At 45.6% G+C, this 143,771-nt stretch overlaps 3 protein-coding genes across 3 annotated transcripts in view; all 3 read left to right on the top strand.

Moving 5' to 3' along the window:
• The window catches only part of LOC138201186 (aryl hydrocarbon receptor-like), a 20,452-nt gene extending 10,069 nt beyond the window's left edge, over positions 1–10,383 (top strand). The window contains 10 exon segments of the mRNA XM_069154432.1: positions 2,688–2,791; positions 4,802–4,891; positions 5,483–5,597; positions 6,740–6,867; positions 7,021–7,223; positions 7,322–7,431; positions 8,254–8,395; positions 8,489–9,731; positions 9,733–10,002; positions 10,207–10,383. Of these exon segments, the coding sequence (XP_069010533.1) occupies positions 2,688–2,791; positions 4,802–4,891; positions 5,483–5,597; positions 6,740–6,867; positions 7,021–7,223; positions 7,322–7,431; positions 8,254–8,395; positions 8,489–9,731; positions 9,733–10,002; positions 10,207–10,287 (2,486 nt within the window). The 3' untranslated portion in view covers positions 10,288–10,383.
• Positions 10,384–17,852: 7,469 nt separating this feature from the next.
• On the top strand, positions 17,853–43,067 carry LOC138200722 (aryl hydrocarbon receptor-like). The gene is made up of 11 exons (XM_069153593.1): positions 17,853–17,893; positions 21,808–21,995; positions 33,663–33,769; positions 36,300–36,389; positions 36,913–37,045; positions 38,120–38,253; positions 39,339–39,541; positions 39,639–39,748; positions 40,216–40,357; positions 40,439–42,035; positions 42,918–43,067. The coding sequence occupies exons 1-11, from the start codon at positions 17,853–17,855 to the stop codon at positions 43,065–43,067; spliced, it is 2,895 nt and encodes a 964-aa protein (XP_069009694.1).
• A 7,158-nt stretch (positions 43,068–50,225) lies between these two features.
• On the top strand, positions 50,226–143,350 carry LOC138201185 (kalirin-like). Its single transcript, XM_069154431.1, is given in 70 exon segments — positions 50,226–50,500; positions 72,317–72,391; positions 76,461–76,575; positions 78,706–78,898; positions 80,029–80,202; positions 80,297–80,380; positions 80,479–80,610; positions 81,282–81,404; positions 84,921–85,043; positions 85,318–85,509; positions 86,023–86,154; positions 86,377–86,475; positions 86,608–86,739; positions 88,780–88,902; positions 93,301–93,492; positions 93,615–93,784; positions 94,787–94,961; positions 95,365–95,638; positions 96,495–96,508; positions 96,510–96,662; positions 97,476–97,595; positions 98,927–98,995; positions 99,165–99,314; positions 99,453–99,602; positions 100,626–100,740; positions 100,918–101,033; positions 101,296–101,418; positions 101,850–102,032; positions 102,860–102,981; positions 103,069–103,135; positions 103,228–103,337; positions 103,870–103,939; positions 104,053–104,142; positions 104,878–104,970; positions 105,057–105,168; positions 105,266–105,456; positions 105,570–105,671; positions 105,767–105,915; positions 106,554–106,656; positions 114,918–114,996; positions 115,081–115,248; positions 124,619–124,825; positions 124,897–124,976; positions 125,927–126,025; positions 126,027–126,074; positions 126,445–126,540; positions 127,407–127,525; positions 127,637–127,703; positions 127,823–127,926; positions 128,296–128,365; positions 128,665–128,751; positions 128,906–128,998; positions 129,082–129,132; positions 130,032–130,109; positions 130,179–130,364; positions 130,710–130,881; positions 131,075–131,313; positions 131,999–132,282; positions 135,223–135,385; positions 137,499–137,561; positions 138,546–138,573; positions 138,660–138,822; positions 138,917–139,038; positions 139,130–139,261; positions 139,361–139,522; positions 139,619–139,691; positions 139,810–139,861; positions 140,677–140,825; positions 141,705–141,843; positions 141,931–143,350. Coding segments are annotated over 70 exon segments (9,108 nt in total). The 5' UTR covers positions 50,226–50,433; the 3' UTR covers positions 142,489–143,350.
• The last annotated feature ends 421 nt before the right edge of the window (positions 143,351–143,771 follow it).

Raw genomic sequence — 143,771 nt, 5'->3', positions numbered from 1 at the left:
GAAGCTCCTGGTGTCGAGTTACGCGTCAGCCTCAAAAGAGTTTTAGTTTATTCATAAAGTTTTATGACAGAGATGTGTGTAAAATGTCTCGTGCATCTAAACTAACACAGTTGGGAGTGTTGGCATGGTAACCATCAAGGTCAAAAAATGTAATTAAAAAATGCAGACACGAACAGGAGTTCATCGAATGTCCACCAGAGGCTCCAGCAGCGAGTCGGTCCCAACCATCAACCAGCGGTGACGTCACCCATGAGGACATATTTGGACGAGCTGGGGGAGGAGCCAGCGGTGGATCTGACCGATCTGATTGGAAACCTGACGATACTACGTCAGGTTTTTCAGATGGACCTCCAGAAAACTAATAAGAAGGAGTGACTTTAGCTAACAACACCGAGATAACTGCTGGAGACATTTTATTGACTTTGTATTTGATGAGAGAAGTTGAATGGGAGTCTATGGAGCCAGAAGCCTTTTGGAGCCGACCTCTAGTGGCACTCGGTGATACTGCAGCTGAAGACATTTCTGCATCGCTCCAAAATCCAGGAGAGCAAAAAACTGAAGAAGACTGAAAGCTGACGAAGACGTTTCCTCATGTTTTCAGTTTGGTTTTGTTGTTATCGAGTCGATTTCTCCATCGACTTCTTGAAGAAATTATTCGTTTAGTATTTTTCCGACCAACGAAGCCACAACCCCTCATGCATTTTTCAGCAGTTTATTTTTGTGCTGGTATTGCAGCTCAAGACACTTTCTGCATCTGGTTACAAACTCTTTTACCAACGGTAAATGGTTTGTCCTACATGTGTCAGTGAAGGCAGCATTAAGCAGGTTCGCAGTGGAAAAATGTTGCGGAGGGGAGAAACACGATGCACAAGTTCACCGCCGGGCAAGAAAGTTAGAATGAAAACAAACAGAGGCCCACTTACTCACGAAGAGAGAGAGAGAAAAAAAACCAAAATGAGAGAGGGATGGGGTGGATTAACCAGATGATGTTTGAAGAGTTTATTTTGACTATCGTCTTTCTGTCTGTTTGGTGACGGCACATTTGAAACTCATTTCATGCGTGCAAGTGTATGTGTGTAGCAAGGGGGGGGGGGGGGGGGGTAGTAGCGTTGCACGACAGGACAGGTTGGGAGAGGCCATATCCTGGGATTTTCCTGCAATGGCCGTCCAGATAAGGGAAACACTCTCTCTGGCTTTTGCTCACAAAACTCCCCGCTGGGCAGATGAAGGCGTGCGTGCGTGCGTGCGAGCGAGGATATGCATGCTGCCAGATCAGTTTTCCAGCAATGAGAAAACCTGTTTTCTGGCGGAGGCCCAATGACCGGAGCTCAAGTCGAGCCAGGTCGCTGGCTTTGAGTTTTTTTTTTTTTTTTTTTTCAGCTGCACGTTCACGATCTAACAGCCAGATTATTTTTAGATCCAGAGCAGAGTGTCAAAAAAAGCAGCCTGGGGGAAAGCAACATTTTGCCATTTAGTGTGAATTCACCCTTTAAAGTCTTCGGGTTTATTATAACCAGCTGCTGAACTGTAGAACAGGCTTGAAGCAGAGTTTTCTTGGAAGTTTGTGGAGGAGTTGGGGGGGGAGGGATTCTACGTCCCGCACACCAATAGCTGTAACCTGACGCTTGTAAAGCGTCGAGTTCGGCGTTACGGCCGCTGCGACCTTTGTTATTTTGGAGCCAGAAGTGACCATACTTGGACGATCTGGTGAGGAGTTGACTCCATCTACGCCCCGCCCCAAACGTGACGCTTTTGAGGCGTAAAATCGAATTCACGATGGAATTGTTTTCAGAAGGACAGTCAGGAAACTAATGACTCTATCTGATTGGAAACCCGATGATACTAAGCCCCGACCCCACCAATAGCTGTAACCTGACTGCACCACAGGCCTGTCAATCAAACAGACAAGCCACCTGTTTTAGAACAGGTCTTTTTGAATCTTATTTTCTAATGAATGAGGGATTATTTTCAGATGGACCTCCAAGAAAACTAATAAGAAGGAGTGACTTTAGCTAACAACACCAAGATAACTCCTGGAGACATTTTATTGACTTTGTATTTAATGAGAGAAGTTGAATGGGAGTCTACGGAGCCGGAGGCTTTTTGGAGCCGACCTCTAGTGGCACTCGGTGGTATTGCAGTTTGGGACACTTCTGCATCGGAACTATTTTTCAGAAGCTGCGAACACTTTTATAAACAGTCTGTGGGCAGAACGGACATCGTTAAACACTGGAGTTTCATCGGTCGGCTGATGTTTAGCATTTTGACAATCGATACGATCGATATTTTTTCATATATATATATTAATCTAGTTCTGCTTGTGCTTCAATAAAAGATTTATTTTCAGAGAAAATCGTTTGTTAAAGCAGCATCTCTTTTCCACGAAAAGTTGATTGTTAACTCGATTGGACCAACTGTTCATTCATTGTTTTCTGATTCTGCTCAGCTCACCCGCGGTGACCTTTGACCTGCAGGACTGACTCTTTTTAATCCGGCTTTTCGTTTGGAGTAACGTTTATGGTTTTTTTTGTACATCACTTTTGAAGTTATTGTTCTGTTTGTCTTTGGGTGCTCGCTGGTTTTGAAATGAACACTTGTTTTTGTTGGTAAAGTCAGTTTCATGTTGAAAGTCGGTGCTCGGAGGCATTTCCTATCACCTGTTGCTGATTTCTCTTCCTGCTGTGCAGCGACCGCGAAGACGAGCTCCGGCAGCATCCCGATGTTTCCTGGACTGAAGAACGGGAGCGGCCCGGACACGGCGGCCTTCTCTGAGGGGGACCTGCTGCTGCAGGTAGGAGACGGGAAACACATCTGGAGGGTCAGAGGTCTCTCATACACTCAGATCTTACTGTGATGAGTCTGTTACTTATTAAAAACAAGGTAAAATGACATTTAAGAAAACAATCGTACCAAACCTCAGAACCTGCAGCGGCATTAACGGCATTTAAAAAGCATCTGAAGCTCTTATTTTGACAGCAGGTGTAGATCAAAAAAGAAAATTTAAAAAAGGAAATGTTGTGCGTTGTGATTATTATCGCAGGAAGTCAGCACATATTACTCTTTATCAGGTTCTGCTTCAAAAAACAAAACAAAAGCCGCGGAATTGCTGTCTAAAGAAACAAAAAAAAGTTTTAACCACGTTATCTAAAATGCTACACGGGCACGCGCGCGCACACACACACACACACACACACACACACACACACACACACGTGTTCTGCAGGTCAGACTTCACGACGGGGATTAATGAGCAGAATTAATGGAGAGTTTGTCTAATCAATTTAACAATCAGCTTTTTTGGTAGAACGTCACGCTCAAAGCAGGAGTTGAAACCATAACTGCAAAAATATTCAAATATGAAGTCAAATATTTCCGTAATGGGCAGCAGGATTATTGCCACAAGAAGTCAGCACATATTACTCTTTATCACGGAGTTGGTTAAAAAAACAAAAAAAGTGCAATTTTTTTTTTTTTTTTTTTTTTTTGCTCATTCCTGCAGTTTTATTTTTTTTTTAAACTCAGTTAAAACTCCACAAATTACATACTTTTTTTTTTTTTTTAAATCTCCCCTGTAATGTCGCATAAAAAACTGAATTAGCTCTAGAGAAATTCAACTGAGAGAGTTCAGTTTAAAGCGTTCAAGAGGAACACACACACACACACACACACACACACACACACATTGAATTTTGCTGAACAACATCCTTTAGAGATCTGTACTCACACACTTATACTGACTATTTACATTTGAAACAGATGTGCATTTACAGTAGAAATGAAAATCTTTGTGGGAAAATTTGGAATAACAACAAATAAATCTTTTATTGAAGCACCAGCAGAATTGGATGAATTTATATTAAAAAAAAATTGATAATCGTCAAAATGCTAAACATCGACCGATGAAACTCCAATGTTTAAACTTAATGTCCGTTCAAACCACAGACTGTTTATAAAAGTGTTCGTAGCTTCTGAAAAAAAAGAGTTACAGCTATCGGTGGGCGGGACGTAGTATCGTCAGGTCTCCAATCAGATCGGTCAGATCCACCGCTGGCTCCTCCCCCAGCTCGTCCAAATATGGTCACTTCCTGCTCCAAAGCGCTTCGAACTAGCAAAGATGGTGACGGACAGAATCTGAACTGGAGGCTTCGTAACGTTCACAAACCAACGATGACATCACTGATGGCCGCTGATTGGTTCTGCCTCTGTTACCGGCAGATCTCAATGTTGTATATGTACCAAAACAACATAAAACAAGTGTGTACAAATACTAACAACACACAATGACATGATGTGATTAGAGCCTGCAGTGTTTCTGCAGTGATGATAAAGTACACATGGGATCTTCTCACTGTTTGTTTTCGATGGGAAACGCGTGAAAAATCATCCAGATGTTGAGGCTCTAGGCCACACGCAGGCCTGTTTCAATATTTAAATATATTTATATATATGTAATAAAATACACAAAAGGAAACCACAAACAGGCAAACACAACAAAGTGGAAACTAGAAAAATGCCCCTTCAGACTGAAACGTGCAGCAGCACGAAGCCAGGAGCATGTGAGCGTGAAGACGAAGGCCAGAACACTGAAATCTTGGCGGATCAACGCACAATCCAAAACAAATTAGGGGATTTTTTTTTTTCTTTTACTCTGAAAAACCTTCTGAATCTGGACGTTGGACGACCAGGAAGGAGGCTTCAGGGTCGGATCGCTGCCGGGAGAAGAGCCGTGAGCTCTGTGGTGGTTTTGTGTTGTCTGCGTGTGTGTGTGTCTGTGACGCGCTGTGTCCTCACGTGTGTGCAGGCGCTGAACGGCTTCGTGATGGTGGTCACGTCGGACGGCTCCGTGTTTTATTCCTCTGCTACGATCACGGACTACCTGGGCTTCCATCAGGTGAGCTGCCGGCCGCACAGCGAGCTGTCAAACACCTCGCGCTTATTCATTCACCCCACCTCACCGCTGTGTGTTGTGTGATGTGTTACATTGTGTTGTGTTGTTACGTTGTCTTGTGTTGTTCTGTTGTCTTGTGTTGCGTTACATTGTGTTGTTACGTTGTGTGTTGTTACATTGTGTGGTGTTGTGCTACGTTGTGTTGTTACGTGTGGTGTTGTGTTACGTTGTTACATTGTGTTGTGTGTTACGTTGTGTGGTGTTGTGCTACAGTGTGTTGTGTGGTGTTGTTGCGTTGTGTTGTTACATTGTGTGGTGTTATGTTGTGTTACATTGCGTTGTTGCGTTGTTACATTGTGTTGTGTTACGTTGTGTCGTGTTACGTTGTGTGGTGTTATGTTGTTACATTGTGTTGTGTTACATTGCGTTGTGTTGTTACATTGCGTCGTGTTACGTTGTGTTACATTGTGTTGTTACATTGCGTCGTGTTACATTGCGTTGTTGCGTTGTTACATTGTGTTATTACGTTGCATTGTTTTGTTACGCTGCGTTGCGTTGCGTTGCGTTACGTTGTGTGATGTCCTCTGCCGACAGTCCGACGTGGTTCACCAGAGTGTGTTCGATCTGATCCACACTGACGACCGAGCCACGTTCAGAGAGCAGCTCCACTTCGCCCTGAACCCTCCGCCGGCAGCCGGAGACGGAGACGGTGAGTCCGGGTCACAGACGCCAGCACGACGTGTTGACGCCCACTTTACCCTGCTGCCGAACCTACGGCCGCTGGAGTCCTCAGAGAGAGGAGAGGAGAGGAGATTAATATGATTAAGATGAATGAAATGAGATCGGAGAAGATAACGTAAATAAGATTAATAACATAAGATTAATCAAATAAATAAATTAAGATAAAAAAAGACTTTATTAATCCCGCTGTGAGGAAATTTTGTCATCACAGCAGTTTAGGAATACAGGAAGGAACAATACAAATAGGCACACAATAAAAATTAAATATAGAATAAAAAGTTTTTTGGGTTTTTTTTTGTTTTAAAGCATCCACACTCATTTTTTTACACACATTTACAGCAAATTCAGCTCAGCTTTTAGAAACTCATTTCAGCATTCACACTTCCTTTTTCCACTGGAAATGCTTTTTCTAGTTATTTTTTTTGGGGGGGGGGGGCAAAAAGCGGTTTCCTGATGAACATCTTTGTCCTGACTTGAGTTTCTTTTAAACCCGTTAGAAAGAACAAATCTTCAAAACTTCACTTTAGCGCTGCAGAAGACTAATTTGAAGTTTGAAACTGGAATTACTAGAAGTATAAACGGTGTTTTCCTTTTGTTTGGAGACTTACATGTACCTAAATTTTGTTTAATTAAAAATATGCAGTTTCTTTACCTTAATTTTTCCATATCTGTGTCAAGAGGTCTTGTTTAAAATATTTTCCATAAGCATTAATTTCTTTCCACTTAAATCAGTGATTTATTCTTTTGTTTTTCAGTCTTTGTTTTTGTTGTTTTTGTTTTGGTGCTAAAATTAAGAATTAATTATTTATTAATATTAAGTGCATTTAATGTATTACTGTGCTGTGTCCACTTATTTCAATACTTATTTTTAGACTGGAAGCTGCTTATTTTAAGATTTCTTGGCTATCAAAGTCATTTCTTTCCTCAAATTCAAGTATTTCGTTTTCTTGTATTTTTGCCGCTCCGCTGGCTTGAAGTCTTTTCTCACCGACAGGATTCAACATTTCAACAGGTTACATTGAGGACTACGGACAGTTTGACGCGTTCGAATGTTTGATTTTGTGTCCTTTTTCTTGTTTTTTCTCTGCCGTCCTTGTTTCTCCCTCTCAGCGCTGCAGTGTCGCGGCGAGCCGGTGACGTACAATCCCGAGCATCTTCCTCCGGAGAACTCGTCCTTCCTGGAGCGGAGCTTCATGTGTCGCTTCCGCTGCCTGCTGGACAACTCCTCCGGCTTTCTGGTCAGCTTTAAGCCCCCCCCCCCAAAAAAAAAAAAAAAAAAAAAAAAACCCAGACAAAACGGGGGATGAATTAATTTTTTTTTTATTATTTTATTTTTTTTAAATAAAACGTCCTGAACAACGTGTCGTGCGTCTTCGTTTCTCCTGAACCAGGCGCTGAAGTTCCAGGGCCGGCTGAAATACCTCCACGGCCAAAGTCACCTGCGGGACAACGGGACGGTGGGCCCGCCTCAGCTGGCCCTGTTCGCCATCGCCATGCCCGTCCAGCCTCCCTCCATCGTGGAGATCAGAACCAAGATGCTCCTCTTCCAAAGCAAGCACAAGCTGGACTTCACGCCCCTGGGCATCGACAGCAGGTGCGGCGAAAGCTCCGGGGTTTAGCGTTCATCTCCGTCCGGGCGGATTTGAGTTTTCCCTGGTCAGGATGAACCGTTTGTTTTGTGTGTGCGTCCAGGGGGAAGATCATCCTGGGCTACTCGGAGACCGAGCTGTGTACCAGAGGCTCCGGATACCAGTTCATCCACGCTGCCGACATGATGTACTGCGCCGACAACCACATACGCAGTAAGTCATCCGCTTTACATTAAATACAGCTTCAGATGGAAAATGCTTCTGTTATTGTTCAGTTATGAAACGGCATCTTTCAGTTCTGAATCCACAAGTGAAGATGGTAGAGGATGTTAGCATTGTGTTTTTGTCGTGGTCGTGTCTTTCTTTTATAAAGAGAGTGTTCCTGAACGCAGCACGGCGATGCACACGGAGCAGCAGGAAGCAGCAACCTTTTCATGAGGAAGTATTCAGAGTTCACACGTTAACGTGGCCGCTGGTACGTGGGGAAAAAAAACCTTCAACACGGCCATTTACAGCCAAGTGTTCCTGAGCCCACGCAGTGATTTCCACTATAGAATCATGGCTGTTTTTTTTAAAGCGGTCCCATCTGAGGGCCCGAAGATCACCATCATCCAATTTTGCTTTTCAGCCTTGTTCCTTGCATCACATTTCAGGGAAACAGAAAATCTTCAACTCGCTGTGAGCTGGTGTGTTGTCATGTTGGAGAAGCCTGTTGCCATGGCGCCACAGTTCAGATGGTTTGCAGCGAATGTTTTCCATCGGTCGCCTCAGAAGGTTCCAGTAGAACTCGGTGTTGACAGTCTGACAACCAGCTAACCAACAGCTACTTTTTCTAAAAACATTTAGAGTTGAACACCAAAAATCGGATGTTTCTCTGCTCCAGTTTCAGGTCCGCGGTGAAATCACGAATGTTCACGTACTCACAAAGGTTGTTGCTTCCTCCTGCCCCGCGCAACAGTTCCCGCGCAACAGGAACAGTCGTACGAGACGCCTCTGCACCGTTAACTCCTCCCTGTGTTCCTGTCGTCCTCCCAGTGATGAAAACGGGCGAGAGCGGTCTGACTGTGTTCCGGCTGCTGAGCAAGCTGGGCGGCTGGGTGTGGGTGAAGGCCAATGCCAAGCTGATCTACAAAGGAGGACGACCCGACTTCATCATCGTGTACCAGAGAGCTTTAGTGTGAGTGGTCCGATCCCTCCGTCAGACCGCCGGCAGGTGTTTTAATCCGGCTCTGATGTCGGGCGTAACGTGTAACGTCTGTCGTTGCTCCAGGAACACCGAGGGCGAGGAATACCTGCGTCAGCGCCGACTGCAGCTCCCCTTCAACTTCACCACCGGAGAGGCCGTCCTCTACAACACGGGCCCCACCATCGACCTGCCGCAGTTCCACTTCAACAAAACGTTCGGCGGCGGCGACGCCAAGCCGGACCTGGCGCCGGGCTGTCTGCTGGACTGCTTCCTGAGCCAGGACGAAGCGGTCTACACCCAGACGGCGACCCCCCCTCTGCCCGTGGACCAGGTGTTCATGGAAAGCCGCGCCCTGCTCAGCGTCGCCAGCGACGCCTGGCAGGGGAACGAGGCGACGGCCGTGACGGCGGAGCCCGTGGTGGTGAAGGAGGAGGCCAAGCGCTCGGTGATGGCGGTGATGGACGGCCTGGAGAAGATGGTCCACCGCGGGGATTTCGGTGCGGCGCTGCAGGACCTGCAGGTCGGCGAGGCAGAGCTGACGGACTGGGAGAACGCGCTGAAAAGGCTGAGTCAGGACCAGGAGGAGCAGAGCCACGTGCGCTCGGACCTGGACGGCCTCCTCGCCAACGACATCTTCGACTACATCGACAGCGTTCTGTTTAAGGAGGCGGGAGACGACGGTCTGAGCGGCGTCCCTCCCGGCTGCCTCACGCAGGACTTCTCCGAGCTTTGCAAGCCTCCGTTGCCGAGCAACGACCGCTGCTTCTCCCCGACGAACGGCCTCTACGCCCGACCGGTCAACGGAGAGTCGGCCCAGCTGTTCGTCAGCACCCAGAGACTCTCCCACCGAGGCCCGCTGGTACCGGCCGACCTCCACGAAGTCTTCGGCCCGTCTCTGGAGCGGCCGGAGCTCGCCATCCCCGACATCTCCGCCGACCATGCCCCCTTTCAGTCCTGCGGTCAGGCGAGGCACTCCGGCCTCCATCATGGGGTCTCCGGTCCGGACCCTCTTCTGTGGCGTCAGAACGACCTGCAGAACCGCGGGGCGCCGGCCGGGATGGACGTGCTGCCCCCCCTCATCCCCGTCCGCTTCTCCTCTTCCTCCTCCTCTCCCTCCTCCTCTTCTTCCTCCTCCTGCCTGCGGGACGGTCCTCCGCTCGAGGCCCCCCACCTACCCGCCCCCCTCCAGCCGTGGCCTCACGCCGGCATCGTGCACAACGGGCACGAGCCGGCGCAAGCGTTCCCGAGCCAGAACTCCCCGAGCCAAACATTCCCGTTCGCTGGCTTCAGGCCAACAAGTGTCACCGGACTGAACCACTCTCAGCAGGGGGGGGGGGGCGTGCGGCCAGGCGGCGGTGGCGGCGGCGTCTCTCAGCAGCTGCATATTCGAGCAGTGCTTTTCTTCGGGTCCGGCGCCGGACACCAGCCCCCCTCGGGGCTCCTGCTACTTCCAGTGGAGCCGCAGCGAGCCGGCGGCGGGAACGTCGGCCGTCGGCCCGGAGAACGGCAACATCGGCCCCCTGACGGCTCCGCCCACCATGATGTCATCAGAGCACGCACGCAACCTGCAGCTGTACCTGGACAACAGACAGATGCAGGTAAACAAACAAACAAGCAAAGCAAGACAGCAAACAACAGGTTGAAGGTGTAAAAGCTGCTTCACAAGGTGAAGAAAACGTATAAGTATGAAGTAAAATACACTTTGAAGTGTTTATCAGTTATCTTCACGCTTATGTTGTCAATAATTATCGTACATTTTGAGTTGTTGGCTTCGCTCGTTGAATCTCGTTTCTTCTGTCCAGCAGAGCGAACGCGTGGCGGCGGGTCGCAGCGGGAAGTTCGTCGCTCCGGCTCAGGACATCTCCGTCTACCTGATGGAGTAGAGCTGCAGCTGCTCCACCTGTCAGGAGGTAACCCCGGTACAGTGTGCCCGTATCAGCGCTTATCGTTTTATATACTCCTCCGTACCCTCCGCTCCTCAGCTGCTGCTTTCACTGAAGAGACGATCTGAAAACAATGAAGTATGAAGCCACACGTGCATTTACCGGGATTGGAGGCGGAGCCTGCGAGGAGGACGGTGGCCCACAACAGCCAAATATGTTTTTATCTGTTATCTAAAAGGGAATTATTTCCAACATTTATACGGAAAGACTGATGCTTTTTATTTTAATTGTTTTTTTTTTTTTTAAGCGACTCTTTCTAAAAGAGTTTTGTGCCTTCAATCAATGCGATCACAGACCAGAAACAGAACCAGTGGAACGTTCCCCGATCTCACCATGGTTCTGCTGCATTTACTGCGTCGCTGCAGCTGCAGGTGATGCGATCAACGCTCCTCCTGCTCTGCTCATGATGTCATCGTGAATCCCAACAGAACCGGAGAGTCGGATCGAAGCCTAGTCCGCTCTGAACGGGGCGACAAACGGATCGCGTTCATGAGGAGAGAGTCTGAGAGCACTTTGAGCTTTATTTAATTTTCAGCACCTTCAGTACAAACATGCAGCCGAGAGTCCCGGCGAAGCGTGTGATACCCCTCTTAGTCCACTAGAGGGCAGCGTGACGGGAGTTAGAGCTGAAGTTGGTGGTGTGTGGGTCCGGTTTGAGTCCCGAGAGGTGTGGAAGGGTTTCTTTACGCCGAGGCGCCGCCCTCTGGTGGACCAACTGCTGTATGACACGCTCGGTTTGGGGGTAAGACTTTCAGAAAAATTACAATTTAAATGTTAAACGAAAAAAATTTGGTAAAATAACCAAAAAACAAATGGATTTAAAAAAAAAAGTATTAACAAAAGATTTGTTGTTGTTGTTTGTCCTGCGCTGATTTAAAAAAACAAAAACAAAAAAAAAACAGCAGAAACTCGAGAGTTTGATCTTTAAGTTGTCAGGTTGATACAAACGTCCGTAACCGTGGAAATGAGGCAGGAGGGACACTCGAGTGTTCAAAAGTGATGAAGATGACGCTTCTGTTCGTCCTCCTCAGTCTGATCTGTTTGTAATATTCACACTACGTAAGCATTAACGTGGCCTTTTTAATCCTGTGTCCCGGTCGCTCGTGGTTCCTCCCTGTGTGATGGGAGCGTGACTCCTCCTCCTCCTCCTGACACCGCTCTGTCAATCAACCTGTGATGTTGGACTCTGATGTCAGACTGTAGCCAATATATATATATAAAACAAAATGGAGCCAAATGTTTTCCTTCCTGAACTTGTGCCTTTACGTCTGCCGTATTTCTGTTCTTTGTATTAAAAAAAAAATTAAAAAAATCCACTTTTATTTAGCCAAGTATATCATAATATATGTTAGTCATAACTGTCTCCTGTCTGATGTCTTCTTTCATAAATATACAGTCTGTGTGCAACGACTTCAGTGTTTCATTCTAGAATTAACGCTTCAAAGACACTAATTTAAAGAGTAAAGTTTGGTTGTTTCTGTAAAATTTTTGACATAATCAGTGTTTGAAATTTTTGTTTTGGCCACAAATGTGTTCTGTGAGGTCACAGTGACCTTTGACCCCCGAATTCAAATACGCTTCTCCTGGAGTCCAAGTGAACATTCAGTGAATTCAATGAACTCAAGAAGTTCCCTCAAGAAGTTCTCTTGGAGGAGGAGGAGGAGGAGCCAGGAAAGATGGAGGAGGTAAAGGTAAATTTGGAGGAGGAGAAGGAGGAGATAAAGATGGAGAGGGTGGGAGAGAAAAAGACAAAACAGGTGGTTTTCTGAGAAAGAAATGACAGCTTGCGTCCACCAGAGGGCGACATGTCCCTTTATGAACCAGTAACGGGACTGATGCTAATATGTTGATCACATACAGGACAGCTCCTGTGTTGGTGTGCAGAATATATCACATATCTGACCTGATGCTCATGCGTGTTAATAATATGTTCTTCAGGCTGACAGCGATGTTTTCACATCAGACAACAGTTTCTACAAAAACTTTGGCAGAAATTGTTCCAACTCTCTTTTTTTAGTGCACAACTTTAGTTAATAGATAGATTAGAATACATTTCATCCATTTTGTCTTTCAGTTGAAATTATATATATATATAAAAAAAAGTAATAAACTGCATCTGCAGTTTTTTTTTTTTTAAAGTGCATTTAACTCTCATTAATCTAAACTCAACAACCCACCGCGTCAACGTGAAAACTACTTCTAGATTTTTGTGCAAATTTATAAAAAAAAAAATCAAAACCAGAAACTTCTCAGTTACAAAAGATTTTAGACTCTTTGGCAAATTATACTGGTTGGACGATTTAGAAAAACACCCGCCTGTAGATAAAAGATCCAACAGTTCACTGCACGTCAGGACAAAAACTGAAGACCTTTACGAAACCTGGATACCAGGAAGCAGACACCTGCTGGATCACCGTCTGGACCAATCAGCAGCCATCAGTGATGTCATCGTTGGTTTGTGAACGTTATGAAGCCTCCAGTTCAGATTCTGTCCGTCACCATCTTTGCTCGTTCGGAGCGGTTTGGAGCAGGAAGTGACCATATTTGAACGAGCTGGGGGAGGAGCCAGCGGTGGATCTGACCGATCCGATTGGAAACCTGACGATACTACGTCCCGCCCACCGATAGCTGTAACCTGACTGCACCACAGGCCTGTCAATCAAACAGACACGCCCCCAAAAACAGGTCTTTTTGAAGCTTATTTTCTAATGAATGAGGGATTATTTTCAGATGGACCGCCAGAAAACTAAGAAGGAGGAGTGACTTTAGCTAACAACACCGAGATAACTGCTGGGGACATTTTATTCACTTTGTATTTGACGAGAGAAGTTGAATGGGAGTCTATGGAGCCGGAGGCTTTTTGGAGCCGACCTCTGGTGGCACTCGGTGGTATTGCAGCTGAAGACACTTCTGCATCGGTCCAAACTCCAGGAGAGTAAAAACGCGAAGGAGACTGAAAGCTGCCAAACAGACTTCTATGAAGACATTTCAACATGTTTTCAGTTTGGTTTTTGTTGTTATCGAGTCGATTTATCATTTATTTATATTTGTTTTGTATTTTCCTGACAGCCCGTCTTTGTTCCCGACAGAACCCGCCCAGAGCCGCAGTTTAAACCAACGAAGTCACAACCCTCGTGCATTTTTCAGCAGTTTTTCTTTCTTTCCACTGCTGTATGCAGAGATGTGAGGTCACACACAGCTGGATTGAACTGCTGGATTTTATGACTCCTTTTCATTTCAGACTGGTCCTCAGAAAAGTTACAAAGTGAGTATGACGTGTCGGTAAAATGTCTGATTTCTGTTTTGGTCGACTCGCAAACTCTGAGCTAACCTGTTAACCAGGGCTAAAGTTAGCCCAGTTTGTTTCAATATCCAGTCAATAAGGAGATAAATCGGTCAACCGGCCAGAGGTCCGCTATGCTTAGAGCGCCACCTGCTGGATGGAAAACGCTGGGACCACGATCTGGTCATCCGTCTGTGAGATCGAAGATGTGACGCGGCATGTTGTTTTTCTGAGGAGGACAGAGAGTTGGTCATCCTCTGAGAACCCTGAACATCAAGTGTTTCAGTGAGTACAACTCAGCCTGCAGCATGTTGGCCTACTTTCCTTCCTGCATGTGTGTGTATGTGTGTGTGTGTGTGGGGGGGGGGGGGGGTTCAGCACCCTGAGGGGATCTGATCTGGTCATGTGACTCCGTGTGTGCGTTTCCATGGCTGCACATGCAGACATCTGTCTCTGTCTGCTGTCACAACACGTTGTGTTGAACCTCCGTGTCGTTCTGTTTGCACACAGGCTGAGGACATGCTCAAAGGCACGAAGTCATGATACCAGTCCCCCCCTCCCCAACCAGGCACCCATTAATTTGTTATATTTAACAATATTAGGAGATGATTGTTTATTCTTTATCAGAGACTTTGTGTCTTCAAAATGCACTGGATGAAATCAGAAAATAGTTTTTACTTAAAGTTCAGTCACATTTAGTCAAACCCCCTTTTTTCTTAATTGTATATATTATATTGTGATATACATACATATATATATATACATATATATCACAATATAATATATATATATATATATATATATATATAATATATATATATATTGTGTTTTTCTGCATTAAAGTCAGGCTAATTACTTTACTGCTGATAAAGACACCCACTACCAATATCTAGATATTATTATTATTTTGTCTCTTAAAAAGAGGAACGTCAGCCCTGAAGATGCAAATACATAATTGTTATTTATTATAAAATTATAATTTTTTTATTTTTTAAAAAAAGGTTTATACATTAACAAGAAAAAGCACCAAAATGTTTATTATTATTTTTGTTATTGAAACATCATTAAAAGACTTATTTTTTATTCTTTGTTGTAGTTTTATTGCACTAAAAAGAAGAATAAAAATATTTTGGCCCGGATTAGTCCTTTTGTCTCGTGTGTGATTGACAGCCCCCGGTATCGAGCACGCTACCGGACCGGGCCGCGTCCAGCCGGGCTGACGGGCCTCACTTCCGTTGAGTCACACTGGAGTTGCGGGAGCACGAATACCCATTGGTCAAATTCGATTGATTGAACGGACTTCCAGCCAATCACAAGCCGTTTGACTCCGCCTACAATGTCAGTTAAAAATTTTTTTTTTAAAAAAAGGCTAAAACAGCTAAAGTTCGGTCAGATTTGAGGTTCGTTCGGATTCGGAGCTTCCGTACGTCACCGGGCCGTGACGACCGACCAGCGACCCGCTGGTCAGAGGTAGGAACCGGTCGGTTAACTAGTTAGTGACGTAGTATATTCATGTCGGCTAATATCAAGCGACTGAACTTGGAATGAAAACAGCCTTCACGAAGCTTGTTGTCGCGCTAGTTAGCTTACCTGTGTCAGGTGGCTAAGCTAATAGCTGATGACGTCATTTAGCTAACAAACTCATTTTCACTAATTTTCAATTAGCAGGTTTTTCCGACAATAAATCATAATAATAATAAAAGTAAAATTACATGCATAATTTAAATACATTTAAAAAAAAAAAAAAACAACTCCCTTCTGATAAAAATCTGTTTCTCTATTAAATGCTTAAAAAAAACATTTAACTTCTGTATATGATATAATTTCTGTATGCGAACTTTGTTTTCTATAACTATTTTTTTTTTTTTTTTACATTATCAGGTGTTATGGGTTTTTATGCCCCTGCACTGAGTTATTTTATTTTGTAAAAATCTTGTGTTTAAAATTTTTGCTATTATAAATCAAAATAAATTTCATATCTGCAGATCAAAAGATTAGTTTTTTTTTTTTTTTAAAGTAATGTTTTATACACATAAAAAGTCACAGTGATAAAAAAAAAGAAGAAAAAAGAGCAATCAGAACAGGTGAGTAACTGCAGATGGAAGCATTTTTAAATATGATAGTTCAAAATCACATCACTGAGGAAATTCTGCTGCTCATCATTTTTTGATGATGATGATCTCTGGTGATGATAGTGATGGTGGTGATTACATTACATTACATTTCATTTAGCTGACGCTTTTATCCAAAGCGACTTACAATAAATGCATTTCAACCATGAGGGTACAAATTCAGAACAACAGGAATCAAGAAAATACAATTTTCTTCAAGAAAGCCAAACTACAAAGTGCAATAAGTGCCATTTAAGTGATACTTTTTTTTTTTTCCTATTCAAGGTGAAGTGTTCAAGGTAAGAGGTGTGGTTTTGGTTTTTGGCGGAAGATGTACAGAGTTCCCACTGTCCTGATGTCGTTGGGGAGCTCATTCCACCATTTAGGAGCCGGGACAGCAAACAGTCGTGATGTTGTAGAGCAGGGGTGTCAAACTCATTTTAGTTAAGGGGCCACATACTGCCCACTTTGATCTCAAGTGGGCCAGACCAGTAAAATCATAGCATAATAACGCATACATAACGACAATATTTCTCTTGTTTAAATCATTGGTGAAGGTTTTTGGATGATAAACCCTGTTTTAAGGTCTTTCTACAATAAACTAGAAACATAAAGACCAAAAACTCAGACATCAGCCCACTGTTCATCTGCCCCGGCTCTCCTCTGCAGATTCCCTCGCTTTGTGACGCGTTTGACGTCAAACGCGTCACAAAGCGAGCAGCGAGCGCTGCTGCCTGTGGCACCGAGCGCTTCTTCCTCCGGAGCAGACGTCGCATTTACGCTGTTTTTGAAGCAACTACTGGATCGATTAAAAAAAAAAAAAACGTTTGTACTCATAAACCTCCATATTCTCATAGAAATGCAATTTATGTCTTTCTGTAATTTTCACACTTAGCAAAGTCATCCGGCGGGCCGAGCTGGACCCCCTGGCGGGCCGGACCCGGCCCGTGGGCCGTATGTTTGACACCCCTGTTGTAGAGTGTTTAGATCGCAGGGAAGGGAGCGACAAGCCGATTGGCCGATGCAGAGCGGAGTGAACGGGCTGGGGTGTAAGGTTGGACCATGTCCTGGATGTTGATGATGATGATGATGATGATGATGATGATGATCTCTGATGATGGATGATCTGGGATCCATGCAGCATCACCAGTGCATGTTGGGACCTCCCGAGTTCTTCTTCTGCTGCATTATTTAGAGCTCTAACCTCTGACCCACATCCAGCACGAGCCACTGCAGCTCCAGCATAAAAACCTCCAGCTCTCATCTTGCGCGCTGATTGGACGGCGGGGCCCGCTCGTGAACGCGCCGGCGCGGATACGCTCGGCCTGTGTTTCCAGGAGACTCTCCCACGTGCCCGCGCACACCTATCCTCGCGTGCCCCCCCCCCCCCCCCCCCCCTCCTTGTGCTGCGCTCGACGAGAAGCCTCTCGGAGCGCGCCCCCGTCAGAAATCTGTGTCGGCCGTGCCCGCCAGTGGAATGCGCGCCCCCGCCGTCCCCCCTCGTCGCTCCTGTGCGGCACTAATTGGAGAGTCCGCTGATGCAGAGCAGAAAATGGGAATACTTTGAGCTTTCCCTGCGTTCATTCGAGCTGTGTGTGTTCGTGGAGAACCGCAGAGGATGAGGAGGACTCGTGTGCGGACTGCGCCACTTCTCTGATCTGCGCATCTTTTCTTTTTTCTTTTTTCTTCTTTTTTTTTCTTCTTTCCCTCAGGATGAAAACTCAGCATCGTTTTTGTTTTTTTGTTTTTTCCACTCGGAACAAGTTGATGTTTCCGTCCCACTGACTTGGACCGCCGCTGCTCCCTGGTTCTTCCTCAGCTGTTCCTCTTGTGTTTTTAGCGGAGCGGATTCTGCTACGTCACTTCGGTTTTTTTTTGTTTTTTTTTGCAGGTTTTTGGTTCAGCTGAGCGGCCCGTTGAGCCGAGGCAGCGGGAGCCTGCTGTCGTCCTGAGCCAAAAGTGCTCCTGTGTTTTCTGGTGGTATTGTGAGATGAGTTCCCGGCACGGATGCGGAGGATTATAGCGGAATATTTCCCGGAGGGTTTACATGTAGCGGACACCGAGCCGTTCGTCTCAGGGTCCCGTCACAGGCTTACATAAGACGAGCCGTCATGTATGCGGGACGCAAGAGGAGAAAACCGGTTCAGAGAGCGTGAGTCCAACACATTTAATCTCTTTATTATTCCCACCGTTTCTCCTCGTGACTCCTGTTTCACGTTCAAAATCCACGAATTCGTTTCCAAGTTCGCAAAAAAAAAAACGCATCAGCTGGAGCATTCAGGGTGTTTTTTGTTTTGTTTTGTTTTTTTTACATTAAACAGTTTAATAAATACATTTTACAGCAATATTTCGTTTCCTTCTCAGCCCAGGTGAATTTCAAAGCATCTGTAAGTGAGTGAATATTTCCTGTGAGGATATTTTGCGTATTAAAGGCTGCGGATTATTACGGGCCCGCAGGAGCGGCGGCGGCCTGATCCCGCAGCCTCCGACACAGAGCTGTATTTAGTGCTGTTTAAAGAGCTGCTGCTGACACCAGCAATCAAAATAAACCCAATGAAAAAACAAAATACAACTTTTTTTTTTTTTTTTTCTAAATCCTCATTTTCCCATCATGCCCCCCCCCCCACCCCTCACCCCCCCAACCCTCCTTCTTCTCCGGGACCCTCATGTTACGCCATTTTCTGTCAAAACGCCCTTCACTGCATCAGAGGGCCGTTGTTTTTTTTGTTTTTTTTAAATTCCATGTCAGTTTATTATAGGATTTTTATTGTGTGTTTTTTGGATTTAATAAAATTCATCAATAAAATCCAAACATTTTTGGGAACGGTTATTTAAAAAATAAAAATAAAAAATCTGCAGCTCTGATGTGACTCCATTTAAAAACTCAGGTATGCACATGAAGCTGCTGTGTGTGACAGTAAACACATCTCTGCTGGTGACTAATTCATGAAGTGACCTGCACACATGCATGTGACAAGGCAGCCGTTTGGAAAAAGCTGAAATGTGCAGAAGAAGGAGGCTCGTGAAACATGGACTCTTCCGGATGCAGAAACATCCTCAGACGCTTTTCCTCCCGTCTGAACACGGTTCTTCTGGTCTCAGAGGCTGGAGGTGCCGTTGTGGTGCCGAGAGGCGGTGGCCGCTTATAGCAATTACAACTCTGCATTTGTGGGTCATTTTGAACCATTATTGTGACAATAGTTCATTTAAAAATGAACCTAAAAATAATAATAATCCAACACATAATAGTGAAGCTAACTGGTGTTAAAATGGGAGTGAAAACCCTGAAAATGATTCATAACGGATCTATTAATCAGATTAATGATTGTTATCAGAGGAGGAAATAAAGAATCGGTGGATTCAGTTAGTGCAGAAAACACACGCGCGCACACACACACACACACACACACACACACACACACACACACACACACACACACACACACACAGACAGAGAATTTAAAAAAAGGCGAGCCTCGCAGGTTGAGCTCGGTGACCTCCCCTCTGAGTGTACAGGATAAACACGTCTCCATCCATCCATATTCACTGCGTGTGTGTGTGTGTGTGTGTGTGTGTGTGTGTGTGTGTGTGTGTGTGTCGTCATGGCAGCCACGCTGTGATCTCGTGTCGCTACCGTGTTGTCAAAACACAAAAGTAAGAAGAATGAAAGGATTCGGAATTAAAATAAAAATATTTAAAAAAGAAATCTCAGATGTGAACCTGCCACAATCCAAAGCACGTGATTGGCTGCTGTAAATGTTATTTATTATCGTATCAAATATATATAGACGATAAGTATATTTTAATAGGATGAAACGGCCTTTATTATGATCCTTATTGAAGCTCCACCTGCTTCCAGGTGAGTTCTGGACTCGACTGAATCTAAACTGATGCAGCTGAATTATCTTCATTCTTCCACGTTTAATAATCAGTCAGTAACATGAGTCAAAACTGTTGTTAGATTGTTTTATAACTCGGCTGTCAAACAGACAAATAGATAATTGCAAATATATTAAATCACAGTAATAACTAAGTGGGTCATGAAAATACAAATAAATTAGAAAAAAGCAGCAGAATATTTAAATATATGCGATTTATTTTCTGTGACAAAAAAACCTTCATATTAAAGCTCATTAAATACAAATTTCAAATTAAAATGTATTTACAGGAACTTTACAAAACACAAAGAACAACAGGATGAAAATATCAAGATGTCAAATCAAAACCTTTTTCTTTTGAACCTTTCTTCTATTCTTTGTTCGTCTGGTCGTTGTTTTATGTAATGAATTATTCTCTTTAGAAATCCACCACAGATCTTCAGCCTGCAACGTTTTATTCAGTAAATCCTAAAAGTGTCACTGCTTGACATTAATATGTCAGTTTATGTTTATTAAATCCAGCTGCATTTAAAAAAAAAAAAAATGAAACCAACAGAATGATGTGCAGCAGCAGAGAAAGAAAAAAAAGGTCTGGTGGATTCAACAAAACACCTCAAATCAATAAATCAATAAGGATGAAACAGACTGTCTGTGCTGTATTTACTTTTTAAGATCATGTGCACTTTATAATTCTTTATGCTGACATGTGTTTAGATTTCTTGTCTATTTTTGTGAAATGTTTTTGTCCTTTTAAGTCATTTTTTTAAAGAATTATGTAGTTTTTCGCTAATAGACACAAATTTATGTTTTTTATGTATAAAATGCAGAATTGAATCTAATTATTCAGCCACATTCGTCCAAGAAAAAAAAAAAAAAATCGCCCCACAGGGACGTTGAATTACATCTTTTCATTTCGTAAAATAGAAATAAGAAAGCAATAATAGAAGTAAAGTTCTTCAGTGTTTTTATTATTGTTGTTTGTTTTCTTTAAATCGTTTTTATTATTTGAATTTATTTGTATTCTCTGAACTGATCTCACATTGTGAACATTTTGTGTTTATTCATGAACGTATTATTTAGAGAAAGTTTACATAATTCTGTAGCACACTTTACAACATCAAAATAAAACAAATAAAATAATTCCTGCGTTCTGAAAGAAGAAACACTTTTTTTAATTTATTGAATAAATACCCTGTGTGATTATTAAATATGAACAGCAGAATATTATCAGCAGCTAAAATCTCTGATGCTTTATTTTGAGCCTATGAAACATTAGAACAGAGCGGCTCAAACTGAGGCCCGTGGGCCAACATTGGCCCTCAGCTTCTCTGTTTTGATCAATTATGACATTTAACAATCTCAAGTTTATTCTCCCTTTTTTTCTTCTTTTAAAATCCAAACTTTGACCACAAAATAATAAAATTAGTAACAGTGTTTGAATTATTAATATATTTCCTTTTGATTAAATGTAATTTCTCATCACATAAACATATATTTTATGAGAGAAGGTCTCGGGTGAATATGATTTAAACTAAAGCAAACACAGAAGCACTCTTATCATTCACAGCAGGTCTGTTTTATTTCCCTTTCTGCAGTAATAATGACAAACTTCACTATCACGTCCTCAAATCCCCAAAAATGTTTTGCTGCCGTCTCAAGACTTTAATGTTTTACTTTGAAATTCTGGACAGAAGTGAAGTTGGTTATAATATATAAAAACCTGCAGCTGAACTAGTTTTACATGATTAAAAATGATAAACTGTCAGTGATGGACTGAAATAATGACTATTTAATAGAGTGTTGTTGTTTTTTTTATGATAGTCAGCATTCAGGTCAAAATCATGTGACCAAAACATGAAGACGGGAGCGAAACCACCTCTTTTAGAATAAAGGCTAATTGTTTTGCTCTCGATATGGACAGCCCGGTAGCACCATGATAATTACTCTGATATTTATTTGTATTGATTACGTTCCGTCCGTTATTGTAAACAAATAATTTCACATTCTGGGTTTTTATTGTGAAAGGGGCACTTCCTGTGTGTAGGATTGCGATGTTTGAAAATGTCCCACAACGTCACAGCGAGGTTAAACTGATCCGGTCCACAGATCCAGATCCAAGATCAGGTTTTTACGCCTGGTCGTGTGATGCTGACGTGTTTTTGTTTTTTTCCTCCTCTGTGACCATCAGGGTGAAGCAGGCTCCGACCGAAGCGGCCAAGTCCAACCCGTCCAAACGGCACCGGGACCGGCTGAACGGGGAACTGGAGCGGCTCGCCAGCCTGCTGCCGTTCCCCGAGGAGGTCACCGCCAGTCTGGACAAGCTGTCCATCCTCCGGCTGAGCGTCAGCTACCTGCGGGCCAAGAACTTCTTCTCGGGTACGTCCACCTGTCGGAGGTCCGGTTTCGTGGCTCCTCTGATCTCTGCTATGTCTGCTGCTGGTTAGCGTAGCTTAGCATAGTGACCGACAGCCGGGGACACCTGGACAGGGGTGTTCTGAATGTGTCTCTGCTCTGTGAATCCAGAAACACTCAAATAAACAGAAACTTAAACAGATGAGCTGCTTTTCAAAGGCGTCTGTCGCCCGCTGGTTTGTGAACGTTATGAAGCCTCCAGTTCAGATTCTGTCCGTCACCATCTTTGCTAGTTCGGAGCGGTTTGGAGCAGGAAGTGACCATATTTGGACGAGCTGGGGGAGGAGCCAGCGGTGGATCTGATTGGAAACCTGACAATAGCTGTGACCTGACTGCAACACAGGCCTGTCAATCAAACAGACACGCCCCCAAAAACAGGTCTTTTTGAAGCTTATTTTCTAATGAATGAGGGATTATTTTCAGATGGACCTCCAGAAAACTAAGAAGAAGGAGTGACTTTAGCTAACAACACCGAGATAACTGCTGGAGACATTTTATTCACTTTGTATTTGACGAGAGAAGTTGAATGGGAGCCTATGGAGCCGACCTCTAGTGGCACTCGGTGGTATTGCAGCTTAAGGCACTTACAGAAGGCTAGACACTTTGGCTGGTTATATAGCTGAGCAGATGGGCTCCTGTAGTATTACACACAGCATCCCTTCAGTGCAGAAGTCCGCAGAGAAAAGAAGTGAAATAAGAAAACCACGCAGGTCATACGTGTGTCATGTATGTTGTTTTTTTTTACACATGACAGAGAGTGCAGCTAAGAAGTTGGAGATGACTGAATATGAAAGATGAATAAGAGTGTTTGAGATCCGGCGAACATCTGCCCGCACATCACCGAGGGAACGAGAAGGAAGCCGAACATCTGTTGCGCTCAGCGCTGCAGTTTGTAGTCCGACGATCTGCGGTTCAGACGGACCTGCCTGATGTTAGAGGAGCTGCTCTGTCACATGTGGATCACGCAGCCACCGCCTCCTCCACATGATGTCATCCAGACCAGCGTCTATATATGCGTGTGTGTGTGTGTGTGTGTGTGTGTGTGTGTGTGTGTGTGTGTGTGTGTGTGTGTGTGTGTGGCATGACTGCTCCGAGGATGAGGAGATGCAGGATGAGAAAAAGTCGCATGCGAGTGGGCGGATGTGTAGGGTTCTCTCCCCGTTATTGTTATTTTAGGCGGCGATCTTGCCGAGAGGGTGCTGCAATGCGGCCGGCGACGCTCTTCCAGCATGAATAATTGAGAGAAACCTTGGGAGTTTAAAGAATTTATGAAGTGGAGGCAGAGCTGTTTGTTTAAGGCAGCGGCTCTTTGAAATGGATGTTTGTGGTGAGGCGGACAGATGGACAGAAGGACAGACGGACGGACGGACGCGTGCGAACACGGCTTCTGCTGCTTCCGTCAGACACCTGCGACGCCCCGAGGAACCAAAAGAGGCGTCCTGGTTCCTTCTTCGCGTCCCCTCCTGACTCGGTGCCGGAGCTGCAGCGGCTCTCGGGAACATATGGAAGCCCCCTGCGACCGCTCGGCCCGTCACAGTGAATTATTGATACTGGACCTCAGCACCGATAGGTCACGCTGCGACCTTATAGACAAAACCTCCTGTCTGACTGCATTAGCCTACTTCCTGGACGCTCTCTAAGTCATTAACGAGCTCGTGCATTGAGGAAGCAGCTCTGCGGACCCCCGGGGGAGATGGGGGGTGGGGGTTGGGGGCGGCGGGAGGGGGGGGGCGGCCTGTTGTGTGTAAACAGCAGGAAGTTCGGGGCTGCAGTGCACTGTGGGAAAACGCTGCGTCGGACGTGAAACGACCTTCGTGAAGTATTCAAACGTGTTGCCTCCTTAAAGCCGGTCGAGGTTTATCGTACTTGAACACATCGCGGAAGCAGAACAAAGCTCCGGCCGAGCAGTTAATCTGCCCGACGGTATTATCCAACCCAGCTGCCATCTTTGTTGTTGACGGGCTGGTGGCTCGTTGAGGGGGGCGGGGCCTCTGATGGACGCAGGACACATCCTCACAGCTGCTGCCTGTCTCTGGGTCGCTCACGTGTGACTGAGACATGGAAATCATCAACACACTCATTACCCTCCTCTTCAACTGTGTGTATCAACAACTAGTGATCTTCAGGTTTGAGCCTCCCTCGACCAATCAGAAGGCAGCGTTCTAAAACTCCTCGTTCGAGTTGTGTTTGAACAAAAGAAGACCAGAGAACTGAACTGGACTGTTTTTCTTTTCAGCATCAGATTAATTTTCCCGTCCATCGTCCACAGCTGATGCCCGAAGACATCATCATCGTTTTCTTGATTTTTATCCAGAACTCTGCGGCCTCGCGATGCGTTCAGGAACAAGTCGGCTACGTTTTGTCAGCGATCACATCCAAAAGGACAAAAATCCACCTCAGGTTGCCTTGACGATGAGACGAGGATCAGAGCTGCATGTCAGACTGAAACGATGTAACGTCAGCTGAAGGTTCACCGGTTTCATGTCGTGTCCCTGCAGCATCCTCCTCCACATCTGTGCACATCTGTGCTGCCTCCGCAAATACATCTCCCTCCTCATTGGAGTTTTTTTGTTGGTTGTTGCGATCAAAATGTTTTTATTTTTGTTGCAAAGTTTCTCAACAATTGCGACATAATTTGCAGTTTTCAGTGACTTTGTTTTTGGCAATATGTCTAAAAAGAAGAATTTGGGACTGTTTTCTGAATTAGGTTTTTTTTTTAAGCAGGAACTAATAAAGAAATAAATCTCTAATCACTTCCTTTGATAATAATCCTGCTGCACATCACAGAAAATGTTTAGTTCTGATCATTTGTTTTATTTATTGAACTTAGAGAACATCCTAAAAGTGACGTAGCTTCACAGAACGGACGTAAAACTTCTTTTACTACTTTTTTGTTGAAAAATAAAAAAATATTGCAGAGTTTGCTTGAATTTGTAATCACAAGAACTTCCTGGAGGGACTGTTGACGTCTGACGTCCAGCTTTCACGTTGATCCTCTGAAGGTGTTTACAACAAAGGAACACCTGAGCCCAGCTGACCTGCAGCTCTGAGGGACTCCGCTGTAAATAGAGACAGATTGGGAGCTTTAATCCTGCGCAGGAAGTCACCGCACTGACGTTCGGTGTTCGAGCGTTGAACGCTGCATATTTCATAAGTTCTAACTGACGCTCACTGATCTTATTTATATTGAAAGTGAATCACGTGAAACACTTCATTCACTGACATCATGTCATCCTCTTCCTCCTCCTTCTCCTCCTTCTCCTTCTCCGGTGTGTTCTGGTTCTGACTTGGGAACTCCTACCAGAAAACCTACAACGGAAGGGAGACATTCAGGAAATGGGTCCAAAAAAACTACCCGGAACAAAGCCTGAGTCTAGAACCAAAATTAGGTCCGAAACCAGGTACTCCAATGAGGAGGGAGATGTATTTGCGGAGGCGGCGGCAACACAGATGTGCACAGATGTGGAGGAGGATGCTGCAGGGACACGACATGAAACCGGTGAACCTTCAGCTGACGTTACATCGTTTCAGTCTGACATGCAGCTCTGATCCTCGTCTCATCGTCAAGGCAACCTGCGGTGGATTTTTGTCCTTTTGGATGTGATCGCTGACAAAACGTAGCCGACCTGTTCCTGAACGCATCGCGAGGCCGCAGAGTTCTGGATAAAAATCAAGAAAACGATGATGATGTCTTCGGGCATCAACTGTGGACGACGGACGGGAAAATTAATCTGATGCTGAAAAGAAAAACAGTCCAGTTCAGTTCTCTGGTCTTCTTTTGTTCAAACACAACTCAAACGAGGAGTTTTAGAACGCTGCCTTCTGATTGGTCGAGGGAGGCTCAAACCTGAAGATCACTAGTTGTTGATACACACAGTTGAAGAGGAGGGTAATGAGTGTGTTGATGATTTCCATGTCTCAGTCACACATGGACCTGGTTTCAGACTTGGTTTTGGACCTAATTTCGGGACTTCTGTCTGGTTTACGACAAGTTTCAGATCTGGTTTTAGACTTTGTTTGGGACTAGTTTTGAGACCGGTTTCTGTACCTGGTTTTGGACCTAATTTTGGTTCTAGACTCAGACTTTGTTCCGGGTAGTTTTTTTGGACCCATTTCCTGAATGTCTCCCTTACGTTGTAGGTTTTCTGGTCGGAGATCCCAGGTCAGAACCAGAACACACCGGAGGAGGAGAAGGAGAAGGAGGAGGAAGAGGAAGAGGATGACATGATGTCAGTGAATGAAATGTTTCACGTGATTCACCTTCAATATAAATAAGATCAGTGAGCGTCAGTTAGAACTTATGAAATATGCAGCGTTCAACGCTCGAACACCGAACGTCAGCGCGGTGACTTCCTGCGCAGGATTAAAGCTCCCAATCTGTCTCTATTTACAGCGGAGTCCCTCAGAGCTGCAGGTCAGCTGGGCTCAGGTGTTCCTTTGTTGTAAACACCTTCAGAGGATCAACGTGAAAGCTGGACGTCAGACGTCAACAGTCCCTCCAGGAAGTTCTTGTGATTACAAATTCAAGCAAACTCTGCAATATTTTTTTATTTTTCAACAAAAAAGTAGTAAAAGAAGTTTTACGTCCGTTCTGTGAAGCTACGTCACTTTTAGGATGTTCTCTAAGTTCAATAAATAAAACAAATGATCAGAACTAAACATTTTCTGTGATGTGCAGCAGGATTATTATCAAAGGAAGTGATTAGAGATTTATTTCTTTATTAGTTCCTGCTTTAAAAAAAAAAAACTAATTCAGAAAACAGTCCCAAATTCTTCTTTTTAGACATATTGCCAAAAACAAAGTCACTGAAAACTGCAAATTATGTCGCAATTGTTGAGAAACTTTGCAACAAAAATAAAACATTTTGATCGCAACAACCAACAAAAAAACTCCAATGAGGAGGGAGATGTATTTGCGGAGGCAGCACAGATGTGCACAGATGTGGAGGAGGATGCTGCAGGGACACGACATGAAACCGGTGAACCTTCAGCTGACGTTACATCGTTTCAGTCTGACATGCAGCTCTGATCCCCATCTCATCGTCAAGGCAACCTGAGGTGGATTTTTGTCCTTTTGGATGTGATTGCTGACAAAACGTAGCCGACTTGTTCCTGAACGCATCGCGGGGGCCGCAGAGTTCTGGATAAAAATCAAGAAAACGATGATGATGTCTTCGAGCATCAGCTGTGGACAACGGACGGGAAAATGAATCTGATACTGAAAAGAAAAACAGTCCAGTTCAGTTCTCTGGTCTTCTTTTGTTCAAACACAACTCGAACGAGGAGTTTTAGAACGCTGCCTTCTGATTGGTCGAGGGAGGCTCAAACCTGAAGATCACTAGTTGTTGATACACACAGTTGAAGAGGAGGGTAATGAGTGTGTTGATGATTTCCATGTCTCAGTCACACATGGACCTGGTTTCTGGCTGTGTTTTAGCCTGGTTTTGGACCTAATTCAGGGACTTCTGTCTGGTTTACGACAGTAAACTTTTCAGACAGCAAGTCTGGATCCAGGTCCAAAACCAGGCCAGAAACCGGTCTAAAAACAGCCCTGAACTAGTCCTGAACAAAGTCTGAAACTAGCTTTGAAACTAGAAGTGAAAGTTGTCCGAAATCAGAAAACAGATGCTCCTAGTCAAGTCTTAAACTAGTCCCAGAATCAAGTCTAAAACCGGGCCAGAAACTGGTCCGGTCTAAAAACTAGTCTGGAACCAGAGCCCTGATGTCAGGAGCAGCATCTCTACACTGGGCTCCCTCTGGACGTGTCCTAACTCTGTCTAAACCTGAGCCCGACCACCCCGAGGAGGAAACTCGGATCTTTCGGACCCTCGATGACGTCGTGGCATCGATCCGACGGCTCGGTTCCTTTTATCGCCCAAACTTTTCGTTCACGTCAGTCGGTTTGGTTGAATCGAACCGAGCTGCTTCCCGTCTGACAGGAAACGAGGCCACACGGATCGGTCTGAATCGAAGGGCGTCCGTATTGCGGTCCGGTGAGGGATGCAGCGCTCCTACAGGCTGCAGCTGCTGCTGGTTATGTAAGCTGCGCGGCTGCTGCAGAGGTCTTGTGACATGTCAGGATGCTTGGCGTTTTTTTCCCCGATGCTCGTTATCTGAGCCCCGCTGATCACGAAACGGTCCTGCCAGGAATGCAGGCCGCCAAAGGGAAAACCTGGTAATCAGTAGTGACCCCTCCCCATGCTGCTCCACCCAAATCCCATCACCCCCCCCCCCCACACACACACACACACACCCTCCCTCCGTACCCCTCTCTCTCCCACTTCCCTGCTTCGCCTCCCATAAGCAAATATGCGACCATGTGACGGAGGAAAACCTCGGGAAACACGAAGGCAGCGCCGGCTGCGTGCCTCCCGTTCTTGCATTAGCGGGCGACCGTGTGTTTCCTCGCTCGGCCTCCACACGTGTACGTGTTGCGTGGCGGCGGGGGCGGGGCTGTATGTGTGTGCACCGTGTGTTCATTGTGAGACACACAGTGAGACACGCAGAGATCAGAGGACAGAAACACAGCAGAGACTCTCACACTGAGCTGGAAACAAACGGCTGCTCAGAAATGAAACAAATAACATAAGTACTATAATTTCCGGCCAGACCGCAACAGAGGAGGGCGGAGCTATGACGAGTGATGCCGCAACTTTTCAAATTAAAAGCCCTCCAGTTTCATACTAATTATGAAATTAATTAATTAATATTTCATATTAGTTCAGTCTGATATTTATTTGACATTTTTTAAACCAGTTTGGCCACACAGGAGTTGCGTTCACTGCAGTAGGAGTTTAGTAATCATCTGTAGATACAGAGAATATAGAGAAATGCATCCCGAAAAGAACATGCACATGCTGCTGAATTGAATCTGTTTTGATCCAAAATGTGTGTTGAGTATCAGTTTGTCATTGTTCACGTAAAAGAAGCTGATTCAGCTGGTTGGGGTGGAGCTCAGCTACGTAATAAATGTTACTGAACATGAGGAGCTCTCGGAGGTAAAAAAGGTCAGAGACCGTCGGTCAATGTCCTCTCGGCAATCGTCTCCTCCATCAGCGTTGGCCCCGCCCACTACATCCTGCTCTGGTTCACTGTCAGACCAAAACCGACAAAAACTGTGAGAAAGAATTTCACTTGATTGAAACTTGATTTCAAACTTGAAACTCTCAAAACAGTTTTTTTTATGACACAAAAGCACGACAGGATGCTCCGGGGAGACTGAGGGGATCCTTGTGTCTGTGCGTGCGTGTGCACGCTTGTGCACGTGTGTGCGTGTGCAAGCGTGTGCGTGTGTGTGTGCACGCGTGTGCGGGATCTGAGTCTCCTCTCTGGCACGCATCCAAAACAAATTGCACCTCCCCGCGCTCCGCGTTAACCGATGTGGGCCATGTGGGCGGAGCTTGTGCACTAATCGTCAGCATTAACGCAGCAGCTGAGGGCCCTGCAGCCCCCCACCCCCCTCTCGCCCCCCCCCCCCCCCCTCCCTCCTCCTCCCACACCTCCCGGGCTAAATACACTGGGGATAACGCCGTCCAAATATAGACCTGTTTCATGAATCAGGCTGCTGCTATTGTTGTCCCATGCGACCTGACATGCAATATGTGGCGTAAACAAACCGCCGCCGCCATGAAAACACACCTCCGGGACTCTGTTGCACGCAGTGATCTGAAAAATAAGATGTTTCGTTCCTCCCGCTGACTGACGTTATATAACGCGGTGCAGCGAGGACGTGTCGGCGGCCCTCAAGTCTTCCCTCTGATTGGTCGCAAACACTTTAAGTCTCTTTTGGCAATGTGTGTGTGCACGGCGCCCTGCCCCCGGCGACACCCTGGTCTTCGTCCAGGATTACATGTAGGGATTGGGCAGGAAATTGAAGCAGCACTGGCACAGAACATCCTCGGTAATCCCGATGTAAATAGCACGACGGGACAAATGGAAAATGTCCAAACATTTTGATAAATATTTGGATGTTTGTACGAGATCAGACCGCTGAGCGCTGCCTGGAGCGCCGCCAGTCGGAGGCGAAGTGGACGGAGACGTTTGTCTTCGGTTCGGTCTTAAAGATGATGTTTAAAACCGAATCCTGGAGGTGTCGTCTGCTTCTCGGCTGGTTAAAGTTTGGACTCTTTCTTAAACCTTTCTCAGATTTTTAAACACCAACATGCCTTTTTTTAAAGTGCACGAAAAGTGACCAGAAAAACACAAGTGAGGCTCCGTTCTTGCAGGAAAACAAAAATAAATATGTTGTTGGTGGAAATTTTCCATCCCGTTCATTAAAAAGAGGAACGTGTCCTTTTTTGGCTGATAGCCAAATATTGAATTTAAATTAGACTGAGGTTAAAAACTTAATGACATTTTGGACCGGACGTGTTTATTTAACGCTTTTTTATTTAAACTTTATTTTACTGAAAAACACGCAAAGCTTTCAGCGTTTTCTGCTTTCAAACGATGTCCAGTTTGTTTCAGAAAGAAAAAAAGAAAGTTATCAGGCCCTGTCATGTCATGTGACTGGATAAATGGGGATTCTCGATTCCAGTTGTGTGTTCACCTTCTGCAGCTGAGGTTTGACGACCCCGTCTGGGTTTCGGGGTCACCGCCTGGTTGTCAGGTTTCATCTGTCGAGGGACTCGAGTCGCCGTGGGGCCTGGCGGGAGGAAGGACGCCACCGTGGTGGTCAAACACAGGTCGACCGGTCCCGACTGTCACATCAACACTGAACCGCGGCTCTCAAGCTTTGTTCAGGCTGCAGCCCAAAGAGACTGTTTCTGGATGGACTGGACCACAGATGGGTTATAAAAGTGAAGCCTCAAACTGCATTACCACTGAGGGCCACTAGGGGCTGGCTCCACAAAACCTCCGATAGACTCCCATTTAAATCTGTTTACGAAGCCTCCAGTTCAGATTCTGTCCGTCGCCATCTTTGCTAGTTCGGAGCGGTTTGGGGAAGGAAGTGACCATATTTGGGCGAGCGGGGGGGAGGAGCCAGCGGTGGATCTGACTGATCCGATTGGAAACCTGACGATACTACGTCCCGCCCACCGATAGCTGTAACCTGACTGCACTACAGGCCTGTCAATCAAACAGACACGCCCCCAAAAACAGGTCTTTTTGAATCTTATTTTCTAATGAATGAGGGATTATTTTCAGATGGCCCTCCAGAAAACTAATAAGAAGGAGTGACTTTAGCTAACAACACCGAGATAACTGCTGGAGACATTTTATTGACTTTGCATTCAATGAGAGAAGTTGAATGGGAGTCTATGACACATGAAATGTCATTTTTGCATTTTTTTTCTGGATCCAAACCACAACTGGAAGAGGTTTGAACTGTGATTGCGGTCAGATTTAGTCTCTTGATCTGATATCTTCACGACACACATTGACGACGTCATTTTCAGAGACAGAGTTTAGCAGAATCTGCAGTCGTCAAAGAAAAAGAAAAGATCTGAGAGCGGAGTACAAGGAAACTAGAGATGGAAATAAAAAAAGCGGACCCACTCAGTCAGTGGGCTTCGTCTTAGTTGGTGGTTTTTTTGGACTTTAATAGAACCGAGAGACGACAGATCTGCAGGTGAATCTTCGAACGCGTGTCTCTGTTTGTTTTCCGATAACGGACGTGAACTCCGTCGTGTTTATTGTCGGGATGTCGTGACGTCGGAGCTCCTTTTTTGACGTGGAGACGAGCATGTGTGGGAAAAGCCAGGCTGTCGTACGTTGGGCTCGGCGGAAGCGCCTTTGGCCGCCTGCCGCGCCTCCTTTATGCCACATGTATGTTGGGAGGCAGAATGTAAGTTTTTCATTATGTACACTTGTGCCCAGTGAAGCTCGATAACGAGATCTGCTCTTTGTCCTCCTCTGGCCATTCATGAGGCTTCGTGTTGGCCCACTTCTTCTGGCTGGATGACGCCGCTGCTGCTGCATACCTGAAGTTTCTGATGTGTGAACGAGCGAAGGGCTCAGCGGGCACGCAGCTCGGTGCTGTTTGGAGGAAGAACCGCTCACGTGTCCAGTGATGCCTTCAGGGACTTCTCTTCTGTCTGCATCCCTAATTATAATCTACGAACTACGTTTTCTAAATCCTGTCACTCCTCTTTTAAAGAGTTATCGGAACATCCTGATATTTTAAGAATTACACGAGTCCGGCCTGGAAGTAACAATGTGAAGAAGGCAGACCGAGAAACTTGATTCATTTGTAGGTTAAACGACTATTTCCTGTGAAAGTGAGTTTCTGAGGGTCATATACATGAACATGTCATCGAGGTCTTTAAGTCTTCAAGACCTGCTGGAAGTTTGACTTCGATTCGATCTGATTCGTTTCCCTCCAGTTTCACAGATATAACTGGGTGTCGTCTGCGTAGAGGTGGAACTTTCACGTCGTGAATTTTTTGTTTTGTTTTTTTGATTGACAGGAGGGCTTTAAGCTGTAAGCGGAGAACTGATGAGACTTTCTGTCGGATAAATGACTTGAGCTATCATTTATCAATACGTGATGTATTAGCTGATGGTGGAAACAGGCCGCAGACAAAGGGATGGGGGGGGGGGGGGGCGCGCTTACGCCATCTCCTCGCCATTACGTGGGATTATGTCACACGTTGTCGGCGGGCTCCTAAAAGTCGCCCCTCGACCAAAGCCGAATCTCGTGTGAAGTCCAGATGCTCCGCTGCCGCTCCGCCTCGCTGATGGACTCATTCTTAACCCAGTTCGCAGAAAACAAAAGACTTGACCCAGAACCCGCTCAGCGAATCATGCCAACACATCACCTTTGGGGTCAAAAGTCATCGTGGGTCGCCGCACGCCGCTCCCTCAGGGGTCAGAGATTAATGGGCTTGACCGCTGCTCTCTTTCTCATGACATCACCGCAGCTCATCAGACAACCGTGACAACGTCAGCTGTAGCTGACGGTTTATTAATCGTCGATAATCTGCTGATCTGCCGTCACTTCATGATGTTTTCGGTCCAAAAACAAAGTTTAAATTATCAACTCAGCAGCTAATCTATGATTCTCTTTTAGTTTTTACTCCTAATGGGCTCAGTGATCAATAATTAAACTGTTAATCACGTAATTAGTTGGCTTCAAAACTAACATATAACACTCTGAACTGGCACTGCATTAAAAACAGACACTATTCTGGAGTGGAAATCACTGCACGGGCTCAGGAACACTTGTGAAAACCATCGTCTGTGAACACAGTTCATCGCTGCATCCACAAATGCAGGTTAAAACTGTCCAAAGACGAAACCAGATAGAAACATGATCCTTCTCTGAGCCTGAGCTCGTTTAGGATGAATTGAGGTGTTTAATGAAAATCTATCGAATAGCTTCTCTCAAACCTCCAGATATGAACCTCTGATGGCTTCAGGTGACGTAAACAAACAAACAAACAAACCTCACAACAAGCTGATTATTTTCTTTTAGTTGTCGTTAAAATTCAGGAAATGCAGACACGTGTGTTAAACTGCAGCTTCTCAGGAGACTCGAGGAAGAAGAAATGTGTTTTTTTGTTGTTGTTTGTTGATGTCACAACAAACAAACATGATACGAGGAAATGAGAGTGGAAGTTGTTGTGATGAAAGTGTAATGATCCAACATACGTGACTGACTCCCGTCCGTCTGTCTTTGTGTCTCTGCAGTCGCCCTGAACAGTCGCAACAGAGCGACTCCGACCGCCAACGATGACGACGGCAAGGCGGCAGGAGCGGCGGACGGCAAGATCTCCGAAGGCGAGCTGCTGCTGCAGGTCAGTCATCGTACGACCGATTAACCATCAAAAGGAATATTCTTCCTGCCGTATCTTCTTCTTCCTGCGGCTGCTAACGAGCCGAACATGCATGAAAATCAACGTTTCAAGCGCTTCGGCTCAAAAACGACGACTCGAAAAGAGAAAGCCGCATGTAGAGTTTGTTAAAAACAACTATTGATGTGTTAAAATGTGGGAGAAGGGAAGCCCATCGTTAACCTTGCCAACAGGAAGAAAAGCATGCTGCTTTCAATTTAAAAATATTTAAATCAGTTTGTTGTTCAAGCAGTTAAAACATATCCGTGAACTCGCAAATAAAACCCACAAAATCCTGAGAATCTGTATCAGTCCGAGATTCCCTCAGCTTCAGGTGTTTATGCTAAGCTAAGATAACAGCTGCTTCTCTCTGGTAAACCTTTCTCTCCGTTTTGTTTTTATTGTTATTTCCTGTTTTGCTGTCAACAAAGTTTTAGTTAAAAAAAAAACATTCATCCTCATGATAATTTTGTATCAGGCTGATCTCCTTTCTACTTTAAATACAGAGGGGACGTCGCAGTAGTCAGGTGACCATCAGGAGTCTGCACAGGTTCTTTTATTATGAAAATTCTCTGTGCTCTTCCTGTCTGGCAGATATGCTCCGTACAGCTTAAATGTGATCATTTATTGGGAAAAGTCCTGGAATATCTGGACGTTTTGTTTGCGTTCTTTAAATTTTAGTCGCCATTTATCAAAATAATATTTTCCATCAATCTTTCTGAACCTGGACATTTTCCTAGAGCTCCAGGTTTTTGGAGGAAAAGCACTGAGTCGGCGGGAAGGAGCAGCTCTCTGGTTCAGGAGGCTCCGTGGCCTCGCTAACCGAGCAGAGATGGCTGACAGCTCTTTTCTACTGCAGTCACCGATTTTCCGGTCCAGTTTCTTCCTATGTGAATCAGAGTGGCATTCCAGGAGAGGAAGCAGGCAGCAGGAAGAGGAAGAAGGAAGCAGGAAGAAGGAAGAAGGAAGAAGAAAGAATGAAGCAGGAAGCAGGCTGCCGGCCAGAAACTTTACTCTTATCAGGAACATCAGCATCAGAGATGAAGGCTCCTCATCTTCCTCCTCCTCCTCCTCTGCCTCTGCCTCATCCTCTTCCTCCTCCTCTTCCTCCTCTTCATCCTCCTCCTCCTCTTTCGTGGTGATGATGAAGGTGATGAAGATGATGGTGATGATGATGGTGGTCTGAGCTCTCCTTCAGCCTGTGTGTGTGTGTGTGTGTGTGTGTGTGTGTGTGTGTGTGTGTGTGTGTGTGTGTGTGTGTGTGTGTGTGTGTGTTGATGTTTACGAGGAGGAAGTGTGTCAGATAATCCCAGTGGGCGGCTGGTGGGTCGTCAGGCAGAACAACATGGCGTCGGCGGCGTTACTCATCGCTGCTCCTGGCAAGACATGACTCCCTGGATGTTTGTGAGGACAGTCGGGTGTGTCTGTTTACAAAATGCTCTCGTATTGTAAAAGTTTGGGAACTGAGGAAACCGGTTTCTAGAGTTTTGAAAGTGAAATGTGGTCCCATTCTTGCCTGATATTAGATTTCAGCTGCTCAACAGTTCAGGGTCTCCTGTGTGATGTTTCTCATCTCATGATGCCCCAAATGTGCACTGATAACAAGCTGGATGGTCCCTTTCCCCTTTAACCTGGAGGATGCAGTGTCCATGATTTCCAAAAAGAATCTCAGATTGTGATCCATCAGACCACAGGACAGTTTTCCACTTCACCTCAGTCCATCTTCCAGAGAAGGCAGCGGTGTTTCTGGATCATGTTTCTATCTGGTTTCTTCTTTGGAGAGTTTTAACCTTCATTTGTGGACGCAGCGATGAACTGTGTTCACAGACGATGGTTTTCACAAGTATTCCTGAGCCCATGCAGTGATTTCCACTCCAGAATAGTGTGTGTTTTTAATGCAGTGCTGCCTGAGGGCCCGAAGATCACCACCATCAAATATTGGTTTTCAGCCTTGTCCGAGATTTCTTCAGAAATCAATTTTTGTCCAGATTTCTCCAGATTCTCTGAATGTTTTAATGATATTATGAACTGTAGATGATGAAATCCACTTATTCTTTGTAGTTTTACGTTGAGGAACATTATTCTTAAATTGTTGCACTATTTTCCCACACAGTCTTGCACAGAGTGGTGAACCTCTCCCCATCCTCGCTGCTGAGAGACTCTGCCTCTCTGAAATCATCTTTTTATACCTAATCATGTTACTGACTTGTTGCCATGGTAACCTGATTAGTTGTGAGATGTTCCACCAGGTGTGTTTTTTTTTGTGTGTTACACAACTTTTCCAGGTCAAACTGAACTACATTTACTGTCTGAGTTTTTGTCTCCATAGCTCCCTTCTGAAAGCTGCTGTGTATGATGTTTCACAGAGTCGATGTGTAGTACCGGCCTCCACACAGCAGGGGGCGCTGCAGAGAGTATGAGGAGGTCCGGGTTTATTTGTTAAACACTCGACCCGGTGAAATAAGTAACGGACATGTCTGTCTTCGGCCTGCAGGCTCTCAACGGGTTCGTCCTGGTCATCACCGCCGGCGGCACCATCTTCTACTCCTCCCACACCATCCAGGACTACTTGGGCTTCCATCAGGTATCAGACACGCTCGCTCAGGACTGATCACATGATCAGGACCGGAAACAGGAACCGGGTCTGTTCTGATGTGGGGAAAACTCTTCTCAGACAGCGAGTCTTTAAAAAAAAAAAAAAAAAAAAAACTGCCTATTAAATATGAATATTTCCCTCCACGATGATAAACTGAACTTCCTTTGAACACCTGATGTGATCAGCTGACTTTGCTGCGAGCTGATTGGCTGGACGCTGAGGACTGGACCGGGCTTCACTCAGCACCTTAAACACTTGACGTTATTTTTAACACTTTCTGACATTTTGAATCCCAAAAAACACCAAATTAAATATTGGAGAAGATAATCTGGAGGTTCATCAATGATGAAAAGAATAATCAGCTGCAGCCACACGTGTTTTTTGATTGATTTGTTGCTGTCAGATCTTTATTATATTTGGTGATTTCTTTTTCAGGTGTATAATGTGGCCCACTTCCTGTCTGTCTCTGGGTTCTCTGACTCCTCCTCCTCCTCCTCTCTGTCTTCATCAGACCGACGTCATGCACCAGAGTGTGTACGAGCTGGTCCACACCGAGGACCAGCAGGAGCTGCGGAGGAACCTGCACTGGGCCCTGAACCCTCCTCCTGACGCCACGCCGGCCATCAGCCAGGACTCCCCTCAAGGTGACCGACCGCTCTCTGCCTCCCCCTGCAGGTGAACGGCGGCGGCGGGAGCTGAGTTGATCTGATCCCGACGTCGATTGATGAAGTCGATTGATGAAGTCGATTGATGAAGTCGCTTTCCGCACTGCACGGAAAACAACAAACCTGAGTCGGAGCTGCAGTAAACCGATATCACTCGGTTAGAACGCGCAGTTTAGACATTAAGCTGTAACACCAGGTCAGATCACATGACCCAGTAATCTGCATGGTGGCTTACGTGGTGAAGTGGTCCCAGATCTGTATTTGGGTTTTAAGATGCTTACGTGTGTGAGTGTGTGTGTGTGTGTGTGTGTGTGACACAACACCAGATCCGACCCTCCACGAGTTTCTGTGTTTGCTCCGGTGACGAGAGCGGAGCTTTTTAGCTGAGCTGACTGTAAACGAGGAGTCAGTTTGTGTTGATGACGTCAGTTTCGAGCTCCCCTCGACAACATTTCTTTTGCTGAAAAAATTGCGCGAATTTTACAGAATTTCGAACCGCTTGAACTTCCCGAAGTTGTGTTGAACATCGTGATCGTCGGCGTTTCCCGCAGGGACCGAGAAACACTTTAATCTCCGTGTTCGAGCCCAAACTGAAAAACATTTCATCTGTGGATCAGAGACATCTGACAGAATTTAGAAATACGATTTAAAAAAAAAAAAAAGCCTTTCTTCCGCTGCAGGTACCGGCTCGACGCCACTCGTGTCGGTACCAGGTAGTTTCCCACTGAAGGTCGCTGCCACTTTCTTTATCGATGACTCATGAAATGCTGCGACGTCGTCTTCACAAGCGATGGAGGAGACAGAGAGGACGCTGCTCTTTACTCTGTTTGAAAAATAGAACCGGGTGCCGAGCCGAGGAAAAGAGGCTTAAGTTTGTGTTTCCAGCTGGAAACACAAAACTTTTTGAACCAAATCTGATGCGACAGAAATGAAGCTGCATCCGTTTTCAGCTGCATTTGAATGTGTGACGCTCTGCTGGCCTCCGGTTCCATTTGAATAAAAGGTACCGGTACCGGTGCAGCGGTGAACTCAGCCTGATGTTTGTCTCCACAGAGATGGAGCCCGACAGCAGCTCGACTCTGGTCACCTACAAACCTGAACAGCTTCCTCCGGAGAACTCGTCTTTCCTGGAGAGGAGCTTCGTGTGCCGCTTCCGCTGCTTGCTGGACAACTCGTCTGGCTTCCTGGTAGGTCACATGTCCGAACGACGGAGACGTTGCAGGCTGAACACACCAGGGACTAACGTGGACTTTGGACCCTACTTGAACCCCAGAGACCAAAACAAACATGCAGGAGCATCATTCAGCTTTGATGCTCCACAAATCTGGAACGAACTGCAGGTCTACTGCAACTCAGCTGCGACTCTGCAGGTTTACTGCGACTCTGCAGTTTTTCTGCGACTGCAGTCCTGCTGCGACTCTGATCCTTTAAATCCAGGCTGAAGACTTCCCTGTGGGATCATTAATCTGATCTTCTGCAGAAAAACGTGCAAGCAGACCTGCCTCTTAAAGGCTTTAATTCATGCTACATCAAAAACACACCTGTGATTAGCGAATAGAGTCAGGGTGACCCGCTGAGCTCAGATTATCGGCTCTCTACACCAACAGAAGTGGATTTGAACTTGACTTCAATGCATTTCCGGAACTCGTGTGCTCGGCTGGTCGAAGTCCAAACAGAGTCTCCTCCCACTGGTCCGGCCTGGTGCTGCATCGCTCTCCTGCCTCGTAACACGTTCAACCAGGTTTTCATTTACTGGGAGTGGAAACACTTCTCCAGGCGCTCGCTGGGTTTATAATGAGACAAATAAAAACACAGGACAGAGGATGAGCTGATAAACCGCTCAGCAAAGCTCGGAGCGAGCATCCCAACCCCGGCACCACGTTTGGTTCCAGTTGGGTTTGCCAATTTTGATTTATGAGCATTTTTCGAAAATTTTAATTCCAGACTAAAGTTGAAAATTGTATAATTAATCAACGGATTGACGTATACTAATTCTTTTCTAAACCTTAGATCAGTTTTGGGACAAGTGGCCCAGCGCTCTAGGATGAGTTTCCAAAAATAGGTTTTAGAGATAATTGGGGGAAAAAAGTCCCAGAAATTGACATTTTGAAAGCAGAAGTGTTTTGGAGCAAAGATGCAGATTTGAATAGTGAAAGAATTTTGACCGTAGCCCAAACTGATTTGGGTTTCACAGGACCGTTTCAGTGTCCACATGTAACAACAACCGTATTCTTATGAGCACGTGTCATAAAGACTGGTCTTAACCTCACAGGCGCTGAGCATCCACGGCCGCCTCAAGTTTCTGCACGGACAGAACCAGCGGCAGGAGAACGAAGGGAAGGCGCCGCCGCAGCTCGCCCTGTTCGCCATCGCCACGCCCCTGCAGCCTCCGTCCATCCTGGAGATCCGGACCAAGAACATGATCTTCAGAACCAAACACAAGCTGGACTTCACGCCTCTGGCCTGCGACGCAAAGTAGGTTTTTGTCTCTGGGCTCGTCGAGGAAGTGGATTTCAGATCGTTAATGTCGTATTTGAGGTTTGATGGATGTGATCTTTGGTTGTCTCTGCAGGGGGAAGATCGTGTTGGGCTACACGGAGGCCGAGATGAGGGTCAGAGGATCTGGATACCAGTTCATCCACGCAGCAGACATGTTGTACTGCGCAGAGAACCACGTCAGAAGTGAGTAATGTTGAAGTCGCCAACTTTTCTTTCTTTATCTGGCAGATCAGGGAAACAAACAAACAACAGCTATTTTAGTCCCAGTCCCGTCCAAAAATGTTGAGGAGGTCCGGTCCAACCTGGTCAGAGAGTTCAGACAGCTTTCGTAAGTAATCCTCCTTCTCCTCTCCTTCGCATCTCCTGGGCGTCTCCTTCATGTCTCCTTCGCGTCTCCTGGGCGTCTCCTTCTTGTCTCCTTCGCGTCTCCTTCGCGTCTTCTGGGCGTCTCCTGGGCGTCTCCTTCGCGTCTCCTTCACATCTCCTTCTCGTCTCTAACATGCATGAAAACTGAAGATTTGTACTTATGACGTCATTTTCTTTCTCTTGAATTGGATTTGATAAAATCGTCCGCTAGTTTGAGTGCTTCCAGGAGGTTCACGTTGATTCTTTAATCCACGCTAGTCCGTGTTTGTGTTCCTTGTGTGCAGTGATGAAGACCGGAGAGAGCGGTCTGACTGTGTTCCGGCTCCTCACCAAGGAGAACCGCTGGAAGTGGGTCCAGGCCAATGCCCGGCTGGTCTACAAGAACGGCAAACCAGACTACATCATCGCCACCCAGAGGCCTCTCCTGTACGTCTATGTGTCGGGTTAAAATCGCACATTGCCGTGGTGACGTCTCCCGATGCTGATCCTGTTTTTCTGGTTCCACAGGGACGAAGAAGGAGGAGAGCACCTGCGTAAGCGTTCCATGCACCTCCCCTTCACTTACGCGACAGGCGAGGCGCTGCTCTACCAGTCCAACCACCCCATTGCCGGCTTCAGAGACGGAACCCACGAGAAAAACAGCAGCAAGTCGAAGAAGAGCCGCACCGAGCGGCTGGTGCGGGACGGTCTGGACCCGGGCTCCCTGCTCGGGGCGCTCATGAGCCAGGACGAGTCGGTGTACGTCTGCCAGCTGGCACCGGAGCCCAAGGTGTCCTTCCACAGCAGCTTCTTCGGAGAGCAGATGGGCTTCTCCGACTCCGAACCCTCCGGCCTGCGCAAGAGCTGGGACGAGCCGACCAACGGCCTGATGGGTCTGGGCGTCACCGAGCCGGGCACCAGCTTTGACCCGCTGCTGGCCACGCTGGACTCCCTCTCTCTGGAGAGCCAGGGCGTCGTGGAAGCAGAGGACGGGTTTTGCTCGAACGGCGAGCTGTTCGGCGCTCTGGAGGGGCTGGGGCTGAGCGCCGAGGACCTGGAGCTGCTGCTGCTGGACGAGCGCATGATCCGAGTGGAGATGGACCCCGAACGTGTGCCCACCCTGGACGACCTGCTGACCAACGACGAGATCCTCTCGTACATCTACGACTCCATCGAAGGAAAGACGGAGTCGGCGGAGCACGGAGGACAGGCGCCTCCGAGCACCGCCTCGGTGACCTCGGTGATCTCCACGACCGTGACCCTACCTGACGTCCACCCCCCCTCTGACACCCGTGTGCAGATGCAGTTCCCTCATTGTAAACAGGCTCCCATCGTGCAGCTCTCCCAACAGATGCAGCAGCACCTCAGCATGCGACCATGTAAAGTGACGCATGACTGGGGCCAGCAGAGTGACCGTGTGGCGAACACCATGGTCAACGGAGACACGGTGGGACAGAACCACTCTGTCCCCGAAGGACAGTGGAGGGCTCAGGACGTCCTGGCCACGGCGGGGATCCAGCTGGAACACTTTAACACGCAGCAGACTGTTTTCAGTGACAAGGCGTCCGACCTGGACGCCAAGCTGCAGCAGCAGCACCAACACTACCTTCAGCAGCAGCCGCCGCGGATCCAGAAGCAGCTGATGCAGCAGTGCCACGCCAAGCAGAAGGCGGCCAACCTCAACGGACTGTGTGGCATCAGCTCGGAGCGCTCGGCAGGAAAGTCCCAGTGGCAGGACTACGGGTTCAGCGAGAGTCACGGCGGCAGCGCCTGCCTTGATAACAGCCAAAAACCTCTTAGCAACACCTCCCTGGAGTCGTGCATGGATTACAGCATGCCCGATATGGACAACGCGGATTACTCGATCAGTGGAAGTGGTTTGTTCGGGAGGAGCGGACAGCAGCAGGGAGCCGAGTCCTCCGTCTCGTCCTTCCAGGGGATGAACCACAAGCGGGAGCCGGAGCAGATCCCGGTCCCCTTAGTACAGGTCGTCTCCACCCTGTCGCAGTGCTCCCCCCCCAACACCTCCCTGGAGCAGATCCTCGGGGTGGGCAAGCCCTGCCGGCAGCTCGACCACTATGGCATGGTGGCCTCAGAGATCCCCCACGACCCCAACCACAGTAAGGTGAGGCGGCTCGAACACGCACAGGGTGGCGAAAAGTTTGGATGTTCACTGTTTAGGATTGTGGTGCTCAAAAAACTAATAAAGAACATAAACTCAGAACATAAACCCAGAACAAAAACGTAGAACATAAACTCGGAAAACAAACTAAGAACATAAACGTAGAACATAAACTCGGAAAACAAACTAAGAATATAAACCTAGAACATAAACTCGGAAAACAAACTAAGAACATAAACCGAGAACATAAATCTACAACATAAACCTAGATTACAAACCTACAACATAAACTAAGAACAGAAACCTAGAACAGAAACTAAGAATATAAACCTACAACAGAAACTCAGAACAGAAACTCAGAAAACAAACTAAGTACATAAACTCAGAACATAGACCTAGAACTTGAACATAGAACATAAACCTAGAACTTAAACCTAGAACATAAACCTTGAAGATAAACCTAGAACATAAACATAGAATATAAACTCAGAACATAAACCTTGAACATAAACTCAGAACATGAACCTCGAACGTAAACCTAGAACATGAATCCAGAACATAAACTCAGAACATAAACCTCAAGTTATTGAGATCTTTTATAAACATGTGAAACAAAAATACAAATATTTACAAACAGGGTTATAATCTACACAGTTCCACCTTATTACTATATTTTACTGCACTGCATCACCTGCAGCTCTCAGAATGAAACCTCACTAAGTTCAAATCATTATATTCAGGATCTAAACTGAGACTTCTTTTTTTTTTTAAAACTACACTTCCTTACTTGTCGTCTTTGGGTCGTCGTGCTTTTATTCTTTTCTCTAAAACGCGTTTGAATGTTGAGACATGAAGGAGCTCACGATCTCCTCTGATCCCGTGCAGATGGAGAACAGCTGCATCCTGAACACTTCCTACCCAGGAGGCTGCGCTCTGCCCAACGGCAATGGACCGGCGCCCCCTGCTGTCCAGATGCCTGGCCCCGAAACTCTCCCCAGCCTCGCAGACCCACCAGCCACCGGCTTCTACCTCTGACCATGTGACCGGGCAGTCAGTCAGTCAGTCGGTCGGTCGGTCGGTCGGTCGTCGGGCAGCGGACACCGTGCAGTGACTGGAGCAGCCTTATACATCCAGATAACAGCAGAGTCGCAGGCCTGCAGGTTCTTCCTGTTTCCGTTTGAATTTCTAATGTTTTTTCGCCGGGAGGGGGGGCGGGGTCAGTGTGTTGTACTTCAAGTCATATTATCATATGAGTTCTTTGTTTACAATAATGCAGTGAAGAGCGCTCAGTGGAGTTTTTATTTGAAGTCGTGCCGAGACGTAAATCTGTCCGGCCGAGTCTCACGGTTGCTGCGTTCAGATACACCGCAAAACTATTTAGATTTAAGTTTTATATCGACTATTCACTATTTAAATCTTTGAAAATATATAATATACATGTGTTATCATATGAAGGATTTGGTTATAGTTTATAACAAAGGTTAAATGCTGCTGGAGCCTCAGAACGAAGGTTCGTTAGGAAATTAAATGTTCGCAGGTTTTTGATCCCCTTCCGTTGGCCCTGTTAAAGTTTCGTCTGAGGTGAACGTTGTTTTTGCCCTGTACCTGAACGCAGCACACGAACACACTGTGATCTCCGCTTCGGTTTCTCTCTCGTATGCATTTTTTTTTTTTTTCCTGTTGTGCTACAAGAATGTAATCTCTGTGTTCAGTGATTTCTCCGTTGAACGGTTTTCAACAACGAGATTAATCCATACTTGTTTGAAAAAAGTCTAGAAGTTTTGAAATTATGGCGAGAAATCTCCTGCACTTTATTTCAAGCGCCCAGTAAATGCAGTCGGGGGGTGAAAACAGCCCACCCTGACTCCTCCTCTTTTAATTTGGAGCTCCTGATGGACCGTGTTTTTATTCTTCAGGTGACGGGTTAATGTCCTCACAAGCACAAACACTTCTGTACAACTAGTGTCATCACTTTTATCTTGAATTGTGTTTTTATGTCGATTGTCTCCGGATGAGTTTTCTTCCTTTTTTTTTTTTTTCTTTTTTTTTTTTTTTCTAATTGTTAAAACTTTAACTGACTCTATTAGAAGAAAATTTTAAGTCTCTGTATTTATTTGTGTCCTTCAGCAAGTTCTGATTGTTTTGAACATTAGGACATTTAGTCAAACTGTGAGACGTCGTCTCGAAATGATTCGTCCTCCTCGACCGACTGAAATCATTCTACGGTGAATCCAGACTCGTTAAATCAGATTCATGTGAGAGGCCCGGTTCACACCTGGTATTAACATGCGTCCCGATTGACCACCTGTGATCGGATCTCCCCGTTCTATTTGCAGGTAAACACGGAAATAAACACGTGAACACGCAAATAATTTGTAATTCCCAACCTGAACCGTCAGACCCGACCTGATAGCGTCGTTTCAGACTCAGATTATTGAATTATTCCAGCGAGGTTTGAGAGGGTCGGGCTCTGTGCTGCGCTGGATTAGTGAACTGTGCGAGGGGGCGGGGCTTCTTCCACAGCTGTGGGTCTGATGTAAAACAAAATTTACCCAGAAGAGTCTTGAAACCAGCGCCAGGTAGATAGCAGAGTTTTTATTCAGGAAACAGCTGCTTTATAGACACCAGGTCAGTCTGCAGGAAATCTGCCTATTTCCTGTACAGGTTTATACTGGTTTTAAGACTAGTTTTAAGACTAGTTTTGGACTGGTTTTGAAAACTGACCAGGGACTGGTTTTAGAACTGGTTTTAAGACTGGTTTTAAGACTAGTTTGAACTGGTTTTAAAACTAATCAGGGAGTGGTTTTAAGACTGGTTGTAGACTGTCTTTGGACTAGTTTTAGACTGGTTTAAATTTTGGTTCTGACTGGTTTTAGACCGGTTTGGACTGGTTTTTATATCTGGTTGTGGACTGGTTTTAAGACTTGTTTTGGACTGGTTTTCAAAATGGTTTTCAAATGGATTTAAGACTGGTTTTATATCTCGTTGTGGCTGAAAGACTGGTCTCGGACTCGTTTTAAAACTGGTTTTAAGACTAGTTTTAAGATGTGGTGTTGATACCAGGTGTGCAGAGGCTCCGAACCCTGGAGGGAAAGCGAAGGTCGATACAAACCCACTGTGGATGCACTAATGTGAACTTCTTCTCTTGTGACTCGCGGTGTGAGCGAACACGTCTCCCCCTCCACCCCACCCCCTCCACCCTCCTCCCCCCAAATCGTGTCGGACTTCCTTTTCAACGGTAGAAGTAGGCGACGTGTCCGCCGGTGAGCAGTTTCAGGTGCACACGGGATCCTGGAGCAGTCTCAGGAAGGCAGACACTGACAAACCAAATGTGAGTGTTCAGACGAGATCTCGACTGGAAGGTGCAGTTCTGAATGTTTCATGTACATAAAAAAAAAAAAAAAAAAAAAGTCGAAATATTTCATCCAGAAAAAGATGCTGAAAAGAGATTTCCATTTTAATGTCATGACTATTCGTATAAATATAATTGTTCTCTGTTTTATGTTGAGATGTGATTCACACGTGGACGTTACATGTCATTCGAATTGTTTCTTTACCTTTTCGTTTTTCTACAGCAGAAATGTTTGCTATATTTAATATGATCGATGTGACTTATTAACAATGTGAAAAAAAAAAGATGTGTATATATAAAAGCGAACGAGCTTTGACAAATACAGGTATGTACATAGTTTTACGTCAAGTCACTCTTTTCAAGCACTATTTTTAAAACACAAGCTTATCAGACTCCTCAGTTGATGTTTTTTTGTGTGTTTTTTTTTTTTATTTTTTATTGTAAATAGTTTCGGTCATCACGAGACACTGACAGCCTGGAAATGGTGCCATACTACTGAGACTTGTTCAATGGGCTGTCGTCGTGCTGAACAGTTTGATTTTGTCTTTTCGCGTCGCCACGGTAACGTTAACATGCCGGCAGGACGAGGCGGATTGCAGGTGGTAAAGATGCGACCCACGTTCCTCCGACTGCCTGTGTTTTTTTGTTTTTTTTTAATATTTTGTTCCTTTGAGATGAAGGAGTTCTGCCACCACAGAGAAAAACACAAAGCGAGCATCTAACTCCGCCCACTCCTCCTCCTCTTCCTCCTCCTCCTCCTCCTCCTCCGTCTGAGCCCTACAGTTTTGTATTCACTCGGACAGTAAACAGCAGGGACATCCAACCTTTGTCCATGAGACCCCTGACATGTGAAGGTGCTGTGTAGCATTTTAGCATCAATAAATCGGTACCACATTAACTCCGACACGTCTTCGTCTTTACTGTCACCGGAACTCCGCCGTGGCATCAAACTGATGGTGCGTTCAGGCTCCCGTCAGCGTCCAGAAAATGTGATGCAAATTAAGGGGTTGAAAAATGAAGGCGAAAACTGCAGTTCCCCGAACGGCCACTAGAGGCTGGCTCCAGAGGTGCGTCTTATATCCGTATTATATTTTGATATACTGCCATTTTTCTAATTCAACACATCTATTAAACAAGGTAAGCTATCCAAGTCTGTGTTTTCAGAGGAAGTACAAACGCTGCCACGTCGAGTGACGTCAGACCGACTTCTCAAAAAGCTCCTGCTTTCCGTGCTGGATATTCCCCGTTTGTTCTCCCACTCAGGGGTCAGAACTTTCCCACTTCTCAGTGGCTCTTGAACGCACCGTTTTAATCCTCCGACCACCAAAATGTTATTCGTGCATCGTTGAGTTAAATTGAACATTTGTTTGAAATTTGAAGAAATTCCCTTTAGACGTTACTGATATATCACGTTCATGAGCGTGAGGCCAATGTGACGGGAGAGTGACCGTGACCTTTGACCTCCAAAATCTTCATCCTTGGAATTCGGTGAATGTTTTTGACCAAAGTTTGACCAAATTCCCTCAACGCGTTCTTAAGATATCATGTTCACAAGAACGGGACTGACGGATGAGAGGACCGCGAGGTCACAGTGACCTTGAACTTTGACCTTTCACCACCAAACTCCTGTCATTTCATCCAGAGGCTGTACCTGACAGTGTTGACGGACTGTTGTTTGTCTCTACTCAGCTGAGGGCCATAACTTGGATTAGGCTTTAAAGTGTTTGTGACCAAGTTCACTCACACGCACCGTTTTTTCTTCTGATTGTGTTTCATACATCAGTTTTATTAATTAACAGTCATCAATCATTGAATGCTTTGTTGGTAATAAATTTCACTGAACTCAGAATAATAGAAAGTAAGTAACAGGTTTGTGTCTCCCTCTGTTGGTCACATTATGTACTACACTGGTTCAACTGTAAGTCCGAGGCCTCAGCTGCATGATGGGAAGTGGACTGCTTGAATGTTTTGGTACAGACTTCTGGATGAATGCCTCCACCTGCTCCACCTTTTACAGGAGGATGTAAACATGTGATTATGGAGTCAAGAAACAAATATACGAACAAAGTAATATCATGTAAATATGAAGTATTGTGAAGCTGCTGCAGCACCAGAGCGATTCGAGATGAGAAACGGAGGATGCGGATCTCCTGTCCCTGAACTCATCAGCAGTCTGACATCATTGGGGGTCCCAGAGGGCGTCAGGTGAAACTACAAGTCACGTGACAGGATCATCGCACAATGAACCATGTTGTCATGTGCAGGGTTGTCCACCGGGTGGCGGTGGCACACAGCGAGAGGGTGCAGCGGCCAGCGCGAGGTGTTCAGGCTCTGCAGGTGATGAGTTCAATGGTTGTTCCTCCTTTTTTTTTTTATATTTCTAAAAACAAAACAATAGAGTTGTTTGTGCAACAAAAACCAAAACAAAGAGCTAAAGAAGGCTAAAATGCTACATGTAGCGTAGTTCTTATTATATAAAATATTATTTAGTGATGCTTTCAGGACTGTAGAGAAGTTTGAGTAGAGAAATAGGAGGTACTGATAGTGCAGGGAATGTTGATGTTTTTAAATCTGGTCATTAAATGAATTTAATTTATTTATTGTATTTATTCAATTATACATTTGACAAGGTTTCACTTCTTGGTCTGTTTTAAAAGTTTATTTGAATTTTAATGGAATTTTATTCATATCGTTGTTTACACTATTGCAATGTTTTATCTAACTTTAAAGTGAATTTTGTCGATTTATTTATGGCTTTGTTAGTTTGTATAAGCGTATACTTTATTTTCGTTTTTAATGAACTCCAATTGCTGCCTGTTTCCTCATTACTCATCAGTGTTTTAACTGAGTGTTGAGAACGGACGGTGAGAGGCGTGTGTTCCTCTGATTGATTGATTGATTGATAAAACAGATCTTAAAGTCCAAAGCCTCTTTATGACGTGTACAAATTAAAACGTGTGATATCAATATTGACAGATGAGCCCTTTATGGTCATGTCGTCTCCACACGTCGGGGCGCTTTACATTTGATTTAGTCCGTTTCACAGCTCAGATATTTACATGTATTCTACGTTCACACTGGGTGTGACTCCTTAAAGATGATTCAGTTTCCTCCGTCCGTTCCCTCCAAGTTCAAAGAACCTTCGTCTTCATCGCCCTCGACTGGTCAAATATGTCAAAGAATAAAATCTGAATTGGAGAGAAATGGACAAACACGGAAATCCTGTTAGTTTCATGTCTGATTCACCTGCTCGTTTGTGGGTCTGGGAGGAAGATGAAGGGCGAAGAGGAAACCACAGACGGTATATAAAACTGGACGTAACCCGATGCAGAAGTGCCTTAAGCTGCAATACCATCGAGTGCCACTAGAGGTTGGCTCCAAAAAAGCCTCCGGCTCCATAGACTCCCATTCAACTTCTCTCATCAAATACAAAGTCAATAAAATGTCTCCAGCAGTTAGTAGCTAAAGTCACTCCTTCTTATTAGTTTTCTGGAGGTCCATCTGAAAATAATCCCTCATTCATTAGAAAATAAGCTTCAAAAAGACCTGTTTTTGGGGGCATGTCTGTTTGATTGACAGGCCTGTGGTGCAGTCAGGTTACAGCTATCGATTATCGATAGGCGGGACGTAGTATCGTCGGGTTTCCAATCAGATCGGTCAGATCCACCGCTGGCTCCTCCCCCCAGCTTGTCCAAATATGGTCACTTCCTGCTCCAAACTGGGCCGAATCTTCAGCTGCTAAAAGCTTCTTTAACGTGGAGGTGAGTTTTTAAAACGTGTTTTTAAGAAGCAGCAATCAGAGATTATTTTTATATGTTTATTTTGTTTATGCTTCATATCTTTTTTGATTTTCATCTTGCTTTATGTTTTCATTGTTTTTCGGTCGCGTACTTTAAATTTGGGAGCAATTTGTTTGAGTGTAGCGCAAAGCAATCAGTAAGTCTTTATTAATCCTTTCTGAGCTGGAAGAGTCCATAATGTTTACATTCAGCGGGGTTTTTCCATCCAGAGATGAATTTCATGATTTCTCCTAAAGATCAGCAGTGATTAAAAATCTATTCAATCATAATAATTACAATAAACTTTACCTGTATAGCACCTTTCATACTATAAATGCAGCTCAAAGCATTTAACAGCAGCAATTTACATGCAATGATTCCCATAAAACAAATATAATGGAAACATGTTAAAATTTCATTTAAAAATAAAAATAAAATCCACAAGAACAGATCCAATTAAACACAAGAAAAGACATGGATAAGATAGAATAGAGTTAAAATATAAAATACATGTTTCTAATGTTTATTTCAAACTGAAAAGTGATTTTAAAAAAAAGAAGTATTATTTAAATCTTTAAATCTATTTATCTGGATATTTATTTTCATTATTTGTCACCCAAGTTGTTCCTCTTTGTAAAACAAACAAAAACAAAGAAAAGCTAAAGATGTAAAAATGAAACGTCAACAACTGTCATTTACAAGTGCTTCCATCATGGTGTTAATTATTTAAAAAACTAATCACTTATCTGTTGCTTTCTGTGCAGCACTTTCAGAGATTAAAAAGCCAAAACAACAGCTGAAAGATGCTAAAATGCCAGTTAATATTTTTGAACTAATCTTTTTTATATACAAAATAATACGAAATCATTTGCCTTATAAGTCATTATTATTATTATTATTTTTTATTTTGGCGTCAGTTTTAAACTAATTGAAAAGCTTTAAGCTCACAGATGATGCTAATGAAGATCAATGGGTTGAACTGCTGGAGAGAGTGAAGGAGGGAGGAGGGAGGAGGAGGAGGAGGAGGGAGGGTGGGAGGGAGGAGGTGGAGAGACCCTGGCGGACAGCGCAGACGGAGGTTGGACCGGGAACAATAGACAGAAACGAAGCCAAACACACGGAGCGAGCGGAGCCGGAGCGGCGGATGGAGGACGGAGGACGGAGCCGGACGGAGGACATGTGAGGAGTAGAGCGGCGAGGATTCTCCGGAGCGGACCGCTTTGTTCTCCCTCTTCTCTTGTCGGTGGATTGTATTGAACTGGATTCCGATATGAACCCCGCAGAAGCGGCCGAGGAGGCGCCCAGCGACCCCGACACTGATGCCTTCTACAAAACAGGTAGGAAGAAGCGGCGCGGCCGCAGAGCTGCACATCGACACAAAGGCTCCTCGGGCGGGCTGGAACGAGCCGGAGGTGCCGCCGTGGGGGCGGGTGATGGAGGGGCAGGGGATCCGGCGGCGGCAGCTGGGAACCCGGATCCGGCTCCCGGTAATGGAGGGCCTGGATGTGCCGCTGTGTGACGGGTTCACATGCATATGCAGTGTGTGTGTGTGTGTGTGTGTGTGTGTGTGTGTGTGTGTGTGTGCGCTGATGCTGATTGTGATTGTCTCTACAAAAGGAATCACATCAAACCAGGAAATGTGTCCTGCATGCTGCTAAATGACGCTTTATGGAGGTGTGTGTGTGTTTGTGTGTTTGTGTTTTTGTGTGTGTATGTGTGAAACGACAAGATGTCTGATTGATTGTGACTGAACTGATTTAAAATCAGAGTGAGAGGAGGGAAAGTGTCTGTTTGGATGTTATGATTAGTGTGTGAGTGTGTGTGTGAGTGTGTGTGTGTGTGTGTGTGTGTGTGTGTGTTGTGTGTGCGCGCGTGCATGTGTGTCTGTCTCATTATTCTCCTCACTAATTAACCCATCAAGTCATTTCACCTCTAAAACTGCTTATTTTGTCGAACAAACAACTTCCAGTACAGAAAGTAGGAGTCGTCTCAGCAGCTGCAGATCATCTGCTCTTTTTATTGATCTTTAAATCAGATCGTTCGATCAGCAAAAACGACATCATCAGCTGTTGCGGTGGTTTGATTTGATCGCTGAAGTGGAGAGCAGAAATATTCTCCTTCAGCGGGACGCCTGGCTGATCATGTGGACGTTTTATCACAATGGTCAGTCTGACTCTGCAGAGGATGTAACTGATCAGATTGATTGATGAGTTGCTGAGCATGAACCTTGACGGAAGCCGATGCTGTGTGTTGTGTTGTGTTGTGTTGTGTTGTGTTGTGTTGTGTTGTGTTGTGTTGTGTGTCTGTGTGTGTTGTTTTTCTCCTGAGATGGAACTTTCGTTGGGTTTTTAGGGGACGTGTTTGTGCTGCAGGCGGACACACCCCGACTCTCTAACTTTGTTAGGAACCGTCCTGCCGGGACACTTTATTAAATCAAACACACTCTCTCTGAGAGAGTTGTCGAGATGCCATGTTTGGTCTCCTCCTCCTCCTCCTCCTCCTCCTCTTCGTCGTCGTGTCTCCCCATCATGTTACATGACTGTCAGCTGGAGCGGCGACACGCTGGGCTGGAAAAACACATCTGATTCACTGTTAATCTGGTCAAAGGTGAAGTCCAGTCTGCAGCTGATGAAGGGAGGGTGCAGTCAGTCTGTGTCTGTCTGAGGATTGTGGGTAATGTAGTATCTACAGACTCGCCCCCCCCAAAAAAGTGCGTAAAAGTTAGATCCAGAAGTCCGTTAACAGCAGAGTGAAACTTCAGTCTTTTGACGTACTTCAGTTTATTTATATAACTCTGATTCGTATTCAAATGTATCCTGTTTGCATTAAATAAAATCCGATGCCAGCTTCGGATCGAAAACATTAGTTGATTAGTTCGGGCTGTTTTTTTTTGTCGCTAGTGGTTCAGTTAAAACAAATAAAATGGTTCGGGTTTAAGAAATCCGCGCCGCGCGTCGAACGCGTCGCAAACTATTCCCTCGGGGCGATTACAGATTTGCGTCCGCGCAAGTTGAAAATATTGAACTTTACAGCCTCGCGAGCAGCGTTTTGAACACAACCGTGAGACCCGACCCCCGGCGTCCCGGGCGAAATCCTGGGTTTGACCCCTCCGACGACCTCCGCGCGACCTCCTTCTTTGACGACGGTCGCGTCCCGACATATTCAGGCCGATAGACGACGACACGACATCTCTGTATTTGTATTATTCGAAGTCGCGTTGAAGCCGCGTGCGAGGCGTCTCGAGCACTTTTATTAAAAACAGATCGTGATCAAAACAAAATACCAAAAAAAAAGGGGTTTCCTTCCATGTTTGAAAACCTACGGCTGCAAAACATGGGAATGGGTAAACAATGACATGAAAGTAAATTATTTCCGTCTGTCGGCGTTTCTGTGTTCGTTCATTATCTCTAATCCTCATCACAGCGGCTGGATATTAAAACGTACTTATTCCTCCGCCTCCTTTAATGATAACGGTGCTTGTAATAAATGTTTTTTTTTTGTTTTTTGTTTTCGAGGCTCGGTGAGCGACGAAAAACTAAACCTTATGCATATAAACGGTGTTTCTCGTCCCTTTGTATCATATAAAATTAATAATATAGAATAAAAAGTTGATGTACAGCGCTGCCCTCTCTCTGAACACAAGTTTCAGAAAATAATGACCCGAGATGTCGTATTTTGTTCCGATTTTAAACCATAAAAGTGACTTGAGTAGCAGATCCAGGAGTGAAAACCTCTGATTGATGTGTTTTCTATCAACACCGCTGATGGACCTGCTCACAGTGGAAACCCTCACGTTTACCAGCGCAGCAGGGAGACGTTCATCGACTTTTTACATCACGTTTCTCCTCTTTGGTTTAAAAAGAAAAAACAAAAAAGAACGAAGCCGGGGGGCTCCGTCGAAACGGATCAACTCGTATCTAAGGACATGATATCTCAACTCTGTGTTTGCAGAGAGACCTGACGGCAGACGTTCCTCCCGGTTTCAGGAAAAAAAAAAAAAGAAAAAGAAACCGAGTCGCGTTGAAGCGCTTCGCCGTGTGAGAACTTTCACACACAGGAAATTAGACTCCCGTCTTTATTTCTAAAATCCAATTCCCGCCAAAGCGGATACGATCTGCTCCGCTGAGCTGCTAATAATCCGAAGCTCCCGCCGGTCTTGCGGGTTTTGTGTTCAGGTCCTCCTCCCTCGGTCGGCGGTGCTGTCAGACTTCTTAATGCCGCCGGGACACGTGAGCGTCGCCGTGGCTTTTATGTTTCCGCTGCTTCCGGCGTCGTTCGGAACAACTTTCTCTTCTCCGACGCTCGGATTCAACCGCTCGGGGGGGAAAAGACTGCTTGTGTGTATTTGCTGGGTTCCGGTGTTGACGTGTGGATCGACTGACCGGCTGACACGAGGAGGAAGAATCCGGCCAACCAGACTGTCTACCAACTGATGGCGTTAAAGGGTCGCTCCGCCGGATTTCGGCAGGCTGTGTTTCCGTTCATCAGTCCCTCCAGGAGTTGTTCTCAAACATTTAGATGTAATTCGTGGAGTTTTAAGTGATTTTCTTTTTTCTTTTTTGCTGTTAAATTGCAGAAATGAGAAAAAAAAAAAAAAATCCCTCAACGTGACAAAAAGGGGCTCAAAGTGACGTATCTTTCCTGAACAGACCGTCTGTGACTGTAATATAGAAACAAAGAATACATCTGCTGTCAGAATAAGAGCTTCACATGCTTTTTAAATCACGTTCATTCGACACTAAAACAAAGTTCAGTCTCTTCCAGCTGGAAGTGGAGAAAACTCATTTAACAATTTACAACTCACTGTGACATCACAAGCTCACTGTGACATCACAAGCTCACTGTGACATCACAAAAAACTCGCTGTGATATCACAAACTCAGTGACATCGCAAGCTCACTGTGACATCACAAACTTACTGTGACATTACAAACTTACTGACATCACAAATTCACTGTGACATCACACACAAACTCACTGTGACATCGCGGACTCACTGTGACATCACAAACTTACAGAAGTCCGAACAGCTCAGTTACTAAATACGTGTGCATTTCTCTGCAGATTGAGCGTTTTGACACTTTCACAGTATTTACATAACCTGGAGCTGCTTTATAATCAAAATATAAAAGGAAATCTATATCTATATACTTTGAGACCTTTTAAAACAGCACCCTGTAGAACACAAAGGCTCCTTCTGCTGTTAAAATAAGAGCTTTAAATGATCTTTAAATCACTAAAACAAAGCAAAGTTCATGTTTCTTCCAGCTGGAAGTGGAGAAAACTCATTTAACATGTTCCTCGTTCCATCACGAGACCACGTTTCCCACAAACCCCGTCGCTTCCTGTTGTTGCGGCGAGCTAGCAGCAGTTTGTTTTGATGGTGAGAGGAGAGGAAGGGGCGGAGCCTCGCTGGTTGGAAATGAACATATCTTGGTTTTATTTTGAAAATCAGACTTTATGCTGTAATACTTTCAGCAGAGATCCTGTTCACGATGGGGTTTTTTTGTGGACGTTTTACTGCCGGAGATCTGCTCCCCGTCTGACCTGATCACCGACGTGTTCATCCGCCGGCTTGTTTCCACGGGTACGTCTTGCGGACGTCGTAACAAACCAGACATCAGACGAACTGACTCCTTCCTCGTCGGAGCATCTTTCACCGAGCGTTCGGTCTGAACTACATTCTTCTACTTTAATTGTTGCATTTAAATGAAAAGTCGGTAAATATTAAACGCAGAGAAACGACACGGAGAGCAGGGGAGGACGAGCCGAGCGCGAGTCCCTGAAAAAGTCACTCCGACACGAGGACGCAGGCGGCTCAGTGTTATGCTAATCAGCGCTTTATAAATAGGACCCCGAATTATCGGTCGGAAACAGGAAGTAGCGAGCGTGCATTCATAGCAGCGCGCAATCAGAGAGTCTTTATCACGACAACCGACGCCCAGCTGTCTGTCTGTAGTGGCTGCTGTTGCCACGGGTACCAGATGAGCTGGGATCAGTGATATCATTCTGCCGCGCGGAAACGGGTGAAGGCCCAGCAGCTGCACGCGCAAGTGCATGCTGGGAGATCGGGCCTACCGTCACACCTTGTGGAGCTCAGGTGCTAAATGCTTCCACACAGAACCTTCCTCCTCCTCCTCTTCCTCTTCCTCCTCCTCCTCCTCCTCCTCCTTCAGTGTGTTGTTCTCCCAGCGAGCCGGGGAGCAGGCGCTCGCTGCCAGCATGAGCAGCCAATTAGAGTTCATTATCTTGGCTAATCTGCTGAAAGCCGTGAGTAACGTCTGTAACCATGGAGATGTTTGGTAAAGACAAAAAGGTGGCAGCCGCTCACCGCTGGAAACATCGGCAAATATCAGCCGTAAGATGACGTCGGCGGGAAGTGTTCGGTTTCAAGCCGTCCCCCGTCTGTAGGTTAAAGGTCCGTTTAGCTTCTACAGAAGAAACGTCGGGTCATTTTTTTTTTTTTTTTAAGCTGTCGGTGATCGTCGACTTGCATCTGAAACTTCTCCGCATGAAAGCTGGAACCTCCGGACTTCAGAATCAGGACAGGACGGGATGCTCGGTGTCGGCGTAGAGGACGTCCGGTACGAGGACGCCGTCAAAACGTTCACACGCGCTGTAACAACCGTTAAGAAACAACGAACTGATTCAACTTATCGAACACGAATTCAGAGACGAGTCTCGGCAACGTCGGCTGCAGTTCTCAGAGCCAGATCAGTGAAATCGCTCCGGCTTGTTTGTTTGGTGGAGCTTTGGACGGCGTCATCAGAGGGGTCCTTTAAATCAGAGGGGTCCTTTAAAACAGAAGGAATTAAAGCTCACGATAAGACCACTTTTCCCCCATGATTCTTGCCACCTTCTGTTTTGACGATTGTTTTTATTTTAATAATGATGATGATGATGATGATGAGGGGATGAAGAGCTCCCGACTGTCCATGAAAAGTTATTTCTGTTGATAAAACGGGTTTTATTTTGAAAGGCTGACTGAGCTTCCACTGATGAGCTTTTATTGTGGAGGAACTGTGAGAGTTTTGCTAAATGACGCGTTGCTGCAGATGTGGCAGAGGCGGTTTGAAGTATCTCCGGAGGCGCTGACCTCCTGAAGGCAGCAGCCGGTTTGTGAAGTGTTCATTTTTTTTTTTTTTTTTTTTACCGGAAGCAGTCGTGAAATCATTTAAGTGACGTGAACGGTGCTTTTTTTGTTTTGTTTTATAAAATCCATTTTAAGAAAAAGTTAGCGCTCGGAGAAACGTCCAGTCGCTGCACCTTAACGGCTGAAAGTTAGTTCGTAAAAGAGTGAAATAAGAAGTTTTAATGTCGGATTTACCAAAGTTCGATAAATTTTTCTACTTTTCCGACGTATTTTGTTTCTTCTTAAGATGAAATCAAAGCTGTTGGATGAGATCGAGTGCAGGTTTATTTTTGTAGAGACGAACTGGAAGCTCGTTTCTGTGAAGCAGGAAGACGACCTGTTTCAGTGCCCGAGGTCTCCGTTTGGTCTCCAGGAAGTAGTCGGACCCTTAGCAACCACCTAGCAACAGAGAGGATTTCTAGTCTCCAACTGAATAAATACAAAACATAGAAACACTAAACTGCTCAGCTAGCTCAGTCTGGTTGGAACTAAGATATCTGATGAACAAAGATATCTGATGAACAAAGATATCTGATGAGCAAAGATATCCATGGACTCGTTTTGACGACCGTCTGCGACTATCCTGTTATTAAGATGTCATTTCTTAAAGGAGCTTTTGTTACCGAGCTGATCCGTCTGTTCCCGGTTGACGTCCTGTGATCCGTCCTGGGAGGAGACGCGCAGACGAAGCTCGGTTGCTACGGTTACCGTTGGAATTGATGAACGGGCTCCGACATGCGTGTCAATCAGGAAGGAAGTACCAGAAACACGACCTTCGACCTCTGAGGTGTGCTTCACGTTTGTGTTTTTTTCCGGCCGTATGAGCGGCGCCCTCTTGTGGTGTCCACGACGTCGGAGCTCTAAATGTTCTTTAAGCCCAAAGGTCACGTTTGCTGACGTTTACAGAAAGGTCAGAGGTCGTGGAGGTTCATATTTGGTTTGATGTTAATCTAATATATTGTAGTTTTAGTCACGTAGCGTTTGTCGTCATAATTTAGATAATAATCTACGTCTGAGGAACAGGTTGATCTTCCCCACGGCCTCGTCTTATCTCTCTTTGAATTATTACGTTACCTGCCTGTTAGCATGCTAAACTGTTAGCCTCTGTGGCTAATTTTGCAAAAAAAACCCAAAAAACAACTAAACTCAAATAAAAAAAACAACTAACAATGCTAACATCCAGCTAACAAACAGATAATTCTGCTAAAAACAGCTAAAGTCAAGGTAACAACCAGCTAATGTAGCGATGGATGGTCGCTGACACACTGACAGGTGATGTTTGTCTTGTTTGGAGACGTCCTGTCCCTTTAAGGGAGGCCTCAGTCCTGAGTCATGGTGAGCGAACTGGGAGGGAGGAGCCACACATCTATTATTGAAGTGTGTGTGTGTGTGTGTGTGTGTGTGTGTGTGTGTGTGTGTGTGTGTGTGTGTGTGTGTCTCTCGCCCCTGCTGTCATCTGGAACAATAAGATGCTGGTGCTGAGGAGAGAGAGGAGGACGGAATTCCCTCCCTCCATCTCCCTCTTTGTCTCCCACTCACACACCCAGTGTCACGGCAGATGGATGTGAAGAACGCTTTGTGTGTGTGTGTGTGTGTTTTTGTGATGTGGGGGGGGGGGGGGGGGTGACAGACAGGAGCAGGGAGAGCGAGGCAGCTTAAGTGGATTAGCTCTCATTATCCACCGAGGGAACAAATGAGGGAGAGAGAGACAGAAAGAGTGTTAAATAGATAAAAACAAAGAAAGGATTTCCTCCTCCTCATCTTCATCCTCCTCCTCCTCCTCCTCTTTCTTTTGTCTCCTCCCTCCTTAAAAGCTTTCTCGTTTTTGGACAGCTGCAGCCATATGGTGTGTTGGTGTGTGTGTGTTTGTTTGTTTCTGTGTGTGTGCATCCGTTTCCACTCTGATCGATCACAGAGACGTTTTATAGATGCGCGCGCGCGCGCGTGTGTGTGTGTGTGTGTGTGTGTGTATAGGTGTGTGTGTAGGTGTGTTACCAGCTGATTAGTGGTGCCAGCTGATAGACATTGATGTTATTAATTGCTGTGGGCAGGTGTTTGCCTTTGTCTTTTTGTGTGTGTGTGTGTGTGTGTGTTTGTGTGTGTGTGTGGTTGGGGGGCTTGGAGGGGGGGCGGAGACAGGAAGCTTTCATCCTGATTGACGGAGCTGTGAGGAGCCACCGATAGTTTGTTTGATTTTTAAACTCGCAGATCTGGAGCAGAAGTCTTTTTTCTAAATAAAACTGAAGAAGAAACAAACCCCGAGAGACCGAAGTTCAAAAAAACCCTGCAGATGATATTCAAGAGCAGAAAGCGGTGCGTTTTATGTTGTGACCTTCAGTAAGTGAAAATAAAAACTCACATTTAGAGGAGAAAAATAAAACAAGCTTGGAATGATAAACTGTGCAAAAAACTTCATCTGGTCCCTGAAGCGAGCTTCAACATGTTTCTGCACATCAACCACAGAATGAACTGCACATCAAGTTTGTTTTTTGTTCAGCGTGTGTCTTGGAAAAGATTTTTAAAATAACTGTCTGAATAAAAGTTTGATTTACTCCCAACGTTTCTGTTTATTTTTAATTGACACTTCGCAGAGCTCTGCAGGAAACTCTTAAAATCAAAACCTGGCTGAAGTCGGACTTCAGTTCGTTCTCCAGCTGGCTTGGTAACTAATTTTTGCTCATTTGCGTCCCAGAATGCAAAGCGAACCTGGTACGATAGCATCGAGTGAATATAAAAGTGTTTGTAGCTTCTGGGTTTGAAAAATGAGGCAGATGCAGAAGTGTCTTCAGCTGCAATACCACCGAGTGCTACTCGAGGTCGGCTCCAAAAAGCCTCCGGCTCCATAGACTCCCATTCAACTTCTCTCATCAAATACAAAGTCAATAAAAATGTCTCCAGCAGTTATCTCGGTGTTGTTAGTTAAAGTCACTCCTTCTTATTAGTTTTCTGGAGGTCCATCTGAAAATAATCCCTCATTCATTAGAAAATAAGATTCAAAAAGACCTGTTTTTGGGGGCGTGTCTGTTTGTTTGACAGGCCTGCAGTGCAGTCAGGTTTCCAATCAGATCAGTCGGATCCACCACTGGCTCCTCCCCTAGCTCGTCCAAATATGGACACTTCCTGCTGACAGAATCTGAACTGGAGGCTTCGTAACACGTTCAACAACCAGCTTGCGGTTCCACTGGGAAACCTGAGTACTGTCGTGTTTTCAGCATTTCGTCCTCGACTTGGTACCAAAGAAACGGTTCTCCTGGTGACTCGGGACCACAAACTACCACAAAATTTGTTCGATCTGCCCAAACAAATCCTTCCAACGCCGTTTGGGGAACCTTTGTGTTGTTCCTGCTTTGGTTCTGTTCCTGTATCCGAGTTTGTTTTTTTTTAAACATTGAGATATTTAGTGCACCTTTGTCTGCCTGGGGCTTCACCTCGTATTTATTACCCATTTACTTCTACGGAGATGAACCTCAGCCGTCCTGTGAACCGACGATCATCCCGGCTAAACGACTTTTAACGTGCGGTTTCGTCTCCGTCGGCCTCCTCTGGAGATCGGCGCTGTGCTTGACCCTCAGTAATTATTCACCAGCCGAGAAGACAACAGGAAGTGTGTGTTCGCCTCCCCTGCGGCCGCAGAGCGGATAGGAATCCTCCGAGAGAGTCGGCCCGAGCTGTTATTGGACCTCCTTCATCTCCTATCGATCCCTCTGTCTCTCCGTCTGCAAGGCAGAACGATATCAGTCTGATTTTACGTTCGCTGTGTTTTACAGCCGAAGCAATTCTCACTTCATTGATTAGTTGATGGGAAGAAAATGACTAAAGTGTGTGCTGCTGCTCCAGGCGTTTGAGTTTTCCATTGTTTGAACGTCACATTGGGTTCTGCATCTTATTTACAACCGAGCTGCAATTCAGAATCATTTTACACCATTTCAATTCTATAAAACAGGTCAATCAGAAACTACATATGAAGCTTGGAAACAACTCAGTTTCCTCCAGTTTTTACCCGAGTTACATCGATAGACGATTAACAACCCATGTAGCATGTAATACACCTGCCAGTCCACTAGAGGACAGCGTGTCAGTGTGACGTGTCAATGTCACATGATTAAGGTCCTGTAGGGGGTTAAAAACTGTGTTTAAAAGTGGACGTAGCTTCCGGGTCTGAAAAGTGGACCCAATGCAGAAGAGCCTTAATGTGCAGTACCACTGAGGACCACTAGGGGCTGGCTCCAAAAAAACCTCCCTCCTTCTGATCAGTGTTCTGGTAATAACTCCAGCATTCATTAGATATTAGGATTCAAACACATATGATTTTTGGGGGCGGGATTGGTTTGATTGACAGGTCAGGGGTGCAGTCAGGTTTCCGGGTATAGGTGGGCGGTGCATAGTGTCCTCACTCCTCCCCAGCTTGACCAATTATGGTCACTTCTGGCTCTAAAATAACGAGATGGCGACGGCCAAGAAATCCAAACTCGAGGCTTCAAAGTTACCCGAAAGATACTACGTCCCGCCCACCAATCGCTGTAACCTCACTGCACCACAGGCCTGTCAATCAAACAGACACGCCCCCAAAAACAGGTCTTTTTGAATTTTATTTTCAAATGAATGAGGGATTATTTTCAGATGGACCTCCAGAAAACTAATAAGAAGGAGTGACTTTAGCTAACAACACCGAGATAACTGCTGGAGACATTTTATTGACTTAGTATTTGATGAGAGAAGTTGAATGGGAGTCTATGGAGCCGGAGGCTTTTTTGGAGCCGACCTCTGGTGGCACTGGGTGGTATTGCAGCTTAAGACACTTCTGCATCGGAACCATTTTTTAGAAGCTACGAACACTTTTACATCCAGTCTGTGTTTTCCTGATCTTAACCATGGGGGTTTTCACGCTGAGGCGAGGTCCAACTGTCACGGCAACAACGCTGGCCTCTAGTGGACTGGCGGGTGTATTACACGGTTTGACGTGATAGCATAAAGACGGATCACTTCAGTCCGAACCACGAACACGATCAGTTTACTGTCATATCGGACGGAGAAGAGCCGCAGCTGATGGAAGAAGTGTTTGAGCTGCTCTCTGGTTGGTCAGTTGGTTGTTTTGAAGGGAGGTTGTGTCTCCGACCCATTGATGACCTCGCCGTGAGGTTTGTTTATGCTGCTGCCTCCAACTTTCAGACATCAGCGCTGTTCATTAGTGCGCTGCAGTCAGTAATTAACCTCCCATCCTACTCCACACGGCAGCAAAACACTTCACAGTCAGTGAACAAGGAAACTACTGTGTGTGTGTGTGTGTGTGTGTGTGTGTGTGTGTGTGTGTGAGCGATCGAGTAAAATGTCACAACAGATGAAAGCATGACGGGAGTTTATTTGAACAGTTTGTGTGTCGTTTGTTCTGAACAAAAACAAGAAAAATATTGTTCCCATAAAAATATTTGTGAGCAATTTTCATGGATTTTGAAGACATTTACATTAATTATAAACATATTTCTCACAACCAGCTGCATGGAAACATCTGTGCATGTTGTTTTTATGCTCCGAGTGCTGGTCGAACATGGAGGACTCCCAACGACAATACTGTTCCTGAAGCGTCCGCTGCTAACTTGGAGACATTTTATTGACTTTGATGAGAGAAGTTGAATGGGAGTCGACGGAGCCGGAGGCTTTTTGGAGCCGACCTCTAGCGGCACTCGGTGGTATTGCAGCTTAAGACACTTCTGCGTCTGCCTCATTTTTCAGACCTGGAAGCTACGAACACTTTTATATCCAGTCTGTGGGCACACACGTTCCTGCAAGTTTTTCACAATAAAAGCCTTATTATTATTTTTTTTTTCAAAGAGGTGTTTTTTTTTATCTAATGACACAGAAATGTATTGAGTTTATCAATAAAATGGATCCTGAAGCTTTAAACTTGGCGGCGTTGCGGTCCAGATGACGTGTGGACCGTTTATTCGTCGGTTCGCTGACTGTCCTCAGTTTAACTTCACCCGAGGTTCAAAACTTTGAAGACCTCAGACACGTGAAGATTTGGTGCGCTGTGGTTTTGGCCTGAGTCAGTGTGTGCGTGTGCGTGTGCGTGTGTGTGTGTGAGATCCACATGTCACACTGCCGTTGTGGCGTTTAAACTTTCATTGAGAGTTTTCCGTGCGGCCTGAATGAAGGCAGCAGCTGGTGTTTCCACACCTTCCTTCCGGCGCTCTTTGAAATGTTTCTGTCTTTGAATCAAGCTCTAATTAAACCTCATTCACCCACGGAGACGACTCCACACACACACACACACACACACACACGCACACACACACACACACACTGGTGTCGGCTGTAATTGAGCGAGCAGACCTGGCTTACTGTAGACTATTTTTGGAGCAGACAGAATGAGAGTGGAGCCCATTAATCCTTAATATTCTTCAGTATCATCTGATCTGAGGACGGAGGCCTCGCTGCTCTCCTGCTTCTGATGCTCATCCAACATTCATCGGAGGTATTGAAGCACTATTACCGGGACAGGATCTGAACACGGGGGAGGGTGGGGGGGGGGCAGCGTGAGATCGGACCGGAGTGCCAAAGAATCAGCTCCAACTGGCACTGGCGAGCGTTTCACTCTGCTAACATGTGCCGTTAAAAATGATATGACAAAATACTGAAACAATATTTCATTATTAACTTCAATAACAAACAATATGAATAAAATAAGTGTCACAGATTTACATGTCGGCATCAACGCAACGTTATGCCTTTCGGTATTCAGTTCTCTAGTTCGTAAACAACAGAATCTCAACATGAGCTTCAGATCTGGTGAACAGCTGAGGAGGGTTTGGAAGGTGACTCACACGATCACGCGATCACACGATCACACGATCACACGATCACACGATCCCGATCACGCGGTCACATGATCAGCTGCAGAGCTTGTAACTACTTCCTCACCACCGTCGGCAGATTCAATGTTGTTAACGTCTGATTTTACAAAGTTTACCGTCGACATTTGTCCATTATAACGTAGTTTCGGGCTTCTGTTGCACTTTTATTTCGTAACGAGTCGAGTCGTTCACCTGGACTTGTTGTTTTAATTGAGTTCAATCAACGAAAGCAAATAAGCTTGTTGCAGTTTTTTTTTTTTTAAATGTTACAGTCTGAAATCCAGATGTTCAGAAACCGACCTGGACGTGACGAGAACCTGATTTGTGCTGCCGGTCTGAACGAGTGTTTCCTCCACGTGACATTCACCTCATACAGCTGCTTCCATCCCATAATTATTTTATTTATTCATAATCATATCAAAGTCTGATTCTGGATAATAACTCGCATGATACGATAAGAGTCACAGATTAGAAACGTGTTCGGTGTTACGGGGGAGGCGCCTCTGAGCTGTCAACACACACACACACACACACACACACACACACACACACACACACACACACACACACATTCCAGGTCTGACCGCTCGGTCTAAGGTTTTCCTCGCCACAGACAGCTGCTGTCTGGAGACTGAAAGCTGATCCAGTTTCCTCTGATGGCTCCAACACGTGTTGCATGTTTCAACGTTCGCTTCTTCCAGCGCCGACTTTCCTCGAGCAAGGCACCTCCGGCTTCCTCTTGACCTCTGACCTCTGCTTAATCACGTTCATGTGTGTGAGCGTCTGATGGGAGATAACCGCGTTGAGACATCGGTTAAACTCAATGAGCAAATATTCATACTGTATACAGAAAAAAGTATGATTTTATTTTATCAATCATTATATAATTACCTGTATAAGATTGTCACCATATCAACTTTCCACAATAATGTCGAATAACGTCATCATCTTGAATCTGTATTGATAAAATGTGGCCATATTGTTTCTTCATATTTTTTTTTATTTGGTATTTATCATTTTTTCTATTTATTCTATTATCTATTCTCAGAAGTTACAAAAGAAGAAGGCATGCTGGGAAATGCTAATTATTTTGTGATATGTTAAGCTGTAACTTAGCTGCACCTGATAAAAGATAACATCAAACAGATAAATAGACAGGAAGTGAGGTCATTGGACAAACCAAATTAAGCATTTCCCAGCATGCCTTTCTTTCTTCGTTGACTTTTGAGAATAAAGCAACCAAATAGGTTTAAAAAAATGTTGAAAAAACATGAAGTTTCTGAACATTTTGGAAAAATATAAACAAAGCTGAATGAAATGGACAGAAGACAGAAGGGACATCAGTTTGTCCATAATTTGGACCCTTTAAACCGGAGAATCAGCGTCACCTTATTCTGTTGTTGGCCTCCAGTCGGCTTCAGCTCAGACCAGTTGGACTACAGGACTCGGTGCTAAGGTTTCTGCTGAGCGTGCGCGCGCGCGTGTGTGTGTGTGTGTGTGTGTGTGTGTGTGTGTGTGTTTGCGCGTTTTGCTGAGTCAGCACCCTCCAGATGGCTTCCCTCCATGTGGCTGGAACGTGGCGTGGATGATGTCATCAACCCCAAACAGAAGGGCTGCGATTTGATTGGTTTCCTGCTGAATGAGTCAGATGGTGTCGAGAAGGACAGAAACACACACACACACACACACACACATACATATATACGTATGTATGTATATGCACACAACACTCAGTTTATTAGATCCACCCGGCTGCGAGTCCAACACCTCAGTGAATGATGAGTCAGAGGTGATGACGTCGGTGCTGCTGCAGACGTGTTTCTGTTGCTTCGCTCACTGATCTATGAAACAGTAGAAACACCAGTCGGGACGATGAAGGACGGTTAAACTGCAGCCTGTAAAACAACAAACATTACAGCTGAGACCGTCACGATGACGGTGATTGTCACATACAGTAAATACTTGTAATAAATGATCTAATTGTCTTTTTCTAAACATTTTATATGGCTATTATATGAGCTTGATTAAAGTTCGTTCATGCGCATACGACTCATGAAGAAGAGCTCTTTATTGGCTGTAATTCCACGATGTTAATGTCCAAATGCAGTCGGTGTGTGTGTGTGTGTGTGTGTGTGTGTGTGTGTGTGTGTGTGTGTGTGTGTGTGTGTGTGTGTGTGTGTGGAGTTTCAGTTTGTTATCGTTCATATAAAAAGAAGCTGATTCAGCCGGTTTGGGTGGAGCTCAGCTATGTGAATCAATGTGACTGACGAGGAGCTCAGAGGGAAAAACAACAGTAAGAGACCCCAGATTTAAACCGTAGAAGAAGAAGAAGCCGTAATGAGATAACGTCATGAAAAGAGTCAAACCTCAAAAGACGGAAATTAAATCTGATGTTTCTGTCGGTTTCATGGAAACCAATCGAAGTTTTATACAAATTAAGTGCGGCCAGTTCAAGTAGTTTTGATCAGGTGATGACGTCATAATCGTGCCGTGCCGATCTTGCTTTAAATGAATCGTTCCTGTGCAAATGACGACTGCCTTGCGTCCTCATAAATCAATGCAATGCATTTACAAGATGCAATATATGGACGCCCTGTAGGGTCAGCGTGGATGTGCGACAGGGTTCAGAGACCTGCAACGCTAAACGGAAACAACCGATGGCGTTTCGTCCCGATGTGAATTTGCAAAGTAGCGTCGCCATGGTTATTGTTTACATCGGGCAGATCCAGATGTCCTCATGATATCCCTGTTTCTCTGGTGCGCCCTCTGGTGGAGTCCTCCGGTAACAAAAAGGCAAGTTTACCTCTGGCCTTCGACTTGGCTTTAGATGTTCCTAATAAATTGGTGACTGAGTGTATAAACATAGAAGCGCACATCAAATATTCAAGGTCTTCCTCAGTTTCCGCAGTAGGTGAGAGATTTTTGTTTTCGTGACCTTTAGCCAAGTGTGTGTGTGTGTGTGTGTGTGTGTGTGTGTGTGTGTGTGTGTGTGTGTTAGCATTGAGTGTTTAATAGCAGGAAGAGCTCATTGTTGTGTCTGTAGATTGAGGTAGAGCCGATCGTATTGTTCTGTTTCCTTTGCAGTTACTGTCCCTTAATGAGGAGGAGCTCTCTCTCTCTGTGTGTGTGTGTGTGTGTGTGTGTGTGTATATGTGTGTGTGTGTGTGTGTGTGTGTGTGTGTGACCTGAATGTGATGCTTGGAAAGCACTTAGCCGGTCCAGCCTCTGTCTCTCCGTGTGCTTGTGGTTGTGAGAGAGCTGTGTGTGTGTGTGTGTGTGTGTGTGTGTGTGTGTGTGGTTTGTGTTGGAGCTGTGATGGATGTGGTTTTCCTCTGCAGGGGAAACTGGAGCCATTAAACTCTGCGTGTGTGTGTGTGTGTGTGTGTGTGTGTGTGTGTGTGTGTGTGTGTGTGTGTGTGTGTGTGTGTATTGGCCCTGCAGTGTTACAGAACATATGCAGGTAATATGTTGAAATAATGAGACACGTGAATCGTTCATGTTGAGTGGGATCCTGTCGGTCCGCTGACATCACGAGGACATTAACCGCTCACACAAACTTCAGCGTTTCCACTTCATCACACTTCTTCTGCTATTGTACAAATAAAAATTGTTGTACAATGGTTTCCGATGCAGAAGTGTCTTCAGCTGTAATACCACCGAGTGCTACTCGAGGTCGGCTCCAAAAAGCCTCCGGCTCCATAGACTCCCATTCAACTTCTCTCATCAAATACAAAGTCAATAAAATGTCTCCATTATTTATCTCGGTGTTGTTAGCTAAAGTCACTCCTTCTTATTAGATTTCTGGAGGTCCATCTGAAAATAATCCCTCATTCATTAGAAAATAAGATTCAAAAAGACCTGTTTTTGGGGGCGTGTCTGTTTGATTGACAGGCCTGTGGTGCAGTCAGGTTACAGCTATCGGTGGGTGGGACGTAGTACCGTCAGGTTTCCAATCAGATCAGTCAGATCCACCGCTGGCTCCTCCCCCCAGCTCGTCCAAATATGGTCACTTCCTGCTCCAAACCGCTCCGAACTAGCAAAGATGGTGACGGACAGAGTCTGAACTGGAGGCTTCATAACGTTTACAAACCAACGATGACATCACTGCTGGTTGCTGATTGGATTCCACATCGGTTTGGTTTTCCTAAAGTGTGTGACACTTCTTTGCTCCCCTCTAGTGGACAGCTGGGTGTATTACACACTTTGCTGTAGCAGGTTTTGATTGGTTTTCAGGTCGTAGCAGCATCGCGCCGGTCGTTAAGTTCAGATTTTCCAGCAGGTCCTTCGAAAATGTTAACAACAGATTTGAACACATTTACAGAACATCATCAGCGTGTGATGGGGTCTTTACTCCACATATTAATAACATGTGTGCACACATTTTAATAACGTGTGTACACACGTTGAACACACCTGTCGGGCTGCTCATTGATCCCTTCGATTACACGGCTGTGATGATAACCGCTCCGCTGAAGCTTCCACACAGTTAAAGTCACTTTTTTTTTTCCACGCGTGAGCCGAGTGTGACTCAGGCTCTCCGCGTCGCCGTGGCAACACACGAGGTCCAGCAGCCGGTCGTCGAGGCAGCTGTTGCTAGGGCGCAGACAGCCTCACCTGTTGCCTTCTAAAGACGGTGCGATTGTGGCTGAAAGTGACACATGCTGTGACCTTTCACGCACGCACACACACACACACACACACACACACACACACACACACACACACACACACACACACAGAGAGAGAGCAGAATGCGTCATATTTGTGCTGATTTATGAGGCCGCTGAACGTCGTCTGTTGGCAGCCGGAGTCTTCCTCGGTGTCACCTTCACCGTCTCAGCGCCTGAAGCGTTGCTACGTGAACAGACACAAAGTGAAGCTGCTTATCTCAGTCCTCAGTGATGCTCGCCGTCTGTGTCTGTGTCTGTGTGTGTGTGTGTGTGTGTGTGTGTGTGTGTGTGTGTGTGTGTGTGTGTGTGTGTGGCAGTGCTAATGGTTTCAGCCGGGCTGCATGTTGACCTTTAACATCCACACGTCTGGAACCACTGAACACCAGCTAGGCCTGTGTGTGTCTGTGTGTGTGTGTGTGTGTATCTATTCTCATGACACACACACACACACACACACACACACACACACACACACACACACTGCCACCGGTGACATCCGTTCCTGTCTTGCGTGACTTTGCGTGTGTTTGGTGCACATCGCCGTCGTTCGGGCTTGGCCAGGTTATCTGGCCGCACGTCGTAAATCACTGCGCTGTCGGGAGGACCTCTGGGGCGGTTACCATAGCAACTAGTGAAATACATTAATTTAACATGGGAAAGACAACACGCACAGAGGAAAGCCGAGGGCAACGTGTTGTGTTTCTGCCATCCTTTCTTATTTCAGCGGAGCTCAAATCTTTAGGTAAAAAAATAAAAACGGTTAAAAAGAAAAGAACGAACTCAAAGATCCAAATCGTCCATTTTCAGTTGAACTTCAAATGTTCTGCACAGAAAGTGATGAACATGACCTTTATTGAACGGAGCCGAGGAGAGAACAAGGCATTTATTCTTTAGAATATTTGATCTCTTATTGTTTTATAAAATATTTTTCATTCCTTTCATTTTGTAAATTTTTCATGTCGGGTGTGTCCTGTGACCACACAGGAATAAATCATCTGCTCCTTCACTATCTTCATATCATGTTTAGTCACGCTCAGACACGTTACATCCACAGTCTGGATATAAAAGTGTTCGTAGCTTCCACGTCTGAAAAATGGTTCCGATACAGAAGTGCCTTAAGCTGCAATACCACCGAGTGCCGCTAGAGTTCGGCTCCAAAAAGTCCTCCGGCTCCGTCGACTCCCATTCAACTTCTCATCAAATATAAAGTCAATAAAATGTCTCCAGCAGTTATCTCGGTGTTGTTAGCTAAAGTCACTCCTTCTTATTAGTTTTCTGGAGGTCCATCTGGAAAGAATCCCTCATTAATTAGAAAATAAGCTTCAAAAAGACCTGTTTTTGTGGGGGTGTCTGTTTGATTGACAGGTCTGTGGTGCAGTCAGGTTACAGCTATCGGTGGGCGGTACGTAGTATCGTCAGGTTTCCAATCAGATCCACCGCTGGCTCCTCCCCCAGCTCGCCCAAATATGGTCACTTCCTGCTCCAAACCGTCTCCGAACTGGCAAAGATGGTGACGGACAGAATCTGAACTGGAGGTTTCATAACGTTCACAAACCAACGATGACATCACTGATGGTTAATGGCTGGTCGGTGTAAACGGTGCTCTCTCTGAACACAATACAAGGCTACACACACACACACACACACACACACACACACACACACACACACATAAACACTCTGCTCCTGTGTGAGAGGGTGTGTGTGTGTGTGTGTGTGTGTGTGTGTGTGTGTGTGTCGTTCTTGTCGGTATGTTAATGAAGCACACAGAGCTTTGAGGGCAGGCGGTCATTCACGCTCATCAGTTCATTCAGAGTTTTCACGCAGACGAGCTGCTGCAGTCATGTGCTGCTGTAATCACTGCTGTGTGTGTGTGTGTGTGTGTGTGTGTGTGTGTGTGTGTGTGTGTGTGTGTGTGTACCAACCGTGTGCTGCTGTAATCACTGCTCGGCTGCTACTGTACAAACATGCTGTGTGTGTGTGTTTGTGATGAACATCTGTGATGGAGCAAACACATGTTGGATCAAAGGTGTGTGTGTGTGTGTGTGTGTGTGGTGTGTGTGTGTGTGTGTGTGTGTGTGTGTGTGTGTGTGTGTGTGTGTATAAGTGTAGAAGAAAGAAAAGCTGAGATAAAAACAAAACCTGTTGGTAGTTATATACAGTACACTCTAGATCTAGAAGATGTGTTTGGACAGTCATGTGATCAAACTGTTGTTCATCATTATGCTAATGAGGTGTGATGTGAGAGACATGTTTCCCTCAGGGAGCACTCGCTGCTGCTGTGTGTGTTAGATTTTCCTTTTAAACGATGATTTATCACAAGAATAAGAAATTAACGAAGCATGTCATTTCAGTCAGGATGTTGTTGTCAAAGACAGAAAATAAAATGGAAAAGAGACACGGCTACAAACGGGACGGTTAAATCTGCACCGTGTTTTGATCAGTGTGACAAACTTCATCTACACCTGCCACAAGAACGTCAGCAGTTGCAACTCTAACACTTGCGACATAAATTTCAGTGTTTTGACCTAAATGCCTGAAGGTGCAACATAAAAATCTTTGCTGTGACATAAACTTTTCTGTTTTGACATTATTATCTTTGCTGTGACATGAATGCCTGCAGCTGCATCATAAAGTTGCGACATAAAACTTTGTGCTCCAAAATAAACTTCTGTGCTGCAACATAAACATCTTTATTGCGACATAAACGTCTTTGCTTCAACATAAACATCTTTATTGCAACATAAATGTCTTTGCTGCGACATAAACGTCTTTGCTTCAACATAAACGTCTTTATTGCGACATAAACGTCTTTGCTGCAACATAAACATCTTTATTGCGACATAAATGTCTTTATTGCGACATAAACGTCTTTGCTGCAACATAAATGTCTTTGCTTCAACATAAACATCTTTATTGCGACATAAACATCTTTGTTGCAACATAAACGTCTTTATTGCGACATAAACGTCTTTGCTTCGACATAAACGTCTTTATTGCGACATAAACGTCTTTGCTTCGACATAAACGTCTTTATTGCGACATAAACGTCTTTATTGCGACATAAACGTCTTTATTGCGACATAAACGTCTTTGCTTCGACATAAACGTCTTTATTGCGACATAAACGTCTTTATTGCGACATAAACGTCTTTGCTTCGACATAAACGTCTTTATTGCGACATAAACGTCTTTGCTGGAACATAAACGTCTTTATTGCGACATAAACGTCTTTGCTGCAACATAAACATCTTTGCTGCGACATAAACATCTTTGCTGCAACATAAACATCTTTGGTGCAACATAAACGTCGGCCCAGAAACAATAAAAAGCAAATTTAGAAAGTGATGAGTTCGTAACAACAGCTGCTGCATCAGAGCAGATGAACAGAGCAGAAGGTGATGCAGCTCCTGCTGCTTCAGTGCTGCTGGCGGCCTGATAAGTTCGACAATGTTGTCTGCAGCCGAACATTCAGACGGGATGAACGTTCCTTTGTTGGACGTTCAGACACGAGTTAAATATGATGTTGACAGAGTTTAATAAAGTCTGTAATATTCGGCAATAAGAACCCTGAGAGTTTATTTACAGACCCGCACGAAGCGAATCAGGAAAAAAAACTTCGTAGAAAAATCCTGTTTCCGCAAATATTGATCCATAAACACTGATCTATAAATATTGATCTGTAAACATTGATCTATAAATATTGATCTGTAAATATTGATCTACAAATATTGATCTGTAAACATTGATCTATAAATACTGATCTGTAAATATTGATCTACAAATATTGATCTGTAAATATTAAAATGTAAACATTGATCTATATCTATTGTTCTATAAATATTGATCTATAAACACTGATCTGGAAACAATTTGATCTATATATAGATACATTTTGCAATGGTCACGTTTTGTGTTCTTCCTGCTTCATGAATATAAAACCGTTTTTGTCCCTCTGAGACACATTTTACTGACTCGGTGTTCTCGCTGTGGAATGTGTGTGTGTGTGTGTGTGCGAGCGTGTGCGCGTGGCAGCCAGGACAGTGCATCACACACACACACACACACACACACACACACACACACACACACACACACCCTCTCAGCGGGACGTGGACATTGGGGCGTGTTTTTTCTGGTTTTCTGCTGGGAGAGAGAGGGGGAGAGCGAAAGGTTTCGTAACGTGACAGACGGATGACCAGATGAACCGAGAGGGACTGAAACATGCAGATTCTAAAAGATGGAGGACGAACGTGTCCTCATGTCCTCACACACTGATCACATGACCGCCGGGTGGAAAAACACCCACTGACCTGCTGAACGGTGTGAAGTGAAGATAGTGACGACAGAAGTCAAACGAACAGGCAGCTGTGTGTGTGTGCGTGCGTGCGTGCGTGCGTGCGTGCGTGCGTGCGTGCGTGCCCGCCCTGTGTGTTGCTCACAGGAATGTTGATGTGATAATGGGATTAGAGCTGAATGTTTCTCTCCGTCTCTCTGCAGTCTCCTGCAGGACTGAAGGCATCAAGGCGTCTGATGTTCTTCCTGTGCTGAAGGAGAAAGTTGCCTTCGTGTCAGGTGAGTGTCAACCCCCCCCCCCCTCCACACACACACACACGCACACACACACGCACGCACACGCACACACGCACACACGCACGCACACACACACACGCACACGCACACGCACGCACACGCACACAAACACGCACACAAACAGTGGGTATGCACTGAGGGCAGATCTGCGGACATGTCGCCAACTTCCTCTTCCGTTTCAGAAATCAACAATTCAGTTTCCCTCTGGAAAATGGCTTTAATTAACGCAAATTCCAAATAAATTCCACCAAAACATTGTGAACAGAATCTCTGCTGAAAGTATGACATCATAAAGTCTCCTTTCAAAATAAAACTGCCTTTATTAACAAAAATAAGTGGTCATTTCCAATCAGTGAGGCTACGCCTCCTCCTCTTCTCTCATCATCAAAACAACCTGCTGCTCGCTATCCACAACAACAGGAAGTGACAGGGTTTGTGGGAAACTTGGTCTTATGATGGAACGAGGAACATGTTAAATTAGTTTTCTCCGCTTCCAGCTGGAAGAGACTGAGCTTTGTTTTAGTGTCGAATGAACGTGATTTTAAGATCATTTAAAGCTCTTATTTTAACAGCAGAAGGAGCCTTTGTATTCTACAGGGTGCTGTTTTAAAAGGTCTCAAAGTATATAGATATAGATTTCCTTTTATATTTTGATTATAAAGCAGCTCCAGGTTATGTAAATACTGTGAAAGTGTCAAAACGCTCAATCTGCAGAGAAATGCACACGTATTTAGTAACTGAGCTGTTCGGACTTCTGTAAGTTTGTGATGTCACAGTGATTTTGTGATGTCACAGTGATTTTGTGATGTCACGGTGAGTTTGCGATGTCACAGTAAGTTTGTGATGTCACAGTGATTTTGTGATGTCACAGTGAGTTTGTGATGTCATATGTCCACCCTCAGCACGGCCCATTGGCCGACCTTTTTATGTAAAAAAAAAAAAAAAAAAAGGAAACAAAGTGTCATTCTGTCTTGGAGCTAACAAGCTACAAAGAAAACCTGTGATTGGCCTGGCTGCATGTCACTTAGGAAAGAGTCAGCCAATCAGAAGAGAGGGTTATTCTTAAAGACACAGACACAAAAAGCCTGTCGTTGGTTGAGCTGTAGAGAGGAGATGGAAAACTGAGATGATTTTTGCTTCTTAAAACCACAACAATATCTTCTTACGATGACTCGACTAAAAATAAAACACTTAGGACCCTTAATATATAATGGGCCACTGACGATCCAAACCTTTACTGAGCGAAACCATTATCACATTTATCCCAGTCAGAATCAGGTTCTCGCATCTCAAGAATGGCAATAAACGACATGCACAATCATTTTCGCACTATCGTGAAGAAATCTTGTCTGCAGTCCTGAAAAGTTCATTAGTGTGCAGCAGGACGTGCACACGCTCCGAGTCAGGAAGCAGACAGGAAATCCATCACGGGCCCTTTCACACCACGAGCACGCCGCTGCAGCGCTGCAGCTCGCTCACAGCCAAAACAAGCAGACGAAGCAGACACACGAATGTTTTCACTCCGCAGGCCGTTGCGCTCGGCGGCACTCAGCCGGGGAGAACTACTAACAAGATGTCTGTTTTTATTTGGGGAAAAAAACCTGTGTCACTTTACTTTGATTTAAGTACAAAAATCTGATACATTTTAAAGAAAAAAGAAACCTAATCAGAAAAGGGGACTCGGACCCGGTTCTGGTTTTAGTCCAGGTCCGGACCCCTTTACACTGAGTGGTGTTACTCAGGTACAGCTGAGTCCACCAGGAACAGAGTGAAGTGTCACTGTGAGGCGTTACTGGTGAACATCTAACTGCTGCAAAGAGGAGTAAATAATTTGACATTATAATTTTTTTTAAATGATTTATTATATTTGTATCAATACATATTTCATATTTCAATAATTATGTATCAATTAAAAACCCCAAACATCCTCCAGTTCCAGCTTTTGTCGAATTTCTTCCTCAAATCTGACAGGAAATTTATCTTTTTCTTAAAGCCAAGACACATTATGAAGCCATAATAAAATGTTTTCATATTTTACAGAAAAAGATTAATCGAAAAATCCTGAAAATAATTGCTAGCTGCAGATTTTAACCTTTGGATTGAAGCTATTGACACATTTGTACTAAGTGTCAGCCCACGTCATGTGTTGATTTCAGCCATCACCATCTGGGTTTTTTGGAGCCAGAAGTGACCATATTTGGACGAGCCGGGGAGGAGCAAGTGGTGCTATGCCCCGCCCCCAGACATATCTGTGTTTGAGTCCTAAAATCTCATTTTCTCAGGAGAGAAGTTACTTTTTGAATATAAGTCTATTGGAGACGGAGATTTTATTTTGGAGCCCCTAGTGGTCCTTCAGCGGTACTACAGTTTAAGATTGTAGTTTTAGTACTGACATAATGCTGCTTCTTTCTTTTTGTGTTACAGTAATGTGTGTAAGAAAAAAACCTCTGAATTACAAACAGAGACTCAGAGAGAGAGGATGTAAAAGCCTGAGTGCCAAAAACAATCCGTCATCTAAATTCCTCCGTAGATTACACACACACACACACACACACACACACACACACACACACACACACACACACAGATTTTCCACGTCTGAGTAGCAGTTTCATAAACGGTGTGGTTTGTGTTTTTTAAATTAATCTAACCCAAACATGTCCGCACACATCGTTTATCACAGAGAGGCGGAGTGTGTCTGTGGGTTCTGTTTCCGAGGAGAGTGTGTGTAGCTGAAGTGGTTGCGATGTTATGATATTATCTCGGAGAAGGACGGTGTGCAGGTTAACAGGTTGTGGAGGAACACAGTCAGTGGCTCTTCAACGGTCACTTCAGTTTATGGTGTTTATTTTTATAACCCTGATTCCAAAAAAAGTTGGGACGCTGTGTAAAATGTAAATAAAAAGAGAATGTGATGATTTAAAAATCACGTAAACCCATAGTTAATTGAAAATAGACCAAAGACAACATATCAAATGTTGAAACTGATACATTCTAATGTTTTATAAAAACATATGCTAATTTTTAATTTGATGGCAGCAATACGCCTCTAAAAAGTTGGGACAAGGTCAACAAAAGACTGGAAAAGTTGTGCAAAAGTTAAAAAAAAAAAAAAAAAAAAAACCTGGTGGAACATCTGACAACTAATTAGGTTACCATGGCAACAGATCAGTAACATGATTGGGTATAAAAGGATCATTTCAGAGAGGCAGAGTCTCTCAGCAGTGAAGATGGGGAGAGGTTCACCACTCTGTGAAAAACTGTGTGAGAAAATAGTGCAACAATCTAAGAATAATGTTCCTCAACGTAAAACTACAAAGAATAAGTGGATTTAATCATCTACGGTTCATAATATCATTAAAAGATTCAGAGAATCTGGAGAAATCTCTGAACACAAAGGGACAAGGCTGAAAACCAATATTTGATAGTGGTGATCTTCGGGCCCTCAGGCAGCATTGCATTAAAAACAGACACTATTCTGGAGTGGAAATCACTGCATGGGCTCAGGAACACTTGTGAAAACCATCGTCTGTGAACACAGTTCATCACTGATGAGAAGCTGAAATCTTATTATCAGGCAAGAATGGGACCACATTTCACTTTCAGAACTCCAGAAACTGGTCTCCTCAGTTGTCAAACATTTACAGAGTGTTGTTAAAAGAAGAGGTGATGCAACACAGTGGTAAACATGACCCTGTCCCAACTTTATAGACGTGTTGCTGCCATCAAATTCAAAATGAGCATATATTTTTTTTATAAAACAATATAATTCAACATTTGATATGTTGTCTTAAATATGGGGTTTACGTGATTTACAAATCATCACATTTTGGTTTTATTTACATTTTACACAGCGTCCCAACTTTTTTTGAAACGGCGTTGTACATGTGACGTAGTACACAACAAAAAATTACATCCATGTGTTTTTGCTCAGCCTCGTGTGTGCGTTGTTACTGCGACTCCAACTGTTGTAGTTGCTACCAGGCCTTCTGCTGCCACTACATCACGTACATGCTAACGTCAGGCGTGTTATTCGTATGTGTTCTTGCAGGCGGGCGAGATAAAAGAGGAGGACCGATCCTGACGTTTCCCGCCAGGAGTAACCACGACCGAATAAAACAGGAAGACCTGCGGAGGCTGGTGACCTACCTGTCTACTGTTCCCAGGTACGCGCAGGTGGAATCGCTCTTTTAGATTTCACCTTTAACAGCCTCTCCGCTCAGACCGGTGCTTCGGTGGGATTTAGTGATGCCAGATACTCGGAGGGAGAAGCGGAGTTCATGTGGAGTGCCTCCGCGCCGCCCATGCTGTCGAATCAAACGCTCCTTTCTTCTCCGTCTCCGCAGCAGACGGAGAGCAGCGCTTAATTTGCATCAGCGTGAAAGCCGCTGTGTTCGCAGCAGACAGCGAGGAAGAGGAGGAGGAGGATAGATAGATAGATAGATAGATAGATAGATAGATAGATAGATAGATAGATAGATAGATAGATAGATAGATAGATAGATAGATAGATAGATAGATAGATAGATAGATAGATAGATAGATACTTTATTAATCCCCAAGGGGACATTTTTTTTTTTTTTTTAAAGATGGTGGTTCTGGAGAAAACTGATCAATAATCAGTCACAGATCAATCCTCTCCAGAGGATAAACACTGTCACTTTGTTGTAGTACATCACTCAAATACGGCCGTTTAGTCACAGCTGTTGGCGTCTCAGTCGTACTGTCAGAGTGCTTATGTACCAGGACGAGGTTGGTCAGAACAGGTCATGTGATGAAGTAAAAATAAGGTGATGATGAAAGGAGATCTGGATTAGACATCAGAGGTCAAAGATACTTCTGAAGCACTTTTCCACTGAGTGTGTTTACATGAGCGTATCATATTCAGATCATTCAAATACGATGTGGAAAAGGTTCCAGCAAGTTGCCATAAAAACTCAGAGTTATGTTTAATGAAATAAAAAGTCTGACTTATCTGTAAAATAAGTCAGACTTGAATTGAATATAAAGTCTGACTTATCTTAAGTTAATTGAAAAGTCACACCTATCTTGAATGAAATAAAAAAAATTGTATTAAAAACAAAAAAGTCAGACTTATCTTTAGTTAAATAAAAAGTCAGTTATTTATTGTTGAGGTTGCAACTTTTTTTTTAAAGCTCCTTGAATGTGGTGCATTCAAGGGCATCAAGGGGTGATAAGAAAATACAAATAAGACGTAAAATTCTGTGATTTTGTGTTTTTCCTTTGATGTTCCTGTAAATGAAAATGACAGCAGGATAACCTTCAGCGTCGTCTGATCCACGCGTTCACACTTTTTACCTGTGTGATTCGAACGCAGCGCGGCCGAACCGCGGGGGACCAAAAATCGGTTTTATCATTCGATCCCAATCAGTCCCGCTCCGCCGCCTCCTGCTCATCGGGCTGCTGTTGCCATGGTGACGAGTGGAGTTTGTGCCTCCCTGAGGCAGACTATAATGAATGTGCTGCTGTTGAATTTGTATTAATAGAGGCCTCGTGCAAGCGGAGACGGAGGTGGAGGTAATTTCAGCGTATTTTTACCCTCCATTCAGCAGCAGCTGCAACTTAAGGCTCTTCAGACTCGAGCATCCGCAGCTGGTGAAAAAGGAAGTCGGTTTCCAGGTGTCCAAACTTTACCCTGCAGGAACTAAATGTCCTCTTTTATCCTATCTGTTTTCTAATAGATTTTGTATACTAATAATATTACTATAATACTATCATCTGATCTGCACCTCTTAATTTGACGAGGTGTGAAAGGAAATAGTTCCACATGCGTTTGTTTCCCACGTGTGACCTTGATAAAGTGTCGGAGGGTTCGAAGACTCTTTTCAACATGTTTCAGCTTTGATGGTTAAAACGTTCCCTCCTAAACGTTAAATCAGTTTTATTTCTCTGTCAGCGAGCTGCTGCGGGTTCTTTTCTAATTATTACTGGAGCCACGTTCCTTCTGAACTCTGAGGGAACTGGACTTTAATTTGTTCTGGAAAAGAGAGGAGAAAAAAAAAGAGACATTTCTGTTCCCCCTGAGTGAGTCATCCTCATGTTTTAATTAGTCAAACACATCAGTGGTGGAACGCAGCCTTTTATTTCAGATGATTTGATCTCACTGCAGCGGTTTTTAGGTCTCGGAGCTCGTCGGCCGTGCGTTTGTCTCTCCGAACAAACTCCTGCCCTTCAACACAAAGAAAAACGAGACACGAATCAACACTTTTCAGTTTAGACTCACTTTGATGTCGTCCTCACCCCCATCCCCTCCTTCGTCCTGCCTCTGTCTCCAGCGAGGACGTCTGTAAACGCGGCTTCACCGTCATCATTGACATGCGAGGCTCCAAGTGGGAGCTGATCAAACCTCTGCTGAAGACGCTGCAGGAGTTCTTCCCGGTGGAGATCTGCGTGGCGCTCATCATCAAGCCGGACAACTTCTGGCAGAAACAGAAAACCAACTTCGGCAGCGCCAAGTTCTCCTTCGAGGTCGGTGTTTCATCCGTCGAGCGGCGTCTCGGTTTCAGAGTTTGGTTTCAGCTGAGCTTTTAAAAACAGTGTTTTGACTTTTAAATCTCCATGACAGAGATGAACAGTCTGATAGAAACGAGCGCCTGGAGACGGCGTTTAAATTCACTTTATCGTTCATAGCCACAAAGTCTCGGCAGAGAAGCTGAAGCCTTTGTAAGGAATTCCTCCAAGTTTCGTTGCTTTGATCAGAATCAGCCCGAGTTACACCTGGTTTTATGAACCTGAAACTGAAGCAGAGAAACATCAAATTTTGGAAATCCTCAACAGAGACCCTTGAAATGCTTCAGGAAGTCTACGGCGATGAGCCGGGCAAGGTGTTCTGAGTGATGTTCAACATTTCAAGAGGGGCGGAGCTTCACTGTCCGAGACCGAAGAAGAAGGCGCGTCAGGTCAGGAGACACCAAGTGGGTTTTCTTTGTGTCACCGTGAATTCGTCCCCCAGAGTCAGACTGTCAACACCAAGTTCTACTGGCACCGTCCGAGGCGTCTGAGGGGAAGACACTCGCTGGAAACCACCTGAAATGTTGCGCCATGGCAACAGGGTTCTCCACGACAACTCGCGTGCTCACAGCGAGTTGAAGATTTTCTGTTCCCCGCAAGGTTGAAAACCCAAATTGGACGATGGTGATCTTCGGGCCCTCAGGTGGCACCGCTTTAACAAACAGCCATGAATGTGGAGTGGAAATCCCTGCATGGGCTCAGGAACACTCAGCTGTAAGTGGGCGTGTTGAAGATTTTTTTTCTCCCAAAATCTGATGTCTCTCTGCTCCAGTTTCAGGTTCATAAAGAACCGCTGCTCACAGAATCATGTGCTTATTTTGATCAAGCTACGAAATGTGGAATACTTACTCGCGAAGTTTACAGCTTTAGCGCTCCAATCAGGATCCCAGTGTCTGTTTATCACATTTCTCTCTAAATGCACCATCTTCAGACAGACTCATTTAATCTAAAATCTGACTTCCTGCTTTAAACACAGTGATCAATAAGGTGAGAAGTTCTCTGTGTTTATTTGTCACCGTGTCAAAGTAACCCACCTGAGCGATGTCTCCCTGCTGTAGTTGATTAATCTCCGATGTTTCTCTGAGCAGACCAGCATGGTGTCGGTGGAAGGTCTGGCCAAGCTGGTGGATCCCTCGCAGCTGACGGACGACTTCGAAGGCTCTCTGGACTACAACCACGAGGAGTGGATGGAGCTCAGAGTGTCTCTGGAGGAGTTCATGTCCAACGCCGTGCACCTGCTGTCCAGGCTGGAGGACCTGCAGGTAGGTAGGGGGCGGGGGGCGGAGCCAGGGGAGATTTCAGAGCATTCAAGGAGCGGTTCACGCCGACGTGACGGAGGTTTGCTGTGTTTCACAGGAGCTGCAGTCTAAGAAGGAGTTTCCTGCAGACGTGGAGGGATCTCGTCGGCTCATAGAGGAGCACACGCAGCTGAAGAAAAAGGTGGAGAGCTGCTGTCCGGGACCGTCTGACACCGAGTCGCAGCCCTCTTGCCACGACACACGTCAAAAAACGATCTTCTTCCTTCTCCTCCTCTTCAGGTGCTGAAGGCTCCGGTGGAGGAGTTGGACCGCGAAGGCCAGAGGTTGCTTCAGTGTATCCGGTCCAGTGACGGGTTTTCAGGGAGGAACTGCATCTCAGGTTCTGCTGACTTCCAGAGCCTCGTGCCCAAGGTAGCGCCTCCACTGCTGCAGCGAGGTCCAGTCCAAATCTTCATCTCTGAGATGAGTACCGTTGTGTGTTCGACACATCCAGGCCTGATTGTGCAGAAGTAACTTTCACCCACAGCTGCTGCTCAGCTGGAATAAAAAATAAAAAATAAAAACATCAGGAAACCTGCAGTAAATATTCAACGGTGCATAATGGAACGGCCACTTTTAGCAATTATGATGATGAATCTTGAGTGATTCGTTCGCTGTGTTCATTACGAATTGTGAATGCTAAAAGAGAAGCACCCCGATGCGCGATGAAGCGCGGCCTCGTTTAGACGAGACCCGCGGCTCGTTAGCGTCCCTCGTTAGACCGGAGAAGTGCTCGCTGCGCGTTAGCTCGTTAGCCGAAGGACTCCGCAGGGAGAGCTGAGAGGGAAAAATACAGTTTCATCACACAGGTTGTTTGCATGACGCGCAAACTGGATGCAGTTACACTCATGTTTGATAAGAAGCCTGGAAGATGCATCTGTCATTTTACATCTGTATCTCACCGTGCTTTTCATGAAAATACATAGAAAAAAAAATGAAAAATGAAACTTAAGGGACAAAACTGTTAAATTCTGTTGATAACAGTAAAAGTAACGGAGACCTTTGGAAGCATCTCACTCATGTTAAATGATGGTTCCCGTCAGGTGGCCAGTCTGCTGGATAAGCTCCACTCCACCAGGCAGCATCTCCACCAGATGTGGCATGTCAGGAAGCTGAAGCTGGACCAGTGCTTCCAGCTCCGCCTCTTCGAACAGGACGCCGAGAAGGTGAGTTTTTGGAACAAAGAAGTGTTAACCCAACCAGAGGTTTACCACGGTTGATCAATAAGTTCACAGAGCGATCCTGAACGCAGCACAGCGATGCACACGGAGCAGCAGGAAGCAGCAACCTGCATGAGGACGTATTCAGAGAAACATCAAATTTTTGGGGGGGTTGGGTATTCAACACGCCCACTTACAGCCAAGTGTTCCTGAGCCCGTGCAGTGATTTCCACCACAGAATCATGTCTGTTTTTTTAAAGCGGTCCTATCTAAGGGCCTGAAGATCACCATCGTTCAATATTGTTTTTCAGCCTTGGTTGGCCATCACATTTCGGGGAACAGAAAATCTTCAGCACATCCGATCACAGCGTGTCTAAAACAGGCGAAAATTTGGTGTGTTTTCATGAGAACCCTGTTGCCATGGCGCCACAGTTCAGGTGGTTTGCAGCGAGTGTTTTCCCTCAGAAGGTCCCATTGGAACTCGGTGTTGGCAGTCTGACTCTGGGGGACGAATTCATGGTGACACAAAGAAAACCCACCTGGTGTCTCCTGACCTGACGCGCCTTCTTCTTTGGGCTTGGACAGTGAAGCTCCGCCCCTCTTGAAATGTTGAACGTCACTCAGAACGCCTCGCCCGGCTTGTCGCTTCATCGCCGTAGACTTTCTGAAGCACTGCAAGGGTCTCTGTTGACCGTTTACAGAGTTTGACCCTAAAAGATGTTTCTCTGCTCCAGTTTCAGGTCTGCAGTGAAATCACAAATGTTCACATACCAACGGTCACGTTAACGTGTGGAAGTCAGTGATGATGTTGAACTCTGAATACTTCCTCATGAAGGTTGTTGCTTCCTGCTCCTCTGTGTGCATCGCTGTGCTGCGTTCAGGAACACTCTCTCATCAGCTTCAGGATGTGATGCAGACAGAGAGGGTTGAGTCGGCCGTCATAGGAATCTGTTATCGTTGGATCAGCCTGTTAACTCTCCAAGTTGGAACCTAAAAATATCTTCTCAAAGATAATCACATAAGTTTTGCCTTCTTCAGGACAGTTTTAAACTATATTTGTCCTTCTCCTCTGTGGTTTGAACGAATGATTCCCGGCGGTGATGAAGGTCAGTCTTCGGTTGTTCCAGTGGAAAATGAGCCAGCGCTGCCTACTCACACCGGCCAAGTGATTAGCTGCGGTTGTGAGTGAATGTTTGGATTTCATTCATCATTAACATACCGGCCTGTTTATGGCAACACGAACAGCTTTTTCTGCTTCAGTTTAAAATGCCTTTACGCCTGAAGGCCTCAGTGTTTAACCCCCTGGAGGGCCCCTGGACCGGGACCACAACAGGACCACGGCTGCTTGAGCTGTGACCTAACGTGGTTGCAGAATTGTTTAGCCTAATTTGGTGGAGTTGCTGCCACCAGAGGTCGGCTCCAAAATGCCTCCGGCTCCATAAACTCCCATTCAACTTCTCTCATCAAATACAAAGTCAATAAAAGTTCTCCAGCAGTTATCTCGGTGTTGTTAGCGAAAGTCACTCCTTCTTATTAGTTTTCTGGAGGTCCATCTGAAAATAATCCCTCGTTCATTAGAAAAGAAGCTTCAGAAAGACCTGTTTTTGGGGGTGTGCCTTGTTTGACTGACAGGTCTGTGGTGCAGTCAGGTTACAGCTATCGGTGGGCGGGACGTAGTATCGTCAGGTTTCCAATCAGATCAGTCAGATCCACCGCTGGCTCCTCCCCCCCAGCTCATCCAAATATGGTCACTTCCTGCTCCAAACCGCTCCGAACTAGCAAAGATGGTGACGGAACAGAATCTGAACTGGAGAATTCATTACGTTCTCATACCAATGATGACATCACTGCTGGTTGCTGATTGGTTGTGACACTTTAATTTTCCAACAGAAATGAATTTGTCCCTCGAGTATCTCCACAACCCTTCGTCCCATCTGCTTCAAACTTTGTGAGTTTATTGCTGGAGACACGAGGATGTGTACTGTTGAATTTGGTGTAATTTGGACACATAATATATGTTTAATATCATTAAACTTTGATAAAACGGCCGGCGCTCTGTGCAGCAGCGGGGGCGGAGTCTCCACCACCCAGCCGCAGTTCCAGGGAGGCATCACAGCAGACGTAGTCGAGCGTTGTCTTCATCTACGTCTGCAGCGAGCTGTTCTCAAGAATAAGCAACGCAGCAACACCGCTGACGCACAGGTCCTGTTCACGGATCCAGAGAGGCAGAACCGGGTCGACCCGGAGTCCTGCTTCATCATAACAGAGCTGCGTGTGTTTGCTGGTGTCCCAAGTGTTGTTGATTGAAGACGCGCGCACACGCACACACACACACACACACACACACACACACAACACACACACAGAGACAGACGGGCGTCAGCTGACTCGCTGTTCCACATGCAGCAGTAAATATTTACTGTAAAGCAAACAGAAAAAAAAAAAAAGAAGCTTTTCGCCCACATCATCGGCACGGTCACGGAACACTCGGACGCAACGGCGCGTTTTGTTTTCTGTGGAAAACACCGCCACGAGGACGGCTTTGTCCTGGTAACCACGGCAACCACGCACAGAAGATGGATTCGGTGTGTGAAGGTGACACTCCGCCAGCTGGCAACGAGGCCGAACAGCAGCCATGTTTTTGTTGTTTGAGTGGGTTTGACCGCACTGTTTACTGGGTAGAGTGACGTTTTACCGGAGACACACACACACACACACACACACACACACACACACACACACACACACACACACACACACACACAAAAACACAAACACACAAACACACAAAAACACAAACACACAAGAGATGAGTCAGGACAGCTGCTCAAAATAATACATAAAAAAACAACCCACCTCATCACACGCCGACGTCTCCGGAGCTCCAAGACTTCACAGTAGAAACGTGATTCAACGTTTTCAGACTTTTACCGACTGCTTATGTGTTCTTTAATCTAGAAGATTAAAGTGCACAACGTTCCCACCTTGTGCCCTTATGGTTTGAGCCTTGCGTATCTTTATTGAAATGTTCTCAAACTATGTGTTTTAATTAAGATTCTTAAAAGTTACGTAGTAAGAGGGCATGCTGGGAGCTGATAATGCGGTTTGTCTAATGACCTCGCTTCCTGTCATTTGTGATGATTCGTGTGTGTGTGCTTGGGGTAAGGGGAGGAGCCAATCACAGCTGCGTTGCGTTCACAGACTGGATGTAAAAGTGTTCCTTGCTTCCAGGTCCCAAAAAATAAGGCCGATGCAGAAGTGTCTTAAGCTGCAATACCACCAAGTGCCGCTAGAGGTCGGCTCCTCCGTCAAGTTAAAACCTCCAGCTCCATAGACTCCCATTCAACTTCTTTCATCAAATACGAAGTCAATAAAATGTCTCCAGCAGTTATCTCGGTATTGTTAAGATGAAGTCGCTCCTTCTTATTAGTTTTCTGGAGGTCCATCTGAAAATAATCCCTCATTCATTAGAAAATAATAACATTGTGCTCTCTGTGTGTGTGTGTGTGTGTGTGTGTGCAGATGTTTGACTGGATCAGCCACAACAAGGAGCTGTTCCTGCAGAGCCACACGGAGATCGGCCGAGGCTACCAGCACGCCGTGGAGCTGCAGACTCAACACAACCACTTCGCCATGAACTCCATGGTAGACACCACGTCCTCTGGGACTTCACGCACCACCGCATTTCCGTCACTTCACATGACGGAGGAGGGCACAGCCAGCTGACTGTTAGCTCACCTGCCGGAATATAGAGGAGGACTTTGCTTAGCTTAATGCAGCTGTCCCTCAGAAGAAAGTCATAAAATACAACTTCACTCTAACACCTGCATTTCAGTATTTTCTGTGCAAACAGTAATTAAATCCGGTTATCCTGCTGACTGACAGCATGTCGGTGAGGTGTTTTTTTTTCTTTCTCCAGAATGCCTACGTAAACATCAACAGAATCATGTCGGTGGCGAGCCGGCTGGCGGAGGCCGGCCACTACGCCTCCGCGCAGATCAAACAGATCTCGGGTCAGCTGGATCAGGACTGGAAGAGCTTCGCCGCCGCGCTGGACGAGCGCTCCACCATCCTCGCCATGTCGTCCGTCTTCCACCAGAAGGCCGAGCAGGTGAGGTCAGAGCGGAGCGGGTCAGCCGACGTCTCGCTGCAGGAGACGCGTGTCCAGAAATCATATTCAGTAGATCAAACTGCTCAGCTGCTGATTCCTGAAAGGCTGGTTTTGATTCCCCCGCTGGGCCTCTTGACATGCGATTGGCCGAGAGCCCGAAGAGTCGCAGACAGACGAACCAGCGTCGGGACGAGCGGGAGAAGGAAACCCGGCGAGGCGTCTGCAGCCACATTCATGATTATAACGATACGTTTTGTTTGTACAGATCCTCGAAAAAAAAAAAAAAAAAAAAAAGAATCACAGCTTTCCTTTACACAGAAAAGTAAAACGGAGAAAAAAAAAAATTGACAAGTCAAAAACATGAGAATAAGTCCATCAGATGTTTTTCGTGGCTTTACAAAAAACAAAAAAATCATCTCGGTATATTTTTAAATCTGAGACAGTGAAAGCGGAAACAAAATGTGGAAATGAACTCTCATACGAGCGTGTTGGTGTCTGTGCTCGGATCCTCAGTTCCTGTCCGAGGTGGACGCCTGGTGTAAAGTCTGCAGCGAGGGGGGGCTGCCGTCCGAGATGCAGGAGCTGGAGATCGCCATCCACCGCCACCAGAGTCTGTATGAGCAGGTGACCCAGGCGTACACCGAGGTATAGACATACTTCTCACAATCAAGCGCATGTTGGTGTTTAAATAAATAAATTTAAAAAACTCTCTTCTTTTACATGATTTGGTTCACTTGAGGAAAGGAAGTGTAGAGAGATGGGAGTCTCTTGGTTGGAGGCCGGCCCCCCTAGTGGCCCTCTTTTCTCTACAGTCTTTTATTTTGGAGGGGGACTCTCCTGTGTGACCTACCTGTCTTGTGTCTCCAGGTGAGTCAGGACGGTAAAGCCCTGCTGGACGTCCTCCAGAGGCCCCTGAGTCCCGGCAACTCCGAGTCTCTGACGGCCACGGCCAACTACTCCAAAGCGGTGAGAGTCGTGGTGTCGCTCACCAAACAGGCTTTTAGTATTTTCACGTATCAGATAAAGTGAAGTTAACGCGTGTGTGTGTGTGTGTGTGTGTGTGTGTGTGTGTGTGTGTGTGTGTGTTTCGTGTCGCAGGTCCACTGCATCCTGGACGTGGTCCACGAGGTTCTGCACCACCAGCGCCGTCTGGAGAACATCTGGCAGCATCGAAAGGTCCGGCTGCACCAGAGGCTGCAGCTGTGTGTGTTCCAGCAGGACGTCCAGCAGGTACACACACACACACACACACACACACACACACACACACACAGAGAATAAAGCGTTTTACTGCAGGTCCGATCCAAGCAGCGCCACCTACAGGCAGAGACAAGAAACACGAGAGGAATCGATGATGAACTGATTTCATTGTCTTCATCTGGTCTCATGGGGACCGGGTTGAGTGACGGACACACAGCAGCTCACCGACTCCATCTAGTTGATGTGCCGTGTGTCTTTGTGGGCTTAATATGTGCGTTAAAGGGCCCTCAGAGAGGCAGAATCAGGGCATCGTCAGACTCCAAGAAGTTTTTTGGCGCCGCGCGAACGTCTCAATGTGACCCGGGAGAGATGTTAAGAGAGTGTTTAAGAGACGGAGAAAGACAAAGAGGGGGGAGAAGTATCATATCAGGAGGTCATAAATTCAGAGAAAACAGAGCTCTGCCAGTCGGTCTTTTCATGCTTCGCTTGTCTACGAGACCCCGGAGAGCCTCGAGGAGGACGAGAGACGTCCGCAGGAAGCGAGACGAGCGAGCGAGCGGGCGTGTAAATCAGGACAGATGCAACCGCGGAGGAGAAGACGTGCAGCTGACAGACAGCGGAGGAAGTGTGCGTGTGTGCGTGTGTGTGTGTGTCTGCTGCTGCACGTTCAGACAGACAGAGTGCAGCTGCGACCCGACGCCGACCCGACCCGGCGCCGACCCGACCCGGCACCACTCCAGCTGGACTCACTGCAACACGCTGACATCGCGGACTCGCACACCCAGAAAGTGCTCGGCAGCGTCGCCGTGTGTTCCCGCCGCACGCCGGAGACGTGGAAATCTGAACGTGCTGCTCCGACTGCGCCAAGTCTGTCGTAGACGTTCCGTTTCTACCGTGTAGAAAAAGTGGCGGCAGTTCACACGCTTTCAAGTGCGTCAGGCGGATCAGAACCTTTCGGCTTCATTTTGGGAAGTCAAACCCGGCGATTAGGGAGCGTTGGGGAGCTGCGATGGTGTTGTTGGAGAACCCCTGTTGCCACGGCACCACAGTTCAGGTGGTTTGCAGCGCCTCAGAAGGTCCCAGTAGAACCCGGTGTTCACGGTCTTGAGTCCGGGGAACGAATTCCACGGTGACACAACCTGCTCCCAATTTCTTCTTCTTCTTTTTACTTTCACGACGTACTTCAGCTGCCTTTTACAAAGGATGTGCTGCTGCATGCAGCATGTATACACCAGGTACGTTATCGTAAAAATGGACCTTGAACTTTGACCCTCTTGGTGAGATCTGTCACAGCCACAGACTGGATATAAAAGTGTTCGTAGCTTCCAGGTCTGCAAAATGAGGACGATGCAGAAGTGTCTTAAACTGCAATACCACCAACTTCTCTCATCAAATGCAAAGTGAATAAAATGTCTCCATTATTTATCTCGGTGTTGTTAGCTAAAGTCACTCCTTCTTATTAGTTTTCTGGAGGTCCATCTGAAAATAATCCCTCATTCATTAGAAAAGAAGCTTCAGAAAGACCTGTTTTGGGGGGGGGGGGGGGGGGGGTGTCTGTTTGATTGACAGGCCTGTGGTGCAGTCAGGTTACAGCTATCGGTGGGCGGGACGTGGTATCGTCAGGTTTCCAATCAGATCGGTCAGATCCACCGCCGGCTCCTCCCCCCCAGCTCGTCCATATATGGTCACTTCCTGCTCCAAACCGCTCCGAACTAGCAAAGATGGTGACGGACGGAATCTGAACTGGAGGCTTCATAACGTTCACAAACCAACGATGACATCACTGCTGGTTGATGATTGGTCACGATCTGAAGACCTTAACGCTAAACTTCTTTTTAATGCTTCTTCTTCTTCTTCTTCATCTTCTAACTCTTTCCTGGTATATGACATGAGATGGTATGACGTTTGTAGGAACGTTTTGTCTCCTGACGTGACGCTCTGCCCGTCTTGAGATACGACACAAGTTTATAAAGACTTAACAGAAATCAGGAGGGCTCCCCGGGTCACCCCCTCTTTTATATCCCGAGTGTGTCAGAGACCCGATCTGAGGAGGTGTTCCCTCTCTCGCAGGTGATGGACTGGATCGAGAACCACGGCGAGGCTTTCCTCAGCAAACACACGGGCGTGGGGAAGTCGCTGCACCGAGCCCGGGCGCTGCAGAAGAGACACGACGACTTCGAGGACGTCGCTCAGGTGAGACGCTGACAAGCAAGCGAGCTCGCGTTGCTTCTGAAAACACACTCTGAATGATCCCGACGTCCCACACTGGAGTCGAGCGGTTGGAAACTTGACGCTTTGATTTATCCCGTTATAAGTCCGGTTCCCAGCCACGAAAAATTTAAGTTTGTTGTTTTTTTTGTTTTTTTTTAATCGAATGTTTATTTGCTTTCTTTGGAAACATCTGTAAGTAATCGGCCCTGATTAATCCCAAATTTTCCAAACCCTCTCGGTGCCTGCCGGTGGAAGCATGAAGACGGGCCTGAACAGAACCATTTATGGTCACAAGGCTTCCCTCAAACGAGGTCTTTATCCATTCCTCAATTTCTCTGCTTCAGTCTGTCTCGTAAGGATTCAAACTGAAGTTCAAACACGTCGACGTGTTCAGTGAAAGTTTGATGCTCGTCTCTGTTGAATCTGTCTGATTTAATTTGTTTTAAAGTTTAATAAGTACACGGACAGCAGCTGTGTGTTTTACAGTCAGATGATATCTTGTGTGATCCGGATCGTGGAGTCTGAACAAACTTCGTCCTCGTCTTCTTCATCTTTCTGTCATTTTTCTCTCCTGATATCTGGAACTTAAACTCACCGAACTCAAAGGCTTAATATCCTCCTGGTGGAGGGATAGTCGTTAATAATGTCGTGAGCAAAATGTGTTCGTAGCTTCCGGGTCTGAAAAATGGCAGAAGTGTGTTAATCTGCAATACCACCGAGTGCCACTAGAGGTCGGCTCCAAAAAACCTCCGGCTCCGTTAGACTCCCATTCAACTTCTCTCATCAAATACAAAGTGAATAAAATGTCGGTGTTGTCAGCTAAAGTCACTGTTTTTTGGGGGCGTGTCTGTTTGATTGACAGGCCTGTGGTGCAGTCAGGTCACAGCTATCGGTGGGCGGGACGTAGTATCGTCAGGTTCAGATCGGTCAGATCCACCGCTGGCTCCTCCCCCCTGGCTCGTCCAAATATGGTCACTTCCCGCTCCAAACCGTCTCCGAACTAGCAAAGATCGGTGACGGACAGAATCCGAACTGGAGAATTCTTAACGTTCACAAACCAACGATGACGTCACTGATGGTTGCTGATTGGTCCGGGTGGGAACACCAATATTGAAAACAGACATGTGACATCATCAGTCAGCTTGTTTTAAGATCGCTGCGCCCTGCTGGAGAAAAAGTGAAATACAAGCGTGTTTTCTATCGAATCGAGGTGAATAATGAGTTCGATTGCCGAAGGGTAAAAAAAAAAAAAAAAATCAAACAAACCGCCGTCGTGTTGTTCCTCTCCACTTCAGGTTGTTTGTAGACGTTAAAAAAAAAAAAAAAAAAAAAGCTGCTGTTGTTCGTCTTCGACCGACCGACCGACGGTAAAAACAGACCGCTAATCTGAACCGTTACAAATAATGAGCCATCGGTCAGCGGAGGGATAATCCCGTAACAGAATGAGTGCTAATCCCGCAAAAGAGTAGTTGTGTAATCTGACGTTTACACTCTGGATTAGGATTAGCCTCCCTGACCTGCTGCGGATCGCCGGTATTTGGGTCAGACGCTCGTTCTCCGTTCACGCTCTCGTTTCGGCCGTTAAAACTCCCCAAACGTGCAGAGACGTGAGTACGTCGAGCGCACGTTCGACGCACACGCCAGGAGACCAATACGAGAGCGTGTTTCCCGAAACCAACGTACGAGAGCCTCCTCTTCCTCTTCTTCCTCTTCTTCCTCTTCTTCTTCTTCCTCTTCTTCTTCTTCTTCTTCTTCTTCTTCTCCTCACGTGAAACTGTTTTTTTTTTCATCTTTTTTTTTGCGTATATTCTTCCATGAGACCGTTCGCCGTCCTCGCTGCTCAGCTCTCCTCGTCTGATGATGTCATCGGGACGTCAAACGGAAAAAAGACTTCATTCAAATCCAGAGTTCATCGACTCTCATTGAGGTCTTCGTCGTCCAGCTTCTTCGGGCCGCCTCAAGTCAAAAGACTGAAAAACAAACCTGTTCCGAAGCGCAAGAAATTGTGTTCTTTGGCACCTCGCGGACAAACATGTTGCCACGAGAATCAAAACTTTAGTTAATGACAAACGTCTTAGATTTGCCTTAATGGTGGCTAATTTAGGCTAATGTCGCAGCTACTTCTGTCTTATTATATAACGTTATTTTGTTGAGGCTGATGTCGCAGGCGACGTCATGATTTTTTTTAGGATATCTTGGTAGGTAAAATTTCCTCACGTAGGCTAAAGTTGCAGCCAAATTTATCTTGTTTGGGGTTAATGTAGCAGCTAACGTGATCTTGTTAAGGGCTAATGTAGCAGCTAACGTGATCTTGTTTCGGGCTAATGTAGCAGCTAACGTGATCTTGTTTCGGGCTAATGTAGCAGCTAACGTGATCTTGTTAAGGGCTAATGTAGCAGCTAACGTGATCTTGTTTCGGGCTAATGTAGCAGCTAACGTGATCTTGTTAAGGGCTAATGTAGCAGCTAACGTGATCTTGTTTCGGGCTAATGTAGCAGCTAACGTGATCTTGTTAAGGGCTAATGTAGCAGCTAACGTGAACTTGTTAAGGGCTAATGTAGCAGCTAACGTGAACTTGTTTCGGGCTAATGTAGCAGCTAACGTGATCTTGTTAAGGGATAATGTAGCAGCTAACGTGATCTTGTTAAGGGCTAATGTAGCAGCTAACGTGATCTTGTTAAGGGCTAATGTAGCAGCTAACGTGATCTTGTTAAGGGCTAATGTAGCAGCTAACGTGATCTTGTTTCGGGCTAATGTAGCAGCTAATGTGATCTTGTTAAGGGCTAATGTAGCAGCTAACGTGATCTTGTTTCGGGCTAATGTAGCAGCTAATGTGATCTTGTTAAGGGCTAATGTAGCAGCTAACGTGATCTTGTTTCGGGCTAATGTAGCAGCTAACGTGATCTTGTTAAGGGCTAATGTAGCAGCTAACGTGATCTTGTTTCGGGCTAATGTAGCAGCTAACGTGATCTTGTTAAGGGCTAATGTAGCAGCTAACGTGATCTTGTTAAGGGCTAATGTAGCAGCTAACGTGAACTTGTTAAGGGCTAATGTAGCAGCTAACGTGAACTTGTTTCGGGCTAATGTAGCAGCTAACGTGATCTTGTTAAGGGCTAATGTAGCAGCTAACGTGATCTTGTTTCGGGCTAATGTAGCAGCTAATGTGATCTTGTTAAGGGCTAATGTAGCAGCTAACGTGATCTTGTTAAGGGCTAATGTAGCAGCTAACATGAACTTGTTAAGGGCTAATGTAGCAGCTAACGTGAACTTGTTTCGGGCTAATGTAGCAGCTAGCGTGAACTTGTTTCGGGCTAATGTAGCAGCTAACGTGAACTTGTTTCGGGCTAATGTAGCAGCTAACGTGAACTTGTTTCGGGCTAATGTAGCAGCTAACGTTATCTTGTTTCGGGCTAATGTAGCAGCTAACGTGATCTTGTTTCGGGCTAATGTAGCAGCTAACGTGAACTTGTCTTATTTTGTTCATGGATTAGTTTTTAATTCACAATTTCATAGGTAAATGTATTAGATAGATAGATACATAGATAGATAGATAGATATTTACTTTATTAATCCCACAAGGGGAAATTTTTTCGCAACAGCAGCATTATAGACACGGGTAAAGAAATAAAAATAACAGTAAAAAAATATTAAATATGAAAATGAAATGCACAATATATACAATAAAATAGAATAATATTAAATTAAACTATCTAAACAATAGTGCAAAGTGACTATAAAGTCAGTTTTGTGCGTCTGCGTTCAGGTGATGGATGATTCTGCCTTCTGTCATCTCTTGGCTGTAAATCTTCCCCTTGAACATAACCAGTCATGCAGCAAAGCATAATAATCTCTTGTAAATTATAATCTTTCTCTCCCGACTAATCCCTCTAACATGTGAAATCCACACTATAAAACCCCAAATACTCCAATTCAATATTTATTTTCTCATTCTTGTACTTAACCTAAAACTCTGAGTGAAAATACCCAAAATATTTTACATGTAATATATTTTCCTGAAGTGAAATATTACAGATTACCTCTCGTGCTCAGAATTGAACCAAAATTAATCCATTCTGTCCTCCTGATGAACGCTGGAAGCTCTAATACTCAGACAGGATTTAGTCCCTTTCTGAGGGGCGATAAAGGTCCAAACTAGAACTAACAATGTCAGACATTATTCCACTGTGTGTGTGTGTGTGTGTGTGTGTGTGTGTGTGTGTGTGTGTGTGTGTGTGTGTGTGTCCAACAGTCGTGTTTGGGTGTATACTGACAGGTCAGGTCATGTTTTTATGTGTATTTTTAGATAAAGTTTTCACCCAGTGTGTTTGCCATGATGATGATGATGATGATGATGAAGAAGGTCCTCCCTCCACCTTTCAGAACACGTACACTAATGCGGACAAGCTGCTGGAGGCGGCGGAGCAGCTGGCTCAGACCGGCGAGTGCGACCCAGAGGAAATCTACAAGGCGGCGCGGCACCTGGAAGTCCGAATCCAGGACTTCGTTCGGCGGGTCGAACACAGGAAGCTGCTGCTGGACATGTCCGTCTCCTTCCACACACACACCAAAGAGGTGGGACACACACACACACACACACACACACACACGCACACACACGCACACGTGGATGATTCTCGGTGTAACCATGGAGATGGTCGTTGTGTTGATGTGTGCGTGTTCCCGTATGTGTCCAGCTGTGGTCGTGGATGGAGGAGCTGCAAAAGCAGCTGCTGGACGAGGTGTGCTGCGACTCGGTGGACTCGGTCCAGACTCTGATCCAGCAGTTTCAGCAGCAGCAGACGGCCACGCTGGAGGCGACGCTCAATGTGATTAAAGAGGGAGAGGAATTAATACAGCAGCTCAGGTAATCATCATTATTATTATTCATGGTGGCGATTTGAGAGGCAGAAACATGAATACCTGCGCTGAGGTGACGATATATTAATATTTATAATGTTATTATATAGAGAGAGGGATTTATTCAGTACCTTAGGTAAGGACATTAATACTTAAAATGGCATTAAAAAGTCAAATTCATAATGAATAATTTCCATATTGGCACAGGTACATGACATTTTCAGTCTTTCTGTTTCTCCTCCTCGTGCAAAGGGATATTAAAAAATTATACGATGATAGTTTTGAGGGAAACTACAACCCCATTTCTAAAACAGTTGGGACGCTGTGTAAAACGTAAATAAAAACCAGATTGTGATGATTTGCGAATCATGTAAATTCCTATGAAAATAGACCAAAGACAACATATCAAATGTTGAAACAGAAGTTTTATTGTTTTATGAAAAATATGTGCTCATTCTGAATTCGATGGCAGCAACACGTCTCTAAAAATGTTGGGACACTTCTTCTGCATCACTTCTTCTTTTAACAACACTCTGTAAACATCTGGGAACTGAGGAGACCAGTTTCTGGAGTTTTGAAAGTGAACTGCGATCCCATTCCTGTCTGAGATAGGATTTTGGCTGCTCAGCAGTGATGAACTGCGTTCACAGACAATGGTTTTCAGAAGTGTTTCTGAGCCCATGCAGTGATTTTCACCACAGCATTGTGTCTTATGAAATCCTCAAATTCTTTATAATTTAACGGTGAAGAACATTATTCCTAGATTGTTGCAACAAAAGACTGGAAAAGTTTTGTAATACTTAAAAACAAAAATCACCTGATAAAACATCTCAACTAATTAGGTTAACTGACAACAAGTTAGCAGGACGATTTGGTGTAAAAAGATAATCTACGAGTATTTTCATTAAAACAGATGAAAATCGATCACGTGAACTCTCCACCCGTTTCTCTTCTGGTGAGGAAGGTGTTGCGTTTGCTGTAACGTCTCCGTCCTTCTCTCTTCTCGCAGAGACGCAGCCATGTCCACCAACAAGACGCCACACTGCAGTTCCATCGCACACATCCAGGGGGTGCTGCAGCAGCTGGACGAGGCCCAAGGCCAGATGGAGGAACTGTTTCACGAACGCAAGATCAAGCTGGACATTTTTCTGCAGCTTCGCATCTTTGAGCAGTACACGATCGAGGTGTTTGTTCCGCGCGCACAGTCACACTCCAACACCCCAAAGACACGTACTGATTTTACTGGATTGCTCAGGTTTATGTAGAAATCTGTTACGGGGCGGGGGCTAAGCTCCGCCCATCAGGAAACGCACACAGAGAGCAGAGAAGAGAAACTAGTGCGTCCATCCGTGACGGTAAAACTCAGCAAACGATTTTGGAACATCTTTTTTTTTTTTTTATGATTCTGGCCGCTCGCGTGCACAGCTGCCGAGCTGGCATCTACCGATAGCGTGCAGTGGCAGGTGCTCGCTGGCAATCAGACAACATCTGTAGATTGTAGCTGCAGGAAATAACCACGCTCGTCCTGTAAAATGTCACTGCGTGCGAAGTGAGCTGAGCTGAGAGTTGAACTCGTTTCTCCTGCAGGTCACCGCGGAGCTGGACGCCTGGAACGAGGATCTGTCCCGCCAGCTGAACGACACCGGGCGTTCGGGTAGCTGCAGCAGCGGCAGCGGCGGCGGCAGCAGCAGTGGCACCGGTAGCGGCGGCGCCTCCTCTGGCAGCGCAGAGGACATCAGCCTGGCTGAGCAGCGGCTGAAACGTCACGCGGAGAGGAAAGCAGCCATGAACAACATGACCTACGAAGTGATGCAGCAGGGCCAAGACCTGCACCAGTACATCATGGAGGTCCAGGCTTCAGGTACGGTCGTCGTGGTGTCATCAGATAAACTCCTTCTGATCAGTGTTTCCTTCTGGAAATAATTCGGGTTTACAGTATAGGTTTACAGTATAGGTAACCAGACTGGACACTCACAAACCGGCAGGTGACGTCACGGCAGGCTGATACTTGGTTCTCACCGATATTAAAGAAGGAGGAGTCATTTGTTCACAGAAAGTAAATAAATAAACGTATTTATTTTCGGATTGGTTTCTTTGTTTGGAGGCTCAGATGAGACATTACTTATGCCCACAGACTGGATATAAAAGTGTTCGTAGGTTCTGGGTGTGAAAAATGGTTCAGATGCAGAAGTGCCTTAGGGTGCAATACCACCGAGTGCCACTAGAGGTCGGCTCCAAAATGCCTCCGGCTCCATAGACTCCCATTCAACTTCTCTCATCAAATAAAAAGTCAATAAAATGTCTCCAGCAGTTATCTCGGTGTTGTTAGCTAAAGTCAAACCTTCTTATTAGTTTTCTGGAGGTCCATCTGAAAAGAATCCCTCATTAATGAGAAATGAAGCTTCAAAAAGACCTGGTTTTTTTTTTTGGGGGGGGGGGGGTATCTGTTTGATTGACAGGCCTATCGTGCAGTCAGGTTACAGCTATCGGTGGGCGGGACGTAGTATCGTCATGGTTTCCAATCAGATCGGTCAGATCCACCGCTGGCTCCTCCCCACAGCTCGTCCAAATATGGTCACTTCCTGCTCCAAACCGTTCCGAACTAGCAAAGATGGTGACGGACGGAATCTGAACTGGGTCTTAATGTTCAGTAGACTGCAGGTTGAGCTTTAAGAACGGAGGTGGAGGGTGTGAACCGCTGTCTGTGTCGGTCTCAGGCATCGAGCTGACGGGGGGAGAAGGACATGGATCTGGCCTCACAGGTTCAGGAGCTGCTGGAGTTCCTCCACGAGAAGCAGCAGGAGGTGGAGCTCAGCGCACAGCACACGCACGCGCGGCTGGAGCAGATCCTGCAGCTGCGCCACCTGCAGGCTGAGGTCAAACAGGTACACGGCAGGGAGTCCTCAGCACGGTAACGACGCCCACGGCTGCAGATGGATGCAGCTGAATTATTGATGAGGTTTATGGCAACATGCTAATGACACGGAAACACAAACACACTCAGGGACTCGGTAAGTGCGGTGCAGTTCAGGCGAGGAGGGATAAACCGGACTCCTCACGCGCAGCTTTTATTTTGTAGTTTTTATGACAGATTTAGGTTTTATTTTGTTAACCTTTCTCACACTGAGGTGTTTGTTGCCTTATTCTTCTTCTGCTCCCTTATTTCCAGATGCTACATGTCTGCATGCCGCTGCAGATTTATATCATGCAGAGCGGGAATATTTTTAGTTTTTTTACGTGTTGTTTACGTCCCACAAACACATAACGCTGAAACGATGCTCCGCCCCTTTTTTTTTCTCCAAGTGATGCAATAAAATGATCACATTTCTCTTGATCCTGTTGAAATATGTTTACATTTACAGGTCAATCATTTGTAACGAGGCTTTTATTGTGAAACATTTGGAGGAACATTTGCAGGATGTAAATTGTGTTAAACACAAAGAAAAACACATTTAAAATCTTGAATTGAAATTATTGGTATGACAGTAAATCACTGAATATAAAGAAAACTTCCTGTATTTGTGTTTCCGCAGCTGATTTGACAATTTGTATGCTATTGACCTGTTTCTACTCTTTTTATTGGAACCATTGTGTTGCTTCCAGAGTGTATATACACACACACACACACACACACACACACACACACACACACACACACACACACACACACATTGACGGTCTGTGTCGTCGCCCTGCAGGTGTTGGGTTGGATCCGTAACGGCGAGTCCATGTTGAACGCCAGCATGGTGAACGCAAGCTCTCTTTCTGAGGCCGAGCAGCTGCAGAGGGAGCATGAGCAGTTCCAGATGGCCATCGAGGTACACACACACACACACACACACAAGCACACGTCCTAATTATTGCTGCTCCAACCAGGTTTACTGTATGGGAGTGCTGATTGGTTCAGTGTGTATTGGTTTGAATAGTAGCAGATGGACTCACACACACGTTGGTCCTTCTATCATTGTGGGGACACTCATTCACATAATGCATTCCTGAGCCCTTGAGACAGATCTTCACAACCAAATGCCCAACCTGAACTTAAACCTGAACTTAAACCTGAATCTGAATTTAACTGTAACCTGAACCTCAAACTAACCTTGCTCTGAGCTGAACCTAAACCTGAGTTAAAGCTGAACCCCCAGGTTGCCCTTTAGAGCTGTGAGGACTTTCTTTACAATGTGTTTGTCCTCATAAATATGGTTACTGACTATAGAAAGACATGTACACACACACACAGACACACACACTCGCACTCTTTGCTATCTGTGTGTGAACTGGGCTCGCCTCAATAATTATTTCATTCTGCACTGATTTTGAAGAATAACAGACGCTTAAAAACTCTCACACACACACACATGGACACACACACCCACAAACACAAACACACACAAATCTAATTAGTGCTATCCCTGCATGCTCTTTCTCTCTCTGTGTGTGTGTGTGTGTGTGTGTGTGTGTGTGTGTGTGTGTGTGTTCTGTGCAGTGCTTTAAATGGCTGACTACATAAGTCTGTGAGCAGTCAGGGTAAAAGCCCTTTGGTCAGCACTGGAGCACACACACACACACACACACACACACACACACACACACACACACACACACACACACACACACACAGACACACACACACAGAGAGCATACATACTTTTGGCCCAGGACACGTGTGTTCTGCTGTTTCTGTTCTTGTGATTGGGGTTTGTGTGTTTGTGTGTTTGTGTGTGTGTGTGTGTGTGTGTGTGTGTGTGTGTGTGTGTGTGTGTGTTTCCTCCACATGATGTAAGCCCCACCCCCTCCATCAGACTGACGTAACGCCACTGCAGCTAATCGATTAAATGCACAAATTCATTTCACATCAGGCCTTCTGTTTTTGACGGGCACCTGTCAATCAGCCGTCATTCAGTCCTCAGTGATTTTCAGCAACTGAGTTTGTAATAATTGATAAATTTAAAGCAACTTTGATCCTCAAAATTCCCCAAAGGAGCACCATAAAGTGTTTAAAAAACAGACAAATAAGTTGTTTTTTTTGTTGTTTTTTTTTTACTAGAAAAGAAAAAATTTGTTTTTAAAACTTGTATTTTAGTGGATGTTTGGTGCAGATTAATAATATTTCACCAGATTAATAATAATTCTGCTCTCCTGCCTGCAGTCGCTCTTCCACGCCAACTCGCTGCAGAAGACTCATCAGAGCGCTCTGCAGGTCCAACAAAAGGCAGAGGTAAGAACAGGCTGACCATCCTGTGTTTGAGCCAAGGGTGGAAGTTCTTCATCGTAACCTCCTCCTCCTCACCCTCCTCCCCCTCCTCTCCTTCCTCTCCCTCATCACCCTCCTATCCCTCCTCTCCCTCCTCTCCTTCTCATCCCCCTCCTCTCCTTCCTCCTCTCAGATGATGCTACAGGCTGGCCACTATGACCCCGAGGCGATCCGAGGCTGTGCGGAGAAGGTGGCCGTTCACTGGCAGCAGCTGATGCTGAAGATGGAGGACCGCCTGAAGCTGGTCAACGCCTCCGTGGCCTTCTACAAGACATCCGAACAGGTGCGCGCCGCCTCGCTGGCTCTCACAGGTTGTGTGTTTCCATGACGTCTGAACACCTGTGTGTGTGTGTGTGTGTGTGTGTGTGTGTGTGTGTGTGTGTGTGTGTGTGTGTGTGTGTGTGTGTGTGTGTCCGTTCAGGTGTGCAGCGTGCTGGAGAGCCTGGAGCAGGAGTACCGCCGCGATGAGGACTGGTGCGGCAGCCACGACAAGCTGGGTAGTTCGGCCGACTGCGACCACCTGCTGCCTCTGATCAGCAAACACCTGGAGCAGAAAGAAGCCTTCCTCAAGGTGAGTCGTCTCCCGTCATGTGACCTCACATGTATATTTTATTCAACAACAACCAAAAAAGTTGGGACGCCGGGTAAAATGTAAATTAAAAACACAATTGCAAATCACATGAACCCGTATTTAACTGAAAATGCATTAAAAACAGACACTATCATGGAGTGGAAATCACTGCACGGGCTCAAGAACACTTCTGAACACCATCGTCTGTGAACACAGTTCATCGCTGCGTCCACAAATAAAGGTTAAAACTCTCCAAAGAAGAAAGCAGATAGAAACATGATCCAGAAACACCGCCGCCTTCTCTGGACCCGAGATCAATGAAGATGGACTGAGGTGAAGTGGAAAACTGTCCTGTGGTCTGATGGATCACAATCTGAGATTTTTTTGGGAAATCATGGACGCTGTGTCCTCCAAGTTAAAGAGGAAAGGGACCATCCAGCTTGTTATCAGCACACATTTGGGGCATCATGAGATGAGAAATGTCACAAAGGAGACCCTGAACTGTTGAGAAGCTGAAATCCTACATCAGGCAAGAATGGGACCACATTTCACTTTCAAAACTCCAGAAACTGGTCTCCTCAGTTCCCAAATGTTTACAGTGTTGCAACACAGCGGTAAACATGACCCTGTCACAACTTTTTAGAGACGTGTTGCTGCCATTAAATTCAAAATGAGTTGATCTTTTTCATAAAACAATAACATTTCTGCGTTTTAACATTTGATGTGTTGTTTTTGGTCTATGTGTAATTAAATATGAGTTTATGGGATTTGCTTTCTGTTTTTATGTATATTTTACACAGCGTCCCAACTTTTTTGGAAACAGGGTTTTTGGAATTTAAATTGATCTAAATCAATATCTATGATTATCTGGAGAAGTGTTTCGTTAGAAGCCTCCAGTTTTATTTCAGCCTGTGTTGCACTGTGTGTGTGTGTGTGTGTGTGTGTGTGTGTGTGTGTGTGTGTGTGTGTGTGTGTGTGTGTGTGTGTGTGTGTGTGTTTAACCTCCGTGTTCGGGTGTTCCAGGCGTGCACGCTGGCCCGGAGGAACGCCGAGGTGTTCCTGAAGTACATCCACAGGAACAACGTGAGCATGCCCGGAGCCGCCGGTCACGCCCGAGGACCCGAGCAGCAGGTCAAAGGTCAGAGCCGCCGCTGTGACGCTGCAGCGGTCGATGATCGCAGACTTGCAGCTCAAAACTACTACATCCATCGATTTTTATATAAATTTGATTATTACAGATCTGATAAAGACTTTTAATGGGATCACACATTTATTATACTAGATATTAATGTTGCTGTTTTGTGTGTGTGTGCAGCCATCCTGAACGAGCTGCTGCAGAGAGAGAACAGAGTCCTGCACTTCTGGACGTTAAAGAAACGAAGGCTGGACCAGTGTCAGCAGTACCTGGTGTTTGAACGCAGCGCCAAGCAGGTCAGTGTGTGTGTGTGTGTGTGTGTGTGTGTGTGTGTGTGTGTGTGTGTGTGTGTGTGTGTGTGTGTGTGTGTGTGTGTGTGTGTATCTTGGCGGTATTTAAGAAAATGTGCAGGAACATTGGGATTATTTTATTGTTTTTTTCAGACACATAATCAATACAAAGGTTGTTGATCACTTTGACGTGTGTGTGTGTGTGTGTGTGTGTGTGTGTGTGTGTGTGTGTGTGTGTGTGTGTGTGTTTGTGTGTGTATATGTGCAGGCATTGGATTGGATCCAGGAGACAGGTGAGGTTTACCTGGCCACTCACACGTCACCCGGCGACAGCGGTGAGGAAACGCAGCAGCTCCTCAACAACCACCATCACTTCAGACTCACCGCCAAGGTAGGCAGCGTTCTGGTGGCGCCGACCCGTCCGGTTCTGTTGTTTACAGTCCAACTGATAATGCAACAGAAACAAATTTCTGCAATTTTAATGCAAAAAGGTCACTAAAAATACTGCACAAATTATGTCACAATTTTAGAGAAAATCTACCGCAAAGTTAAAAAAAATTTAACGTAACAATTACAAAAAAAGATGTCAAAATTTACAAATTACAACAAAAGCACAAAAAAAAAGAAAAAAAAAGACTGAATCATTCTTACTTAATTTCAGCCAGTTTTCTGCCTCGTTTGTTCTCGGCACGACGTGATTGGTCGATGCTCCTCGGACATAAACACTTCTAATCAGAGAGTAACACGAACAAAACACTGGAATTCATGTTCAAATTATCAGGGTGATATTGTGGTGTTGATTCGTGTTGATATTTTAATCAGCAAACCAAGGAGAAGGTGAAGCTGCTGATCCAGCTGGCCGACAATCTGGTGGAGAAAGGCCACGCCCACGTGTCGGAGCTGAAGCGCTGGGTCAGCACGGTGGACCGTCGATACCGCGACTTCTCACTGCGCATGGCCAAGTACCAGGAGAGCCTGGAGAGGAGCCTGGGGGTCAGCCCGGAGGTGAGCGTGCGCACACACACACACACACACACACACACACACACACACACACACACACGCATACACTCCCCTAAACCCCTATTTACACTGTAAAAAAAGCTGTTTTTGTGGGGTTTTTTCAAGGCTAAAATGAGGCACATTAAAATGCTGCTTTTTATGTCATATAAAGACATAAAACACTGGAAAACTGCACTTTTTATGGCAAAAAAGTTATCATGTGCCGTTCCAATGATGCACATTAAAACATCCTTTTTTATCTCTATAAAAATACTTTAATCACAGGTTGCTGAGGTATTTGTTTTTTTCAAAAAGCTGTAAAAAGACATAAAACACCACAAAACTTCACTTTTTACGCCACAAAAGCTGTCCAAAAGATAATTTTTATGGCACCCTAATGCGGCACATTAAAACGAGTTAAAACACAACTTTTAACTGTTTTTGTTCAAAAACTTCGCTTTCTATGCACTCTAGTGAAGCACATCGAAGCTGCGTTTTTGATGGTAAAATCTTTTTTGCTTTTTACTAATTTTTATTTTTACTATTTTTGAGGCACATTAAAATGCCATAAATAGACTCAGCTTTCTATGGGGTTTTTTTGGTCAAAAACTTGACTTTCTTTTGCACTCTTAAGGCACATTAAAACGCATCTTTTTACTGTGTTGCTTTTGTTAAAAAAAAAACATTTATTTATTTTACTCCAGCGAATTTTGGCACCAACAGACTTCCATACTTTCAAACTACTTTAATAAAGTCAGGGAAAATGTGGTAAAACATTACAGAGAAGTTTTGAAACTTCGCCGGTTGACGTGTTTTTTTTTTCTGCGCAGGACAACAAAGACTTGGAGCTGGACATCATCCCGGCCAGCCTGACAGACGACGCCGAGGTCAAACTGCGCGATCCCAACCACGAGATCAACGAGGAGAAGAGGAAGTCGGCGCGGAAGAAGGAGTGAGTATGAAGAGCGAAGGCGGTTAAACACCCTGCGATGCTTCTGGCCGCTGCTTCCTTCCAGGTCTGAACTCCTCTCTGTGTCAGGTTCATCATGGCTGAGCTGCTGCAGACGGAGAAGACGTACGTCCGAGATCTCCACGAGTGTCTCGAGGTGAGCAAGCCGTCCGCCCTTTTTCTGTTTCGACACGGCGAACACTTTCCCGCCCGCCTCACGCCTCTCCGCCTCTCTTGCCTGTCCGACAGACGTACCTGTGGGAAATGACCAGCGGCGTGGAGGAGATTCCCCCCGGCATCGCCAACAAGGAGCACATCATCTTCGGCAACATGCAGGAGATCTACGACTTCCACAACAAGTGATTTTTCTCGCATTTGTTCTTAAAGTCTACATCAGATTGACGACGCGTTCTTAAACCGCAGATTTGGTTTTTTTTTTTAAAGAGGAAAATCGTTGTTCAGACGATACGAGTCTTTGCAGGACGCTCCATGTTTCAACACATCTGAAATCACACGGCGACAACCGCGTCATATCACGATATGAAGCTAAAGAACAACTCTCCTGTGTCTGTCTGTGATGATCCAGTTTCTCCGAAAACTGACAGGTTTCCTCCGATTGATCTCTCGGTGCTCGAATCCTCGGGGGGGAAAACTCTGGCAGTCTTTCTAGTCTGTGTGTCTTTGAGGTTTTCCCTTCACACTCCAGCTCCCCCCAGGTTCCCCCCCCGAGGAGCTGCTTTGATGGCGGAGGAACTCGTCTGCAGGTTCCTCGACTCGACTTTCAGATCTGAAAGGAACGAAACACGATGGAGTTAAATGTCGTCGTCCAGAGAAACAAAGAGCCGATCTGTAGGTGTTTAAACTGTGCGACCTCTGTTTGTGTGTCTGCAGTATTTTCCTGAAGGAGCTGGTGAACTACGAGCAGCTCCCGGAGGACGTGGGTCACTGCTTCGTCACCTGGGTGAGACTCCACAGTGATTCCTACCCGTCTTAATGAGGGGGCGGGGCTTAAACTGAGCCTAAAGAAACTGTCCCTGTCGATTCTGAAACATCTTCCGCTATCCTTTCCTCCAGGCGGATAAGTTCCACATCTACGTGGACTACTGCAAGAACAAGCCGGACTCCAGCCAGCTCATACTGGAGCATGCCGGCGCCTTCTTTGACGTGAGTGAAGCCTTTAATAAAGTTCCTTTAACGTCATCACATCGCATAAACATCACGAAGGGACGCGAAAACTTACTTCCTGTCTGAGAAAACAGACAGTAATTATTATTACTATTGTTTCAGGGCACTAAACACAGTACGATTCCCACGTAAGCTTAGAGGGAAAACTCTCTTTTAATAGTAAGAAACCTCCAACAGAAGGAAGGAAAAACTCTCTTTTAATAGGAAGAAACCTCCAACAGAAGGAAGGAAAAACTCTCTTTTAACAGGAAGAAACCTCCAACAGAACCAGGCTCAGAGGCAGACAACTATCTGCCTTGAGTGTTAGAAAGGAGGGGAGAGCAGAAAGAGAAAAGAACAGCATAGAGATCCCAGACGTGAGCTGTTGTTGGGGTCATGCACCTGCAGAAACATCGAGGGGGATTCAGGAGGAAGCCTCCATCACTGCTGCTGCTTCAGCTCCCTGCAGGAGTCCAGTTGTGATGGAGGCTCATGGAGGAGCATAAAAACAGTCTCAATCATTTAAATTTAACAGTCAAAGCAGGTTAATCAGATCTGAAAGGGACGTTTGACTTTCTGATGTCTGATTTCCCTCCTGCATGCGACGCAGGCTGTGCAGTTCACCTGTTCTGTCAACAGATGGTGCTGTTGGATCGTTGAGGGGGCTGAGAGCTCAGACGCTGGATATTTAAACGTGAAGCTGATTTTATTTTGGTATTTCCTGTGTGTGAGCAGGACATCCAGCAGAAACGAGGGCTGGCCAACTCCATCTCCTCCTACCTCATCAAACCGGTGCAGAGGATCACCAAGTACCAACTACTGCTAAAGGTACACACACACACACACACACACACACACACACACACACACACACACACACACACACACAGACTGAGACACATGTCCTTCTGCAGGAGCTGCTGTCCTGCTGTGAGGAGGGTAAAGGGGAGATCAAAGACGGTCTGGAGGTGATGCTCGGCGTCCCGAAGAGAGCAAACGACGCCATGCACCTGGCCATGTTGGAGGGTAAGACGCTCTCCGCACGCCACCGCTGCCGCCGCTCTTCATCGGGCTTTTCTGCAGCCCGGTTTCACCTCTTTGTCTTCCTCCTCCTCTTCCTCAGGCTTTGAGGAGAACCTGGAGGTACAGGGCGAGCTCATCCTGCAGGACAGCTTCCAGGTGTGGGACCCACGCTCGCTGATCCGTAAGGGGCGGGACCGGCACCTCTTCCTGTTCGAGTTCTCCCTGGTCTTCAGCAAGGAGATCAAAGACTCGGCGGGCAGAACCAAGTACCAGTACAAGAACAGGCTGCTGGTGAGTGGTACCGGAGAGCAGCAGCTCTGGGCTTTAAATCTGTCAGGTGATCAGCTGATTGATCACCACCCCCCACCCCCCACCCCCACCCCTCCTCGTCCTCCCCCCTGCAGACAGCCGAGCTGGGCGTGACAGAGCACATCGAAGGCGACCCGTGTAAGTTTGCTCTGTGGGCGGGAAGAACTCCGTCTTCTGACAACAAGACGGTGCTCAAAGTAAGTAAGACGGCGCCGCCCCCGCCCCGTCCTCTGATGTCACTTCCTGTTTAAACGGCGTGACGTGGTGTGACGTGGACACGTTTCTCCCGCAGGCCTCCAGCATGGAAGCCAAGCAGGAGTGGATCAAGAACATCAGGGAGGTGATCCAGGAGAGGATGACTCACCTGAAGGGGGCGCTGAAGGAGCCCGTCCACCTGCCTAAAACACCGGCGCTGAGCAAACCCAGGAACAACGCCAGGAGGTGAACGAGCGGCACCACTCACAGCTGATGGGTACAGCCGTGTGGGTCAGACTTCCCACGGGTCGGGGAATATCTGGGAATATCAGGGAACATCAGAAGATATCAGGAAATATCAGGGAATATGAGAGAATATCTGGGAATATCCGGGAATATCATAGAATATCTGGGAATATCCACAGACTGGATATAAAGGTGTTCGCAGCTTCCGGGTCTGAAAAATGAGGCCAATGCAGAAGTGCCTTAAACTGCAATACCACTGAGTGCCACTAGAGGTCAGCTCCAAAAAGCCTCCGGCTCCATAGACTCCCATTCAACTTCTCTCATCAAATATATCCTCCTTCTTACTAGTTTTCTGGAGGTCCATCTGAAAATAATCCCTCATTAATTAGATATTAGACCTAAAAAAAACAACTGTTTTTGTGGGTGTGTCTGTTTGATTGACAGGCCTGTGGTGCAGTCAGGTTACAGCTATCGGTGGGCGGGACGTAGTATCGTCAGGTTTCCAATCAGATCAGTCAGATCCACCGCTGGCTCCTCCCCCAGCTCGTCCAAATATTAAATATTCAATTCAATAATATTAAATCTGACATCTCTGTGTGTGTGTGTGTGTGTGTGTGTGTGTCCGTCCGTGTCCCCAGGGAGGGAGCTGAAGATGGAGACAGTCAGGGAGACGGCAGCAGCCAACCAGACACCATCTCCATCGCCTCCCGGACATCCCAGAACACCGTGGACAGCGACAAGGTAAGAACCTGACAGAGACCCGAGACGAGCTGACGGGCCGCAGCTGCCGCAGCGCTACGGGGTCTCCCAGACTATCTCCAAGGGGCAGAAGCAGGGGCTGTGTGTATGTGTGTGTGTGTGTGTGTGAGAGTGTGAACAGAGGAGCCCACCTCTGTGAGATATGACTTCATGTGTGCGGGATGAAAACCTTGTTCAGCTTGTGTTCCTGTTGCACGGATGCCTCCTACAAACCGGCCTCTCACGTCCAAGTAAGACTTTTATTTTGACTGTAGAATAAAAGAAGAGAAGAATTTCAATGTAATTAAACAGGAAGAAGAGTAATTTGTGTGTCCTTCATCAGCAACATGCCTCTTACTGGGTTATGGACTTGGTTTTAAACTGGATTTGGACTCCATTCACATTGTTTTTATTAACTGGGTTTGAACTGGATTCAGTTTGAACTGGATTCACACTGGTTTTGGACTTTTTTTGAACTGGATTCAGCCTGGTTTGAATTCGGAACTGGATTCAAACTGGTTTTGGACTCTGTTTTAACTGGATTTAGACTGGTTTGGACTCTGAACTGGTTTCAAACTGGTTTTGGATTCAGTTTGAACTGGGTTCAGTTTGAACTGGATCCAGACTGGTTATCAGCAGCGTTTTCCAGCCTTTTTTCCTCTTGTGTTTAAGAAGTTCTGCGATAATCGGAGCCACTTCCTGATATGTTGTTTTTAATAGCACAGCAGTATTTCTTTGAGCCGGTTGAGTGAATAATGTGCTGAATTGGATTCTCATCTCTAATTTAAAGGTGTCTGTCAGGTTTTGTGGGGTGACTTTGTTTGAAAAGAGTCTGCAGAACATAAATGCACAGATTTTGCATGGAGTTTGGTGCAGCGGTCGTCTTGGTTGATCTGATTGCGCCGCTCGATTAGCTGGTGTGATGTGACCTGATTTTACAATGCACACACACACACACACACACACACACACACACACACACACACACACACACCCCTCGCCCCTCACAGATGTCAGTCATGGCCTCCCGCTGTAGTGTTACACAGTGTGGCCTTTTCACCGTGCAACCCCACGCCTACACACTCGCCTGCCTCTAAATGTCAACAACACACACACACACACACACACACACACACACACACTAGCCTTTGCAGCAGCTTTTTCTTCAGCCTGCCTGGTCATCTCGTCTCCATGAATGTCTCTGTTGACCTGCCTCTGTTCTGTCCATGATAAACACGTATGTACAGTAACATGCTTCCTGCTGTGACTGTACATGCGTGTGTTTAAATGTTGCATGTCTGCGTGCGTCTGCCCGCCTCTTCCTGTCTGATGCGGACGACATGGTGAAGTTTTCCAGCCCGTGTGGGCGTGTTGTTGCTCCGCTTCGGTTTATTGTTTCTTGGATTTAGAAAACGCAGTGTCGTTATTTCTGGATCGTCGTCTGCTGTTTTTCCTGAAAACATCAAAGTAGAAAAAAAAAAGTTCCCCACATTTTGATCGTTTCATATTTGATATGCTGACACAGCTCTGTGTCATGCATGCAGTTTTTCATTTAGTTGTAGTTTTATGTTGAGTTTCGGAGCTCAACAAAATAAAAACCACACAGCTGATTTGTCTCCAAGTGTTCGTTGGTGGAGGCCGTCTGGATTTTAATTGTGTGTGCTTGTTGTCTCCTCTGAGGTTTATTATTTAGGGAACACATCTGTTGTGTATTTGGAAGTGACGGCAGGTTGTGACCTGAGCAGGCAACCTGCTCTACGAGCTCTACGGTAAATATAAACCCACTGGACTGTGTTTGAACTGGATCCAGACTGGTTTTGACTTTGGTTTGAACTGGACTTGCTTTGATTTTGATTCAGATTGGTTTTTAGACCCGGTTTAAACTGGGTTTTAGACTTGATTTCGACTTGGTTTGATCTGCACTTGGTTTAAACTGGATTCAGGCTGGTTTTGGTTTGGACTTGGTTCAGACTGGTTGTGGACGCGGTTTGATCTGGATTCAGACTATAATTTGAGTGGTTTGGTTTGGAACTTGGATTTGGACTGGTTTTGATCTTTGTTTCAGATTTGTTTTTGAACTGGATTCAGACTGGTTCTGGACTGGATTCAGGCTGGTTTTGGCCTGGTTTAGGACTTGGTTTCTGTTTCTTAATTTTCACATGTCTCCTGTTCCTTTCTGCCTCTCCTCTCTCACATACTGTAATAACAGGCCAGTGGTGGCATCGTCAGATGTTCCACGTCTGAGTCTGAGTCCGAGTGTGTGTGTGTGTGTGTGTGTGTGTGTGTGTGTGTGTGTGTGTGTGTGTGGCTACTGTTTCTGCTGCTTTTATGAAGAATGCCTCGTCTTTTTCTCCTCCTCGTCTCTGCAGAGTTTTTCTGTTTACCTCGTCTCTGCAGTTCTGTCTCCAGTCGCCTCTAATTTTATTCCAACTGTCCCATTTTCACACTTTTCTGTGTTTATTCACCTGAACCTCATCGTTTATTTCTGTTTACATCCTCGTGCAACAGAAACCTAGCAGAGAGACTTGTAGTCTTCCACTCTGTGATGTGAGCTTCGGCAGCGTGTTGTGTGTAACATGTCTTTCCCGTGACGCCGCCCGGTGTGATGAGTCAGCTGTGGTTCAGCTTGTGGTCTTCCTGTTATTTAAAGCCTCGTTCCAGCGGCTGACAACTCGGCGGCCCTCGTGGCTCCACCGCTACCGGCCCCATAGGCTCCGAGCGCTCACACTCTTTTAGCTCCGCCTTCAACTGGAGTAAAAATTTGTTTCTCTGTGAACCCGGCTCCATAAAAACCTTCTCACTCTCCTTCTGTAAGAGTCAGTGGTTGGAAAGAGACTCTGCCCATTTTTATCCCTTTTGTCTCAAATGTATTAAAATAATCTAAGAAGCCCGACTTGAGTCTGTCAGACGTTTACACAGAGGAATTTAAAGTTTAATTTAACACATGAATAAAGCCACGTTTTCAAAAAAGTTGGGACGCTATGTAAAATGTAAATAAAAACAGAATGAAATGATTTGTAAATCATGTAAACTCATTTGATTAATAATAGACCACAGACAACATATCAAATGTTGAAACAGAGAAATGTTATTGTTTTAGAAAAAATATCTGCTCAGTTTGAATTTGATGACAGCAATACGTCTCTAAAAAGTTGTGACAGGTTCGTGTTTACCACTGTGTTGCAACACCTCTTATTTTAACAACACTGTAAATGTTTGGCAACTGAGGAGACCAGTTTCTGGAGTTTTGAAAGTGAAATGTGGTCCCATTCTTGCCTGATATTAGATCTCAGCTGCTCAAAAGTTCAGGGTCTACTTTGTGATATTTCTCATCTCATGATGTCCCAAATGTGCGCTGATGACAAGCTGGATGGTCCCTCTCCTCTTTAACCTGGAGGACGCAGCGTCCATGATTTCCAAAAAGAATCTCAGATTGTGATCCATCAGACCACAGGACAGTTTTACATTACATTACATCTCATTTAGCTGACGCTTTTATCCAAAGCGACTTTTCCCACTTCACATCAGTCCATCTTCATTGATCTCGGGTCCAGAGAAGGCGGCAGCGTTTCTGAATCATGTTTCTATCTGCTTTCTTCTTTGGAGAGTTTTAACCTGCATTTGTGGACGCAGCGATGAACTGTGTTCACAGACGATGGTTTTCACAAGTGTTCCTGAGCCCGTGCAGTGATTTCCACTCCAGAAGAGTGTCTGTTTTTAATGCAGTGCTGCCTGAGGGCCCGAAGATCACCACCATCCAATATTGGTTTTCAACCTTGTCCCTTGTGTTCAGAGATTTCTCCAGATTCTCTGAATCTTTTAATGATATTATGAACCGTAGATGATGAAATCCACTAATTCTTTGTAGTTTTACGTTGAGGAACATTATTCCTAGATTGTTGCCCATCTTCACTGCTGAGACTCCGCCTCTCTGAAATGATCTTTTCATACCCAAACTTGTTACTGATCTGTTCCACCAGGTATTTAAAAAAAAAAAAAAATCTTTACACAACTTTTCCAGCCTTTTGTTGACCCGGTCCCAACTTTTTTTTTTATGTGTTCCTGCCGTCAAATTCCAAATGAGCAGATATTTTTCAAAACAATAAAATTTCTCAGTTTGAACATTTGATATGTTGTCTTTGGTCTATTTGAAATTAAATGAGTTTATGTGATTTACAAATCTTCACCTTCTGTTCTTATTCACATTTCAAACTCTTTTTGTAAACATTGGAAAAGATTTCTATCTCTGATTTTTGTTGCCACACAAACACGATGGAGGTGAACGGAAAGACAAACTGCTGCTGGTTGGAAGCGACAGACATTTATTTTAGGGAGTAAAATATCCAAATAAATGGATACTATTCTGTCGAGTATCGTCATGCTTCCTGAATGTGTACCGGTCGCAGCTGAACGTGAACTTCTCTCCGGTTGTTTACATGCGCGTCTTCTCATGAATCAGATGCATTCAGACTGAAGCTGTACTTTAGCCTTCTGCTGCTCATATGACTTTCTGTGTCTCACACACACACACACACACACGCACACACACACACACACACACACACACACACACACACAAAGCTGTTTGTTCAGAAGGAGAGAGAGAGAGAGAGAGAGAGAGAAGAGTGTGAGGGCGTGTTTGCGTGTGCGACAAGGACACAAACGAGGGAGTTGTCAGAGCGACGGGGGAAGACAGCCGAGGAAGGTCGACATGCCGAAGTGGATGAGCTTTAAACTGTTCAAAGAGAGCAGCAGAGTGAGTACGGACAGACTTCTCTCTTGGACCCCGTTATCACATCTGAGATCACACATCCACGGAAGTTTAATAAAAATCAGAAGCGTTTCTGTCTTTGTTCCGTCCTGCTGATGTCTTGTTTGTTTTTGTTTTTTTTACCGTCTTTTGTTGCTGGTGGAAACATGTGGGATTTATCCTGTTGGAGGACATGTAGACAAAGTTTGAGGACACGCAAACTGCATGTTGACCCCTCGCACACAAATCTGTCAGACGATGAAGTTGAAAACGGTGCATCAGGTGTTCGTAGCCTCAAATGTCTTCATCCAACTGTTTCTGTCATGGTTTCCCACTTCCTGTTCCCTGACTCGCAACCGGACTGCTGACTTTCATTCATGGTGTTGTAAAGTGTGTGTGTGTGTGTGGAGGCGGATTAATGGTTAAACAGTGTGTGTGTGTGTGTGTGTGTGTGTGTGTGTGGGGCAGACAGGAAACGGGCCATTAGCTGCCACAGAGACAGACAGGAGAAACAAGTCGGCAGCTAGTTGCATTCAGATTACGGAGCAAACGCGCATTAACGGCGTCCACACGCTCATAAAGGTGTTTGGCAGCACGCGTGCGCGACGCAATTATCTTAACGTCTTCGGTCGGTTTTGTTTGGACGTTTACAGCAAAATGTTTGATATTCTCTTCCTCTGATGCACCGTTGGCACCTGACGACGGTGCGCAGCTGTGGCAGACTGAGGATCTGCAGGAGTTCACACTCCACCTGGTCTTCTTTTATTTTGAAGGAATGTTACCTCGATGCTGACAAATAAATCGATTACACTCATTTTGTTTGAATTGTATGTAATATTTTTCAGTATTTTGTAATATCATCGAGAATATAGTGATTGCAAAAACACCCGGATGCATCGTGATATCGTTCTGCTTAGAACTTCCTCTCGGCTCTTTTTTTATGTTTCTGCTGTTCACAGCGTGACGTCTGATCTCACAGTTTAACCTGCAGAGCTCCAGAGTCTCCTCTTCTTATTCTTCTTGTCCCACTACGAGGTCGTTCTGATTGGTCGTATTCGGGCCCAAACGTGCTCGGTCACAGCGGTTTGGTTCTGAGTGATGAACATGTCGTGTCACGCTGGTTTGTTTTGATGTTTCCAGCCTGTGTGATGCCGGTACGGTTCCAATGGTGATGCTGCTGTTGGAGCTCCGGTTCTGCTCTGATGGTGGATGTAAAGATGTGAACGGGTCTGAAGGAGTCTCCCTCGAAAACAATCACTGCCATGCAGACTTGGAACTCGAGGGATTTTTCCACTCCTGTAAGCTGCGTTCAGCGTCTGCCTGCTGTTTTCGACCGCATTTGTTTTTCTCTGAGAGTCCTCCGTCTGCCGCTGCCGCCCTCAAACAAACAGCTTCGATTGTTTTTAGTTTGGAGAACTTACAGCTGCAGGGTTATGAAGTTCTGAAGAACTTTTAGAAACTTCAACACAAAGGGATGAATTAGTGCTGATCTACAGACTGGATATAAAAGTGTTTGTAGCTTCCAGGTCTGAAAAATGAGGTCGATACAGAAGTGTCTTCAGCTGCAATACCACCGAGTGCCACTAGAGGTCGGCTCCAAAAAGCCTCCAGCTCCATAGACTCCTATTCAACTTCTCTCATACATTCAAATACAAAGTGAATAAAATGTCTCCAGCAGTTATCTCGGTGTTGTTAGCTAAAGTCACTCCTTCTTATTAGTTTTCTGGAGGTCCATCTGAAAATAATCCCTCATTCATTAGAAAATAAGATTCAAAAAGACCTGTTTTTTGGGGGCGTGTCTGTTTGATTGACAGGCCTGTGGTGCAGTCAGGTTACAGCTATCGGTGAGCGGGACGTTGTATCGTCAGGTTTCCAATCAGATCGGTCAGATCTACCGCTGGCTCCTCCCCCAGCTCGTCCAAATATGGTCACTTCCTGCTCCAAACCGCTCCGAACTAGCAAAGATGGTGACGGACAGAATCTGAACTGGAGGCTTCATAACGTTCACTAACCAACGGGTGACCTCACTGATGGTTCTGATTGGTTCCGATACATTTTGCATTTGGTACCACCTCGACAAAATGTTCTGCTAAATGTTTGTGGATCTTAAAACTCTTTACGTTCAGAGGCCGTGAATGTGTCCCATGTTGATCGACACGCTGCAGTCTGAGAATGTACATGTGAACATCAAAGTTCATCAAAGATGTTTACACGAGTGTGAAGTGTCACTCTGCCTGCGTTATGTGTGTTCATGTTTCTCTCACTGCTGCGGAGCGTCGGGAATATTCTCAGACGTGTGTGTGTCTTGTGCTCTGCTGCTATCCGTCATATGACCCCTCTCCGTGCACAGCTTGTGATGGTCATGTGTCCTGGTGGATGGAAACCGCGTCGGGCAGAACGAACACGCTGCATCAGCAGAAGCATCAGAACCTGCTCAGGTCCAGAAGGTTCTGTGCCGTTTGTTGGATGAGGCGGACGATGGTGATGAGTGTGTGTGTGAATGATCAGCTGATAGACACACACAGAGCTGCGGCTAAAGAGCATCTGCTGAGGCGTTCAGTGTCTAGCACTAACGGTAGTGTCTAGTTCAGGTGTCTCCAAACCGGAGATCACCGTCGACCAGAACTCGACCCGGTTCTGAGCAGTCTACACAGACTTACCTGGAGGAGAGAACCCAAATCATCCAATCAGAACGCAGCTGTGTGTGTGTGTGTGTGTGTGTGTGTGTGTGTGTGTGTGTGCGTGGGGCCATCTGTCGGGTATAAATTCACCTGAACCTTTATAGACACGGGGTTTCTTGTTGCTAGGAGACCTTTAGCCCTTGTTGTTCACACACATTAACACACACACACACACACACACACACACTAAAACACACTAACATTTTCCAAAACAAAAAACATGGTAGATGAGGAGGAGGATAATTTACATGTTGCAGCTTTTTTTTATATTTCAGTCTGACATCACCTGTCTGATGTCTTGTATTTGGCTCGTTAAAGATGTCAGTAATGTACACCTTGGACAGACTGTGGACTTTGGAAGTCCGGTTAAATAAAGGGTGAAAAAAAAAGAGGGTTAAATAAAGGGTAAGTAAAGGGTTAAAAGAGGGTCAGGTGCTGAGTCTTGGTCAGCTGACTCACTGCTCTGTGTGCTGCTGTGCCTGTCTGGATGTTTTAGCAGCTGGTTGTCAGTTGAACAGGGTTAAAGGTCATCATACCTGCCGTGACGGTTCACTCAGCAGCACGTCCTCCTGATGGATCATTAACTCTGCTTACATCACCGTCAAGCCTGATGATGACTGATGTCATTCTGGCTCGCTGGGATAGGCTCTGCCCCGCTGACCATGTTTTGGATCATTGTATAGGTGTTCCTAATAAAGTGTGTGTGTGTGTGTGTGCGTGTGTTCGGGTGAGGTTTCTCTTCTTCACCGTGTCTCCCTCTTCGCGCCTCATACACACACAGGAAGTAGTTTTATTGTGAAGGGGTCCTGACCCGTCCTCTTCTGTGTCTGCAGCTCTCCGGAGGATGTGAGCTCACCGTTGTCCTGCAGGACTTCACCGCGGGATGCAGCTCGGAGATGTCGGTCACCACAGGTGAGACAGGACCCGTCCGTCCTCGTCACACGTCCACCTGTAAACCGACATGAGACAAACCTGTCCGTCCTCTCATGTCTCCAGGTCAGACGGTGGAGCTGCTGGAGCGGCCCAGCGAGCGGCCCGGCTGGTGTCTGGTCCGGACCACCGAGCGCAGCCCCCCGCTGGAGGGCCTGGTGCCGAGCTCGGCGCTCTGCGTGTCCCACTCGCGCTCCAGCGTGGAGATGGACTGCTTCTTCAGCTCGGGGAAAGGTAGGCGGAGCTTAAGGTGCTGTGATGGTGAACGAGATCAGCGTTCAGGTGTGTGTGTGTCTGTCTGTCTGTCTGTCTGTGTGTGTGTGTATGTATATATGTATATGTTGAATGTGACGGAGACTCGGAGCTGATCTGTGAGGACCTCTGCTGGTCACCCATGGTTATTACAGCACGGCCCCTGTGGCTCCTTCAGAGATGTAAACACACGCAGGATGCGTCTTTAAATGCATCTGCAGGGAGGATTTATCAGAACATGTATTCTGAGCGCGTGCAGAAGACATTCCCTCGACTATCTGCTGATTTTATCTTTCCTTTGTTGTTTGGAGCGCCAACAATCAGCTGATCAGCACCGACAACGAGCTGTAATCACATCCTGTTTACTACACAGGAGTCCTTCTTCTCGGTTACCATACTTACCACTCTACACAGACGTGAAACGTGGTATAGATCGGGGGTCTCCAACCCCGGGGGGAACGTGACCCGGTTCTGAGTAGCTCGCTCACACAGACTTAATTTGACGGGTCGTCCAGGTTTATTTTAAAAAAAAAAACAATTTAATAACTTTTTATGAATTAATTTTTTTAACCTGTCCAACCTGTCAACGCTGATGGATTAACAGTGGTGTCTGCTCCGCCCACAGTGAGACAGGCAGAGATCAGAGGACACAAACAAAGCAGAGACTATCACACTGAGCTGGAAACAAACAGCTGCTCACAAATTAGAGTAAATTATATGAATACAGTGTTTTCAGCTGGACTGCAAAAGAGGGGGGCGGGAGCTATAAAGAGTGAGGGAGAGATCAAAGTTACACTACAGGTCTTTTCAAATTAAAAGCCCTTCCATTTCACAAAAGGTCAGTCATGATTCTTTCAGGATGGGCATTTAAAAAAAAAAAATGTATGAGTTAAATCTGATAGTAGACAATTTCTTTGACCCTTTTCAAACCAGTTTGTCCACACGAGTTGGGTTCACTGCAATAGGAATTTAGAAAAACTGTTTAACTGTGGATACAGAAACCATTAAAAAAAAACACAGTACCAATCATACAAAATGTGTGTGTTGAGCATCAGTTTGTTATTGTTCACATAAAAGAAGCTGGTTTGGGTGGATCAATGTTACTAAAACGACTGTGGATGGATGTTAAAGGTGACAACACACACACACACACACACACACACACACACACAGTGGAGTGTTTCCGTGTGTGTCCTACAGAGGGCGCTGCTACACTCCTTGAACTCCGCGCTTAGGTTCAACACTGACACAGAAGGCGGAAACAGGGAGCTGCGGCTTATCTTCAGGACAAGGCTTAAGAAACATCTCATTTTACAGCATTGATAACTGACCACGAACCGCACGCACACACACACACATCAGAGTATTTTCAAAGGTTTCTAAACATCAGGGAGGAGGTTTGTGTTTCTGTGGGAGGATTACTTTTTACTGTAGTGACACACGCACACACACACACACTGAGATCAGCTGATTTGCCTGCGTTTTCCTCCTTTGGCTGATGACGAAGATACTTTGTGTTTGTGTTGTGATGCAAATCAAAACGACTGCAGCCGCTACATATGGAAATAAACACACACACACACACACACACACACATAGAGAGAAACATAACCTGAGCTGATCTGTTTGAGGTGTGAAGTATGAAGCCTGTTTAAACCAGGACACCTACCGACCCAGAGAGGATGTAGTTCCAGGGAACAGAACAGAACAGAACCTTCAGTGTTCATTGTCACACAAGCTGAAGAGTTTCATTCATTCATTTATTCTGTTAATCAACGAGTCCGACTGATAATTAACCTGAAGACACACACTGCTGCTTCTGTCTGTGTCTCTGTGTGTGTGCGCATCTCAGTGTATGTCTCAGTGTGTATGTAGTGTGTGTCTCTGTGTGTGTGTGTGTGTGTGTGTGTGTGTGTGCGTGTGGTGTGTTTGTGGTGTGTGTATTTGTGTGGTCTTGTGACTGCTGTATAAAGTAGGTCTCCTTGTCCTCTGACAGACTCTGAAGTAAAAACCCATCTCGGTGGAACTCTTTCAGCTCCAACACACAGTAACATAAAAAATATAATATAATAATATATATTATATAATCAGCTCTCCGTGAGTTCCTACGTGTTTTTATCCGGTCCAGGAAGCGGCCATCGGAGCGTGAGCTGTGGATGAACCCAGTTTTGGTGGTGACATTGCAGCAGCGAGGTGTCCTTCCTCTGCAGAGCCGCTGGGTGGATGAAGTGGGTCACTGCAGGGGCGCCGCTGGACATCTATCTGGGCTAATGTCTCACCTGCTGCTGCAGACAAACAGCAGGGAGGTGTTTACACACACCGAGTAGAATGTCAGCGTTTTAGTCAGGCACGGTTTAAACACAACACAGAGACCAGCTTTTCAATGTAAAACCACATGTGAGCTCTTTATTCTGTGACATTGAAACAAAAGACAACATTTTCAGGCTCACCATTTACAGTAAAAAGCTTTTGATACAGGAAGTAAACGTTCCCGCTCGGCGCTGTGGTCTGACCACAGACTGTATATAAAAGTGTTCGTGGCTTCCGGGTCTGAAAAATGGTTCCGATGCAGAAGTGTCTTAAGCTGCAATACCACCGAGTGCCACTAGAGGTCGGCTCCAAAAAGCCTCCGGCTCCATAGACTCCCATTTAACTTTTCTCATCAAATACAAAGTCAATAAAATGTCTCCAGCGCTTATCTTTGTGTTGTTAGCTAAAGTCACTCCTTCTTATTAGATTTCTGGAGGTCCATCTGAAAATAATCCCTCATTCATTAGAAAATAAGCTTCAAAAAGACCTGTTTTTGGGGTCGTGTCTTTTTGATTGACAGGCCTGTGGTGCAGTCAGGTTACAGCTATCGGTGGGCGGGACGTAGTATCGTCAGGTTTCCAATCAGATCAGTCGGATCCACCTCTGGCTCCTCCTCCCCAGAGTTCCCACCTGTTAGCTCGCGTAAAAAAACAACGAATGCAGTGCAGCTTGAAAAAGCGATATTCTGCCCTTTTATTTTGAAACTCTGTTAGCAAACAGCGGACTGTTTACTCTTCCAGCAGACATGCAGCAACATCAGTACTGATTTGTTCTCCTGTATTTGTGTGAAAGTCCTAAGACCACACTGTTTTAGCTCTATTTTTGGTCTCCACCACCCGATAAGGGAAATTTGTGGTTCATCAGGTGCTTTTCACTGTAAACCGCAACAGACTGCACATAAAGATTCATCCCTGCAGGATTTTGCTGTGATTGCTGCAATTAAAAATTTTAAAATTATATTTTAAGTAGGTTTTTTTGTGGTAACATTGCAGAAAGATGCTTTTTAAATCACATTAAAACAAAGTTCAGTCTCTTCCAGCTGGAAGTGGAGAAAACTCATTTAACATGTTCCTCGTTCCATCATAAGACCACATTTCCCACAAACCCCGTCACTTCCTGTTGTTGCGGATAGCTAGCAGCAGTTTGTTTTGATGGTGAGAGGAGGGGGGGGGGGGGGCAGAAACTCGCTGGTTGGAAATATTTTTGTTAATAAAGACAGTTTTATTTTGAAACGTGACTTTATGTTGTAATACTTTCAGCAGAGCTTCTGTTCATGATGTTTTTTGCGGAAAAATTGCGTAAATTTTGCTGGTAAATATTACATTACATTTAATTTAATTTAGCTGACGCTTTTATCCAAAGAGACTTACAATAAGTGCATTTCAACATATTGCATATTGTGGAGATTTGTTGAATTTGCATTTATTTTTGCGACTGCAAGATCACAATTTCCTGGAGGAAAAGAAAGATGGCCGAAATAACTTGATCGCCCCCTGGTGGCTAGTTGTGTTACAGACCATAAGCCCCCTCCGTGTTAGCAGATGAGCCCCAGTAAAAAAAAAAGAAGAAAGTTCAGCTCATGTAATTGCTTATACACACACACACAATGTTGTAACCTGATTCTCGACCCGCCACAATAAAAGAAAAGTAGTGGTTAATGAACACTGACTTCTCTGCGTGTGTGTGTGTGTGTGTGTGTGTGTGTGTGTGTGTGTGTGTGTGTGTGTAGGCTCCTCCCCCTCCTCCTCCCCCATCATGTGTTGTCTCTCCCTCTTGTTGTCCTTTCTCAGTGTGGACTTGAAACTCTTGGCGTGCGCACACACGCTCTCAGTCGATCCGGTTAAGAAGTTGACGGTCCAGTTCGTGGTCGAGTTAGAGAGGGAGAGAGTGTGTGTGTATGTGTGTGTGTGTGTGAGGGAGAGGTGTGTAGCTGTAGGATGCCTGTGTGAGGCAAAATGAAGCGAGGCCAGGGCTGCTGTGGATGGATCTTCGCCCGCTGCTGCTGCTGCTGCAACGGCACAGGTGGGGTGTCTCTGTGTGTGTGTGTGTGTGTGTGTGTGTGTGTGTGTTGCATACTTTACCAACAAGGAAGTTATGGTGTGTTTATGCAGGGGACAGGTTTGTCAAAGCTGACGGCATTCTCAGAATTCACATGTGTGAGAGAACGTGTGTTACAGCGTGACAGCGGCTGACTTGCAGCAGAGGACATCCTGTTGTCCTCCAGAGTTTTATTTTGGAATCATCCGTCCAGTGGAAATGAATTTGAATGTGAAATGAGCTGAAACAGGAAGTGGTGTGTCGCGGACAGAAAGTCGGGAGGACAGTTTGTGTCTTTGTCCTCGCAGATAATCAGATGTTGGATTGGGCAATCTGTTTTCCTGCTGCCGCAGGGTGTGTGTGTGTTTGTGTGTGTGTGTGTGTGTGCATCAAAGCCTTCACTGTCCTGACTCAGTAGAGTGATCCCTCTCTGAGCCGTTTCTCTGTCTGGGTGTGTTGGTCACAGATCTGCTGACTCGGCTTCAGACACCGTCGTTCACCACCAGGTTCGATCCTGCAGGTAAACAGGTGACCTCATGGGTCACACGGATTTAATGTCTGACTCAAGTCTGTTTTCTAAAAGCTGAAGAAGAACTGAAGTCAGGATTTAAAGTTGGAGGTGTGCAGAGTTAAAGAGCACAGAAAGTAGTGCGTAGATACAGCAGAGGTGGAGCTCCGCCCACAGCGAGACACGCAGACATCAGAGGACAGAAACACAGCAGAGAAACAAACGGGTCCTCATAAATGTGATAAATATCAGTCCCTCCAGGAGGATTTTTTGTGATTGTTGCGATCAAAAATGTTTGATTTTGCAGCGGAGTTCGTCACAAATTTGTATGTTAAGTGAATTCTTTGCATAAAATTGCAGGAATTAAAAAAAATTGCAAGTTGAGTTTTTTGAAGCACTACCTGAAAAAGGAATACATCTGTAATCACTTCCTGTGATAATAATCCTGCTGCACATCACAGAAATATGAGTTATAATCTTTGTATATGTATTTATTGAACTTTATTGAAGTTTCTAAAAGCTCCTAAAAGCTTTCTCTCCTTTCAGAACAGACAGTTCTGTGACTGTAATATGGAAACAACGACTACGTCAGCTGTCAAAATAAGAGCTTTAGATGCTGTTTAATTCATGTTCATTCAACACATAGACCTGCTGGATGCACACAAACAAAGTGGCGTCTCTGACAACTAGACGTGTAGATAAAACTAGCATGCAGTCATATGGAATCACTTCCTTTGATTGTAATCATTTCATTCGAAAATGTTAGTGAAGGCCACATTTTCCGCAAACCCCGTCATTTCTTGTTTCTCCTCTTGTTCAGAGTTTTATTTGGTGATGAAAACAGGAGCAGAGCCTGTCTGATTGGAAATTAGTTATTTTTATGAATAAAACTTTTAATGTGAAAAGATTTACTTTGTCATTGATAGTTTCAGCACAGCTTCAGGTGACGACATTTTTTGTCGGAAAATTGCGAGAATTTAAAAAATATTGCAACTTTGCTTCAATTTGTGATGATTTTTGCAAATTAACAAGATCGTGATTTCCTGGAGGGACTGTATAACATAAATACAATATTTTTAGCTGGACCGCAACAACGGGGGCGGAGCTGTAAAGACCGTCTGTCGGAGAGAGCGATCAAAGCTACACCACTGGTCCAATTTGAAAGTAAAAGCCTTCCAGTTTGGACCGTGTGTTTCTTTAAGGAGGGTCAGCTGGATTTTTTTTTTATTAGTTGAATCTGATACTACAACGATTTATTTGACACTTTTCAAACCAGACTTTTTTTTTAGACTCATTTCATTTGGGTCTTGTTCTGTTTTAATGGACGTGTCCACCGTAGCAACCTCGCCCACCTGTTGCTCACAGCAGTTACGATGAACCTGAAGTTCACCTGCGTTCACTGAGTAACAGCAACATGTATGATCAGGAGGTCACAGCTCAGTCACCTGGTTCCCGAGAGTCCACGCAAAAACTTTTAATATGTAAACTGGGGTGAAATATTCTGCTTTAAACTACGTACAACATTTAATCTAAATGTGTTCATATTGTGGAGCAATTCGCTCTCAAAATATAAAACCTTTTTTGTCAGAGCGATCTTTGTTTCCATGGCAACACATGGGGTACGACGAACAACTGGAAAACGATCAGTCGTGTCAGTAGACTGTCAGGTAACATATGCGATGTTTACTACTGCAGGAAGTAGTCCGACCCTTCGCAACCACCTAGCAACAGAATAAATACAGAACATAGAAACACTAAACTGCTCAGCTAGCTCAGTCTGATTGGAACAAAGATATCTGATGAACAAAGATATCCATGGACTCATGTGTTTTTAACATTTTAGCACCGTGTCGTTTGTTAAAACCAAACCGGTCCGGCTAGCCGCTGCTAGGATTGTAAGTGCGTGACTATCCGTGGTGTTACGGTACGGGTGCTCGGAGCAACCAAAAAGGACCAAAAGAGACCCGACCTCACCAAATGGGTCATTTAATAGACCTATAACAAGTAGAAACTACATTATATTAAATATGATATAAAATTATAATTCTACATTCCCATTGAGAAGGCGGAGTGATATTTCTAGTGATGAGCAGGGTGTGATGTCTTGGTGATTTGTTCCAAATGTTAAGTCGACCAATTAGATCTCTGGGGGGCGGAGCTACTACTCTGTTATCCTAGTGAAATTCCTCTGCATCTCCGTGTACTGCTCCTTTAAGGAACACACGTGTGTGTGCGTGGGTGCGTGGGTGTCAAGGTTAGTGTACTCTAGCTAAAGGTTAACTCAGACGAGGACTTCGGCCTCGTGCAGGTCGGAGCGCAGACCTGCAGCTGAACCGGTTCCTCTGGTTCCTGCTCGTCTTCGAGTGGAACATTCATGCAGAAAGTGAGCAAGTCGATCGAACTGCTGCGGTTCGGTGTGATGCTGGAAGTAATGTTTGGATTTTAGGAAACGGTGGAGCAGCTCCTTGGTCCTAATTCTACTACGACCGCTGCTGCTGGAGAGGAAAAAGAGTTAAAGAAACCCGAGTGAAAGATTTTGGGGGTTTATTCTCGAAGTTAAACGGCAGACTCTTTAATATTTCGTTGTTTATTCTCTGCGTGTTCAGGAACAGGATTCAAAACTTTACTGTGCAGTTTGTTGTGTCGTTTCAGCATTTCCCAGCATGCCTTTTGTTATTTCTTCACAATTTATGAAGTCTTGACTCTGAAGTCTCTCCGGTCGGTCCTGCTGCTTGAACTTTTTGAGTCTCATGAAGCTGCAGCTGTGAATATTTGATTAAAAAGCAGTCAAACGTCCTCTGGAGTCTGTCGGTGTCCCGTGTTCCTGGAAGTCTTTAATGTTCAAAATGAGTTTGGTGCTCTGATTTAATCAGTGTTCGACAATTATAAGTGTGTGTGTGTGTGTGTGTGTGTGTGTGTGTGTGTGTGTGTGTGAGAGAATGTGTCAGATATGTAAGGCGTGAGAGGGAGGGAGGAATGAGAGGAATGTCATCTTCCCAGATTACTGTCTCTTCCTGTCAATGACAGAAAAGCATGATGGGAGGCGGGGGAGGGAGGGAGGAGGAGATAGACAAGTGCAGTCTTCGTACTTTTCACACATGATAATACTTCTTTTATCCTCCTGCTAAAAACAGACACTGCTGAACTGTGTGTGTGTGTGTGTGGGTGGGTGGGTGGGTGCGGGTGGGTGTGGGGCTCGGACTCTGGTCCAGGTGGAGGTTCGATTCCCTGCCTGGCTCAGTGGTTCAGGAGGAAACGGGAAGTCAGGTGTTCAGAGGAGAGACGATGTGAGGGAGTTTCTCTACTGTCCTGATAATGAAGCCATTCATCCAGTGTGTGTGTGTGTGTGTGTGTGTGTGTAATTAAAGATAGTGAGTGATGGGAGTTTTTAACAGTAGACAGTCTGTCTTACTGTCGCTTGCAGAACAAAAGTTCCCTTGTTGAGTCTCACCTGACTGCAGCCGTCACACACACACACACACACACACACACACACACACACAGACAGACAGACAGACAGACAGACAGACACGCACACGCAGTCAGGTTTCAGCTATCGGTAGGCGGTATGTAGTATCGTCATGATTTCCAATCAGATCAGTCAGGTTCACTGCTGGCTCCACTCCCAGCTCATCCAAATATGGTCGCTTCCTGCTCCAACCCTGACGGAGTTTATTCGACCTTCTCACCTGTCAGGTGACGTCATCTGTTCGTGATGTTGACCAAAAGATGGGCTGAAGGACCGACGGCGGTCTTTTTCTTTCTTCTTCTCCTCTGAATGTGACGCTGTCGACATCGTTCGCGTCGTTGTTTTTTCTTTTTAAAAGCTTCTTTCTCGGAGTCGGTCCTCGGCCCCTCCCTCTCTTGATGACATCACACGAGCTGTGATTGGTCAGGGACGATGTCATTGTCTCTGATGGACTGGGAGCCCTAGTGTAACAAGCGGAGCGTGTGTACGGGCTGAAGGACACTTCACCCTGCTTGTCATGCTGATGGCTCAGCTGACAGCAGCAGTTTCCTCTGAGAATGGTGAAGTGTGTGTGTGTGTGTGTGTGTGTGTGTGTGTGTGTGTGTGTGTGTGTGTGTGTGTTCAGCCAGCTGACTCCCAGTGGTTCTGCTGAGAGCACTCAAACAGGTGAGGCGGTGATCTCTGACCCTCTCAGAGCGAGGAGTGACGTCAGCAGAGTTTCACCACAACTTTAATTAATTTACATTAAAAAAAAGTCCCTTAAAACTCTGAAATTTCTGATTAAAACAATCACAGCTGAGTGACATCCTGGAGGGACTGATTATTGATTGTTGATCCAGCATGAAATAACATGCAGTGTGTGTGTGTGTGTATGTGTGTGTGTGTGTGTGTGTGTGTGTGTGTGTTCAGAATCATGTGAAGGAACTTTATAGCAGATGATTGTTGTCTGCAAACTGTGTCTGATGTATGTTTTCGTCCCTCCATGGAACCAGAACTTCTCTCTAACTGTCGGACCGGTTCTGTTTCAGAAAGCTACCCGGTCAGCAGCTCCGATGGGAAGACGGACTCGGTGGCGAACCTGCAGCCGCAGCAGTCGCTCAGCTCGCTGCAGTCCAGCTCGCCGGGTCCGAAGCGGTCCGGGAACACGCTGAGGAAGTGGTTGACGAGCCCGGTGCGGCGCCTCAGCCACGGCAGCTCCGTCAAGAAGCTGCCCAACAGCAAGCAGAAGAAGACAGGTAAGACGGTGCGGAGGTCAGAGGTCGGAGTTCACTGAGAGCCCGTTCTGACCGTTTGAACTCGTTCACAGGAACAGGAAGAGAGGAGAGTAGGAAGAGCATCGACCTGGGCCAGCCGGACCTCAACCTGCAGGATGACATCATCGATGAGGTATGCAGTGATGTCATCAGTTTGGATCTTTTTTCTTGCGGGAAAACATTTTAGAAACAAAAGTTGGTTTTCATTATCAACACGTGCTAATTATTGTGGATTAAATTCTCGTATCAGAGTCGCAGAAGATCTTCATTCTCAGAAAAAACGGGAAATGATGCAAAACATTCATGTTTGACACCGATTTTTTTGTTTTTCTGAAAGTATAGTCTTTTTTTTCTTTTTCTTAAATAACAGAAACTTTTCAAAGTGAAATTACAATAGTACAATAAAAGATCAATATAATGTGAACAGACCTCAACACAGGTGAGTGTGCAGATCAGACCGGATGTAAAATTGGCCAGAGCTTCTGAAAAATTAGGCTGATGAAGTGTCTTAAACTGCAATACCACCGAGTGCCACTAGAGATTGGCTCCAAAAAAAAGTTGTTTGGGGGCGTGTCTGTTTGATTGACAGGCCTGTGGTGCAGTCAGGTTACAGCTATCGGTGGGCGGGACGTTAGTATCGTCAGGTTTCCAATCAGATCTGTCAGATCAATCGCTGGCTCCTCCCCCAGCTCATCCAAATATGGTCACTTCCTGCTCCGAACTAGCAAAGATGGTGACGGACAGAATCTGAACTGGAGGCTTCATAATGTTCACAAACCAATGGGTGATGTTATCAAAGTCAAAAACCCACCAATAGAAGCTCCTGTCACCATCGTAGGCTCCTCCCATGTACGTCCAGTGATCACAGTAAAAACTTCCATCGAAATAATTTCATCGACACTTCTGATGAAAGCTTGCAGTGTTTCCAACTATATTTAATTTTTTTGAATAAAAAAAAAAAAAAAAGGTCTTAAAAGATAAATAAAGGATTCAGATAACAAATAATTTATGAACTGACTGATAATAAATCTTTCATTATTTTCTCCTCCTCCTCTTCCCCCTCCTCCTCCTCCTCCTCCTCAGAGAGTCCTCAGTAAGGATGGGAACCTGCTGTCCAAGACGTCGTCGGGGATGCAGAGCGGAGGGGAGGAGGAGCAGGACGAGGAGGGCCACAACCCTCTGCCCCCCCCCCATGGAGATCATCAAGGACCCTTCAGCCCAGGACGACAAGGTGAGGAAGGACTGATGACCTCAGCAGATCGAACTATATTGATTGATATCTTCATTCAGATCATCAATCAAAGAAATAAAGGAATTGAAAAAACAATATTAGAACATTAAAATATAATAAATATATACAATAAAAAATAAAACTGACCTGATCAGATGTATTGATTGGTAATCAGGTGTCTTGATTGGTGCTCCTTCTGCTTTCTGATAATCATCTGCTGCTTTCTACTGACTGAACTTTACCAGTGCTTTAACTTCAATCCTGCTAACATGATTCTTCTTCACACCCTCCTCTTCCTCGTCCTCCTCCTCCTGTTCTTTTTCCTCCTCCTCCTTTTCCTCCTCCTCTTTTTCTTCCTCCTCTTCCTCAGTCCTCCTCCTTGCTCACCTCCCTCCAGTCATCCTCTGATGCTCCCAGCGCTGCAGAGTTGGTTAGCGCCATAGAAAAACTGGTTAAAACCAAGATGGTGAGTTTGAGGTTTTTTTCTTTCAGGTGAAAACACTCTGACGTTTTGTCAGTGAACACATCTCGTTCACCTGCTGACTCATCATGTTGAAGTGTTTCCTTTCTGTTGTTTTGTTCTGATCCGGAGTCTGAAAGTCTGAAAACATTAAAGGATGCCATAGACACAACCACAGGCTGTTTATAAAACCACAGGCTGTTTATAAAATTGTTCGTAGCTTCCAGGTCTGAAAAATGAGGTCGATGCAGAAGTTCCTTAAGCTGCAATACCACCGAGTGCCACCAGAGGTCGGCTCCAAAAAGCCTTCAGCGCCATAGATTCCCATTCAACTTCTCTCATCAAATACAAAGTCAATAAAATGTCTCCAGCAGTTATCTCGGTGTTGTTAGCTAAAGTCACTCCTTCTTCTTAGTTTTCTGGAGGTCCATCTGAAAATAATCCCTCATTCATTAGAAAATAAGCTTCAAAAAGACGTTGGTTGTTTTTTTTGGGGGGGGGGGGGCTGTTTGATTGACATGTCTGTGGTGCAGTTAGGTTACAGCTATCGTAGCATCGTCAGGTTTCCAATCAGATCAGTCAGATCCACCGCTGCCCCCCCCCCCCCCCCCCAGCTCGTCCAAATATGGTCACTTCCTGCTCCAAACCGTCTCCGAACGAGCAAAGATCGGTGACGGACAGAATCCGAACTGGAGAATTCATAACGTTCACAAACCAACGAGGGCACTCCTGTTGCCATGGAAACATGTCCATATTAAACTCATCACTCTGACGATTGAGGTTTAATGTTTTGGAAACAGACTCACTGAGACTCCCCCCCCCCCCCTCCTCCTCCTCCTCCTCCTCCTCCCCCCACCTCTCTCTCTCCGCAGACTCTTGAACCGGGAGCGTATCCCGGCTTCTTGTCGCTCTCCCCACCCGAACAGACGACGCCGGTCCAGCCCAGAAACCCCGAACTGGAGCAGAGAGCCAAAGCCATGAGAGGACGCATGTGAGTGCTTCTCCTTCTTCCCGTCACACTTGTGACCCCCCCCCAAAAAAAAAAAAAAAAAAAAAAAAAAAAAAAAAACATCAGAACCTGACGGGAGTTTTATCCGCTCAGGTTTGTCCTGAACGAGCTGATCCAGACGGAGAAGGACTATGTCAAAGACCTGGGCATCGTGGTGGAGGTGACCGCCGCCGCTTTCTTCTGTTTCCACTCGGACCAGCACCGCAGACGGCCAACGTCTCGGTAACCGTCCGGCCCCCGCGAGCGCGCTCCGGTTTAAAAGTGTTTGTGACTCCGCAGGGTTTCATGAAGCGGATCGAGGAGAAGGGCATCCCCGACGACATGAAGGGAAAAGACAAGATCGTGTTCGGAAACATCCACCAGATCTACGACTGGCACCGAGAGTACGTTCGCCGTTGTTTTATTTAAATTTTTAAATTTAAAAAAAAAATAAAATAAAATTATTAATCAGTTCAAATTATAAAACGTATTTATGTTTTTTAAAAATCAAAAATGTGTCAATACACGAAATTGTTCGCCGCTACATCAGCGTAATAATGTTAGCTGCTGTTAGCAGCGCGAAGAAACAACATATTTGAAACGCGAACGTGTTGGCCTCAACGGGATCCTTTCAGCACCGACGTTACCATAACAACGTGCACCAGCTTGTGGAGGAGCCGGGACCCAACGAGGGGGGAGGAGGGGGGGGGTTGGGTGGAGGAGGCGAACATGCTGCTAATGTGCTAAAAATCCCTCTTATTTGTCCCCGTCAGCTTCTTCGTAGGAGAGTTGGAGAAATGTTTGGAGGACAACGAACACCTTCCACAACTCTTCATCAAACACGTGAGTGAAACATGGTGGTGTTTGATGATGATGATGATAGCAATGATATTGATGAGGAGGATGGTTAGGTTAGGTTAGGTATTTACTTTATTAATCCCCGAGGGGAAATTTTCTTTCGCTACAGCAGCATACAGGAAGCAATAAGATAATAATAGAATAATAAAAAAGCAATAAAATAGCAGTAAAAAAATATAAAATGCACAGTATATACAGTACAGTATATATCTATATAATATACAATGATGATGTTGGTGGTGGTGATGATGATAAAGATAAGGATGATGCTTTGCTTGTCACAGGAGAGGAGACTCCACATGTACGTGATTTATTGTCAGAATAAACCAAAGTCCGAGTTCATCGTAGCAGAATATGACACGTATTTTGACGTAAGTGAAGTTTTTCAGCCTCCGTATTCAAGTTTGTTCTTTGAGTTTCACTGTTAGATTCTCAACTCTCTACTCTAATCAATACTTTCTGTTTTATCGGAGTATTTTGATATTTAACTGACCGGATGTGTGTGTGTGTGTGTTTGTCTGGCAGGGAATCCAGCAGGACATCCAGTCCAGGTTGAGCATCAGCGACTTCCTCATCAAACCCATCCAGAGAATCACCAAGTACCAGCTCCTACTGAAGGTAGCACACACACACACACACTCAAACACACATGAAGTGATACGAGGTGCGCGGTGATGTTTTAATGTGGTGTTTCTCCTCAGGACTTCCTGAAGTACAGCTCCAAGGCGGGGTTGGACTGTGAACAGATGGAGGTAAAAAAATATATATATAATTACATTCATGTTCATCGTCCTAAAACATCGGTCCAGGTGTACGAATTTAAGCAATATTATAATATAATACTGTGATTATGCAACAAGTTACCATGCAAATAAGACATGTAATCTAAACGTGTTCACATTGTGGAGCAATTTGCTCTCAAAATATTAAAACTTTTTTTTGATAGCGGGCGCTCCGTTTCCATGGCAACACACGGGGTACGGCTAATAACTGGAAAACAATCGGTATCCTCAGTGGACTCCTGTGTAACGTACGCAATGTTTACTACTCCAGGAAGTAGTCTGACCCTTAGCAACCACCTAGCAACCGAGAGGATTTCTAGTCTCCAACTGAATAAATACAGAACATTGAAACACTAAACTGCTCACCTGGCTCAGTCTGGTTGGAACTAAGATATCTGATGAACAAAGATATCTGATGAACTAACATATCTGATGAACCAAGATATCTGATGAACAAAGATATCCATGGACTCATGTGTTTTTAACATTTTAGCACTGTGTCGTGTTAAAACCAAACCGGTCCAGCTGGCCGCCGCTAGGATTGTAGGTGCGTGACTATCTGTGGTGTTACGGTACGGTATGGGTGCTCGGAGTGACCAAAAGAGACCCGATTTCACAAAATGGGTCATTTAATAGACATATAACAAGTAGAAACTACATTATATTACATATGATTTAAAATTCTAATTCTATATTCCCATCGAGGAGGCGGAGTGATATTTGTAGTGACGATGTCATGGATGATTTGTTCCAAATTGTCTGTTGACCAATCAGATCTCTGGGGGGGGGGCGGAGCTACTTGTATAATTGTTCCCGTCTCACAGAGAAGACTCCCGTCTCACAAGATTTAACTCTCTTGACTCTTCCAGAAAGCCGTCGGTTTGATGTCTCAGGTTCCCAAACTGTGCAACGACATGATGAATCTGGGTCGGCTGCAGGGCTACGAGGTACGTTCACGGGTCCGAGTGTTGGTTTCAGGTCCGAACGCGGTGACGAGCCGTTTCCTGTCTCTGCAGGGGAAACTGACCAGCCACGGAAAGCTGCTGCAGCAGGAGACCTTCTTCGTGACGGAGCAGGACGCCGGCGTCCTGTCGCGCTCCAAAGAGCGACGCGTCTTCCTGTTCGAGCAGATCGTCATCATCAGCGAGCTGCTCAGGAAAGGCTCGTCCACGCCGGGCTACCAGTTCAAGAAGAGCATCAAGGTACCAGAGGACGGACCGATGGCGAATAGCTTCGGTCCGTTAGAATACCGAACAACATGTCTGTTCTGACTGACGCTACATTCACCACACAACAAAGTACTCGGAGAAAACAAATAAGATGTTAGCCAGAACAAGAACATTTTAGCCGCTGCATAAGTTTAATCAAGAAGTGTTTTTTTTATTTTATTTTTTATTGCGTAAACAAGCAATGCATTGCGTAAACGTCAGCCTGAAGTTCACAGACAGGAACGTTGTGACCACAGTATTCGTCGTCATGACGTCCCACGTGGAGACTCTGCAGTAAAATGTTTATCCTTATCTGACGACTTGGCTCCTCCCCCTCAGGTGTCCTTCCTGGGTCTGGAGGACAGCGCGGACAACGACCCCTGTAAGTTTGTCCTGTCGTGTCGCGGCTCGTCGGAGCGGTTAACGCTGCAGGCCGCCAACGTCGACATCAAGCAGATCTGGGTACGACACATCCAGGAAGTCCTGGACGCGCAGAGCAACTTCCTGTCCGGTGAGAGGACGCCGCTTTAATTTGTCCCCCCCAAAAAAAGTGAACTGAGGCCGATTCACGAGCAACTTTTAATCTGATGAAAAACTTCTGCACAACGAACCGGATCCAAAACTCTGTGTGTGTGTGTGTGTGTGTGTGTGTGTGTGTGTGTGTGTGTGTGTGTGTGTGTGTGTGTGTGTGTGTGTGTGTGTAGCTCTCCAGTCTCCCATCGAGTACCAGAAGGAGAAGGGCGGCAGTGCTAGCTGCAGTGCCGGCGGCGGCGGCGGCGGCAGCTCCTCGCTGACCAGGAACCGCTCGTCCTCGGGGAACCGTCCCACCGTGTCCCCCCACAGCCGGCCGTCCTCAGCGGTCAGCCTCGGCGACACGGAGAGGGAGAGGAGCCAGATCAAAGTGTCTACCTCCAACGGCGGCTCGTCGTGTTTCGACCCCCGGGTGAGTGCCGATCAGGCTGCGGCCGACCGCTGAAGTAGGACACGAGTCTCCTTCCTGTCTCGGAAAGGGTAAAATCTGGGCTACTGCAGGTGTCGCAGCGCGGCGTCGGAGTAAATGTACAAGCCGGGCTGTTTTCTTTCTTCGTGGCCTAGTTTGACGGGACATCATTTACAAGAGCGCCTGCACCTCCCTCAGTACAGAAATGTTCCCCAGAACACGGCTGGATCTCCGATGATTCATTGACACAGACTGTAAATAAAAGTGTTCGTAGCTTCCAGGTCTGAAAAATGAGGCCGACGCAGAAAGTGTCTTCAGCTGCAAAACCACCGAGTGCCACTAGTGGTTGGACTCCCATTCGACTTCTCTCATCAAATACAAAGTGAATAAAATGTCTCCATTATTTATCTCGGTGTTGTTAGCTAAAGTCACTCCTTCTTATTAGTTTTCTGGAGGTCCATCTGAAAATAATCCCTCATTCATTAGAAAATAAGATTCAAAAAGACCTGTTTTTGGGGGCGTGTCTGTTTGACATGAGAAAATCCACCGCTGGCTCCTCCCCCCAGCTCGTCCAAATATGGTCACTTCCTGCTCCGAACCGCTCCGAACTAGCAGGATGATTCTCCAGCCCACCTTAACCTCACCTGTCCACATCATCTCCCCTTTTCCTCCTCTTCCTCCATCTCAGGATGGCGTCGGCGGCTGTAACGGCGTCTCCTCCACCATGCGGGTCACTCAGGACTACTCGGCGCTCAAGGAGAACGAGATCTGCGTCAGTCAGGGGGAGACTGTCCAGATCCTGGCCACCAATCAGCAGAACATGTACCTGGTGTACCGGCCGGCCAACAGCCAATCGCCCGCCGCCGAGGGCTGGGTGCCGGGCCACGTCCTGGGCCCGCCCACAAAGCCCATAAAAGACTCCTCTTCTGCGACCTCCTTCTCGGCGGCGGTGGCGGACGCCAACAACATCAAGTAAGTCCCCCCCCCCCCCGCCCCCGATTCCCCCACACCCTTCCTCCCGCCTCGGATTGGATGAGAGCGTTGAGGGTGCACCTGTTTTTGTTTGTTGTTGGTGTTTACCCTCACCTCCCCCCTACCCCACCCCACCCCCGTCTAACTCTGGGACCTGACAGGACACTTCCTGGTTCCTCCTCCTCCTCGTGGCTCTGCGGAGGTAAAAACAAAAAAAAAAGGTACCGACCCGCTCTGGTTCTGAGAGCCAAGCTGCTGCAGTGACTTTTGATTTTCTGAGCCGTTCACTCTCTGTGGCAACTACAAACTAGAACACACACACACACACACACACACACACACACACACACACACACACACACACACACACACACACACACACACACACACACACACACACACACGTACACTGAGGAGCTGTGACTGGATAGAAAAGCTGGTAGCTGACTCTGAACCGAACGCCTCCATGTGGAGCTAAAACCGGACTCTTATTTCAGTTCCTAACACCCTGCTTCTCCTTCTTTCTATGTTTTGGTTCTTTTTCCTGTATTTCTGAGTCTCTTGAGTCTCTGAGGTGGACTCGGCTCCGTTCTCCACTCTGGAGAACATTTATTTTGTTGTCTGTGGCAATCGATACACAACTTTTGTGTTTACTCCTCCTGTTGTTGTCCCTTTTTTTTTTTTTTCCTGCCTTATTATTATTTTTATTTCACTCCCCGACCGAGTTGGATTTATTTCCTCCTCCGTGTTGATTTTGTTTATGTCGGCAGTTCACTGTACAAAGTTGATTTTTTTTTTTTTTTTTTTTTTTTTTTTTTTTTTTTTTTTGACTGAGGCTCTAGAACATTCCTGTTAAAAAAAAATAAAAATAAAAAAAATTTAAAAAAATAATTAAAAAAAAAAAAAATCCCTTTTTTGCACTATTTATGATAAGAAAAAATATGAATGACGTCAGGTTGTGCAATATGTTTGATTTAATGGCGACAGTCAGCATTGTACTGTTGGTAGTCTTAAGAGTAATTCTAAATGTATTTTAAATATGTAAAATAAACCTTTTGGACTCGAGCATGAGTCGGCGAAGCCACGTGAAGGTTGACGATGTTTTGTTCTGCATTAAGGCTGCAGATGATTGACAGTTTGTAGTTTTTAATATTTGTAAATAAACTACAACAGCAAACGTGAAAGCGACCCAGCTGTGTGTTGTACTGTTGAGTGACGCAAACACCAAACCGCTAATTATTATCGTTGTGATATTAACGTTGTGTTTTTTTTCTGTGTGGAGCAGCAGACGAACCGGTTTCATTTATTTCGGGATTTATGACTTTAAAGGCTAAAAAAAACACACAAAAGGTTTGTTCAGTTGGAACGAAACCAGGTATAAACCGATTGTCTGCACTTTGTTCTCCGTGTGGTTCATTTATGCTTTTTTTTTTTTTTTTTTTTTTTTTTTTTGTATTTTGTTGTTATTGTAGAGACGTTTTCTTTGTGTATTTTTAATTTCAGTTTTTTACTAACCTCGACGGTTTGACACTCCACAGAAGGTCTGAAACTTCAAACTGATTCCAAACTGCTGAAAGTGTGATTGAAAATATTCTTTAAAAGGGGGTCGTTCTGCTTTATTTCAGCCGGCCGAACGCGTCCGGCTAACTCGCGTTGGAGCAACGCCGCACACACGAAGGCCCACGTTATCCTGTTTAGGCTAAAATCATCGCTTGAACTTTCCCTCCGACTGAAACCGGAGGTTTGTTGGAAAGCTGCCGGGAGCTCGAGCTCCTTCGCCCCGATTTCCCACGAACCTGTGCGACGGAGGAGGAAACTCGAACTCAGTCGGTCGGACGGAGACGCGGCTGAAATACGACAGAAAGACCCCCGTCGTGCTGAGAAATGTTTTTTACGTAGAAAATAACGGGAAACGTACGAGGGAAGCTACTTTTAAGATTTCTTCATCAGAAATCAATCTTTTAAAGGATCCGATTTTTTTTTATTTATTGAATGCCGATTTTATTGGTCCTGAAAATGTTTTGTTGAAAACGCGGCTGCGCGGTCGTGTTGTCGCTCTCATCGCGTGTCGGACCGTCTCCGTCTCTCGGTCCGGCTTTGCCTCTCGTCTCCGTGGAGACGGGTCTCCGTGGAGACGGATCTCCGTCGCGCCGCTGGGTTATCGGTGGACCGGAGGAGTCTGGCCGCGGCGCCGCAACTAAATTAGGACGCATTAATCGTGATAAATCCGGCTGTACCGTGTTATTTTCTCGTGTTAATTACGACATTATGGCCGTTCAACTTATGACGTAATTGTAAGACACTTTATCTCGTCGTCGTTATGGTGTTTAGGCTGGCTTAGTGGATAAAAAGATCTTGTTCAGGCTAAGTTAGAGGATAACAATTTTCATGTTTAGGCTACCGTAGTGGCTCAAATTATTATTATTATTAGAAATAATTTGAATTTAAACGGTGGAAATGTGGTTCCATACAAATAAGGACAAGTAGTTAGTTGACGTGAACCAACAGAAACAGGTCCTTTATACTTAAGTTTGTTGCCAGGCTGATGTTTCGGTGGGAAAATGTGCAGAAGGGTTTGTTTTTGAGCTGAAAACATCGCTAGAAATTCAGTTTATATGAAGATGGAAGTGAAGAATTTTTTTTTTTTTTTTAAGTTTCGACCCAAGAAATTAGTTATGATTTACTTAAACGGGACGAAGACGACGTCCAAATTACATACAGACAAGTTTTGCAGCGCAAAGTTCTGCGTTCGTTTGGCGCTTTGTGTTCTGTAAAACGTGCGTGTTTAAAGAGTTCGCTTATTAAACCAACAAACCTGCCGCTCACCAGACGGCGGCAGTTCGCCGTGTCGCCGCGGCGGCGGCCGGACTCGGCCGCGCTCCGCCGAGCTGCTCTCCGATTGGCTGCTTTGACGCTTGTCGTTCCCCTCGTGCTGTGCAGGAAGTCTCTGTCGTGGAACACGCTGCGCGCCAGGAAGCGCGCCGAAGCCAAGGACGGCTGCTCGGCGGGGGTCAGAGGTCAGGAGAACGGCCTCCTCCGTAAGCCCAAAGAAACGACACCCCCTCCCCCGCTCGCCTCGCCCGCCCCCGGGGCGAAGGCCAAAGTGAGTAAAGCAGGCCGACGGCGCACGTTGGTGATATCATATGTGTGTGCCGTAACCCTTCACCTCCCCACCCCCCGCGCCCCGCTTGGATTTAATTTTTCTTCTTAACCCGTGTGTGTGTGTGTGTGTGTGTGTGTGTGTGTGTGTGTGTGTGTGTGTGTGTGTGTGTCTTCGTCCAGTGGTTCTCTCTCGTTTTATATTTATATTTATTTATTTAAATTCAAAATTATGACACGGGAGCTGCAGGATGTTGTCGTACAACAGAGCGTATTCAAAACAGGAAGTGGCCTCAGCGGCGCCACCCACAGGTAGCAAGAAGGAACCGTGAACAGGAACGAGGGCCGAGCCTTCAAAGTAAAAGCATTTAAAGGGACCGGTGTTCGTTCCAATCGGTAAATAAAAAGGTTTTCGGGTATTAACCTGAACGATCTGTTACAGAGTTTTCTTTATCGGCTTATGAAATGATTTTTATGGAGCAACACAGGACAAAAAAAAAAAAACTCAAACCAAACTAGAAATTGTGCTATAAGTTATTTAAAAAAAATGAAGAAATAAGACGATATCCAAAAGTGCTGGTTGAGAACCACTGAAGAGACTGCGGCTTTTATTTGATTTTATTTGTTTGTTTTTTTAACCCTGAAATGCACCGCCTGTGAAATAAAGTTTATTTCTGTTTGTGTTTTTGTTGTGGTTTCTTCCTCCCTCCCCGTGCACGGACACAAACACAACTCTCACTTTGGTTTTGTTTTTTTTAAGTGTAATAAAAGTCTTAAGTCTAGTCTGCTGTGTGGACCACATGTGAAGAGTATCAACGTTTATCTGCATCTCTTCTTTTTTTATTTCCTCCTGAGAAGGTTTTCGAACATGAGTTAAGTCGGGTTTACAGAAACTTCGTAATGAACACAAGAGAATGAATATCAGATCTTTTATCGTGTCTTTCAGCTCATCGGGCCGATTGATTTAGTTCATAAATTTAGGAATAATGAACAAAAGATGAACGAACGAACGTTACGATAAACCATTATTTGCTTGGGAGTTTTCCCTATAAACGCCTTTTATTTAACTTTAAAGCTTATCTGCTGCCCCCAGGTGGTCATAATTGGCAATTGCAGATTTGGACTTTAATTTGGCTTTCCAAAAAAAAGAAGTCAGTCCTGATGGACTCGGCATCCTGTGGATTTCCAACCCGGAATCACATCAGCAGTGTAATTCACACGCCGACCACTGGAGGGAAGCGTATCTGTCTCGTGCTTGGAAAACAAGATAAAGTGGAAATCAACATGTTCACCTCTGTCACGTGACCGCCGTCTCTTCACGTACGCGTTATTCTCTCGTTTAGACGACACTAGGCGAGTCGAACACGCATCGTTTTATTATTCGGACATTGTGCATTACACACTTTACACCGGGATGTGTATTTTACACTGTGAAGCAGAAAAATGCTGAGAAAAGTAAAAACATTACGACAAACTGCAACAGAATTTTGTCTTTTAATCTGTTTAGCTATATGTCGTAAAAAAATATATTTTTTTTTTACCGTTTTTTAATTTTAAGTTCGACTTAAACTATGATGAGTTTTTACCTATCAAATGCAAATTCGCTTTTTTTTTTGTTGTTGTTTTTTAAGTTATTTGTTGTTTCAAGATGTTTCCATAGCGAGCTTTAAGCTTTAAATCCCGAAAACAAAATGACTGGAGTTAAAAATTCACAAACGTAAAAGTTATCAGACAAGTTTAAAGGCTGATAACTTTTAATTGGGAGTCGTGAAAACTTACGAGCTGCTCGGTTGAACTGCTCTCGGTGAAGATGACGAGGTGATGAAGAGCGACCCAGGTGAGTCTCGGCAGACTGAATGGAGGCGTTTCCCGGTTAAAGGAGTGTTTCCCTGTTTTTCTCTCAGGCTTTAATCACTTCCTCCGAACACTCTTCGTCCTCAGTTCTTCGACATTATTCTTCTGCTTTAGTTCCCACTCAAATTTCTCCTTATTCTCCTCCTCTTCCTCGTGTTGTTCCTCCCACTCCTACCACCCCTCTTCCATGAATTATCTCCAACTTCACACTCTTCCCCCTTCTCCTCCTTTTACTCTCGTCTTCCTCCTTGGCTCTCCACCAGGACGTCCACACTTCAGATGAGTCGGACTGCGATGATGACCTCGACCCCAAGACGGGCATGGAGGTACGAACTGTTAAAGTTTCTGAATCGGGTCCGAGCAGCAAGGAGCCATGTTGTTGTTCTTTTCTTTTTCTTGTTAAAAAAAAAAGGGCTTCGGTTACACCCACAGACTGTATAGAAAAGTGTTTGTAGCTTCCGGGTCTGAAAAAATGACGCAGATGCAGAAGTGTCTTAAGCCGCAATACCACAGAGTGCCACTAGAGGTCAGCTCCAAAAGGCTTCTGGCTCCATAGACTCCCATTCAACTTCTGTCATCAAATACAAAGTCAATAAAAATGTCTCCAGCAGTTATCTCAGTGTTGTTAGCTCAAGTCACTCCTTCTTATTAGTTTTCTGGAGGTCCATCTGAAAATAATCCCTCATTCATTAAAAAAAATAAGCTTTAAAAAGACCTGTTTTTGGGGTCGTGTCTGTTTGATTGACAGGCCTGTGGTGCAGTGAGGTTGCACGTGCACGTGTTCGGATGCTACGTCTGAGCTTTGCTGGGCAGTCCCGGGATGTTCTGCCACTAGGGTGCACCACAAACGTGAAAAGTTTATCTTGCAATCGGATATATACAAAGTTGGGTTTGCAATCGAGACATAAAATTTGGTCACAATCGACTAAAGTGGGCGTGGCCTTATTACAACAAATCTAAGACATTTCACTTTTTAAACTGAAAAAAAAAATCAAAATAAAATCACCAAAACCTTTTTTTTTTTTTAACACATCCTCTGAATTAAGTTAGAAGTCTGTCACGCTATTTAATTCTTCAATTCAATGTGACTAAAATCAACAAAATGCTTTCTACGTGTGACGTCATAGTCTCAAATAAAGACACCACGTTTCACCAGCAGAGCAGTCAGTAAATCATCGTTAAAGTTCTGCTGCTCTGCTGATCTGACCCCAAATTGGGCAACAGACAGAGAAAAAACGGCAAAACGATAAAAAAAAATTAAAAAAATTCTTAAAAAGGTGCTCAAAATTTTTTCTCAATTTGTTTTCCAGCTCCTCAACCCGAACTTCATCCAGGAAGGTAAGACACCGGCAGATCGCCAGCTCATCATTAACGTGTTCAGCGGTTTAAATCAGACGGCGGCGTTTCCGGTTTCCTGTCTGCAGTCGCCCCGGAGTTTCTGGTCCCGCTGTCAGACGTGGTCTGTGCCTTTGGAGAGACCGTCGTCCTCTGCTGCAAAGTCTGCGGACGGCCGAAACCATCGGTCACCCTGAAGGGCCCCGACCAGAACCCGGTCACCAGCAACAGCCGCTTCACCATCGACATCAGGTAACGCCCGAGTAACACCTGAGCACCAGTTCACAGAGAGCAGGTGTGCTTCTTTTTCATCATCTTCTCTCCTCCTCCTCCTCCTCCTCTGCAGGGATACAGGTGACATGCTGTTGAAGATCTGTAATCTGATGCCTCAGGATACGGGCATCTACACCTGCGTTGCCGTTAACGACCACGGCTCTGCCTCCTCCTCGGCCTCCATTAAAGTCCAAGGTACCAGCTGGATTTAAAAGAGCCTTCCACCGTTCTACACGGACTCGGGAGTGATGTTGGAGTTCAGGTGTGTCATGTCTTGTTTGTTCAGGTATCCCAGCAGCCCCGGGGCGGCCGGTGGCTCAGGAGGCGAGCAGCACGGCGGTGATGGTCCACTGGCCGCCGCCAGCTTCATCGGCCCACTGCGCTGTGAGCAGCTACACTGTGGAGTACCGGCAGGAAGGTGAGCGCGTCATCGCTGAGGCTCAGGGGGAGGGGCTTATTTACAGGACTAAACCTCCCTCATTTTCCTCCATCCTCCTCCTCCTCTCTCCTCCCTCAGACTCGTTGCTATGGCAGCAGGCATCCAGCAGCAGGGAGGAGTGTGTCCAGATCGATACTCTGATCCCCGGAGGTCACTATCAGTTCAGAGTGCGAGCGTCGAACCGCTGGGGTCTCGGCCCGCCGTCGGAGCCCTCCAACATGGTGACGCTGGCCAGCAGCAGTGAGTCCCGCACGCAGAAAACTGGCGAGCCACTGAGCCGGAGCACGACCGGGTGGATTCAGTCCGTTAACTCCTGCTGTCCTTCCTCCCTCTCAGATTCAGACGGAGCGGGAATCCAGTGGAAAGAAAACTTCGAGTCGAGCTTCACTGAGATCTCAGAGCTCGGACGGTAAAACTCTTCCTCACCGACTCTGCCTCAGAGGATGATGATGATGATGATGATGATGTTTTTGTTTCCGACGGCTCATACCTGATTTATAACGCCTCCTCTGTCCTCTCTAAACCAGGGGACGGTTCTCAGTGGTGAAGAAGTGTCTGAACAAGTCCACAAAGAAAGAGGTGGGACGTCTCTGTTCCTCAGTTTGAAAACGTGTTTAATTCGTCTTTATTTATGTTGACATTTACTTTGATTTGGTCTGTTGTTGGACTGTTGAGACCACAGATTGGATATAAAAGTGTTTGCAGCTTCCAGGCCTGAAAAATGGTTCTGATGCAGAAGTGTCTTAAGCTGCAATACCACCGAGTGCCACTAGAGGTCGGCTCCAAAAAGCCTCCAGCTCCATAGACTCCCATTCAACTTCTCTCATCAAATACAAAGTGAATAAAATGTCTCCAGCAGTTATCTCGGTGTTGTTAGCTAAAGTCAAACCTTCTTATTAGTTTTCTGGAGGTCCATCTGAAAATAATCCCTCATTCATTAGAAAATAAGATTCAAAAAGACCTGTTTTTGGGGGCGTGTCTGTTTGATTGACATGTCTGTGGTGCAGTCAGGTTACAGCTATCGGTGGGCGGGACGTAGTATCGTCAGGTTTCCAATCAGATCGGTCAGATCCACCGTTGGCTCCTCCCCCAGCTCGTCCAAATATGGTCACTTCCTGCTCCAAACCGCTCCGAACTAGCAAAGATGGTGACGGACAGAATCTGAACTGGAGACTTCTTAACGTTCACAAACTAACGATGATGTCACTGCTGGTTGCTGATTGGTTGAGACGTAGAAACATTTCAATTCAAACTGGAAGAATTATAGTTTAATTTTATTAAAATATTGAATTAACATCTCCATTTTGTTTGTATTTTTTAGTTTTTAGTTGGATTGTCTCTCGTGTCTTTATGTTTCTTACCTTGTTTTTGTTTTTTTTTCCTGTTGTTTTCAGGTTGCAGTGAAGTTTGTGAGTAAGAAGATGCAGAAGAAGGAGCAGGTGGCTCACGAGGCCGACCTCCTCCGACACGTTCAGAACCACCAGCTGGTGGCGCTGTTGGACACCTACGAGTCTCCCACGTCTCTGGTGCTCGTCCTGGAGCTGTGAGTCCGACAGTAAACTGACTTGACGTCTCCTCAACTCTGATGTCGGTCGGCTCTGATCAACGCTTCTATCCTGTTCAAGATTTATAGAAATATTATCCCTTGACTCTTATGTAACATATGCAATGTTTACTACTGTAGGAAGTAGTCTGACCCTTAGCAACCACCTAGCAACTGGATTTCTAGTCTCCAACTGAATAAATACAGCACATAGAAACACTAAACTGCTCAGCTGGCTCAGTCTGGTTGGAACTAAGATATCTGATGAACAAAGATATTTGATGAAGTAAGATATCTGATGAACAAAGATATTTGATGAACTAAGATATCTGATGAACAAAGATATCTGATGAACAAAGATATCCATGGACTCGTGTGTTTTTAACATTTTAGCACCGTGTCGTGTGTTAAAACCAAACCGGTCCAGCTAGCCGCCGCTAGGATTGTAAGTGCGCGACTATCCGTGGTGTTACGGTACGGGTGCTCGGAGCGACCAAAAAGGACCAAAAGAGACCAAATAAGTCACATTTAATAGACCTATAACAAGTAGAAACTACATTATATTACATATTATATGGAATTCTAATTCTATATTCCCATCGAGGAGGTGATATTTCTAGTGACGATGTCATGATGATTTGTTCCACATGTTCAGTTGACCAATCAGATCTCTGGGGGCGGAGCTACTTGTTGTGTAATTAAGAAGTGAAGGGATTGCAGCCGGCGTGAAACTTTAATCAGCAGCAGGAAGTCACACGTCAGAGATCCGAGTTTCCTGCCGAGATGTTTTTCACAGCTGGTGTCAGACCCTCCGGCCGGCAGGTGTTCTGACAGGCAGACAGGAAGCTGACGTCTGTGTTCGCTCTCCCTCTGTGTCAGACTGGAGGACGGCCGACTGCTCGACTTCCTGGTCGCCCACGATGAGCTGATGGAGGAGAAGGTGGCGTTCTTCCTCAGGGAGACGCTGGAGGCGCTGCAGCACCTGCACACCTGCCGGGTCGCCCACCTGGACCTCAAGGTGCCACACGAGTCGATACATCTGCGCAGGTGTAAGTTTGTCTCTGTGTGTCTGACCTGTGACCTCTGACCTCTGACCCCGCTGCAGCCAGAGAACATCATGGTGGACCTCCACTCTCCGACGCCCAGCGTCAAGCTCGTGGACCTCGGCGACGCCGTCCTGCTGTCCGCTCACCGGCGCTACGTCCACCTCCTGCTGGGGAACCCTGAATTTGCCGCGCCGGAGCTCATCCGAGGGACGCCGGTCTCCGTGGCGACAGACGTGTGGAGCGTGGGCGTGCTGGCGTACATCACGCTCAGCGGCGTGTCTCCGTTTCTAGATGAATCTCCAGAGGAGACCTGCGTCAACATCTGCCGCCTGGACTTCTGCTTCCCGGACGAGTACTTCCGGGACGTGAGCCAGGCGGCGAGGGACTTCGTGTCCTCGGCGCTGCAGCAGGACCCCAGGAAGAGACCCAGCGCCACTTCCTGTCTGCAGCACCCCTGGGTGGGCCGGGGGGGCGCACACGGCGGCGAGTACTCCAAGACGCCACTGGACACAACGCGGCTGTCCACCTTCATCGACCGGAGACGACAGCTGCACGACGTCCGGCCTGTAACCAACATCAAGGGGCTGGTGAGCAGCAGCATGGGCAACACGCTGTGACGGGGACGAGACGGGGACGAGAAAGAGACGGGGACAGAGACAGGGACAGAGACAAAAGGGGGACGAGACGGAGACGAGAAACAGACAGGGACAGAGACGAGATGAGATGGGGACAGAGACAGAGACGAGAAAGAAACGGGGATTGAGACGGAGACAGAGACGAGAAAGAGACGGGGACCACAGATACTCACCTGTCGTCCTGAAGTATTTATGTATCCGAACGTGTCCCTCTGTCCGTCTCGACGTCCGTCCGTCCGTCCCTCCGGGATGTTTCAGCCTCGGAGGAACTTCAGAGACAGACGGCTGGACATCAGCGAGAAGTTCAACCCTGAAAAAAAAAATCCGGATGGTCCCCGAAACCTGCAACTGAAACATCAAGGAAGAACGAAGATCGCCCCCCGCTGGACAGACCCGGAACTGTCCTCTGACAGAACTTTGATTTAGTGAATGTTCCTTTACTTCAGGACCGATCCGGACTGAACTACAATAAACTGACTTTAAACTGGGATTCAGGATTCCTGAACTCACGCAGACCGAAACGTTCGTCGGTCTCACTGTTTACAGAAAGTTCTGGTTTACAGGTTGGTAGAACCATCAGGGAGAAGAACCTGCATGTAGATTATTAAGGTTAGAAACCTGTTGTTAGAACCTCTGACGGTTGCTGTGAACTTTGTGTGAGTCCAATCCGGCTCGTTTGGACCCGTAGACCAGCTGCCAGTTCTGGTTCTGGTTCTACTGATGAATGTACTTGCTGTAGAATGTGTCCCGACCTCCCTGTAAGCATTTAGTGTCCAACAGCATTTATGTTTCTTCTGTTTCTTCTTCTCTGGTGTCCAGTAACAACTTCATCAATGCAAAACTCGATGTTTCTTCTTCTTCTTCTTCTTCTTCTTCTTCTTCTTCGCTCGTCTTCATCAGTCAACAGAACCACTGAGGAAATATTCTCTGGACAGGAAGTTGAGACAGGTTATCATCAGAAATTAAACAAAATAAAAGCATGGGAAAAAAAAGTAAAAAAAAATTAGCTGCAGCAGCAAATAAGGAGAGGATTTAAGGGGATACAGAAAACATTACCTCGGAAAGATATTTTTTATTTTCTGAGAGGAAATATAGCAGAAATACACAATACAATAATCAAAATCAGAATGTGAAACCTGGTTAATTTCAAAATGCATCAATTGAAAATGCAACATTTTATTATATTTTTTTTTTTAATTAAAATTTGTGGTTAAATTACGAGAATTGGCAAAAACTACCTTTTTTTTTAAAACTACTTCCTGACG

The sequence above is a fragment of the Embiotoca jacksoni genome, unplaced genomic scaffold (assembly GCF_022577435.1).
Source record: "Embiotoca jacksoni isolate LCO1_2020_lvr unplaced genomic scaffold, fEmbJac1.0.p SCAF_2, whole genome shotgun sequence".
Classification (NCBI taxonomy): domain Eukaryota; kingdom Metazoa; phylum Chordata; class Actinopteri; family Embiotocidae; genus Embiotoca; species Embiotoca jacksoni.
The sequence above is the reverse complement of the archived record's forward strand: the minus strand, read 5'-3'. Positions and strand labels throughout refer to the sequence as shown.

What these genes read in the sequence shown, in the direction of transcription:
- LOC138200722 (XM_069153593.1), top strand. Translation starts at nt 17,853, where the DNA reads ATGTATGCGGGACGCAAGAGGAGAAAACCGGTTCAGAGAGC. An exon ending in ACTACTTGGGCTTCCATCAG is followed by an intron (nt 36,390 to 36,912) that starts GTATCAGACACG and finishes TGTCTTCATCAG; the next exon opens with ACCGACGTCATGCACCAGAG. An exon ending in CGCAGAGAACCACGTCAGAA is followed by an intron (nt 39,749 to 40,215) that starts GTGAGTAATGTT and finishes CCTTGTGTGCAG; the next exon opens with TGATGAAGACCGGAGAGAGC.